At 46.6% G+C, this 114,538-nt stretch overlaps 1 protein-coding gene across 1 annotated transcript; it reads right to left on the bottom strand.

Annotated features, from left to right (window-relative positions):
• Positions 1-21,801: 21,801 nt before the first annotated feature.
• Positions 21,802-114,311, bottom strand: LOC144772289 (uncharacterized). The gene is made up of 4 exons (XM_078656518.1): positions 114,260-114,311; positions 87,796-87,869; positions 25,011-27,442; positions 21,802-24,900 (listed from the first exon to the last, which is right to left on the bottom strand). The coding sequence occupies exons 3-4, from the start codon at positions 26,311-26,313 to the stop codon at positions 24,347-24,349; spliced, it is 1,857 nt and encodes a 618-aa protein (XP_078512644.1). The 5' UTR covers positions 26,314-27,442; positions 87,796-87,869; positions 114,260-114,311; the 3' UTR covers positions 21,802-24,346.
• Between the last annotated feature and the right edge of the window lie 227 nt (positions 114,312-114,538).

Genomic DNA, 114,538 nt, shown 5'->3' with positions numbered 1-114,538 from the left:
CCATAAACAACTTGATGCATCGTTATCCGCCATTCAGCGTCAATTACTCCAGTTGGAAGCGCAGGCCATCGATCGGCCGGATAGGCAAAATCAACTTGATAACGCCCATGCTGAGCAGGAAGCGCTATTAGAAAAACTACGATGTTACAATTTCATGGCGCATTCGGTTCAGTCTCAGGCTACAGCGGATGGGGCGGGCATGCTGCTGGCATACCTAATCAGACAAGAACACCCCCAATGCCCCATACAGCTCCTAGTGGACAAACTGGGCCATAGGAGCTGTACACAGAGAGACATTCATGCAGTAACTACACCAGGTTATATTTGGCTCAGCTGACTGGGAATAGCCCTCACATTGAGTCATTCCTCTCCACTGTGGAACTGCCCACACTGACGCTAGACCACTTCCTCGCTCTGAATTCTCCCCTGACAGTAGACGAAATTCTGGAAGCAGTTCAGTCGCTGGCATCTGGAAAGACTCCGGGGCCTAACGGGCTTTCCACTGAATTTTTTAAAACACGCGGAGACTCTGGTGTCTCATCTGCACTTCTTGTACGCCTCTGCAATTAATCACCAGGCTTTGCCACCCTCCATGTGTACGGTTAATGTGGTTTCCCTTTTGAAGCCGGGTAAAGATCCAAACTCCCCTGGATCATGCACACCGATAGCGATACTAAACATCGACTATAAAAGTTTGGCCAAAGTTTTAGCCAATCGCCAAGTGCCCCTTGTTCCTGCCTTGGTCCACCCTAATTAGAACGGGTTTGTGTCCCAACGAAACACAGCTCTAAAGATCTGGCGGTACTTTCGGGTAGTCGAGTACACTCCCCTCAAATGGCCTTGATCGGGCTGCCTGGTGTTAGACCTTGAGATGGCATTTGATTCGCTTGACTGGAATTTCCTTTTCGCCTCCCTAGCCCGATACGGTATAGGGCCTTATTTCCTCAGTATGGTTCAGCTGCTGTATAGGCGTCCCTCCGTCGGGGTTCGGATGGGCCCCTACTTATCAAATCCTATACACATACGGCGCGGAACTAGACAGGAATGTCCGTGTCCCCCCTCCTTTTTGTGCTGGCAGTGGATCCCCACATCCGCGCGCACGTGGACATGGGATTTACACTGGGGGATGGGTCGCACACTATTTCGCTATATGCAGAAACCTTGCTGCTGTACGTACAAGACCTCCACGACATCCCATTCTCCCGGGGTATTTCATGGAAGGCGTGCGTATGACGTGGTGATGTGGTGTGATAACCCCTTTAGATACCTAGCTGTGCACATATACCATGCTAAGAAGGATCTGTTTGAGGGGAATGTAACTGTTATTAATTCTTTATTGATTGGTTTAGCAAACCATTCACAATTTAAAACATGGCTAAAACGAACAATAAAATGACAGTAGTAAATGTTAAAAACTGTGAATTTAAAATTACTAAAACTTTGGTGAACCATTTTGGATAATTATGTTCTGCTGGAAGACTTTGCTCTAGCTTTCCGAAAGTCTAGACTCCAATTTGATTAATGAGTCGGTTAACTCGACTTCCGTTAAGATGGGGAGGGTTTAGATGTGGATATGGTTTTGACGCTTTATGGATGAATTTTACAAGCCCAATATTTAGCTTAGTGTTGTCAGGGCTAAGAGCTGCCATTATTGCTTGGCGGCAAGATCGAACTCCCAACATGATACATTGTCCTACCAGCTGTGACTGTCTGGCCATGATCAGTGCAGGGCATGCACAGACGATGTGTTCCATTGTTTCTGAATGGTAACCACACAGCCTGCATTCAGTACTGCTACTTGACCGGCGCCATTTGGGGAGGTTCTTCAAAAAGGGCCAGTCGCCCATCCTCAGTGCTAAAAACGTATTTTTCCAATAAAGTGCGTATGTGCTTGAAAGATAGAGTGGCTGAGCACCCACTTTGAAATTGGAGATCACTGCCAGGCATGTTTCCTCTTTGACAGTGTTGCTCTGTCCGAGTGAAAGGACCACAATCTAACAGTTTTTTTAATGACGGTCTTTAGCACCAGATGGGAGGGGTTTGCTTCCCAGAGGTCTTTTGCTCCTAGGAACTGTAAACTGTGGTCCAAGCATTGCCGATGCTTATGGCTGGTCTGGTTTTTTCGTATTTCCTGCCATAGTCGGGCCTCCAAGGAACCCTCCCGGGCACGGCGCAGTCTATGACATAGTTTAATAAATGCATCTGCCTCCACTCTGTGGTGGTCTTGTAATCCCTGTTCAAGTCTCAGTTGGGCTGGCGAGACAGATCTTGACAACCAAACAGCTCTTTTCAAAATTTTGATTATTAGTTCGGTAATAAACACGTTGGTTGTGCCCTTAGTAACTTCATGCCCATACGTCAAGAAATTAATTACCTTTGCCACTCGAAAATCCCTTGGCTAAAACACATTCAATTTTGGTATAAGACCCTCTTTGGTCAGGATATTTTTAAAGATATATTAACAGAATCAGTTTTAACAAAGTGTGACCTCAAATCCATTTACCTGGACCATGTAAAAGGGACCAGAATGAAGGAGTATGCATTGCAAAGTACGTTTAAATTATACATGGAATACAATCTTAGTACAGGTCTCTCTCCTTATCTCACATTTGTCAGTATTAATTCCCATCGCTTTGTTCTAGCTCGCCTGAGGTTGGGAATAGTTCACCATTTAGTGGCTTTCCCCACAGTAAAAAAACCTGCGATATGTTTGTGTCCATGCGATGGGAAATCTAAACAGAGCACCTGCCACTTTTTACTTTTTTGTAACTTTTATACTGGTTTTTGAAAGTTTTATTTGAAGCAATTATTCTTAAATTTTAACACGTGCAATACAAGAGCCGCAATGCAATTGATGTTTGACTTGGCTTCCCCGGATGTGTGTTATCGTGTGGCCACTTATATCTTAAAATGTATGTGGCAAAGGAAATCAATCATAATATGACTCCTTTTCCCTCCGAATATTCCCCCGGCTGCTATACTTTATGTCACGAATGTGTCCTATTCTGCCTATGATTCAATGTTCGAGTTACATTGTTTATATATGTATTTATTTGTAATGCACTTTATACTGCACATTTGCACCTGCCGAAAGTCCTTTATGGTAATGCTTGTCTCTCGGTATTTTGCATTTTGCACTGGCGTTTTGCACATATCTTTATCGTAAACAAATTGCTGCTAATATGTTTAAAGTGATCAAATAGCTGTTGCACTTTATTCTTAATCCTGCATATTTGCACATGTTAATAGCACTTTATGTATATGATAAGTCTCTAGAATTTTGTACTTTACATTAGCGCCTTTTGCACTAACTTTTCCTATAATAACTGCTGCTAAAACGTATATAGTGAACAATTTAACTTTGTACTTAAGTGAGACACACCCTGTATTATAATTGAACTAGTACGAAACTAGTGTATGGATATCGATGTAATTTTAACTGTTTTATTATCTTTAACTTACATAAATGTGAATTTGAAACCGTATTTATGTATGATGCTACATGGTTGTACTTGTACAAACCGAATAAAGCATTTTGAAATTGAAATTGACCTTAGCCTTCATCACTTGCAGCATGGGGGTTAGGCTGGGACCTAGTAACTGTTTTGCCAATTTTTCAGCGGCCGCTTCTAACGACAAGGCTTTGGTTTTCAATGTTTCTTTGTGCTTGGTAAAAGTGCCTCTTGGTTAAAAAAGAGATGCCCAAGTATTTGTAACTGGGGGTTGATGCGAGCTTTGTGTCGTTGAAGTGCCACCTTTCTGTTGACTTTTTTTGCTTCCCAAAAGATATTGTTTTCGTTTTCGACAGGTTCAGTTCGAGGCAATTCCTTGTTGTGTATGGTAGCAGTTCATCCAATAGCCGCTGGAGACCCACTTTTGTGTGGCTTTACAGCACCAGGTCATTAGCATACAACAGGTTGGTAATGCGGGTCCCATCTAGTTGAGGGGGGTGGCAGTTTAAGCTGTTGAGTACTGGGGAAAGGAAGGATGAACAAATTAAAAAGAAGTGGGGCTAATACACAACCTTGTTTGACGCCAGTTTCAGTACGAATCATCCTAGAGACATGGGAGCCGTCACCCAGCTAAATTCTTATCCATGTTTTTGTATGGAGTTGAATTATTGCTTGAAGAAGAGGCGGGGGTATGCCCCATGATTTTAGTTCTGCCATAGCAGGTCCCTGGGCACACGGTCGAAGGCCGCTTTGAAGTCGATGAAAACAGCAATGCAGCTGGATTTGTTGAGCTTTCGCTTTCTCCATCAGAAGAGTTAACAGGTTGGTTGTAGTACCGGTGTTAGCCACAAAACTGGTCTGAATAAAAGGGAGGCGCGCTGTTATTTCGACCCTGGCCTATAGCTCCTCCATTGGATGTTTGCATAGTACTTAGATTCCACGTCGAGGAGTGCTACCTTTCTGTAATTTTTTGGCTCATTTCTCTTCCCAATTTTGTGAATTTGGTGAATGATTGCACCTCACCAAGATTCTGGTACCGTGCTGTTTAGACTACAATGAAGAAATAAAGGGGTCAGGTATTCTGACCATAGGGTAATGTCGGATTTGAACATGGCCTGGGGAAGGCCGTTCGGGCCTGGAGCTCCTTCAGATCTGGCTTTCGTTATAAGGCGTGAGATCTTGTTTTTTAAGACATCGGGAGGCACCATGGGCTCTGGCGATATATTAAGGGGAATGTAGTCAGAGATACTACAGCTACCCAATCACAAATGAACTTTTGGAAGACCCTCCCACTGGCAATCTCTGGCAGAGTTGCCCTTGTAAAATTGGTAGCTCTCCCTCGTCTCCTCTACAATTTCACTCCCCTACCTATGATAATTTCCCTGTCCTTCTTTAGAAAATGGAAAATGATAATAAGGGTCTTTATATGGGGAACGCCCAGACACAGAGCATCTATGGGGAATTTTTATTTATCCACAGAACAGGGTCGGGTAGTGGTGCCCAACTTTGAACACTGTTACTTGGACTCTCAGCTACAGTGGATTGACCGATGGCTATCATCTCGGTATCTGGCAGATACAGCCTCACTGCAACCTCCAATCCCGCACCAAACATTACTACAAAACTTTCACCCATGCACAAAGCCTAGGCCCATAGATGCGCTTCTACCCACTATAGCTTTCAAGTGTTTCCGTAGGAGCCTCTTCCTCACCAGGGCTCTCATACCAGATTCCCCCGCCATCCCATTATTGGGTACAGCACAAGGTGACATAAACACCACAGCAACTGAATTCCATCACCAGGACACAGAAGGTATTCAGGAACTGGGAGACATTTACCGGGATGGCTCCCTCATTCCATACCAGGAACCTACATGTGATGGGAAATGGGGGTCACTTGACTCGTTGGTTCGCGTCCTCACTCCGCCAGCACACAGAAATTGACTTGACCCCCCTGAAGTAACATTGGGAGGAGGCTATGGGTAAAGTATCTACAGACAGGGAATGGTTTGCCATTCAGGGAGGACTGACACAGATTCCACACAATCAGCGCTTTAAACAAATTCAATTATTTATATTGCACCGGGCATAGCTTGCCCCTGCCCAAATTAATAAGTATTTTGCCAGATCAGATGTAGCTTGCCCTAGGTGCCGCTTAGTGAATGCTGACATACTACATATGTTGTGGCATTGCCCTGACTTGCCTGAATACTGGGCCAATGTGACGTCTACAGTAGCTACCTGCACCTCCCGAGCCATCCCCCTTCTCTGGGAGGCACACATACTGCATTTGTTTAGTAGGGGTAAGAAGCACAGAGCAGCCACCCGGTTCCTTGATTTGGGGTTTATAGTGGCTAAACGCCTAATCAGCAATAGGTGGAGGTAACCAACGGCTCCTCACGCCATAGCCTGGCGACGCTCCTTACTTAATTGGGCCAGGGTGGAGGGGGTTGCATTACACCGGGATGACTTCCTTGGGATCCGTAAGATCCCGTTGGCACACCACTGGGATGCTATAGTGTCGAGTTTGCAGGGCATGGATAATGTCATGGAGGAGGGGCCCCAAGGCAGGGAGCAAGATGAGGAGCCTAGTGCTTAGCAATTGGTAGTACACACACAGAACTGAAAAAGCAAAACCTGCTGCACACTTATATAAAGTTCAAGCACAAAAAATGTCTCAATGGACATAAAGTTCAATGAACACAGACAGAGGATTTGAGCATCAGTGCTTTGGTTCTTCTTTTTTATTTACTGTTCATGGAAAAGCCAGCCGACACGTGTTTCGTCGCCAGAAAACACAGTTTCCGCGACTCCTCAGGGCTGTAGGAAATAGATATGTAACTACAGGTCGCGGTGCCGGTGATAATTACGACCCAGCTCCGCTCGAGACCGGGTTCTTAAATGCTTTGTAATTTCAAAGTACTCTTCTCCAACGAGTGCGTGGCGAAGATTCTATGTTGAGTGATATTTCTCAGTGTAGCGTTCTTCAGGTGATGAAGCTTTGGAATATATCCTAGTAGCGTGTTTCAAACGCGAGAAGTGTAGAAAATTCTACAGCAAAACGTCCCCGTAGTGCGGGGAGTCAGTACGCGACGGGATCCCTCTCGATCGCGTTGCGGTTCCGGGTGCGGTCACACACAGAACTTGCCTCACATACTAACATGATTTCACTTCACGGAGTTTCTGTCGGTCGGCTCTAGCATGGCCGTTCTCCCCCCCCCTTTGTTTATAGCACATACGGTAGCTGGTTTCAGGCGACTATCCCATCCCTCCTTTGGTTCCTTTGCCCTCATTAAGTTGGACCCTACGCCCACAGTTTGACTAAATGTTGCCACACACCTAAGAGGGTTACGAGGTGATACATCGCAATGCCTGACACGATAATGCAGCAGTAATTGCAAGGACAATCCTCCAGGAACTATTACCAATAACTCATTTGAACCCACAAAAATGATTAAATAGGTTGCGTACACGAGTTCCTATTTAACTGTTGGTTTGACGAAAGTTGGTGTAACCCAAAATATTATTGTGATTTTTTGTTTCAGATTTTTAGTTTCATGTTTTGGTGTAACAATGTAAAGTATTTGTGAGGTTGGAGAGATTCCCCTGATGCTGGGCACACTGGGACTTCAGGTCGCACTGCAGAGCCCGCATTTGCCAATGGGCTTGTGTTACCAGCAGGAGGCCATGAGGCCTAGCAGCCTCAGTCTCACTGAAATCCAGGATAGAGGCTGAAACATCAGAATCAAAGCCTGAATATCGTGGACTCTGTGTTCTGTAGAATAGGCTTGTTAGACCTTGCATCATTGGCATGGTTTCCTATAACTTTTTGCCTTCTTACCTCCCGTTTTCGACATTAATTGTTGATGGTTTTAGGAGTATGGGCACTTCACCAGTGTCAAAGTGCATATGCTCTTTACTCCAAGCATGGTAACACGGGCTTATGTACAGGAATTTATATAGCGCAAATCACTGAGCGGTTTCTAAGCGCTTGCTTAGGGAACCCGTCCTGGTATTCCCCTGTGAGATAACCCCGGCAGGGTATCCGCAAGGTGAAAGCCAGGCATCCCGCCGCGAGGGGCAGTTGTGGAGATTAAGCAAGCTATTGCCCAGAGTCGCAGAGTGTGAACCCGTGAATCGAGTAGGCACCGGACCGAGAACTGTCGAGTCCATGGACATTTTAGGACTCAAGACCCCGCCGAGCCGGGAATTGAACCCTGGTGCCGGGCTGACCTCTGCTTCCAGGTCTGCCTCCTCTAACCAGTGAGCCACACTTCTCCTCTATTGGCATATTTAATTTACTTCTAAGTCCCTAATAAAGTGCACTAAATATTCCCAAGGCATAGAAATTAAATGCTACTAGCGAGCCTACAGCAATGATTGTGCCACTCAATCAATTAGCACTTTATCCATCGCTCAGGCCTGCCACTGCAGAACCTGTGTGTTCAGTTTTGAACTGCCATTATGACCTGGAAAGATAACTTACTTGCCAGGCCCAAACCCTCCTTAATATAACATATCAGTCACTCCTAAGGTGGGCCTCAGATAGCCCTGAGAGCAGGGTGCAGTTTATTGAAATAGAAGGACATGTACTTTTAAGTTTGACATGTCCTGGTAGTGAAATACTCATAAATTCGTTTTTCAGTACTGCAAAGCCTATCTCTGCCATAGGATAGCTTTGGGACCGCCTTATAACATTTTAGGAGTGCAGTTTACAAGTGGAACAAGATAGGAAAAACAAAATTGGGGTCTATGGGCTCACAATTTAAAAACACACCTTATGGTGAAGTTTTTTTTTGTATTGTAGTTCTGAAAATGCCACTTTCAGTAAATTAGCCTTTTCTTACTTAAACTATTTGATGCCTTCTGCCTGTATCTGGAATACACTGGTGTGGGAGACTGATGACTTCCTGCATTCCCTCTAGACAGCCGCACACAAAGGAAGAGTAGGTGTGACTGTACAGCCATCTGTAGTGAGTCTGGGGCAAGGGCAGGAAAGGCAGGGTATTGTGCACTTCAGAGCATCTCTTTGATGTCTCCCTACTTCAAAGGACAAAATGAATATAAGTAATGAACCTATGGCATTATGACTTTAGACCACTTTAGACCACTTCTGGAATGGAGGACATTCTACCAAGAAGAAGGACTGCGGTGCTGCCATGAGGGACTGCCACTTGCTGTAACTGCTTTGCTCTGTTGGCCTGCTGCTTCTTGCCTGGGAGTGATAAGGACTGGACCAGATTCCCTACAGCCTACAATAACTTCAAGTTCAAGAAATGTTATTGATAAATATAAGGGTGTCAGAAAAGAGTACATATTAAGAGCCTCATATCAAAACATCCAGAATAAACATATTTGCAATTAAATGAATCAGACTTATAATTAACAGTATATAAGATAAAAAGTAATACACATGTAATCCGAATATTAATAAGTTATAAGAGAAAGTAGGAACAATTGGGGGATCAAGGGGGTTTTAGAACTTCCTGTTGTGAACGTTGTGGCTGGGAGAACTTAAGTGATCCAAGGGTTTGACTCCTGTTTTGAAGTCTCAAGACCATCAAAGACTTCTTTGAACTGATGAACTCTGCCAACTGAGAGTCCATCGTCAACTTTGCATCGATCGGAAAAGACACATTCCCTTCAACGTCAACACAGCACCGCTTCATAGACATCCCTGCGCAACTCGACATTCAAGCGGGACCCAGCTGTGAGGTTTGATGACTCATTGCCTTCATTGCAAGGGGTTCGAAGACAAGACGAGATTCAACTGTGAGGCTTGACGTCGATGCATTGCATTCATCACTAAGGGGCTCGACGACAATGCGGGATCCAACTGCGTGACTCGGAATAGACACATCATGGTTTTGCAGACGACGAATTCTTCGGAAAGATACTATTTTCAGCAGGACTGGCATGGCTTCTGTATCTGATCCACGCTACATCATGGTTAGCTAGAACTTTCAGATTTACCTCGGTCAATCGCGACCAGATGTCCCCTGTTGGCCCTTTATGCTTTTAAGCAATATATTGCAGTTTGATCTTTAAAAATTCATATCTCAAGTTCTACTTATTGGATTTTTGTCGTATTGGTCTTGTTTTACTTGGAAAAATAGTCTCTATTTTCCTAAACTGCTTAAGTCTTTTTGTGGTGTTTTCACTGATTTACTGCACAAAAACTTTACACATTGCCTCTTAAGTTAAGCCTGCCTGCTCTGTGCCAAGTTAATAGAGTGTGAGCACAGATTCATTTTTGCTGTGTATCTTACTTACCCCGACTAGGATTCTGGGTCCTGCTTGGAGGGTGTATATGCCAACCAGAAGCCTCGATTTCTAACAAGGCCTAAAACTGCATTGTATTCAGAACAACTCCGATTAAAAGGGGCACCTGAAAGGGAGTGTGGTGCAACATCAGCACATTTAGAGTGAACCCCTGCAAATGCAGGAGGTTTGCCGTAGTCTGGAGGTTGGAGGTAACTGCGTGGGGTGAGCCAACCTTCAATTGCAAGTCATTAAAATAGAGAAAGACTGGAACCCTTGACTTCTGCATGTGTTTTGAAGTTGTAACATCACCTTGGTGAGAACCAGAGGAGCACTCACAAGGCCAAAATGGAGCACAGAGAAATGATAATGCTCATGTCCCACCATAAACAGCAGGTAGTGCCTGAGCAGGCAGGACGGGAATGTGGAAGTAGCTGTCCTGCAAGACCTGAACTACCATCTAGTCTCCAGGGTCTAGGGCGGACCGAACCTGGCCTAATGTGTGGATTCTGAATTTCCCCTTTCTCAGGAAGAAACTGAGAGGGCACAACTCTAAACTAGGGTGGAGGCTTCCATCCTTCTTGGGCACCAGAAAGTAGCGGGAATAGAAACAATGACGTACTTCTGATGCCGGCACCCTCATGATGGCTCTTTTGGCCAAAAGAGCCTGACCTTCTTGAAGGAGCAGGAAGATTTGGTCCTCTGTCAGTCGGAGCAAGATGGCGGCATTGTTGGCTGGTTTTGTTAAAAGGCAATAGAGTAACCCCGCTGAACAATCTGAAGAACCTACTTCTCCGATGTTATAGACTGCCAGTCAAGCAGGTGAGGTTGGATCCTGCCACCAACTCTGTGCTCATAATGGTACGAGGGCAAACTAAAGAGGTTTGAAGGCTGCGGCTGCTTGGGGAGGTTGGTGGTGGACTGGGTAGACCCTTGGCAGTGTTTTCATGGAGCCCACAAAACAACGGGGGAGCCTCTTGGCCTTGGTAGCTAGGCGGGAATGATGTAGCTGGTAGCCCCTACCGTAGCCACAAAAGTCGCAAAAGGCAGAGAATGGGATTGATAAGGGGCATGGAGAGGCCCATGTACCTGGCAGTGGCCCAGCTGTTCTTAAAATGCTGCAGTGCTGAAGTTTCCTTTGTCGTCGAAGAGCCAGATACCATCAAAGGTCATGTCTATAAGGAATTAACCCTGGGCGAAGCACTACGCTACGCTCGCGTATTTTGCGAAGTTTGCACAACTTCGCGAGCTGCACGTAGCACAGTGCGAACACGCGTAGCGCAGCGTAGCGTAGTGCAGCAATCATTTTTTGCTTGTTCGCAGTCCTCAACGTCATGTTCGCGACCGCGAGCAAGCAAAATGACATCCCGGCGAGACTCTCAACGCGGGGAGGTCAGGTTTCTCATTGCGAGAGGTCGTGTGTGCTCGTGACCGCGAGCAATGAGAAACTACCAGTTCACGTTGAGAAAGCTGAGGCTCGAGTAAAAATCTCCTCGAGCGGCAGAAAACTGCAGCTCGCACTGTGCAAGATGCCGGATGCTTGTTCGCACTGTGCAATCATTGAAAATGTATCTTGCACAGTGCGAACATGCTACTACGCAGCTCGCGTAGTGCTACGTGAAGTTCATGTAGTGCGAAGTGCACTTTGCGTAGCTTCGCGTAGCGCTACTTCGCGAACTACGCCCACCCTTAAAAAGGAATACCTGAACATCCCCCGAAAAGCCAGTTGACCACAGCCAGTAGTGGCATCTGAGTCCCACTGATGACACAATCCTTCTGCCTAGCGAGTCAGTTGAATCCAGTCCAAAGCGATGTGGTGAACTTTGCTGAGTTTCTGCCATTGCAATAGGCTGTGAGGCTTTGGTCTCATCCCAGACCATGGGGAACACATGTGCAATCGAATCCCAAACCATGTGGGTGTATCAGCCCAAAAGGCATGCAGTGTTCACCAACCACAGTGCAGGGCTGGCGGAAGAGAACATCCCCCTGTCAAAGGTGCCCAGCCTCTAGAATTCCCTATTTGGAGGTGAGGTAGGGAACGCGCCAGGGTTGACCTTGGCTGTGGAGGACTGGACAACCCAACTCTCCGAGGTGTGGTGCTGTGTCGGGAAAATTAGGTCCATAGGAGTGGGCGATGACTGGCAACTATCCTATGCACAGACACCCCTGTGCAAGGCTTGGCCCAGAATCTGAGCAGGAGATTAGTGAAGGTTTTTTTTAAAAAGGGAGGCGAGGGTCTGAGGGGATAATTCCCAGTTAAAGCATCTCCATCAGAGGGCAGCACAGGTCTAGGATCTCAGCCACCCTTCTCACCACAATTGCAAAGGAATACCCTTTCTCCATACCCACACTAGAAGGAGAGACTAGGCCAGTTTCTGCAGGGGCGTCCAGACCACTGGCATCCGCCAGTTCCTCATACCAGTTATCTCCGGCCTCATCAAGGGGGTTGGTGTAACCATAAGTATCCTCAGATCCTCCCCAATAACACTCCTTCCCATGCCTGGCAAACAATGCAGTGTCTGGTTCAGACTCGGAAGGTTAAGCTCCGGCCGGTGCCAGAGTCTACATCCAGCTCTGTATCTGGTATGATTATCTGGTCGGTGCAGACGGGAAGAACATCACTGGAACGGGCACCAGAGAAAGTCGTGGTCTAATGATAGGAGTCGTTCCGGATCTAGGGGCCTAAAACTGCTCCAGAGGGGTGTCCTTCCCCAAAAAAGGTGCATGACCTCAAACATCTTGTAGCTGGGAGGAGGCACTCTGACTCCAGGAAACTCAGTGAGATGTGGACAAGACCCTGATGCAGGCTCTGTGTAGGAGTCGGGTCTAGAGTGATATCTTTCCCGCACCTCGTCTGAAGTTTTGGACCAGCTCGGTGAAGTCAAAGGGCAATTCCAGGACTTTGAGAGCAATGATGAGTGCCTGGAATGGCTTCGTAAACGGTCCTGGGACCTTCCTCAAGATTGGGAACGTTGTGGTGGGGACTTGTGTCAAGTGACTGGGAGTTTTAAGCTTCAAGAAAGACTCCCTCAGCACCTTACGGTTCATGGGTGGCAGTCCTCACTAGTCGTGGTCCGATCAAAGCACCAAAGGTAAACCAGTTGGGAGGTTGGTGGTGGTGGGGGGGTCACAGACAGACCACAGGGCTTAAACACCAGTTTTTTTGTGGGACATCAATACACACAATAGGAGACAAAGACTCTAAACAAAAATGTGTCAAAATAATGAAAAAAATGCCTAAAAGTGGACTGTCATAACTCACTCTGGATCTGAGCTAACTGAATGGAGAAAAGAAGAAAATGGAGAAAAGAATGGAGACCATTGTGCTAGGGTGGCACCTATACAGGCACTGCATAGTCCAGCTGATGCGGAATAAATCAACACCACTAACGATGTTCAGAGGTATTGCTTGAAAAGGTTCCGGGTTTAGTCTGACACCTAGGGACTTTTCTACGGTAAGGAATCTGCAGCTAGAAGTCTCTAACAGATAAGCAGCTTTACATTTCATGAGAGGAGCTTTATACAGGTTGTAAGGGACTGTTTTATACACTGCACTATCATTGGCGGGTGAGTATGTATACCATGTAAGAGTGTTGTAATCTCATATCGGTCGTGTGCATACTTTGCAATCTGCTATGGCATGTTCAGTTTAGTGAATAAAACTTTAAAATGCCCAAATCATCCCTCCACCCACCCACACCACCTCCACGCAGTCGGTGAACTACCTCAATTACCCAAGAAACCCATATGAAGAAACCCTTTTCTGCAGACCAATCAATCAATCAATCAATACATTTGTAAAGCGTGCTACTCAGCCGTGAGGGTCTCAAGGTGCTAAAGGGAGGGAGGGGTGCTGTCATTGTTCGAATAGCCAGGTCTTGAGGTGCTTCTGGTCAGTCGGTGTGCGGGGAGTGAGTTCCATGTCTTTGCGGCCAGGTAGGAGAACGACCTTCCTCCGGCGGTGGTTCTGTGGGTCTGTGGCACGGTGGCGAGGGCGAGGCTGGCTGAGCGGAGCTGGCGGGTGGGGGAGTAGAACAAGAGGCGGTTGTTGAGGTATTCGGGTCCTTTGTCGTGGAGCACTTTGTGTGCGTGGGTGAGGAGCCTGAACGTGATCCTCTTGTTGACGGGGAGCCAGTGCAGGTTTCTTAGGTGGGCGGATATGTGGCTGTGGCGGGGGATGTCGAGGATGAGTCAGGCGAGGTGTTTTGTATGCGCTGAAGTCGTTTCTGGAGTTTGGCTGTGGTTCATGCGTAAAGGGCGTTTCCGTAGTCCAGTAGGCTGGTGACGAGGGCCTGGGTGACGGTCCTTCTGGTTTCGGTCGGGATCCACCTGAAGATCTTTCAGAGCATGCACAGGGTGTTGAAGCAGGATGAAGAGACTGCATTGACTTGCCTGGTCATCGAGAGGAAGGAGTCCAAGATGAATCCCAGGTTACGTGCGTGGTCTGTGGGAGTAGGCGTGGAGCCCAGCGCTGTGGGCCACCGGGAGTCGTACCAGGCGGAGGGGCATTGTCCGAGGAAGAGGACCTCTGTCTTGTCTGAGTTCAGCTTCAGGCGACTGAGCTTCATCCATTCTGCAACGTCTTTCATTCCTTCCTGGAGGTTGGTCTTGGCGGTGGCTGGGTCCTTGTTGAGGGAGAGTATCAGTTGGGTGTCGTCGGCGTAGGAGATGATTTTGATGTTGTGTTTGCGCACGATGGAGGCGAGGGGGCTCAGATATTCAAGCGCGTTGGGCTGAGCGAGGAGCCCTGGGGTACGCCGCAGATGATCTCGGTGGCCGTTGAGCGGAAGGGAGGGAGGCGGACTCTCTGGGTTCTGTCGGAGAGAAAGGAGGTGATCCATTCCAGGGCCTTTCCTTGGACACCAGTGTGGAAGAGGCGGGTTATTAGGGTGCGGTGGCAAACGGTGTCAAACGCTGCCGAGAGGTCTAGAAGAATGAGGGCGGTAGTTTCTCCGTTGCCCATCATGTCCTGATGTCATCGGTGGCTGTGATGAGAGCGGTTTCGGTGCTGTGGTTTGCTCGAAATCCGGACTGGGACGGGTCGAGCGAGTTGTTTGTCTCGAGGAAAGCGGTCAGCTGTTTATTGACAGTCTTCTCGATGACTTTGGCGGGGAAGGGGAGAAGAGAGATGGGGACGGAAGTTCTTGAGGTCTTTGGGATCCGCCGTGGGTTTCTTCAGTAGGGCATTGATCTCTGCGTGCTTCCAGCTCTCCTGGAAGGTGGCTGACGTGAAGGAGCTGTTTATGACGTTCCGGAGGTGGGGTGCGACCAGTAGTCTATCTAGGTGGATAGCAAACAAGTGTAGGATTTGGCCTTTTTGGCTAAAGTTCCCAAACCTTTTGCTTTTCCGCTAGACCGTTTTCCTGACATAGAGTTGCCAATTTAGATGCTTTGGGTACTTTGCCACTCCTGATCAATGTCAAAGTACAAGTGCTCCCTGTGTAAAGTGTAATAGTAATTGGTTGGCCATGATTGGTAGGTTTGCCTTACTAGTAAAGTCCCTAGTGATGTGCACTGTGTGTGCCAGGGCTAGTAATGCAAAGGTGCGCGGAGAAGGGAACTCAGGCCCGCAGTGTAGGGCTTGCGCGCAGTTTGCTTAGTTAGCATGTTGTCCTGACAAGTGCAACCACTTGTCAGGCCTTACTTTCACTTTTGCGTACACAGTGGGCACCCCTGTGGTAGGTCTCAGGTAACCCCTGGGCAGGGTGCAGTGTAAGTAAAAGGCAAGACATATACAGAGGTGTGTGCTATGTCCTGACAGTGAAAAGCACCCCAGTTCGTTTTCAGTGGTGAAAGGCCATCCTGCCCACAGAACAGAATGGGGGAGGCTGGGTATTGTGTTTGGTAGCCTAGCTTCCCATAGGTTTACAATAGAGAGGTGAAGTTTAGTATGTATAAACTCACAGTGTCATAACACATCTTTCTATGAAAGTGGTTTTGTCACTGTGCGTTCAGAAACCACTCTTTTAGAAAGTGGCTGAGTTTTGTGCTTTAAGCATTTCTGTGTGTCTCTGCTGAATATGTGGATTGACTGTCTGGATCTGAGAGGCGAGAGGAGCTGGGGGAGGTTTTGACCCAGGGAGCGGTAGAGATGGCACCAGGCAGACCGGCATCTCGAGAGTAGGTGCTGGAGAAGCACCGGGAGGTGAAGAGGCCTGGGTTGCTGCTATGAAACAATTGACCCCTCTCCTGCTGAGTGATTAAGGATCCAGACGTACAGTATCAAAGGGAGAAAGGTGAAACTGGGTGGGAGATACCCAGAACTGATTTAGGCAGGGGTTAGGGACCTCTAAGCACATCGAACTTCAAAGACATTTAGGAGTATAACTATGAGAGCTGGGACCCCTGATCGTTGGGATAGAAATGGATTGAGACCGAAAAGGCTTAGACCCATTTTGCAGTCAAGAGGAACCTCTGCTAAGGAAGGAACAACTGAAGAGACTGCTGGGAAGGACCAACCCTTGCTACGTGATCTGGGGCTGGTTTGCAATTTGCTGTTTTAACGAAGGAAGAGGCAGTTGGGACTGTGCTGTGTGCGCTGGGTCCCCCTGCTTGAAGACGACTGTGCTTTGTCTTGCTACCCCAAGGTGAGCTGGCTCCCTGTTTGGAAACACACGAACATAAATGTTTCCGATGAAGTTTCAAGCGACGCGGTGGGCGCGTGTTGTGGCAGCTTAAAACCCTCGGAAGGGTTGCCATATGATCTTGGAAACACGGAAGAGGAGTGAGACTTGGACGCGCTGGATGCATGTTGTGGTGCACAGGAGGTGTTGGTAAAGAGCACTTGGTCAATGTGTGCATCGGAGGTGAAGCAAGTCTCGGACGCGCTGGGTGCATGTCCTGGTGCACAGGACGCGGTGGTGAAGAGCGCCTGGTCGGTAAGTGCATTGGAGGTGAAGTGAGACTCGGACTCGCAGGGCATGTGCCGTGGTGCACTGCAGGCGCTGGTGAAGATCGCCTGGTCAGCATGTGCATCTGAAGTGGAGAGAGTCTTGGATGCGCAGGGTGTTTGTCGGGGTGCACCTAAGGCAATGGTGAAGAGTGCCTGGTCATCAAATGCACCGGAGAAAAAGTGAGGCTCGGACCCTGAGTGTGTCGGGATGCAGCCAAAGGCGTTGGTGAAGAGCACCTGGATGTCGGGGCTCCAGGGTTGGAGTAAATCTCAGTGAAGCAGTGTGTGTGCTTTGGTGCATCCTGGGGCTGTGGAGGTGTCGGCTGATCATCGTGGTCACCGGAAGAAAGTGAGTCTCTGCAGCGCTGTGTGCGTGTCTTGGTGCCAAAGGAGACCGCAGAAAGGAGTGCATGGTGAACGTGCACTCGGAGTCGACGTGAAGTCCCATCAGCGTTGTGTGGGTAGCTTTGTGCCAGAGGAGACCCAAAGGGTGCTGTGGTGAACGTGCACCTGGAGTAATGTAATCTCAGAGGTGTGGGGTACATATGCCCTGTGGCCGTCTGAGACCTTCCTAACAGTGGGGTACATATGCCCTGTGGCCGTCTGAGACCTTCCTAACAGTCGCGGCCCGGACTGGCAGCCCCGGAGGAGCTGAGCTGCCAGGCCGAGCCACTGAGGCCCATTAGGAAAGTTCTACATGGAAGACCCAGTTCACTGACGGAGGAGAGGAGAGTGGGGTCGCGCCCCCAGGTAACGTGGATCACTACCTGGGCGAGGTACGGGCTCGGAGGGACACTCTCTCGGCCTCTGATTCTTGCTGGCGACGTGAGCCGTTGCTTCAGCTCAGATTGGGCCCGTACTGACCGAAGGAGTGGCAGTACTGGGGCCCGAGTGAGAAGCCGTACTTTCTGTCATCGTTGATACGTATGGGGGGCAACTGTTATCGAAGAGGCTGATTGGCGTAATACACATTGCCAATATTGCTGCTAACGAACTCCCAGACGGTCTTATGATGCCCGACATTATTTCTGCATAACGACGAACATGATTGTAGCACTACGCATTGCATTATGTTTCCATTGCCAAGTACAGGATTGTAGCAGCCCCCATTGCATTATTCCTTCATTGCAAAGTACGTGATTGGGGTGGGATGCATTGCCTTAGTCCTTCATTGCGCAGTACATGATTGTAGCATTACGCATTGCATTATTTGTTCTATTGCAAGGTACCAGGCTGTATCGTTAAGCATTGTATTATTTCTCCTTTGCTCAGCACAGGATTGTAGCGTTACGCAGAGCACTATTGTTTGTCCATTGCAAAGTGTGTGATTCTAGCATTACGCTCAGCATAGCGTTTGGAAAGCGGTGGTTGGGATTTGAACCTACCAGCCAGCCGGAATGAATATTACCCATTATTATATGTTGGCTTTTTTATCGTGTGGTCTGATCATATATCTTTTTATATAAAGTTTATACTCGTTTTTATCAAACTCGTGTGGAGTCCATTTGTGGTGTCACAAGTGCGATGCTGTGAGCGAAGTTGCACAGACTGTACACTCGTGCCTTGGAGATAGGTCCGGCTGCTCGTGCCAAGCAACTAGAGTGAGCAGGGCTATCTCAAACGATGTCCTTTCTTGTATTACCGTTGAGAGAGGATTCCCGGGTCTCGCATTTGGTGACAGTGGTGCAGGACGGGGACTCCAGCTTCCAACAACAGCTAACAAATGATTGCAGCTCAACATTACATCAAAACTATCCCATTGTCTCTGCCATATGTGATCATACACACAGCTGCAATCTTACATATTAGGACCTGGGGAAAGAGTGAAGTCAGTAAACAACAATTCTGGGTAGTTCTGGCACAGGAGATCCTTCCTACTTGGGCCATATGACGTGCAGTGTCCCTGCCACTATAGTTTAAGAAGCGCACAATAATGACACATGGAGGGGCGGGTGCTGCATAAGCGCTCGATGCGTATGTTCCACAATAAGACCTCTTAAAAAAAGGAGATTTGATTAATAATTCTGCAAGTATCATCTCCACGAAATTTTCAATTTTGCCCGTAGTCATGGTTTTAGGAATGCACAGTGCCAGTAGGTTGTTTCTTCATGTGCGGACATCCAAATCTTCGTTTTTTGTTTTGATTTCAGCCTGTTCTTTACTACGGTTGGTTTGTTGGATGTAATGTACCGCCACTTGGCCCTCCCAGTCAGTTATCCCTCATTCCACCATCTCAATTCTCTCTGCCTGTTTGGTGATTCTCTCCTTTAGTGGGTCTAAGTGCACAGTCAATGAGTCATTTTTTTCCATCTGTTATGGACAGGCCAGTTTTCAGGTCTAGTAGACGAGATTCGTTACCAGCTGTGTCCAGCTTGCCATCGAGGGCTGTAACCCCCACATCTGTGTTTTCCTGTTTCATCACACCCTTTTACTTGTAGGACAGTTTGGATTGCCAGTGACCCATGTTTATTCTCAGAGTATCCACTGGCTGCAGCGTAAGATCAGATGAAACTCTGCTATCCCCATCTTCGAGGGGTGTGGTAGACATTTTCGTGTGACTAGCAGGTTTGTGAGTGGAAGGGCTCCCAGGTCGTCAGATTCTGGTTGTACTGTTCAAGTAAGCTGGTGCCTATTCGTGATCATGGAGACCCACGCCACTATGATGGTGAATGTGTTAGTCTGTGTTAATATTCTTAGGCCCTGATTACGAGTGTAGGTGCTCTTTACCACACCTGATAAATAAAGATACTACAGGGTACGTCATCTATTGAGTGCAATAAATACACATATGAACAGTTTGTGGAGAATAACATGCAGCTTTTGGTGTTTAAAATACCAAAATCCACATAGTGTGGTAAATAACATGAATATTTCCAGTGTTAAATTTCAGAAGGTTTGACCTGCTGAAATTTAATGAAGCTTGAGGTATTCAACACATCTGATAATTATCGGATATGTTAAATAGCTTTCCACTCGTGATTACAACTAGTGCGTAATCAAGGCTTTATCAATGGGTTGGACTTAACCAACCCACCCATAACCAGGTTTTGAGTCTCCTAGTTGATATTGGCGCTTAACCCAACACCCAAGAGTGTGGAAACATCAAGTTCAGCAGTTCGATTTGGATTTCGTCTAGGCCCGATATAATCCCTGCAGCCCACAGCTGGTCCTTCTATTCGAGCCCCAGCGCCGTGGACACAGGCCCAACAATGCGCTATTACGCTGTCAGGTAAAGCAGGTAGATATACTCATTAGCACGTGCAGGGGGAGGACAGATGCAAATCTGCTGAGTTCACAATCTGCGGTACAAAAGGGGGTGGTGATGGACGGAGCATCTGAATCAATCAAACACTCACACCCAGTCAAAAGATCTGGGTTTAATCCATCACCGTTCTTTAGCCCACTCTGCCACCCCAGTTCAGACTGGCTATATGCAAATCAGTCTGGCCCTGTGCCTCATGGGAACAGTCCAGCCCGAACTGCCAAGCCATGTCTTCCCTAGACCGGAAACAAGCTTCCGAGGACCGGTTTTTGGCATTCCAGCCGTCTTCAGCCCGGCTTGCTTGAATCCAGTGGCAAAGTGAGCAAGGGACTCACGTCTGAGCATACCCTGCCACACTTATGGCGGCCAAAAGCGGTACAAAAGGGGGTGGTAATGGACGGAGCATCTGAATCAATCAAACACTCACACCCATTCAAAAGATCTGCGTTTAATCCATCACCGTTCTTTAGCCCACTCTGCCACCCCGGTTCAGACATGGCTATATGCAAATCAGTCTGACCCTGTGCCTCAATCTGGTTTTGTGATATGCAGCATGAATTGGGGTTCTCAATGGGCATGCAGGAATTGTTACACCACACCTTACTTAGACACAGTAGGCCCGAGTGATACTATAGTCCTCCCTCGTTTTCTTTTTATAGCTGTATTCTTGTGCGTTTTGCCTCCCATCATCAACTGGGCATATCAATGTAGGCCAAATGATGGTGGTGGGCCATGCCACTGCCCAGGAGGCCAGTGCAGTCCAACCATGAGCTCTTACAGTGCCAATTTGGCTATCACCAGCGCAGTTCTCTTCTGCCGGGCCACTCGATAACGGCACCTCCTCTACTGAAACCCACATGGAGGTGTATTGCTGCCGAATGGAGTTAGTGAAAGGTCCTCTTCACACCTTTAGACCTCACAGGTGGAATGAGCGACCGCAGCAGGACTGGCTACAAGCATCACATATTCTGCTCAGCTCCACGGTCACGCTAAGTACCCTCCCTTTCCTCACGCTATTTAGGTATGCCATTGTTTGGCATTTTCAGCGTATCAGCTGTAGGATCGCGGTGGATTTTGGACTCTGGCCTTAGAAGCTTAGTGCAGAGTGGGCAGCAGCTCCCTGCAACCTCCAATGCAACCCCTTGTGCTTTGGTTATGGCTAAATAGTTTTGCCAATAATTAATCCTCAAGAATACAGCATGACAAATCATACAATGCAAAGCTGCCGAGTGTAAATTGCTGCTTATGAACTTTGCTAATGGATGACTAACGGAAGATTTCCCACCTCGAATTTCACACCCCCTTCCAACATACACAAGTTACAGTCTGCGCATCCACATACATTCTGTTTTATTATTTACAAGACTAGGACTATTTAACGTTTAGCTTTAGTCAAAAGCCATAATTCAGTAAATAAAAATCCTCCTCACCATGAAATATTAGCCATATAACATAGCTTTATAGTCAAACAAATTGAATGAAACAAAAAGAAAGTATGTGTACATTATTTTGGGCCTTCCACAGAGCCACCTTCCAGAAAGAGTAAACTTCTCCATTGTGGCAGACAGTTAGCAAGATCTCCATACCGGACGATCATTTAGGGCCTACACATCAATATCAACTGAGAGTAGACTGTATCAAGTTAGCATGGAAGTTCATGGTGTGATTGATGCATGCGTCATATTTAGTTTAGGGTTTTTCAAAGAAAGGAGAATGCTTAGCAAGTGATATAATTTATCGACACCTTTCCGTAGCATGTTCTGCTTTTCTAAAAATAAGCTTCATGTGGGTATGCTACAGTCTAATCTTTTGAACCTGGGATGCACACACTGCTTCTCCTGATATTTATCAGAAATAGAAGAAATGCATGTATGTCCCGGAGACCATTCCTGTGCCCAAGTGTGCACTATAGAGCGAGTGCCATGAAAGTAAAAATTGCTGTTTAATAAGGGAGACATTTATTAAAATGTAATCATTTAAGCAATATTCCCAACAAAGCAGAATGACAATATGTATGCTAAAGTGTAATCTGTACACAAAGTAGAGAAACATGTTTGAAACTGGATTGTTATTTACAGATATGACAAGATTACCAACAGTAAGTGAAATCAAACATTTTAAAAAAGATAAAAAAATGCATTCTGAATTCTTTTTTTTCTATTAAATATAAATAGTAGGACACCATAAGGATGTCCAGATGAATCAATATCACATGGATGCTGCGTGAAAGGATTTAATTGAATATACATTAGTACATTGCAGGTATTGAAATCATGGTTCTTTTTCAATAGAAACTGACAGACCTCATTATCATGACTGTTAAAAGAAAATTCAAGACTTGAAAGGTTTCTGTAAAATGGTCTCATCTGACCACTCTACACGTCATACTGACTATAAAAAAAAGAAAACAATATACTTTTCCATTTACAAGCACGTACATTTGCCAGATCTGAGCAATGACATAAGATCATACTTTAATAGAGGAAAATCACATAGTGGTTCATCCAGTAATATGAATGGGGTTCTGGAGGCATTTCATGGGTCTCTATGAAACATGGATTTCATCAGCAACTGAATAGCCTCAAACCAGTCTGCAGCGCTTTACTATTGCGTTTTGTTGATTCAATATTCCAATGATAAAAATTCACCTTTATACAGACTTCACGTGCAGTTTTTAATAAGCAATTGCATTTGAAAAACAATAAAACTATTCAACCCAACTGCCATAAAATGATCATGTAATATAAATATAAAAGATATAATATAAAAAATATAAACTGAATAACATTTATGACATGACCCTACATTCCAATCTAAGGGATCTGCTCATATATACGAACCACATGGCCTTTGGCGTTGTTTTTTATAACATCATCAGTACCCCATGATGGAAATGTACATTGAAATATACCTGGACCTTAATGTTTACATAATTCATTAAGGCCTCCACCATCCCCATGTACATGAATAGAATAGAAAAATGTGCCCCATGGTCAACAAAATGTAAGGTTCCCAACATATCGAGTAATCAGATTAAAGAGCCATCTCTTCTTACAGCATGCACAAGGCAACTTTCACAGTGGGAGGGTAGTTTCAACATATTATTGTGTTTTTCCAAAGCTAGAAAGCACAATAATTGAATCTTACCTGACATTCGCAATGTCTAGACATGGTTTCTTCATAAACCTTGTAACTCTGCATGCTGAAAGGTGAAAGAAGCCCTTCCATGTTTACTGTAGCCAAAATTATTTTCTTGGATGTGTTGCTGAAACGACTTATAATTTCATAATAGCCTCCCTCTTGGGGAGAGGATGTGGCCTAACAGCTAGGGCAGTTGCCTCAAATCTGGGGAACTGGGGTTGAGTCTCAGCAACGACGCTCAACATCATGTGATTCTGGGCAAATCACTTAACCTCTTGCATGCCCATGACAAGCTCAGCTCGCCATGCAGCACGGTGGTGCTGTGCTGATGATGAGCTGAGCTCGTCATGACCGTTACGAAATGCCCACGTGCGGATAATTACCCTGCTTTGCTGGGCGTTCCATTGGAATGGGCGTGGTCATGACGAGTTCAGCTCGTCATCAGCACAGCGCCACTGTGCTGCATTACAAGCCGAGCTCGTCATGAGCACCGCGGCGATGCGCGTTGCCCCCCTCTCCCCGCGGGGGAATTAGCCCCGCGGCGAAGGAGTTAATCCCCTCGTGCCTAACAAAAATGAACGTGTCCTCATGTAACTCAACTGGTGCTCATGTAAAGCGCTCTGAAAACTTCAGGTCAAGTTCACGCTATATAAAACTCTGGGGGAAAAAAAACACATCGTATTTGATGCTTATGTATGAGTTTTCCTGTGTGTATATTTACCCAAGCACACATGGTTGCAAAAAAGCATGGAAGCCCTTTTCACATCCCTCCAGATGTTACTTCCTCTTTCTGTGTTCCCTAATTAGCCACTATTAATAATAAATCATAAAAGCCATTCCCTTATTTACATCTGCAGGAGGTGTCTTATGGTTTATAAACGACTGAAACAGCCTAGATATTTTATGTTGTTTCTCCTATGTGTGATTGCTGGTGGCATTTTAGGTATGTTAGGTGCAAAGCCCATTCCACCTTCACTGCATTTGTATGATTTGTCTTCTGTATGCCTTCACAGATGGATGGTTAGGACTGATTCTTGAGCAAATCTCTTTCCACATACACTGCATGTGTGTGTGTTTCTCAATTGTGTGTTAGCTGCTGACCCTTTAGTTGAATGGATTTACCAAACGTCTTTCAACATTCATTGCATTTGCATGTTTTTTATTCTGAATGCGATTGCAGAAGGATGGTTAGACCTGATGCTCTGAATAAAGTTTCCCCCCTGTGTGTTAGATGGTGGCTCTTTGGATGCGTGGATTTACTAAAGCTTTTTCCACATTCACTGCAAGTGTATGGTTTTTCTGCTACATGCATTGTAAGATGGATGCTTAGGATTGATGCTTAAGTGAAGACATTTCCACATTCATCCACGTGTATGGTTTTTCCTGTATGCATGCGCTGGTGGCTCTTTAAAGTTGATAAATGAGCAAAGATCATTCCACATTCACTGCATATGTATGGTTTTTCCCCTGTGTGTGTTCGCTGGTGGCTCTTTAGATGTGTAGAGCTACTAAAGCTCTTTCCACATTCACTGCATGTGTATGGCTTTTCTCCTGTATGCTTTCGCAAATGGGTCCTTAGGTGTCCAGCTTGAGTAAAGCTCTTTCCACATTCACTGCAAGTATATGGTTTTTCTCCTGTATGCCGTCGTAGATGGATGGTTAGGTCTCTTGCTTCAGAAAAGCTCTTTCCACATTCACTGCATGTGTATGGTTTTTCTCCTGTATGCCTTCGCAGATGGATGGTTAGTGCTGATGCGCCAATAAAGCCCTTTCCACATTCACTGCATGTGTATGCTTTTTCTCCTGTATGCCATTTCAGATGGGTTGCTAGGTGTGATGCTTGAGTAAAGCTCTTTCCACATTCATCGCATGTGTGTGGTTTTTCCCCCGTGTGTGTCAGATGGTGGATCTTTAGATACGTAGATGTACTAAAGCTCTTTCCACATTCACTGCAGGTGTTTTTTTTCCTCCTGTATGCATGCCCAGTGGTTTTTCTCCTGTATGCCTGCGCAGATGGATGGTTAGTGCTGATGCGCGAATAAAGCTCTTTCCACATTCACTGCACGTGTATGGTTTTTCTCCCATGTGTGTCAGATGGTGTCTCTTTAGAGTCGCAGATCTACTAAAGCTCTGTCCACAATTACTGCATGTGTATGGTTTTTCTCCTGTATGCCTGCGCAGATGGATGGTTAGTGCTGATGCGCGAATAAAGATCTTTCCACATTCACTGCACGTGTATGGTTTTTCCCCTGTGTGTGTCAGATGGTGTCTCTTTAGTTGTGTAGCTTCCCTAAAGCTCTTTCCACATTCACTACAAGTGTAAGGTGTTTCCCCTGTATGCACACGCTGGTGACTCTTTACAGTTGATAAACGAGTAAAGCTCTTTCCACATTCGCTGCAAGTGTAAGGTTTTTCCCCTGTATGTGTTAGTTGGTGGCTCTTTAGATGTGAGGATGTACTAAAGCTCTTTCCACATTCGCTGCAAGTGAATGGTTTTTCTCCTGTATGTGTTAGCTGGTGGCTCTTTAGATGTGAGGATGTACTAAAGCTCTTTCCACATTCTTGGCATGTGTATGGCTTTTCCCCTGTGTGTGTCAGATGGTGTATCTTTAGATATGTAGATCTACTAAAGCTCTTTCCACATTCTCCGCATGTGTATAGTTTTTCCCCCGCGTGTGTCAGATGGTGTCTCTTTAGTTGCTTTGCTTCCCTAAAGCTCTTTCCACATTCACTACAAGTGTAAGGTGTTTCCCCTGTATGCATACGCTGGTGACTCTTTACAGTTGATAAATGAGTAAAGCTCTTTCCACATTCGCTGCAAGTATAAGGTTTTTCTCCTATATGTGTTAGGTGGTGGCTCTTTAAATTTGCAGATGTACTAAAACTCTTTCCACATTCTTGGCATGTGTATGGCTTTTCTCCTGTATGCTGTCGCAGATGAATGGTTAGATCCAATGCTTTAGTAAAGCTCTTTTCACATTCACTGCATGTGTATGGTTTTACCCCTATTTGCTTTCCCTGATGGACGCTTAGTTTTAATAAATCAGTAAAGTGTTTGCTACATTCCCTGCAAGGATATGCTTTTTCCCCAGTGTGTGATTGCTGATGGATCTTTATTTTTCCTGAGAAAGTAAAGCTCTTTCCACATTCACCGCAGGTGTAAGGTTTTTCTGTGTGCATTTGTTGATGGATCTTTAGGTTTGCTGAGAGAGTAAAGCTCTTTCCATTTTCACTGCCTGTGTCTGTGTGTTCTACTGTACGTGTTTGATATTTGCCCCACAGAGCCGATGACTCATTAAAAGCCATTTCACATTCATTAAATCTAAATAAGCTTTCTGTTTGGCTGTTAGTAGTGGCAGCGTAGGGATTAGAAGTTATTAACACTCTTCTCACAAACACAGAACCTTTATGTTATTTCTTTTGTTTTTGTTTGTTAATGAACTCTTAGTTGTGATGGCTGAGGAACCCTAGTGCCACATTCAATATATCCTCAAGCGCTTTCCCCTGTGCATGGTTGGTGATGCTACTTCAGTAATGATGAGAAGCCCAAGCTTGTCTTACGTTGTGTGTCTGGTTTTTTCTTTGGGGTTTAGAGTCTAAGCGTTGGTTATATTTTGGCATAAATCATGTTAATGTGTTTGCTTACTGATCATTGCGGTTCCTGAATCACTAACTATATTGTAATCTTTACAGGTTTTTGCAGTAGACATGTTCTTGCAGGACTGATAACATATGTATGATATTTCTAACAGGAACTGTGTTTTCAACCTGCGTTAAGAACTTTCTAGAATGTGTGCAAAGAATTAACCTCACAGCTTATCGACATATACTCTGTTTCTTGGACATTATTTATGAAATACACACAAAGAACAAAACTCAATACCAAGTCGTTATGCTCTAGAATAATGTTCTGCATTGCAAGTAGCCAAACACTTCTTTCTTTTAACTTTCAGATGTCTGCTTCATGATTCACGTTTTGTATACCTATATTTTGTATACCTCTTTCTAGGGATTGTAAGGTCCAGCCAAAACAGCGTTTATGATGGACTAACACCATAGTATTGATATTGTCATATTAGAGAGGGGAGCACTTTTTATAACTACCTGATCCTTATCAAAGATAAAGGGAGGTATCTAGCATGTTTATATTTTGGATGTGTTCTGGCAGTGTAATTTTTGTGATTTTACTTTATTTGGATGTTTTGTGACCAGCAGTATAGATGCCCTCAGCCTCTTGAAGCCGCCGGATTGCACTTGATGTTCCTGCAGGATACGTCTGTTCATGTACGAGATTCTCTGTCTCCTACTGAGTTGTTCTATTTTGAATTACTGTTTGGCATCATTTCTGGCTCTTCTCGAGTATCAGATAGCTTTCCAGTATTGTCATGTTTTCTTTAATACTCTTCATCTTATTATAAGTTCAGGAATCTCCTCTCTGTGGATACAAAAATACCTGTGATGTCGTAAACTATAAGCAGCAAAGTGTCTGAAGAAATGTTTAAAAAAATAATCTAACACTTGAATACATTTTAGCCACCGGTAATTACTCTAGGTTGCAATGCAGTACATCTTTTTAGCTCACTGTGCCACTATCCACAATAATCATTCTTATGGAAATCGGCATTCATTGATCATGCTGCAAGAAAATAAGAACAGCCCAATTTGGGGAGAGGAGAGAGAGGTCAGAGAGGTCAACCTCGAAGCTGGGGAACCATGTTCGAGTCTCGGCAACAACGCTCAACATCCTGCGATTCTGGGCAAATCACTTAATCTCCCCGTGCCTAACAAAAATGAACACTTCCATCCGTAACGAAACTGGTGCTCATGTAAAGCGCTCAGATAACGGATATCTTCGGGTCTAGTTTGTGCTATATAACACTCTAAAAAACATTTTAAACAAATATGTACCAGAGTCCACATTCATTTGAATAGTAACATATGCAACACCACATAACGGTGTTCACCTCGCCCTTGGTCAGTGAGTTGTGGCTTAAGTCCTATGCCACATCATGACAATTAATTAATACATTTCACTTTATCATGTTCGTAGCTTAGGAAATAATAATGTTACAATGAAAATAAAAACACAACAGAATCATTTTCAGGACAAAAAACCAATCCTAGAGGGAAAATGAGAATTGGGTGGCATGTCAAAGTGTATGAGGTCTGTACGTTCACTGACAAAAAGAGCGGCCAAGCAATGTCTATATGATCCCAAAGCGCGATTAGAGGGGCTGCCACATTTCAGTGTATTACTGCTTCTTGCTGCATGCATAGAGATTGGTCATGTGTTCACTAATGGCGGGTTTATTAGGTTCAACACAAACAGTTTAGAGGGAGGGCAGTTCTTAGTGTTTGCAACCTTACCATAAGTAATTAAGTTCTTTTAAAACTGTCCACAATCTCAAACAAACTGCTGTCAACCATATGGGGTGCCATTAGATTTCGATGCTATACATATGATGCACAGATCAATCAGGACGCAACCAAATCTGCTAATCAGTTCCAAGTAAGATGTGTAAGACTAACTGAAGCTAACTTGAACAAGACTTATGCATGTTTTTTTTTCCAAGTTCCAAAAATGTTTATTACAAGTTAATAATCAAATTCAAATAAACTCTCAGCACCATGCTTAAAAGATACAGAGTGACAACAGGGATCCCCAGATGTCAAAAGAAATTAGGGTGACTTAGTATCAAACAGACAAGCGGTTTTGAGATGGATATACAGAACAATGCTCTGATGCTCAGAGAATAATCTATCGTTCTCTGATGCTCAGAGAATAATTTAAAGTTCTCTATCCTATAAATTAGTAATCTAAAATCCAGACTCCAGAGAATGGTTTGGGAAAAAAAATGGTTCTAGCAATAAAGGAAACTCCATAAAGCAAGTCAGGTCAGGACAAAAGAAATCAAAATAGCAAAGGGTTAACAACTCGGAAGCTCTGCCACGATTCTCTTATGGGTCAAGTGTAAGTGTTAGTCTGAGCCACACTCAAAACTTTATTCGTGAATGTATATTCATCACATATGCATACAGTGTTAGGCAACAAACATGCAATACATCACGCTTTTTAATTTACTCCCAGTCCGCAAATGGGGGGCAGAATCTCATTCCATAGGCCATTTCCATACCGATTTATGCACAATATCAGAGTCCTCCGTTATTATCAGGACATGTCCCCATACCCACCCTCACCCTCCCCAACTATCCCTCCCCCACCCATCCTACCCAGGTGTCTAAATTCTCCTAACTGTTCAGCCTTAGCTCCCCGGCGCTGACCACTCTCTGTCCGGAATATACAATAGAAGCTCTTCTAACCACCTCCGTCCCGCCTCAATGTCCAATATACACAGCAGTATTCCCCCCGGGGCGCAGCACGCTCAATTGTCCTGGGACAGTGGCTGATCCATACTGTCTAACTCTAGGAGCATGACCTCCCAATTCTGTGCCATGGGGGTTTTCCGCCTCCGGCCTTCCTCCTCCTTTCTAAGGGCAACACATTCTGCTCTGCCCCATCTCACCACGTCCAAATAATAATAAATAATAAAACATTTATTAAGCGCCTGGCTGCACAAAAAACTGTGTATCCCCGCGCTAACTGCAAGTGCAAACCAATCCAGAGGAGCATAATCCGAGACTCGGCATAGGGATTCCTATTTAGGGAATAGGTGAGTCCACCCGCCATGTCTCCACCCTGGGCGCTCTCGGGGACTTCCACTGCAGTGTAATCTTCCTGATCGCTAAGAGTAGGGCTAGATCCACAAATCGCAATTTGGGTTTTAACGGTTTGGGGCGAGGGCGGGCTCCCACTAAACAATATAGTGCACTCTCCTTCACCTGTATCTGAGATACCTCTCTCATTATCCGGCAGACCTCTCTCCAGTAGCCGCCCAGCTGTGGGCATGACCAAAGCATATGTAGGAGGCCCGCCCCATCCGCCATGCATCGCGGGCACTGATGAGGGGCGTCGGGAAACATCCTGTGGATCCTCTCCGGGGTGAGGTATGCCCTATGGAGTACCATTGCTTGGATGTATTTAAATTTCACATTTCGGGAAACTCTCTTTGGATGTTCCAGGGCCACCCACCAGGTTGCATCAGTGAAATCCTCCCCTGTGTCCCGTGACCAGGTCTCTCTTAGGGTGTCAAGGGGCAGTGCAGCATGAGTTCTAATCCCTGTGTACAGCCATCGTACCAAGTGGCCCCCGGCCCCAATGTAGTGCACCAGATGTACTAGTTCGTGTTCCTGTGGTTGGATGCGTTGCGGCGCCCAAGTTGTCCTCATAAAATGAGATACAGTAGCGTGTAATAAGTAGTGTCTGTTAAAAGATTTCTAAAGCGTTAAAATGTTAAATGTTAAAAGATTTCTAAAGCGCATGGCTGCCCGTAAGCGTCCCTGTTCGAAGGCCCAGTCGCCTGCACGAAAGTGCGATGGTCCAGCAGCAGGTTGTCTCCAAAGAAACTACCCACCCCCTCAATCCCGCATTCCGTCCAGTCCCTTAGAGCGTATTTGGTAAGCCTTTCCTGCGGTGTTGGGATACCTAGTAAGGGAATATTATCTGCGTATGGCTGTACCGCCAACGTATAAGCCAGCGCCTTCTTACAGCAAAGAAGGGCAGTACGGAGCAGAGGGTGGCATAATCTTGGTATTCTACTTTTGGGTAGCAGTAAGGTATGTAAGTCACCCCGGCCTAACCGGTCTGTTGTCCATCCAATCACATGGAGGTTTTTCCCAGCCAGCCAATAAGACAACCATTGGAGCTGACTTGCGTAAAAATATCCTTGGAAGTCGGGGGCGCCTAGTCCCCCCAGAGAGGTGCTAAGTTGTAATTTACGCAGACTGATCCGTCGTCTGCCCGACCCCTATATAAGGGTAATCAGCAAGGACTTAATGGTCGCAAAAATGCGGTGCGGGATACATATAGGCAGGTTCACGAAGCAGTACAGTAAGCGAGGTAGCATTACCATCTTTGCTATCGCATTACGGCCCATGACTGACAAGGGAAGTGAGGTCCAAAAGCCAATACTGCCACGGAGGGCGGCGATGGCCCTAGAAACATTGCCATCCAGCTGATCCTCCGTCTTTCTATATATGCGGATCCCCAGGTATTTAAAGCTGGATTGGGCCACTGGGATCATGTAAGTGCCAAACGGTAGAGAGGGCGGGTGGGGCACGCCTCGGAAAGAAAATCCCACAGACTTTTCCGGGTTTATGGCCAGTCCCGATACCATTTCAAACCGGCAGAAGGTGTCATATAGTAGCATATGGTCGGCCTCTACGCCTCGGAGATATAATAACATGTCATCCGCGTATATGGATAGAAGATGCGACGTCCCCGCCACTGGTATACCCAGCGCAGCCGCGTGTTTGCGAAGAGCAATGGCTAGCGGTTCAAGCGCTAACACAAACAGCATTGGGGACAGAGGGCATCCCTGTCTGGTGCCTCGGTGAACTGGGTATTCGGCCGACACATATCGCCCCGTTCTCGCCTGGGCCGTGGGATCAGTATACAACATCCTGATCCATCTGATTAGCGGGGCCGGGAAACCAAAGCGTCACAGGGCTTCAAACATAAAGGACCAAGAAAGTGAATCAAACGCTTGTTTGAGATCTAATGCAATACATCCCGCCTGTGCTAGCTCTGTCGGTGACGCTGTCATTACGGTGTGCAGGCGTCTCGTGTTGAGGGAGGTACTGCGCCCCGGGAGGAACCCACACTGGTCGCAGTGTATGAGCGCAGTCAGGTGGGGGTGGACACGCAGGGCAATAGCTTTGCTCAGGATTTTATATTCCGTGGCCAGCATGGAGAGGGGCCTATAATTCGCTAGCTCCAAAACGTCCCTACCCGGTTTAGGTATGGAGATCACTATGGCCTGCATGGATGTGTGTGGCAGATAGCCCTTTTCGAATGCTTCCTTGTAGATCTTTTCCAGGACCGGAACTAATGTGTCGGCATAAGTTGAACAGAACTCCACCGGGAGTCCATCCATGCCCGGTGTCTTGTTTCTGTTTAAGTGTTTAATCGCTGTGCGTATTTCGTGTTGGGTAATGGGTCCCTCAATCGACTTTTGCACCTCTGCTGTTAATTGGGGAAAGGGAAGATCCCGCATGAAGTCAGTTATTCGTGTAGGGTCTTCCGTCCCGGTTCTGTCATATAGGGCCTTTAGGTGGTCATGGAATGCCCGGTTGATATCAGATTGTGTACATACTAGGTCACCCGCCTGGTTACGGACCTGAGTAATGATCGGGGTGTCAGGCCGATCTCGCACCAATCGGGCTAGCAGCGCACCGGAGCGGTCCGCCTCTGTGTGTTGTCTCTGTAAGTAGGCTTTGTGGTCAAGGGTGCGCAGTGTTTCTAGCGTCTCTGCATGTAAGATATGTTGTTCCTGTAGAGCCTGTTTTTTCCCTGGATCCTCAACTGCCTCCCGTCCAAGCCCCGTTAATCGGTCCTCCACCTCGCATAACTTCCGGTGTATCTCATGCCTGGCGCCGACCAACTTCCCTATCGCCACCCCCCGTATCACCACTTTCATCGCATCCCAGACCATCAGATTGGAGGAAGCAGTACCCCAGTTAACCTCCCAGTAATGTTTCAGGGCCTCTGAAAGAGTTGCTCTGAACGGCCCGTCTTCTAAGTGCTGTGGGTTGAGTCGCCATGTAGGGACTGGGGTCGGGACTCTGCCCCAAAACATGGTGCATTTTAGGGGCCTATGGTCCGAGAAGGTCTTTGCCAAATATTCTGGGGCACTTATCAATGAAACCAGTGTGTGGGAGCACAGGAATCGGTCGATGCGTGTGTGTAGGTCGTGTACTGGGGAGTAGAAGGAATATTCTTTGTGCGTGGGGTGCACCACGCACCAAACATCACCCAGTCTCCAGCCCTCCAGCCATGCCTTGAAAATGTCAGTGAGCTTCGTAGCGCCAGCGGCCTGTAGGGGCAGGTGTGACCTATCCAAGGCCAGATCTAACACAGCGTTCCAATCCCCCCCCGAGTACCCAGGGTATGTCTGCCCATGAGGAGAGTGCCCTCCCGACCCTCTGCAGGAACGATTCCTGGTCGTAGTTCGGGGCGTATATGCTGCCCAGGACAATCAGTTTGCCATCTAGGCTACCTTTGACTAGAATGTACCTGCCCTGGTCATCCATCTTCCTTTCCACTTCAACAAACAGTGTCCCATGTCGCACCCAGATAGTGGCCCCCCTGGAAAATGCTGAGTATGACATGGAGTATATAGTCCCTCTCCACTTCTTCCTTAACTTCTGAGCTTCAGATACCGTGAGGTGTGTTTCCTGCAGGAAGGCAATGTGTGTCTGCTGCCTAAGGAGGTAGGAGTGAACCCTGTGTCTTTTCTGCACTGCCCCTAGCCCTAGCACATTCCAGGTGATGACTTTGTACACTTCAGACTGTTCAGCCATGGTCGGTAGGTGGCGGAACCATTTCCATCAGTGGTCGTGCTTTGAGAACACCGGGGAGCTGAAACCAGGAGAGTGCACCTTTAAATATGTCTAACATAACCAAAACTAAATTGGCGCAGCCATAGAACATAGCTGTGCCCAACATTAATAGTAGAAACATAGAAAACCAAATGTCTGTGCATTCACCATAGGGGGGGTGGTCTAGCACATATGCGTTCATTTTGTTACCAGTTCCAGTCCTCACGGGCTCAACAGTGGCCCGGCCGGGCACTTGATGCACAGAAGAAAAGTTCAGTGTAATATGCAAACAGTGTCTGTGGGGTTGTCAGTAAGCGTCCTCAAGCATTGCCCAGAGGTACCCGGTGCAATTTCAATTCTAGGGGCGTGATGTATGTTGGGGAAAGAGTCGTTGACACTCATCATGTATACATCCCACCTCCCCCATACATAGCTTTCCAAAAGGAGGCAGGCACCAGGGGCGCCAAGTACGGCAAAAAAGGATACCGTACAATGACATCAGCAGAGGTGTCGGCCCTGGATTTCACCCGACAGGTCAGCTGTCTATGAGGTCGTCCGCAGCTCTAGGTGTGATTGTAGGAAAAAGCAGCACACTGTTTTCCGAGTATGAGTGCCCCGTGTTATCGTCAGAGTCCGTGATTATTTTCGCCGAGTCCTCCCTGAAGGTGCCGGCAATCGAGAGAGCTGCCAGTTGGTCTTCCTTCTGATGGTCCCGCGACTGTCCGCGCCCAGCAGTCTCCTTTCCGGATTCAGAGGAGGAGCGGCGGCTACCCCCCGAGCCTCTCTCCGACGTCCTCACCTCCGCATCTTGGGACGCCTCTTGACTGCCATCCAAGCCCATCACCTCCAGCCATTCTTCAGCGTCAGCAGGGCTCTCGAAGAAGTGAGCTTTCTTCCCGTGGATAACTTTCAAGCGGGCGGGGAAGAGTAACGCATATTTCAGCTGCGCACCTCTCAGTTTCTTCTTCACCTCCATATAAGAGGCCCGCTGTTTTTGTACCATGTTCGTATAATCCGGGTAGAGCGACACCCTCTGGTTCTCAAAATGGATGGTGGATTTCTCATGAGCTTTCCTCAGGAGGACATCCCTGTCACGGTAATTAAGGATGCGGACAATGAGAGGGCGCGGAGGGCGCCCCGGCCGAGGCTCTCCCGTCGGGATCCTATGCACCCTTTCCACACAGAAGTATGGGGAGAGACCGTCCGTCGCAACATGTTCTCGGAACCACCGCTCCATGAACTCCTCAGCCCTCAGTTCCTCACATTTTTCTGGCAGGCCGATCACCCTTATATTATTTCTTCGATTGCGTCCTTCCGCGTCTTCGACCCTTTCCATCAGGGCAGCGACCTGGCCCTGTATGTCCCGGATAGACGTGCTATGGTCCGCCACAGTGGGCGCAAGGTCTGTGAGCGTTAGCCCGTGGTCAGCTTTTAGGAGAGATAAGTTAGTGGTGAGGGTCCCCAATTGTTGCTCCCGCGCGTGTCGTGAATTTCGGATTTCCTGGAGTATAAGGTCCAGCTTGTCCGGTTGTTGATTACTCGACGTCGTCTGATCAGCCAGTTCAGGCCCGCCGCCGCTCGCCCCAGCCCCCGTCTGCGGGCTGGGTCCTGTCTGCTCACCCAGACCCTCCACATTTCTCTGGCCCTTCCGGACCATGTTGTGCTTGACCTGGGGTACTCAGCCGCTGTGCAGGTATTCCGGCCGCACGGGCACCGCAGTTCAGACAGTAGGTCCCCGTCCCCACGGTACACCCGCTCCAGTGATCCTGTGCCGGGGGGCCTTGGTGGATAAAGAGCCAAGGGACAGGAGGTTCCGGCTCTGATCAGGGTCTCCTCTCAGGGGGTCCGAGCCCTCACCGGGGCCACACCCGGCAGCAGCTCATGCTACAGTAGCGCCTCCCCCAGTATCCAGGCCAGATCATGATTATGGTGGTAAATAAGTGCAGCTCCCCACCATGGCCAATGCGCAGGTTGTATGTCTGATGGTTCTGGGCATCACGGCTCTTCCCCCTCCGTTCGCGGGCCCCCCGACTGCCCAGTGGGGCCGGTCCGCAGGCTACAGGAAGACTGAGGGGGGAGGGGGGAGAGGGAAGCGGGAGATACACAAAGGGAGCTCGGAAATCATCAAACAATACTCAAAATACTTACAGAAATGTCTAGTACTTTAAGAGAACCGAGCACCTTCTAACTGGTGCATTCAGTGCAACTAAAACTATCAACTAGAAAATGTATTGCTAACTACAGACTTCTCTCAACCCAACCTACAACTACTCACAAAAACAGCAGCAGATAGTGAGATAAGGTAAGAATCTATGAAACAACTAACAACAATGACACCACAGACACTGAGCACCATACAAGGCCAAAGGGAAGCATACTACAGTGGAATGGCAACCTGCAGACCCAGCAGCGCAGACAAAACCATCTCCAACCACAAACAAAACATATCCTAAAATGTATGGCCTCATGTGAGGTTCAAGATGCAAGCCTCCATGACGTGTGGAGAGGGTGTAGCCTTACGGCTAGAGCGGTGGACCTCGAAGCTGGGGAACTGGCCTAGTGTCTCGGCAACGACTCTCAACATCCTGCGATTCTGGGCAGATCACTTAATCTCACCGTGCCTAACAAAGAAATGAATGTGTCCATCTGTAACTAAACTGGTGCTCATGTAAAGCGCTGCGATACCCGATGTGTCGGGTCTAACCGCGCTATATATAACTATTAAAAAAATAAAATAAAAAATAAAAAAATGTGTGTGATAAATTGCAACAGCTCAGATGGTAAGAGACCGTGCTTTAGGGTCACAATAACTTTGACCCAGAAACATAAAAATGAAAAGCATAAATAGCAGAATTGTAATGAGCATCGAGTGCCAGGCGCTGTTTTAAGGTTAGAATGCAAGATTGTTCAACTGGGAAACAATGCAACGGCACATTCATTATACTCTGGATTAAAATACATTTTAATTGTTTTATGTCACACTATACAAACACTTTAAAAAACTTATTATACCCATCATGTGCTAGTCTTTGTTATGATATGCCCAGAATTTCCTGATCCTGGTCATACAGCAGTCATTATCAAGATGTGTCCAAACACTGCATCAAACTGCTGGAGTGTGGAGTTATTTAAACAATAATACCCATGCAAAGGGCAAAATGCTAGTGAAATCTACCTGGCCAATAAAAAACAAAACTAGCACAAATTAAATGCTTTGCAACAATGCTCAACTCGAATATTTTGCAATAGAAAGTGGTATTGTTCTTGTTTGCACAAAACATACTAAGATAATATAAATGCTGTGTAATAGGTAATTTCAGGTAGCTTGGTAATCACTGTACACAAAGCAAGATGAGGCCCATTTAATGGGACAAGCAGCTCTGAAAATTATGTAATTGACAGCTCCTGTATCAACAGAGAGGGGCACTCCTTGACCGTATGTGCACAGCAACCATTGTCCTTATACCCAAGGTTGGGAAGCCTGCAGACAGGTGGGACTCCTACAGGCTGATATATCGGCTTAATTCGGACAACAAATTACTGACAAACCGATTGAGAGGGGTAATCTTGGATTTGAAACACCCAGACCAGAATGAGTTTATGCCACATAGAACGATCACATTGAACATTGCCACAGCTGAAGGAATTAGGGCTCCGTTGGCAGTAGCCTCACTGAACACCAATAAGGGTTAGATTCAGTGAAATGGTCCTTTTTATTCGGCATTATGAGCAAGATGGGAGTTGGTTCCAGCTTCTTGAAATGGGTCAGGTTTCCACTGCCGGCAGTAAACACAAAAGAAGACTGCAGGAGCATACGTAGTGAATACCTATTAATTAGTTATTCACTATGTATGCTCATGCGGCCACCTTATGTGTTTACTGCTGGTCTCTGTGACGTCAGGGCACCTTCAGAAAGCTTCCCAAAAGGCCCTTTAAAAGTCAGATGTAAGCGCTTTCCCAGCTGACTTTTAAGAGAGGTTTTGGGAAGCTTCCTGGTTGGACAGAGACAGATAGAGACACAGAGACGGATAGAGATAGAGACAAAGAGACAGATAGAGATAGAGACAAAGAGACAGATAGAGATAGAGACAAAGAGACAGATAGAGATAGAGACAAAGAGACAGATAGAGACACAGAGACAGATAGAGATAGAGACACAGAGACGGATAGAGATAGAGACAAAGAGACAGATAGAGACACAGAGACAGATAGAGATAGAGACAAAGAGACAGATAGAGATAGAGACACAGAGACAGATAGAGGCGACAGATAGAGACACAGAGACAGATAGAGACACAAAGACAGATAGAGGCGACAGATAGAGACACAGAGCATCCCCTTGAAGAGGAGAGCGTCGTATGGCGGGAGCTGCGAAAAAACGAAGGTAATAAACTCTCCCCTTGTGTCGGGAGGTTTTATAAGGATTGCGGAGTAAACTATGGAGATATAAACTTTAAATGTCTTGTTCACCGATGAGTTTGCAGATATTGCGGTGCCGAATGGTTGGCGGCAAAATGTCATCTTAGTCCATAAGCTTGCTTGAGAAGGTATGCACGCAAATACTTTTATAACTCTTTACAGGTCAACTTGCTTTAGAAAAACTTTGTAAAAGAGAATATCTTTGCTGTTTTAGTGCGAATTCAAAAACAACTTCCGTTTGGACGTGTGGAGCAGAGGATTTGTATTCTTGCTGTAAGCCGCCTTTTTGAAATTACAAGGGAGTGCACGTGGCCTTCAATATTCTGTTGCGGTTTTGTGTCTGGCCCTTTTAAAGGTTACCATTAGGTATGGTGTATCTTGTGTTACTTTCGATAGAACTACAAGGTTGAAGGACACTGTCTGGTCAACATTTGTGTGTGTCGGGCGCACAAGGAAACATGTAAGGTACTTTTTACTCTGAAGATAGTTGAGGTGGACGAATGTGATTGAAAGCGACATGTATATAATACAAGCACTTTGGTTTTATTTTCACAGCTCTTTTCCCCGGCTCCTGAGGAGAACTCCTTTAATTATTTGTAGGGTTTGAAACCCGTAGACCTGTTTGTGTTTGGCAAATGTAAGTATTATTAATAAAGAAGGTGTCAGGTTTATTTAAAAGAATAAATAATCAAAAGGATTTTAGTACATAGACCTGAAGCTTATACTATTTTGCCATCATTTGCTGAGATTCTATCTATTCCCCTTCTATTTTTCTTTCTTATAAAATCTTTTCATCTCTTCTTTTGATTTTTTTCTACTATAACATGTTTCTAATTTATTGTGGGAAAGTGGGCTTTTCTGTTATATTGAATCTGTGTTATATTGAATTTTGATTGTTTTGGATAAATGCATATGAATGTAATTATGTGTATAATGTAAATATTATTGTTCGGTCCTTTTGAAAATTGTTCTATTGTGTATCTAAAAATGAAAAGATTCCAAGAGTAGATTTAAAATATAAAAAAAAGAAATCCATTTAAAATAATTTGAAAAATTATTTTCAAATCACTATGAGTGGCACGAGTGATTTGGTTGTACTAGTGGTATCAGCATTGGCTCTTTTGTGTTTGGATTTGCCAGAACCTTGGCTTCTACATTAAGAAGAAATATATGACGGTACGACGCGTGCTGATCTGTAAGTCTACCAGGCTTGTGGAACACAAAAATCAATCGCAAGGCAGACGACCCTGCTCCCTGGCCTCCTCTACTACTCTACAAAAGTGGAGCCCCAGCTGCAGAAAATATGGTTTAAAAAATTCACCTGGGAAGCCATTTGGTCCCGGGGCCTTTCCAGGTTGCATCTCACCCAGCGCCGCGCCCAGTTCCTCTTCCGTGAGCGGGAGATCCAGCTCCTCAATCACTGCATCAGAAAGGGCCTTAGGTGGCAGGTCATAGAGGAAGCAACCAACTACAGCTGCGGGGAGGCATTACCTGGGGGCATAAAGGTCTGCATAGTACATGTCAAAGCTTTCAGCAGGATGGGGTCTGTGAGATGTAGTATTTAAAATTCTGGAACCGTGTTATAAACATCATCGTATCATGACGATTTTGATATCCCCAGACCGAGAATGGCTAGTATACTATGCACAAGCATTTTCGTCATATTCGAGTGACGATTTCGCCCTGAAATCGTCATTTTTCGTCCTGAACCCTCGGATTCCATTTTGTGTACGGCAGCCATTTTGTGAGTTGCCCTCACATAGGCCAATGACTAGGACAAACACGATTCTGAAGGACACGTACACCTTTGCTGACTTCTCTGCGACCTGGGCAAGCTGAGTCCACTGCCCAAGGCCAAACCTGTTCGGTCAGTTCCTCTCCCATTGGCCGAACGAGATAGCATCAAGGCACAACATGCCATAAACCTTTCATCGCACACAAACCATGCCTAATCTCACACACACCTGTCTCTGTTCCTTACTTTATGACTTGCTTTACGAGGAGGAGGTGCCCGTTTTTATTGGGGGTCCGTCGATATCTGATGAAAATACTGGGCCTTGCCGGGTAATTTGTTGTGGGCTGGACGAACTGAAATATGGGCTTGTCATCATGACTCTGCTTTTTCTTTGTAGTGAAAATATGTGAATGGTCAACTGTAAACTTAAGAATGTTTGCCAGAAGCGTAATATTTTGTATAAAAAGAGAAGACTGGCTTTGTAAAATTGAGCAGTCTCCTGAGAATATACACCGTGTTGTACTTCTAGGACGCGTGTTACTTGGTTGCAGCAAATAAATTCGATCTTTGACTTCACCTAGAAGACTCTGAGTTTCTGTAGTCTAATCAGGAAGGACCTGAAGTCTTAGGGTGTACCCTGACACCGCTGGGTTCCGAAAAACCCAGTACTTCAGCTGGCGCCCAACGTTGGGCGATATCAGCGGTACCGGTCCAAGCCAGAGGTTCGTGAGGAGCTTCATGTGAAAATTCTGGAGGAAGGCCGCCACTTCATCGACCCCTGCATGTCGAAGTGGTCCGAAAGTCTTTGCTGCGAGGTTCCCCGCTTCCCGACGGCTACGAAGGACTGCTGCCCTGACTATCGCCCTGATTTGGACCCTTGACGATTGGTAGAGCGAAACGATAGACGAGTCTTCTGGTGACGTCATCGATACCTCAGTTAAGTATAAGTGGAGCGTCCCCCAGTCCTTAATTGGTTCTTAGTTTGGGTATCCCCTTGGGATCTTTGATTTGGAACTTGAAAGTACCAAAGCCGAGGGACTCGTGTATTCACGAGACTATCGTAATCGATAATCCTTTGAAGTTTGAAGCTAGACTAGAGAGCGAAGATGCCTGGTCTTAGCAGACTTGGAAATGTGTTTTGTCTTGGTTGTAATAATAGGGATTCCCGATTGGAGGACTCGTGTCCGGTTCCTCCGATTGGAACTCTAACTTATGAATTGTATGTGAAACATGGAGTAGGCCCCATCACATATAATGAAGTATGGATCAGATACACCAGAAAGGATGGTGTTTTAAAATGGCCCCAATATGGTAGCTTTGACACGGAAATCTTAGATAACCTCGAAGTTAAACTTTTCAAGAAGAAAGCCCGGCCGGCGATGTTTGACTCTTTCCGCCTATGGCGTAAGGAAGCCAAACAGAAGGAAATTAAATTAGCGAAGAAAAATAAGAGAGAAAGGGGTATCTCGATAATGCAAGCTGCTATGCAGTTCAAAGATAACGAAGAACAGATGAGTGAGCAGTTGCACAGGCAACGTAAAATGGTAAGCGATAAATGCTATCCAGTTTTGCCGCCTCTTCAGCAAGATGCAGCAAAAGACCTTGAAAAAGACCCCCTAATGTCGCATTTATTGAGTTCGCCACCCCCTTATGCACAGAGTGCTACGGCACCTCCGCAACCTTTAGCTGCGCAACCTTTGGTTGTATTGCCTCCTGCTCCTCCACAACCACCAGCTGCTCTTCAGTTGGTTCCTATTCCTCCGGTGCAGCCTCCTCAAGGGCCACCGGCTATGACATCTGCTCTGCCTTTACTTCCTACGACTCTGACCACTATATCGACTACCACTCCTGGTATTCCTCCTGACACTGCCTCTGCGTCTACCTTGCCTCACTCTGCTTTTCCACCTGTTCTTTCATCGACTTCTCCCTCTGTTCGCCAGAGAATGACTAGCACTGTTACTAGCTTTCTATATCCTCTCTTTGGAGCAACAAGTGCAACCCCTGTCTCAGAGCGTAAACAGTTACGTAGCCAACTGCCTGATTCTAGGGAGAAGGAAACATTGAATTATTTGGTGCATAAATGGGTTACCGACCCAATAAGATATGAGCTAGAGTCTGTTATGGATGTCTTCCATCAGTGGGAAGCACCAAAGCAGAGATACGTTTTCGAGAAAATGTGTACTTTCCTCTGTGAAGATTTAGAGGAGAATGATTTGGAGCCCAATCCGCCTGAGTTGTGTCGTGTACGGTTCGAGTTTGGGAAAGGCGCAATTGTGGGTTCAGATGTTAAGAAAGCAGTTGCGACATTGTTGTCATTCAGGACTGAAGGTGTTTCTCGGTCATTGTTTGAGTCGGATTCCTCTGTCAAGAAGAAGGTAAGACAATACCCAATGAGAGAAGTTCCTCCGGTATGGAAGGAAGCAATTCAGGCTGATGCCGCTCTTCATATTGATGCTGTACCAGCACATTTTCAGCGTGTTTGGGTACATGTTCCTTGGAAGCGAGCTGAAGTTTTGGCCCTTAAGCAGACATTGCCTGATCCCCGTAAAAATCCTACAGGGTATTACAAGGAATTGTCACAGACTGCAGGCTCTTGCATTATGAATTTAGCCGACATAGACATGCTGTTTGGAAATGTTGTTCCACAGCCTTTATGGGGAAAGATTCGTCATGCGGATCATGATCAAGAGTTAGGTGACTCATGGGCTAATATTGCTGCTGCAGATGGCAGACAAGTTGGTGGGGCTAAACCCGAGCCTTTAGTAGCAGACCTTCCTGGTATAATCATTAATTACATGAAAACTTTAATGCCTGCGATGCGTGTGAATTGGGATGAATTGTCTGCGTGTAAGCAGACGAAAGATGAGACAGTGTCTGATTTCTTCACCAGGTTTGAAGAAACGTTTATCGACCACAGTGGTCAAGATATGAGTACAGAAGGTGGTCAACGGTTGTTCGTTGACAAATTCGTGCACAATTTGCTTCCCGAGTTATGTAAGAAATTAAAAGATTCAGAAAGTTCTTGGGCCGTTTCCTCTTCAGCACAGATATTGGCTACTGCACAGTACTATGAAAATCAAGATAAAGATGAGAAAGATAGAGCAGACAAGAAAACGAAAGAGTTAAAAACGAAGGTTCTTTTACAGCAAGCATATCCGCCACGTGGTGGTCAGAATAACTATCAGCAACCTCAACAGTTTCAGAGGAACTCGCAAAGGTTCGAGTATCCTCAACAGCGTGTTCCTGTAGGTCCCAATCCGTGTTCATATTGTAAAGAGGAGGGTCATTTTAAGTATAGTTGCCCTATTTTGTTACAGCGTATGAATGGTGCTTCTGGTGCACGAGGTCGAGGTGTTCAACAAGCTCCTAGAGGTAGAGGACGTGGAAATTTCCCCCAGAACGCACGTTCCCTTCCGCCTCAAAATTCAATGAATAGTTTTGATCAGCAGAAGAACGCGTCTGGTAGGACGGCTCAGTACTACGCTGATGACTACTATGCAGAAGATGAGCATATGGAAGGTAATGATTGCTAGGACAGCCGTAGACAAAGAGAGGGAGTTGTTTCAGTTCCAGTAGATCAGAGTGGCCCTTACCTTGAGGTGATTACATCAGGTGTGTCAGAGCCTTTTCTGTTGGATACTGGTGATACAAAGAGTTCTATTATGCACTCTAAACTCCTTGGCGCACCTTTGTCTGGCGAAACAAATGTATCAGTAGGTTTTTCTGGCGCCCCAGTTAGAAACCCGATTTCTGACCTTTTGTCCCTTTCTGTTGGACCTTGCGAATTCGAAGCACCCCTTATTTTAACGACAGGTTGTGGTGAAAACTTGTTGGGATTGGACCTTTTAAAAAGATTGTATGCGACTTTGTACTGTTCTCCTTCGGGAGTACAACTTACACTGGGTAAGAAAGTGGTCTCCTCAATGTACTTGTCGAAGGATAAACTTCCGACAGAATTGTCGTTTCTTCCTAATATTCTTTGGGCTACTGGTCCTAATGATGTGGGTCTTTTGGAAATACCGCCATATGTGGTGACATTGAAAGCCAATGTTAAAATGCCACGCATTCCCCAATATAAAATCTCTAGTGAAGGTGAAAAAGCGTTGCTAGCGATCATTTACGATTTGATTGAAAAAGATGTAATTGAAGAGACAAGAGGCAACGTTTGCAATAGTCCTGTTCTGCCTGTTTTGAAGCGTACTGACCCTTCCCAGCCACCTGTTTACAGATTCGTGATTGATCTTAGAGAGGTGAATAAAATCGTTGTGCCACAATTTCCAGTTGTTCCTGATATCACTGCCCTATTGACCATGATTCCAGCTTCCGCGACCTGGTTTTCGGTGATTGACTTGAAGAATGCTTTCTTCAGCATCCCGATTGCCGAGGAGAGTAGGGATATTTTTGGCTTCAGTTTAGGAGACCGAAGCTTCCGCTTCAAACGCGCTCCCCAGGGCTACTGTGAAAGCCCATCGATATATAGTCAAGCTTTAAAAACACAGCTTGATACGATTGTTTTACCTGATGGCGCTACCCTCATTCAGTATGTTGATGATCTGCTTGTTGCTGCAGATACTGAGGAAATATGTAAAGAAGCCACGTTGTCGTTGTTGCGTCATTTATCTGAGTTGCACCACAAAGTGTCCCTTTCAAAATTGCAATATTGTCGACAAGAAGTGACCTACTTAGGTCATCTCTTATCGAAGGAGGGAAGGAAACTGACCCCAGAAAGAATTCAGGCAATAGCGAAATTGAGTGTGCCAAGAACACAGAGAGAGGTGCGTGCTTTCTTAGGCATTACATCATATTGCAGACAATGGATATCAAATTTGTCCCTGTTAGCCAAGCCTTTGGTGGCCTTAACTTGTAAAGATACACCGAATCCCCTTCCATGGTCTGAAGAGTGTCAGAAAAGTTTTTCCGAATTGCGCAATGCATTATGTTCGGCTCCTGTGTTGGGTACCCCCGACTACAGTAAGCCCTTTACATTGTATGTCCATGAGAAAGAAGGTTGTGCATTATCAGTGTTGACATAGTTGTTCGGAGACAAGCAGCGTCCATGCGCGTATTTTTCGTCGACTTTGGACCCGGTAGCTAAAGCATTGCCGAGTTGTTTAAGAGCCACAGCGGCAGCAGCTGTTTCCATTCGACAGTCTGCTGGTTTAGTGATGAATAATACATTGATTGTGATGGTTCCACATGCAGTGGACACGTTGTTAAACAGGACCAAGACACAGCACTTAACTGGTGCTCGATTGTCAGGTTATGAGTTGACATTGTTAGCGAGTCATGTACACATAAAGAGATGCAAGCAATCACAGGGGATTGATTCTGTTAAGGTAATCAGAGGCTGGAATCAGGGTAAATTTTATCAAATAAGAATTGCCTCTGACACCATAGATTTCACACATTATTTTTGTACAATGTCCTATTTATTGACATTGTCTGCATTTATAATTGTGCATTTTCTTCAAAACTATTCAATGGTACATAATTGGGTGTTAGCACATTGTTTATAATCATCTCCTTTGGTAGAATAAAACATTCAACATATATCCGAAAATGACTTCCTTACATAAACATTTGTCTACACAACATTTAACAATACTATACATAAGTACAAAACGATAAAAATACCTATTTTACTAGTGTTTTTGCTTCTACACAAACAATCTCTTTCGAATTTGCTACTTTTCCAAGTTAGCTAAAAAAGAGAGGGGGGTCCTACTTGAAATCAATAGATTGACTAACTTTGGGGTATAAATACTTTCCCCGCAAAGAATCAATAATTATAGTCCTGTATGAGGTCGGAGAGTTCCTTTTTTGAGTTTTTGCCGTAGCGTGAGATACGTCTCTCACTGTATGTCCTGTTAATTCACTAGGTCATAAGGCATACACTTCTCCTGGCCTGAATAATAAGCCTACGTGTTTCGACCTTCTGTGTGATGACAGGAAATGAATTGGGAAAGGTCTTCATCAGGGCTCACTGCTGTTGCTGTAGGACATCATGCTACACCTGTGGGAGTGTAAGGGCATGTTTTAATTCGGGGTTAGGAGTCTCATGGACAATTTCTTGTTCTTGGTGCTGTTAAAATAATATATAAGGGTCACGTACCCAAAAGTGAAAATGGCGGTTCCTCTTATCTTTATTCGTGTCTTTTTGTAAATTTGATCGCTGAGCCCAGCGTGGTGACGTTTCTTTGATGTGTCCGGCGAGATGGAGTCTTTACGTGGATTGATCAGGGGCACACTGGGGGGAAAAAAGATGAAGAAGAAAAAGATGTTCGGTTATCCTTTTCCTTCTAACACGCCTTATTTATCTAGCGTCTTGAGATTTGCATGGTTGGAAAATGAGACGCTGTACCCGAGTTGGTTGTGTTGGGCCTTATCGTGTGCACTGCTTGGCTGTTACATCGGCCGATCTGCCGCTTTCCTTTTCTTTCTCCGATGGTCATTGGTTCTTTCAAGACTTGTAGGACGGCGTTATGTATAAACAAGTCTTGAAAGAACCAATGACTGACGTTTGCTGTTCCAAACAAGAAACAGACGAGCGTGGCACTGAGGAGACGCCGTCCAGCGAGGAGACGCCATTCCGAACCCATCGGAGAAAGAAAAGGAAAGCGGCAGAACGGCTACCACACGATTAACAGGTAGGACACGACCACCGGCCAAAAAAGCGCGCTAAAGAAGGCTTCTGTAAGGGAGACACCTTCAATGCCCCAGCGCATAAACGAACAATGTCGATGTAACAGCCGAGCAGTGCACACGATAAGGCCCAACACGACCAACTCGAGTACAGCGTCTCATTTTCCAACCATGCAAATCTCAAGACGCTAGATAAATAAGGCGTGTTAGAAGGAAAAGGATAACCGAACATCTTTTTCTTCTTCATCTTTTTTCCCCCCAGTGTACCCCTGATCAATCCACGTAAAGACTCCATCTCGCCGGACACATCAAAGAAACGTCACCACGCTGGGCTCAGCGATCAAATTTACAAAAAGACACGAATAAAGACAAGAGGAACCTCCATTTTCACTTTTGGGTACGTGACCCTTATATATTATTTTAACAGCACCAAGAACAAGAAATTGTCCATGAGACTCCTAACCCCGAATTAAAACATGCCCTTACACTCCCACAGGTGTAGCATGATGTCCTACAGCAACAGCAGTGAGCCCTGATGAAGACCTTTCCCAATTCATTTCCTGTCATCACACAGAAGGTCGAAATGCGTAGACTTATTATTCAGGCCAGGAGAAGTGTATGCCTTATGACCTAGTGAATTAACAGGACATACAGTGTGAGACGTATCTCATGCTACGGCAAAAACTCAAAAAAGGAACTCTCCGACCTCATACAGGACTATAATTATTGATTCTTTGCGGGAACAGTATTTATACCCCAAAGTTAGTCAATCTATTGATTTCAAGTAGGACCCCCCTCTCTTTTTTAGCTAACTTGGAAAAGTAGCAAATTCGAAAGAGATTGCTTGTGTAGGAGCAAAAACACTAGTAAAATAGGTCTTTTTATCGTTTTGTACTTATGTATAGTATTGTTAAATGTTGTGTAGACAAATGTTTATGTAAGGAAGTCATTTTCGGATATATGTTGAATGTTTTTTCTACCAAAGGAGATGATTATAAACAAAGTGCTAACACCCAATTATGTACCATTGAATAGTTTTGAAGAAAATGCACAATTATAAATGCAGACAATGTCAATAAATAGGGCATTGTACAAAAATAATGTGTGAAATCTATGATGTCAGAGGCAATTCTTATTTGATAACATAAAGAGATGCAACACGCTGAATCCAGCTACGTTGTTGCCTATTGTAGCAGAGACAGATGCTTCTGAACAGCATGATTGTTTTCTCAGAACAGAAGAGGAAACGAAAGGTAGAATAGACCTCAAAGACACTCCTCTTGTAAAGTGTGATGGTACCTTATGGGTGGATGGTTCATGCTTCAAGCTTCCGAATGGTGATACGACTGCAGCATATGGTGTCACGACTTTGCATACGATTGTTGAAGCTGCACGTATCCCACATAATTCAGCTCAAGCAGCATAGTTGATTTCACTTACGAGAACGTGTGTGTTGTCGAAAGGAATGAAAGTGACCATATATACCGACAGCCAGTATGCATTTGGTGTGGCCCATAGTTTTGGACGATTGTGGAAAGAACGTGGGTTCCTGACTTCGCATGGAGCTAAGATTCAGCATGGTCAGTTGGTGAATGAGCTTCGGAATGTGATGAGTCGAATGTATGTTGCAGGCCCTGCAAGATGGATTGGTGACGTTGGAATGTGTGAAGACACGATAGAGAGTGTGAAATCTATTCAAGCTGAAGCTACAGAGAAAGAATTGAGTGTGTGGAGAGAAAGTTCGGGTAAAATGGATGCCAATGGTTGTTGGGTTGAATTGTCAGAGCATCAGAGATGGTTGTTACCCGATGCGTATGTGCTTGCAGTGGTTACGATGGCCCATGGAATGGCTCACATCAGTGTGAAAGGGATTTGTAAGTTGTTGGCTCCAGTATGGCAAAATGCTGGAATTCCTAAGTGTGCAGAGAATGTGGTCAAGAATTGCATGGTGTGTCTAAAATACAACCCTGGTAGGGGAACCCCAACTCCAGCTGGTCATTTTGCGCCTCCAACGTATCCGTTTGAGGTTTTGCAGCTAGATTTCATCCACATGGAAAGGTGCAACAATTTGAAATACGTACTCGTTGTTGTTTGTGCCTTTTCGAGATGGGTAGAAGCATATCCCCTGAAGGACAACACTGCCTTATCCACAGCTAAAGCCCTTGTGAAAGAGTTCTTCCCTAGATTTGGAATGCCGAGAATGGTCTGGAGTGACAATGGGAGTGAATTTGTGGGTCGAGTGATGAAGAAAGTATGTGAAGGGCTAGGCATCCAGCAGAAATTCCACGCTGCAAATCACCCCCAATCAGCTGGACTAGTAGAATGCTATAATGGCACGCTTAAGCTAAAACTGGCCAAAATTCAAGCAAGCTCCGGTCTTAAATGGCCTGACGCTCTGCCTTTAGCACTCCTATCAACAAGAATGACTGTGCATTCGCGAGTGGGACTTAGTCCCTATGAAATATTGTTTGGCCGTCCGGTCAACATATGGGGAGTGCAAAGGCCGACACAATTCAGTGAGATCGAACACCCTGTACTGCTTGACTATTTGTATGAATTGACGGCTAAATTGCGTGTTTTACACCAACAGGTTCACGATACACTGCCTCAGGTCTCTGAAGCTCCAGGACACCAAATCGATCCGGGATCCTGGGTGCTGGTGAAGAACTTCCAGCGAACAAAGAATGACCAGCCCCGGTGGACCGGGCCTCACCTAGTTCTTCTCTCAACGAGATCAGCCGTTCGAGTGGAAGGAAAGAAGCACTGGATCCACGGTGTACACTGCAAGAGGGTACCTTTGCCTCTGCCGTACGACCGGTGGGTCCAGGAGGGTGTCGCTGACTCAGAGACTGAAACTGTGCCTCGTTTTCTGCCTTTCAGCGATGCACGTGTGAAAGGAACAATTTCTGAAAAAGAAAGTGACAATCTCTTGCAAGAAGCTGTGCCACCGTCAATTCGATTGGACACTACAGAGCCTGAACTCCTGTTTCAGGATCAAACAATACCGGGGAAGAAACTATATAATCTGAGTCCGAGAACTATGAAGTAATAAAAAGATATTCCTTTTCTTTGTTATTTTTGAAAGTGCAGCTCTCTCATCTGAGAAACTTTTTTATTTTTGTTTTTCGAACCACCATCCGGGTTCCGCTGTAGGGTCGCGGTTGCCCAAAGTCTTTGGGGTGCAGCTGGAGACGTTAGGTCGACAGTTCTGGTTGGTCTAAGGGAGTTGCCCTGGACTGACAGAAGCATTCCTTAGCATAGAACACCCTACCATCGCGAGCAGCATTTTAGAGAGGATGGAGTTTTTCGAGATGGAGAGACCTGCCACCAAAACAATGAACTCTAAAAACAGAATATGTAAAATTATGACCAAGAAATGCTTTTTGATATTATGCATTTTATGTTGTTCAGTGTAATGATGTTTTTAATAGGATATGTTTTATTCTCTTTTCAAGTGACATTTGCACCCACTACATCGCCCATAACTCCTCCTTCTACTGTTTCCTCACATTCTTTTCAACCTCTTCCTGAACATGAATCCGCTAGAAGATTAGAGTTTATTAATAACTCCTTCGTTCAGCTTTTGCACCAACACCAACTAGTAATGAACACGACTAACTGTTGGGTGTGTGGTCTTATGCCTCACACAACGGACAAAGGTATCCCTTATCTGGTCCTGCCATTCAGCCACAATGGTTCTGTGTGGGCATACAGAACAATTTTCATCTACGCACATGAAGTCTACCCCCTACGTTCTGTAAAAGACAATCCTAAGAATAGTGCTCTAGTTAAGGGTATAGTAGACATGATTAAGGAAGATATTTCTTATGAGACTATCCCGAGAGATGAGACACTAGTATATGTAGGATGGAACGTAACCGGATATGGAGCTACTCTGAGTGAGAAACAGCAAGCTAAGAGATCTTCCCCGATTTGGATTGTACCCCATCAGGGTCACCTGTGTCTGCAAGGTACTGGCAAGAATCCCAGAGCTCAGTTAGGGAAGAGTATCTGTACTGAAACATATGTTTTTGCGTCCCAAACTTCCCCTTCGTTCTTAGCAGCTAAGGGCACCTATTTCATCTGCCATGATAGAGCCTACACATGATTGCCCCCTGACTTTTCGGGCACATGCTTTGTTTCGTTCCTGTTGCCTCCCACCTACACAGCTGCGGCAGATTACCATAAGACAAGGATAGTTAGAGGTGTCTTCAGTAAAGAAGACACTGCAGGACAAGAATTTGGGGACTTCGTAAAGGGTTTTCTGCCGTTCTGGGGACCCTTGGCTAACAGCAGGAACATAAGGCAATTGACAAGGGTGGTTGAATCCACCGTAGTTGAAACTGCCGGTGCCCTTAGTAACTTGACTGCTGAGCTCCAGTCGGTTCGTGTTATGACCCTTCAGAACAGGGTCGCGTTAGACGTCATACTTGCAGACCGAGGTGGGGTATGTAGGGTGATCCAATCGAGTTGCTGTGTTTTCATTCCAGATAACGCTCCAACAGTGTACCAGGCCATCTCCAAACTGCATAAGATTTCCGAATCTATTCATGTGGCTAAAGGAGATTGGTCGTTGATGGGATGGTTCTGGGAAATGATATACGCCTGGGGATGGAAAATTCTGATGGTCATTGGGATGATCTTAGCCATTCTTTTCCTGTTCTGTCTGTGCGTACAGTGTGCTCCTGCAATATGTGGCCTCTGTGCTACATCGTGTGTAAGGAAACCTGTATCAAGGGACGAGCTAAGTAATAGGATGATGCTACAGCAACATCTCAATGACTTTATGAATATAGACCTGGACTCAGATTAGCATGAGTATAGGTTATTGCCTATGTAAGGGCAAAAGGAGGGTCTGTAGTATTTAAAATTCTGGAACCGTGTTATAAACATCATCGTATCATGACGATTTGATATCCCCAGACCGAGAATGGCTAGTATACTATGCACAAGCATTTTCGTCATATTCGAGTGACGATTTCGCCCTGAAATCGTCATTTTTCGTCCTGAACCCTCGGGTTCAATTTTGTGTACGGCAGCCATTTTGTGAGTTGCCCTCACATAGGCCAATGACTAGGCCAAACACGATTCTGAAGGGCACGCACACCTTTGCTGACTTCTCTGCGACCTGGGCAAGCTGAGTCCACTGCCCAAGGCCAAACCTGTTCGGTCAGTTCCTCTCCCAGTGGCCGAACGAGATAGCATCAAGGCACAACATGCCATAAACCTTTCATCGCACACAAACCACACCTAATCTCACACACACCTGTCTCTGTTCCTTACTTTATGACTTGCTTTACGAGGAGGAGGTGCCCGTTTTTATTGGGGGTCCGTCGATATCTGATGAAAATACTGGGCCTTGTCGGGTAATTTGTTGTGGGCTGGACGAACTGAAATATGGGCTTGTCATCATGACTCTGCTTTTTCTTTGTAGTGAAAATATGTGAATGGTCAACTGTAAACTTAAGAATGTTTGCCTGAAGCGTAATATTTTGTATAAGAAGAGAAGGCTGGCTTTGTAAAATTGAGCCGTCTCCTGAGAATATACACCGTGTTGTACTGCCTGTTACTTGGTTGCAGCCAATAAATTCGATCTTTCACTTCACCTAGAAGACTCTGAGTTTCTGTAGTCTAATCAGGAAGGACCCGAAGTCTTAGGGTGTACCCTGACAAGGTGGGAGAAGGAGACATGGATGGCCGACAGGTATGTATAGCCCTGCGCCGTCCCATGTAGGCGTCGCCAGGGGTCCACCCAATCCAGACCCGCCACCAGTGAATGTAACTTAGTATGCCGATCTGCGTCCAATGGACCCCCAGGTCGCCAACGATCCCTGACCAGGTCTAGCATGTCACTCCAATCCCCCCCACAACAGCCAGCCCATCAGGCATGTCTGTCCACAGGGTCATGAGTTTTTTCCCCCCATGCCCAAAGAAAGGGGCGGGGGCATATACACATCCCAGTACTATGGATTCAGTCCCTATCGTCCCCTGAAGAAATAAATATCTACCCTGCGTGTCCCTCCATGTCTTCATGTGTGTGCATGGCAGCAGTAACAGTAACAGTAACAGTAATAAGTTTATTGTGCAGTTAATTAAAACCATTACAACGATTGACCCACAATTATAAACAATAAAACCTCGAATTTTCTTTATAAAAAAAGCTGATAGCCATAGTTAAACAGAAACATGCGTTAAAATTGGGAAGAAAGTCCACACCCCCGGCCTCGATAATCCATAATCTTGTTCCTTCACTTCGGCCGGCAAATATTAGTAGCAGTCCGTGAGATAAAAGTACCCCCATTATTAAAGTCTTAGCTTCAGAATGATGACAGACCGAGATGCGTCGATTTAAAGTGCATAATGCTGCCTCGGCTTCCGTTGGTTTATGCAAAGTATGTCTTATAGTTGGCCTTTCAATAGCTTTCTTTGAGGCTTGGGTGTGGAGAAAAAAAACTTAATATTGTATGCTTAAAACACTGTTACCATTGTGTGCACTTTTTTTTTTTAAATGTAGGTCAGCTGCAATTAAAAACTTTACCAGACAGCAGCTTAGTTGAGTATCTTGGCCGGAGAAGCTTGCAAGCACCGCTTGTCTGCACAACCGTATTTGTTTTTTGTTGAAAATTGGTCTGAGTAGTTGCCGGCGCTCCTGCATCAGCTCACGGCAAGTGGTTATAATGTGGACTATGTCCTCCTCTCCTTCCCCACAAAGACGGCAAACTGCTGCCTTTGGAGGGCGCAGCCAAGGGGGCAGGTGGTATGTTGTTGGCAGCAGACCTAAACGAAATTTCAGAAACTTCTCTTTGGTGGTTCTGGAAAAATTAGAGAGGAGGCAAGCTTGAGGAGTCGCTTTATTATAAGATTGTATAGTGAGCCAGCCATGCGAACGTTCAGTCAAGGTCACTTTGTCCTGTAAAATGGACTCTTTTTTAACAGTGTTATTTACGATTTTCTTGAAGCTTGCCGTGGTCACAGGCGTTGCCCAGAGTTGCCGTAAGCCCAACTGGTCCAGTGCAGTTTCCAAGAACAGTCTGGCTGGGCAAGTTACTTTCGTTTCTAGTTCTCTCCACAGATAGAAATTTAAAGTTTCTGGTTGCCCTTTTTTGATCTTAAACCAGGTTTTAACAAAGGCCCCTTTCCTGTCCAGCTCCTGTTTTTGTATACCAAATTCCAGCCTCATTTGCGCTGGAGATGTGTATCCTGGCAGCCCGTATATAATTCTTAGCGCTCTGGCGATGGTACCATTTAATGTTTCCGCATCCCTCCCTCTCATGGCTTCACTTCCATAGGTGATGGATGGTATGAGTTTGGCCTGTATCACCTTGGTCAGAGGGAGGAAGCTCGGGCCCGCGGTTATGTTCTTCAGGTTTCTTAGTGCTACTGCTGTCATAAGCCCCCTCTTTTTTATTGCCTCAAATTGTACTTTGTAATTGCCTTTACTATCGATCATAACCCCCAGATATTTGTAGTCTTGTACGACTTCAAGCTTGCATTTTGCCAAGTGCCAGTTGTGTTTTGTTTTTGTTTTCCGGTAATTTATACACATAACTTTTGATTTGTCTTGGTTGATGCTTAGTTTGTTAGTATCTGAGTATTGAGAAGTAATGTCCAGCAGACGTTGTAATCCTATGGGTGTCCGACTGATAAGTACTAAATCGTCTGCATATAGGAGATTAGATAGCTGGTGACCACCTAACTTTGGTGCATGCGCATTGCTTCCATTGAGATGAACTGAGAGTTCAGCCATAAATAGATTGAATAGTGTGGGGGCTAATACACACCCTTGTTTTAGTCCAGAGGTTGTGTTCATCTTTTTCGATAGATGGTCACCTGCCCCCAACTTTACTTGTATCCAGGTGTTACTGTGCAGAAGGATTAGCTGTCTTAGTAACAATGATGGAATACCTAACGTTTTTAATTTTTGCCACAGAATATTTCGGTTTATATGGTCAAATGCTGAACTGTAGTCGATAAAGCAGATGTACAGAGGCTGTTTAGTTGTAAGTGCTGCATCTATCATTAGTGAGAGGGCAGAGATGTTAGTGGCAGTGCCCATGTCTCTACAGAAGCCAGTTTGATTGTAGGGTATTGCTTTGATTTCCATGGCCCATGTTGTTAATTCTTGAAGAAGTACCCCGGCATAATATTTGGCCTCGTTATCCAAAAGAGCTACCAGCCGATAGCTCTTGGGATCGTTCCTGTTGCCTTTTTTGTATATGGGAGAGATTATTGAGCCTCTCCATGATGATGGTAATGTTGACGTCTGCAGGATTCTTTCAAATATTGGTTTTAGAACTGTAGCCCAATATGCGGGGTCTTGTTTGAATAATATGGGCGGAATCCCAATGGGGCCAGGAGCTCCTTCTCGTCTGCCTTTCAAGATTCTTTTCTGAACTTGGATGTTTGTGATTGTGATTGTGGAGTTCTGTCCAAGACATGCATTGAGATTTTCATGGAGCGGTCGGAGTTCCATGTTAGACTCATGGATATTTGCATCGACTTGAAGGGTCTGATCTTTGTTAAAATGGGATTCGAGGTGGGTTATCCATGCTTCCTCTGTAACATTGGAGCTGATGCACTGGCCTAGCGGATTTGATAGGGCATTTATCTTCTTCCAAAATTGTGCACTATTATTGTTCTTGACATCATACAGGAGTCTGGCCCACAGGGATTCTTCAATTTCCTTTTTATTTTGCCAAATCAGTTTTTTACGAGTGGCTTTTAGCAACCTCAACTCGTGTAAGGCCGAGGGATCTTTCTTCAGCCTCCGCAATGTGAGATTTATCCGAGTTTTTAGCTTTTTTAATTTGGCTCTGTTCTGTGGATTAGAGCCAGGGTGTGGATTTTGCTGGGACGTTGTTCTCCCGTTTCCAGAGCGGATCTTTATATCTCCATATCTTTTGCGTAAGGCTTTTGTAAATGCTTCCCAGCCTCCGATTATATCGGGGGTAACTGATTTCCCTTCTTCCCAGAGTTGTTTTGCTCGAGCTAGTAGTCCCTCAGGGTCGTTGGTACTACATTTTACTCTTCTCTCGTTGTTTGTGTATTCTGAGCAGATTATATTTACCTGGGGCAGTTTGTGTAATGATGGCTCGTCTACCGTGATTTCCTGGGGTAAGAGGTCGCTGCATTCTTCGCTCCCGATACAGTAGTTTTTTACTTTTGTGAACATTCAGCGAGAGCAGAAGGTGTAATCGATTGTTGACCTCATTGCTGCATTATTAAATGTAGCTGTTTGCGGGCGATCTCCAGGGAATCTACCGTTTAATGCTCGTGCGCCCAGCTGCTCTAAGAATGACAGTAGACTTTTTGAGGTGTTTGTGAGTCTTCCGTCTGTATTAATGTCTTGGGGCGTCTCCTCCCATGCAAATGGGTCCTCCTCTGTGTTGATGTCATCAGTTTGTCTCCTCAGCATGTTTAGGTTGAAATCTCCTGTGATTATCCAGTAGTTTGTTTTCTCATCTGTTATTATTTTCATCAGCTCCTCCTTTAGTTGTTGGCTCCCTTTATTTTTATCGCGTGGGTGTAGATAGAGGTTTACCAGTATTAAGTATTCCTTGTTTATCTTCCCCTGCAGGGTGATTCGGCATACTTGCATTTCATTTGGTGGTGCTAAATTATATGGTAACAGTTCTATTGCATATGAATGAATGAAATGTGATTTATCTACGCGCAGCTATGCCCAGTGGGCGTCAAGGCGCCTAACTCAAAACTAGCTGACGGCAACCAGAAACAAGAGCTCACTGATAGGCTTTAATGAAGCACCAAGTTTTCAAAGCTTTCCTGAAGAGATCAAGTGAGGGCTGTAATTTGATCTCCAGGGGAAGAGTGTTCCATAGTTGTGGTGCAAGAATGGAGAAGGCCTTGCTCCCCCATCTCGCCATCCTAGCGCGTGGGGCTACCAGTTGATTAAGCTCTAGAGAGCGGAGACATCTGTTTGGGACATACCTGAGTAGCAAGGATCCCAAGGCATCATTCGGGCCTGCCCTCAAGGCGCTGTAAGTAAGGCAGAGAAGTTTAAACGAGACTCTGGAAGGGATAGGCAACCAATGGAGATTCTTCCTTGCCAAGGTCGCAAAAGACCGCCACGGGAGGGCCAGAACAAAACGCGCCGCGGCGTTTTGTACAACCTGTAGGCGTTGTAGGAGGCCCTTGTTGGCCCCGGCATAGAGTGAATTACAATAATCAAGCCTTGAGCCAACAAGGGCGATCACAACCTGTTTACGTGCCTGTGGGGAGAGATAGTGAGCAATTCTTTTCAGAATCCTAATGACCCCCCAACAAGTGGCCACTGTCCTATTGACCTGAAGTTCCATGGAGAGCCGGGTGTCAAAAATGACGCCTAGGTTCCTAGCAGATTGTGTGGGTGTGGGGCAGATGCCTAAAGATGAGGGCCACCATGCTGCTTATGGAGGTATATGTGACTAATCCTCCTTTGTTGTGGCCAAATTTAGTGCTTCTGATTGCAGGTAGGTAGAGCATGTTGAAGCCATGCAGTGCTGTTGGTAGTACGCTCCATGTTTCCTGGAGTGAGATTGTATCAAATTTCTGCAGATAAATTAGCAGTTCAGGGTCCGAGATCTTATCTCCCAGCCCGTTAATGTTCCACGAACAGATTTTCAAAAAGGTTTTTTTTGGTGGTATGTTATGCTTAAAAGGTCACGATCTTCCAGTTTTGATTTTAATTGTCCTGGTTACCCTGCTCCACTCCAGCATGGATCTACTTATCTCCACGTGTGCCCTAGGTACGTTATATTCTCCGTTACCCCTATACTCTATACTGTTACTACGAGCCCCTCGCAGTACCGAGAGTAATCGCGGGCTCAGTTGTTCATGGCCGCGTTTTTCATCTTGGCGCTTTGACTCGGCCAGTAGTGGGTCAGGATACCTTAGTTTTGCTATTAGCTGAAGTTTAATGCCCCATTCGTTGAACCTTTTCTGTTCTTTTAGGACTCTCTCGGCCAGGTCTGGTGTGTCTCATACTGTTTTCGTTAGCTCTAAGCCTGGGCAATCGGCTGAGTCTATAAACTCGACTGACTCCAGGTCGGTGGTTTTGATATTTTTTAGCGTGTTAATAGACCTCAGTAAACGCAACATATTACCCCTGTTTAGTGTATCAGCCCGTCCCTTTGATATATACTCTGGGTGAAACATGATTGCTGTTGTAACGCCAGAGTACCCTGATTGTTGGTCCAGGGTGTCCTCTGTCACTGTGGAGTTCTCTATTAATAATGATGGCGATGGTATAATTGAGCCGAGTGGCTGGCTGTTACTAACTGCAGCTTTCTCCATATTCGGCGCTAATGTTTTAGTTGTCGCCCCGTCCATGCTGCTTCGTGAGATTATTTTTTCTCCTACTGGCTCCCTCGACCCATTAATTAATGGGGTGGCAGGGCATGATTTTGCCTTATTAAGTGCCCAGACATTTGTTGTTATCGGTGGTTCCCCATAAGGGCTCCCGCTATTGTTCCCCGGTTTCTGCTCCAGTCTATCCATAGTCAATTCTTTGGCGATTATTCGCACAGTGATTTCTGGTCCTTTTTCCTGGGTCAGGTTCTTTTTCTCTCCCCTGCCCGGGGCCATATCTTCTTACTCCCTACATGAATGGGCTAGTTGGTCACCCCTTGGATCATCCCTGGTTCTGTGGATTCCTTCCTTGTTGTATGATGATGCCTGCAAGGTTTTTTGGTTTTGCCCCTTTCTCCTTTGATTTCTCCGCTGTTTGGAGGATAATTGTGCCCCTTCAAGCGCAGCCTGTTTTTCCAGGAGATTACTAGGTTTAGTGGAATTGCTCCTCAGGGCTAATGTTGCTCCTTCAGTTAATACACTGATGTTTGGTCCTGATAGGGGTGCGCCCTCATCGTCGCAAGACTGTTTGTTCTCTAATGTCTGTGCCGCGCTTGCAGTTTGCATAGCCTGTACTTTAGGTCTTTCGACTTTACTTAGCTTAGTCGTTTGTTGTCCACTAATACTGGAGTGGGCCACGCCTAGCGTTGGTTGGGCTGGCACTGCTTTCCTTATGTCGACGAGGAGATTATCCAATGCTGATGGTAATGTTGCTAGCTTGTCCACAATTGTTATGCAGGTGCAGCTAGTCTGGGCAAGTTTTGTGTCTGACTGTGCTCTCTTGATCAAATTGTTGAGGTTGGCCAGCTTGTCATCTATGCCGGAAACAAAAATGGACAGTGAGTTGAGGACTGACAGCTGGAGGTCCATCTTGTCTGATTGATACTGCAGTGCGTTCACAGACATTTGCATTGTATGCAGTAAAGTGGACCAGATATCGTCTTTGTCCTGTGATTTATCCTTTCCATTGTTTGGTTTTGGAAAGCTGTTATTTCAACTGTCTGACTCACCTCCGGTGATGTTGGAATAGGACGTGACTAGTTCCTCCCATTCTTCAGGTGTAAGATACGATGTCTCTGGTTCGGTTTCCTTAGGCATTAGCGATTGTTTTGTGTTACAGTCAGGTTGGACTGTGACAAGGCTGAGGCTGTGTTGGATGTTTGTCTTTGCCTGTCTTAATTGAACGTGCTTATCTTGTGCTGTTGGAAGTTTTTCGTCCTCTGTGTTTTTTATCATAGTTTTGGAATTTGTGCTGTCTGTTTTACTCATATTAACTGTGCTCAGATTAGCTGTGCGTGCCTCCGGATGCTTACGTGTCCCAGGTATCTCCGGTATATCCTGTCCGAGAGTACCCATGATGGGAGAGATGTAATTGGGGTTGGGAATGTCTTCTTTTTTAGACCTGCAGTGGCGTGTCTGGTTGCCGTATAGAATCCTGAGAACCCAAAATGAGACGGTTATCTTTTGGGTTAAATATGTCTTCTTCTTTGGCCTGCAGCGGCAAGTCTAGTCGCTGTGTGATACCATGAGAAGCTAGGCTATGCTTCTTAGTTTCAGCAGCCTCCACCTCTCCTCCCAGTTGCTGTGGTGACATTTGGATCAATGATCCATCATTGGTGCTGTTATTAGTGATTTCCCCCTTTTTTTCCTCCCCGCCTTCGATTCCTCCCCCTGTCGATGTTGCTCTGCCACTCACCGCCAGGCCAGACGTATTGAGCCTACATTCCTCGCCTTTTCCTTTATTTGTAGGCTGGGGTTTCTCCAATTGATTCATGTCGTCGTGCCCTAGTTGATTTTCTTCATTGAATCCCTGGGTCCTTGCCTCCTTAATTATGATCGATGCATCCTTTCCCTCTTTAGGGCTTGCGCCGCCACTAACATAGTTTTTGCATCTTGCTGAAAGGCTTCTGCTGTCTGACCCCTGTTGCTGACACTGCTGCCAATGCTGCTGCTGCTGCTGGTACTTATGCGCCAATTGATGTTCCGTTTGATGTACATTAAGAGGTTGGAGCGGCTCAGGGAGGTTAGTTACTTTACTACTGTTTAAGCACAGTTCCGGCCCAGCATCTTTTAGGAATGAAAATTTTGTATACATTTTTGGTTGGTGTGATGGCTTAGGCATGTTGGGGCCGCCGCTTGAGCTGCTTGGACTGCTTGTAGTACATACCATGCCGCTTGACGAGAGTTCAGGTCTGGTAAGAAGCGAAGAGATTAGGTTATGAGCATCATCTTTCGCCCTCGCTTGCATTTCAGGACTACCTTTGTCTATTGACTTCTTATTTGCTCTCTTCGCTCTTTTGGCGGGTTTTGCTGATTCCTGTTGCCTTGTCCTTCCAGACCGCATTATTGCAAACGGGACGCTGAGGGCCGGTTTAGGTTAATGTGGCTGCCTAGGCTGTCTGCTATGACCGCAGAATGTTCCTAATGTCACTTTTTTCTTCACAAATTTGATGCCTAAACCCCGCTCTCAGTAAGACTCTCTGGGCGCTCCTCCTGACAGGTCAGGAGAGGGGGAGGATGTGGTAGAGTCTGGTAGTCCGGGTACCAGTGACAGAAGGAGGTAAGGAGAAGCAGGAAGTCGTCAAGACAGGAGGGGGCTTTAAGCTTGTAGGGACACACACAAAAATGTCAGCCAGTAAGTCAGTTAGTCAATAGCCTCACCTTACGCACCTTGCGCTGCGGAGCCTGCTATGATCCGAGTGCCGTCCTCCGATCAGCTTCCCCCGTTTCTCCGTTCTCTTCTCTTCTCTTCATTCACCAGCACCTCCTCTGTTGTCCTCAGCTATCCTCAGGTGCCCCCAGGTATCCGTGAGCGTGCAACCGCTAGTTGTCTTCAGAGTATCCTTGGAAAATTTGCATTTGGTTTGCCAAGTTAGGGATTTCAGAAGCAGGGGAGTTCACTCAGCTCTGCTCGATCTCACTGCCCTCAGATGTCACTCTGCTCTGCCTTGGCTTATGGCTCAATTAGGGCTCCCGCCCCTGCCATAACTCAGAGGTGCAAGAAGTGCAGGGGGGCTGACAGTCCCCAAGAGCCAAAGCCCAGATTGGAAAGGGGGACCAGGGGGGCAGAGGAGGGATAAGGGCGTCCCTTCCTATGCACAGCCAGTGATGGTGGCAGTCGGCCTCCCCCTACCAGCCACCCAATCGTGCTTCTCAGAACTCTGTGCTCCTGGTCTGGTCTGCTACTGCTGCAGGCTGCTCTCTCTGCTCGCACACAGTGTGTATTTATTACAGCTGTACTGTGCTGGGTAGGGAGGTCGTGACGGCCTGCACCGCGCTGCTTCTGCCGTTTTTCCGCAGCCTGCCTGCCGCCGCCGCCTCAAAACACCGTCCTGGAGTGTAGTGTTGCACGTTGCAGGCTGCGGGTTGTGGGCTGTGAAGTCGCGGGTCATAGGGCTCCTGCCGGACCGCCTCGCCGCCTCTGGTGCCTGCTCTCCCGCTCTCCCGCGCCAGGCACCCCCCTGCACCCCCTGCAGTTCTCTTCGCAGATGAAGGGGCAGATGACGGGGCCACAGACGGGATGCGGTTGCAAAATTGCCGCGGGACCGAGGTCTGGTGCGGCCGGCGTCCTCCTCGCGTTCTCTCGCTTTCGCGCGCCCTGAATCTCAGCGTGAAAACCCGGAGCTGGATTGAGAGGCATAGGGCAAAGACTAGTAGGTTTAGACATGTGTGTGCATGGAACCCGCCTATGGATCAGGATCGCAACTCCCCGGGACCCCCTCGCAAACCTGGAGTGAAATACATGAATGCAACCAAAGCGTTGAAAGCATAGTGCCTAAGTGCCCATAAGATGTGTTTCTTGCAGCATGAGGACGTCTGTATGCATTTGCTTCGCCTGTTTGAGTATAGCGCCTCCCTTGATTTTGTCTAGCGCCCCCTTGCCATTCCAACTCATTATTTGAAGGGTCCCAGAGGGATCCCGCTTATCACCAGAAGACCCTGCCATATGAAGGTTCGAAGTACAAATGTGGTCTAAATAAGAATATGTGGTCTGGATAAGGCGACTCTGAAGCAATGTAGGTCAGTGCGATCAAACAACAAAACCCTCTTCCCCCCAAACATCCCAACAGCACCCCCCCACACTATACCTCAAAAACAATGAAGTATCTGTTGCGGCGAGCGCGAGTGGCAGACCCAAACGGGAGGTTCCCCCCGCCTGCCAACGGATTCCCCAACTTACAGCCCATTCTCAGCTGGCCCTTTCCCTGTCAACTCATGTGTTGCAGGGATATCGGCCCTCAATTGTGCTTCCCGGTCAAGGCAAACATGTCAAGGAACTATTGGAATAAAGCGCCCCCGAAGATTAGTCTGATGAGGTAGGCAGTCGCTGGGTTGATGCAGCTCGGGATGAGGTGCCACACGACTGAGACCTTCATCTGGACCTGGAGCGTCTGTTCCCTTTCCCCCTCTGCGTAGGTTGTTTCCGCACCAAATCGCTCGACGAGGAATCTGAGTCCCTCCGGCGCAGTGCTTGTGGGCTAAGATGCACTGTCTCATCTGTCCATTGGAAGACCTTTTCCAGCGAGTCGAAAGAATTGGTGCGGGGTCGATAGACCACCCACAGTCTGGCTGGGTAGCGTAGGGCATAGGAAAGGTTGAGCTCCTAGAGACGGGCCTTCGCCGCCATAAAAGGCAGCAGTCGTTGCTGGACCAGTTTAGTATAGTCGGGGAAAATTAGGATACGTGCATTGTCAAACAGCAGTGGTTCCTTGGCCCTAGCCTGTTTCAGGACAGTGACCCCGGAAGGAGCCACCTCTCAAGCCACTAGGTGAAGAACCACTCCATGCCACCCTCCTCGCACCCCTCCAGGAATCCAACGAAGCGAAGGTTGTTGCGCGGGCCCTCCCTTCAGCGTCTTCTACCCAGGATGCCAGCCCTCGTTGGATCGTCTCCAGGGAGGCTACTTGCTTCTGCAGGGTATCGACCACGTCTTCCACCCCAGAGACCCTCGTCTCTGTCTCCGTAATCTGTGCCACCACGTTGCGTAAATCTTGGCATAGCAACATGACGTCGGATCCAACCACCCCAATCTTGGCATCCAGGGCATCTCTCGACTGGGTGATGGCGGCCATAAGGGCGGCATTGTCAGGCACAGGCACATCACTAGGCACCCCCCCACCCCCTCCCCCGCACGCCACTGCAGAGGCTCTAGGGCCCGTGAACTTGTACTTTGCTTGGACGATCCCCCACCCAGTCGGTCCCTCGTCATGGCAAGTTCGACGCATCCCTGTGGCAAAAAGTATTGTGCCCGCCCCTTGCACAGCGTAGTCTGGATATTGTGGGACCCTAAAATGCCACTAGGGAATAGGTTGCTGCGTAGCTCTGTTAGGTGGATTCACCCCAATGCAAGAGGCTGGTGTCCATCAGGGGGGGTCCTCTCCAGTCAGTCTGGCCTGGCTGCCGATCACAGGGTTGTCAATAGGATGAGAAGGGGACCTCAGCAACCCCACACAACGAAGGGCCAAATCTAAGGACAACACTCACCGGGTCAGCTCACAATCCAACAGTCCTCTACAAGCGCCGCTCCCAGCCGAGAGCGTGGGGGTCCCACTGTTAGATTTGGGGGTCTCTAGTTGGCACAGGTAGATACTTGTGACAAATAGGGACCCTCTCCTCTAGTCAGGGTAAGGGGGATTACACTCCTAAAACACCCCCTGTTCTCCCTCTAGGTTGCGTGGTGCGAGCAGCATGGCTTTACTTCAGAGGCGTTGTAAGTTAAGCAGTTGTGATCACATACAGTAACCCAGTGACAACACTACAAATGGACACCACACAGGTTTTATATAAAAAAGAAGTAGACTTTATATAGAGTTACCACAAGACCATAAACGACAAAAATATACACTATGATTACTTTAAGATGGTAGATTTAAGTTTAGTTCAGTTCTTAGATGCGACACTCTGTGTCAATGTACCTTAAGTTGCGTTGCGCTTCCACGACAAGTAATGTCGCAGTGATGGGAAATGCAGCAAAAATCAGGTGCAAAGAAATAAAGATGTGAAGATCTTCCAGATGCGATTTAGGCGCAGATCTTTGTACTGGGGTGAATGTAAGACATTGTTCTACATTCTGTCCATCAACTGTATTTTTTGCAATTTTCCCCCCGAGTGGGCTGGGTATGCTCAGACGTGAGTCCCAGGCTCTCCACATCACTGGAGTCAAGCTATCCAGGCTGAATAAGGCTGATAGCCAGAAACCGGTCCTTGGATGCTTGATTCCGGTCTAGGAAAGACATGGCTTGGTAGTTCGGGCTGGACTGTTCCCATGATGCACAGGGTCAAGGCTGATTTGCATATAGCCATTGTCTGACCTAGGGTGGTGTGGAGTGCAAAAAAATGATGGATTTAGGCCCAGATCTTTGTACTGGGGTGAATGTAAGACATTGTTCTACATTCTGTCCATCAACTGTGGTTTTTGCGATCTTCCAGATGCTGCACACTTCTCGGGGATGCGAGAAGCTCTCGGTTTGATGTGTGGACTGCAGCGGCGACAGACTTACGATGCGACGGCAACAGCTCCAGCGGCGACGCTTTTCTCCCATGATACGTGAAGCTTCCGCTCGATGCGACAACTACAGCGGCGACATCCAAGATGTGACGGCAGCAGCTCCGATGGCGGCGCGCTTCTCGGGGTTGCGAGGTGCTCTTGATCAATGCGGTGCAGTGTGACAGTTCCAGCGTCTACACCCTCCTTCGGAGTTGCGACAGCAGGCACAGCGACGGTGACACGCTCCGACCTCGTTGCGAGATTCTTCTCCTGATGCGTTGCAGTGCGACAACTAAAGAGGCGACACCCTCCTTCAGAGTTGCGACGGCAGCAGCAGTGACGGCGATACGCTTCCTCTTCGTTGCGGCACGATTCTCTCCGATGCGGTGCGACAGTTCCAGCGGCGACACCCTCCTTCGGAGTTGCGACGGCAGGCACAGTGACGGGGACATGCTTCTTCTCGTTGAGTCGCGCTTTCAGCTCCTTGCAACACGCAGTTCCTCAGAAGGCCCAAACCAGCAGCAGGCACTTCCAAAAGAACTCTGGGGAGCTGGAGGTTGAAGTCTGTTGTCCCTGAGACTTCAGCAGGAGGCAAGCTCTTTTCCAAGCCCTTGGAGATCCTTCACAAGTTGAAAGCAAAGTACACAAAGTTCCTTTCTCCTTCCTTTGGCAGTAAGGCAACCACTGCAGGTCAATCCCCCAAGCAGCACTTCAGCTTGGGAATAGTCTCTACCCAGTTTCTTCAGGTTCCTCTCCTCAGTAAAGGTTTCTTCTTGTAGTCCAAAGTGATCTAATTTCATGGGAGCAGGGTCCCAATATTTATAACGCAAAATCCTTTGTTCTCTCAGGGGAGAGGGGCCTTTGCCCAGTCCAAACCAGTTCTGAAGCACCCTGTTTACGAGACTTCTCCTTTCCTTTCACAGTGCAGGGCATGCACATCAGACGCCCCACAGGAGGTGGAGCCAGCATTGTGGAAGGCAAGTACAGTCCTGGAGCACTTTGTTTACAGGACTCCTTCTCTTCTTTCAGTGTGCAGGGCAGAGACATCTGCCACTCCCCAGGGGGTGGCGCCAGCATTGTGGAAGGCAGGCACAGCCCTATTCAGAGTTCAGGTGCACTCCTCCCTCCCATCTAGATGCAGATCTCTCTATTCACCACTGGGTGACTCAGTCTGTCTCCTGGAATTCCCCAGCCCTATCACTCACAAAAACCAGACATAGGAATACACAACCTAGCAGAGGGAGGTTTGAATGGTTAGGCAAGCAAATACCTACTTTCTAAAAGTGGTATTTGCAAACACAGAATATTAAAATAAACTTCACTAAAAGATGTCTTTTATTATTCTGAGTTCAGGCATACTAAACTCGAATTTCTACCATGTTCTCTGAGCCTGTTAGGATTATAAAATGCAATAACTCTAACAGCCCATTCTGGCCTATGGAGAACAGTCGAATCTGGGAAAGCCCTCAGTTTCAAGTTCCCCAAAATTTAAGATCTCAGTCCCGTCAGTAGAACAGATTAATCATCTCGTTATGTCAACCAAGTCAAGGGGTGCCCTGGACCCTTGACCCCCCCAAGGTCCTGCATATGTTCCCTGAGATGCTCAGCAATCAACTTCAGCTGCTCCTCGCCAACATAATACAGTCCAATTGCTCCCCGAAGGCGTGGAAAGCGGCCTCCGTTCTTCCCCTCCTTAAGAAGCCTAACCTTGACCCCTCTATCCCGGCCAACTATAGGCCGATATCGAGAATCCCATTCCCGGCCAAGTTCTTAGAAAAGCTGCTGAACTCTCAACTTGCTGGGTTCGTTAGGGACTCCCATGTCTTAGATAACTCCCAATACGGGTTCCGGGAGGAACATGGGACTGAAACCGCTCTGGTTATGGCTCTGGCAGCGGAGGAAATTAGGAGTATACTGGACGCGGGGGGGAAGGCTGCCCTCATATTGTACACCTGTCGGCAGCCTTCGACACCGTCAACCATGATATACTCTTATCCCGGCTTGTGGAAATAGGCCTACATGCATCAGTGATCGCATTGCTGGCCTCTTTTCTTGGTGACAGATCCTTCTCGGTCCAGCTTGGGAAATTTGGCTGATGCTTGATTCCGGTCTGGGAAAGACATGGCTTGGTAGTTCGGACTGGACTGTTCCCATGAGGCACAGGGTCAGAGCTGATTTGCAAATAGCCAGTGTCTAACCCAGGGTGGTGTGGAGTGCAAAAAAACTATGGATTTAGGCCCAGATCCTTGTACTGGGGTGAATGTATGACATTGTTCTACATTCTGTACATCAACTGTGTTTTTTGCAATTTTCACCCCGAGTGTGCTGGGGATGCTCAGACGTGAGTCCCGGGCTCTCCACACCACTGGAGTCAAGCTATCCAGGCTGATGAAGGCTGATAGCCAGAAACCGGTCCTTGGATGCTTGATTCCGGTCTGGGAAAGACATGGCTTGGTAGTTCGGACTGGACTGTTCCCATGAGGCACAGGGTCAGAGATGATTTGAAAATAGCCAGTGTCTAACCCAGGGTGGTGTGGAGTGCAAAAAAACGATGGATTTAGGCTCAGATCCTTGTACTGGGGTGAATGTATGACATTGTTCTACATTCTGTCCATCAACTGTGTTTTTTGCAATTTTCACCCCGAGTGTGCTGGGGATGCTCAGACGTGAGTCCCAGGCTCTCCACACCACTGGAGTCAAGCTATCCAGGCTGATGAAGGCTGATAGCGAGAAACCGGTCCTTGGATGCTTGATTCCGGTCTGGGAAAGACATGGCTTGGTAGTTCGGACTGGACTGTTCCCATGAGGCACAGGGTCAGAGCTGATTTGCAAATAGCCAGTGTCTAACCCAGGGTGGTGTGGAGTGCAAAAAAACGATGGATTTAGGCCCAGATCCTTGTACTGGGGTGAATGTATGACATTGTTCTACATTCTGTCCATCAACTGTGTTTTTTGCAATTTTCACCCCGAGTGTGCTGGGGATGCTCAGACGTGAGTCCCAGGCTCTCCACACCACTGGAGTCAAGCTATCCAGGCTGATGAAGGCTGATAGCCAGAAACCGGTCCTTGGATGCTTGATTCCGGTCTGGGAAAGACATGGCTTGGTAGTTCGGACTGGACTGTTCCCATGAGGCACAGGGTCAGAGCTGATTTGCAAATAGCCAGTGTCTAACCCAGGGTGGTGTGGAGTGCAAAAAAGCGATGGATTTAGGCCCAGATCCTTGTACTGGGGTGAATGTATGACATTGTTCTACATTCTGTCCATCAACTGTGTTTTTTGCAATTTTCACCCCGAGTGTGCTGGGGATACTCAGACGTGAGTCCCAGGCCCTCCACACCACTGGAGTCAAGCTATCCAGGCTGATGAAGGCTGATAGCCTGAAACCGGTCCTTGGATGCTTGATTCCGGTCTGGGAAAGACATGGCTTGGTAGTTCGGACTGAACTGTTCCCATGAGGCACAGGGTCAGAGCTGATTTGCAAATAGCCAGTGTCTAACCCAGGGTGGTGTGGAGTGCAAAAAAACGATGGATTTAGGCCCAGATCCTTGTACTGGGGTGAATGTATGACATTGTTCTACATTCTGTCCATCAACTGTGTTTTTTGCAATTTTCACCCAAATAGTGGTGGCAATTTCAAACAACACTGCTGAGACAGTGGATAGATTCAGGCACTGCATCGACCAAGTCAGTCAATGGATGCAGGCAAACTGCGTAAAGTTGAATGGCGATAAGTCAGAGGTCCTGCTACTGGGGGCTGAACCTAACATCTGGTCAAGCAACTGGTGGCCCGACAGTCTCGGCAGATGTCCGTCACCGGTGGACAACGTAAGGAACCTGGGGGTCATATTTGACTCCAAACTTACTTTTAATGCGCAAATAAATAAACTTGCCTCCTCTGTATGGTACACGCTAAAACTGATTAGGAAACTGCTGCCATATATCCCTCCTGACACCTGCAAAACCCTGGTAACCTTGCTGGCTCTATCAAAAATAGATTATGGGAATGCACTGTATGTAGGGCTGCAAAAACAGCTTTTATTAAAATTACAGCGGCTCCAGAATGCAGCAGCCAGGCTGGTACTGGATATTCCCAGGTTTGAACCAGTGGCCCATAAAATGAAAGTCTCCACTGGCTCCCCGTAGAAAAAAGGATCCAATTTAAGTCAGCTTGCCTGGCTTACAAAACACTGCATGGATCAGGCCCTCACTTTCTGAAAAGAAACTTACTACGTTATGAACCTCCCAGGACTCAAGGTCAAGTAGTGCCAAGATTCTCAAAAACCCCAGATTTAAACAACCAAGGTGGGGGGGGGAGGTTTCCTACTAAACACAGCAAAAACCTGGAACAAGTTACCTGTAGAACTAAAAAACAGCCCTTCACTGTTGTCTTTTCGTAAGAATCTGAAGATCTGGCTTTTTTCAGCATGGTCCTGTCTGGCTGTCGCACGGCTCTTTCCACTTCTGCAGCATAGTAATTTAGCGCCAAGACGCCCTTGGGCATTCGAGCGCTCTACAAATCCAATAATCAAATCAAATCAAATCAGGTAGCCTTGCAATAGTGAAAAATGAAAATGGCTATAATTCACTATTAGGACATGCCACACACATCAGGGCTTGTCTACTTACAATGCACCCTGCCCTTGGGCCTACCATAGGGGCGACTGATATGAAGAAAAGGGAAGGTTTAGGGACTGGGAAGTGGGTGCACTTGCCCGGGCAGCATGACAGTACCAGACTGCATGCAGGCTCTGCAATGGCAGACCTTAGACACATTTTACAAGGCTGCTCCTGTGGGTGGCACAACTAGTGCTGCAGGCCCACCAGCAGCATTTGGATTACATGCCCTGGCACACTCAGTGCACAAGACTAGGGTCTGACAAGTAAACCAAAATAGCCAAACATGGAACCACTGATTCATACATCAATTTACAATAGGGAGCACTTGCACTGTGACACTGGATAGCAGTGGCACGGTGCCCAAAGCATCTAACACCAGCAAAAACACATGAGGCAACAGCAAAAATGGAAGGGAGACCCACACCAATGGTGCCAGGTCTAACACGTGTCTCCCCCAGCTGAAAAGTGGGGAGAACTACCCTAACTCCTGGGAGTTCTCTTCACTAAGGCGGAAACATCTGGACAGACCATCAGCGTTGGCGTGTTCTGTACCAGGGCGGTGTTCCACCATGAAGTCCATACCCTGTAGGGAGCTGGACCACCTCCACAGCTTTGGATTCTCACCCCTCATCTGCATCAACCATCTGAGGGGTCTGTGGTCTGTCTGAACCCGGAAGTGAGTCCCAAACAGGTATGGTCTCAACTTCTTCAGTGCCCAGACCACAGCAAATGCCTCATGCTCAATAGCACTCCACCTCTGTTCCCGTGGAAGTAACCTTCTACTGATAAAGGCTACAGGTTGATCTAGGCCCTCCTCATTCATCTGTGACAAAACAGTCCCCACACCATGCTCTGAAACATCTGTCTGGACAATGAACTCTCTTGAGAAGTTGGGTGCCAGGAGCATGGGCGCCGTGCACATGGCAGCTTTCAGGGCCTCAAAGGCTTTCTGACAGGTGTCAGTCCAAATCACTTTCTTGGGCTGCTTCTTGGAAGTCAGCTCTGTCAAGGGTGCAACCATGTTGCCACACCCCTCGACAAACCTCCTTTAATACCCTGTGAGTCCTAAAAAGGCCCTCACCTCTGTCTTGGGTTTGGGTGGCTCCCAAGCCAGGATGGTTTCAATCTTGGGTTGTAGGGGCGCCACCTGGCCGCTCCCAACTTGGTGTCCCAAGTACACCACAGAACCCTGCCCGGTCTGGCACTTGCTCGCCTTGATCGTGAGGCTTGCCTTCCGCAGTGCCATCAACACTTCCCAGAGGTTGCGCAGATGTTACTCCTAACTGACACTGAACACTGCGATGTCATCAGGGTAGGCGGCACAGAACTCATCCAGTCCAACCAACACCTGGTTGACCAACCTCTGAAAGGTGGCAGGGGCATTCTTCATCCCAAAGAGCATAACACGGAACTGGAAATGCCCGTCTGGTGAGGAGAATGCGGACCTCTCCTTTGCACCATCAGTCAAGGCGATCTGCCAGTACCTAGACGTCAAGTCAAACGTGCTGAGGTACCATGCAGCCCCTAGCCGATCAATGAGGTCATCAGCTCTGGGGATGGGATGCGTGTCAGTCTACGTGACTGAATTGAGCCCTCTGTAGTCCACGCAGAACCGGAGTTCGGGTGTGGCACCCGGCGCTGCGGCCTTCTGAACCAAGACCACTGGGCTGGCCCATGGGCTGCTTGAGGACTCAATCACCCCAAGCGCAAGCATCTTTGAGACCTCCTCTTTGATGCAAGCCCTCACCCTGTCAGTTACTCTGTAAGACTTGTGCTTCATAGGTAAGCTGTCGCCTGTATCCACTTCATGGATGCACCAATCTGTGACACCAGGAACCAGGGAGAACAGGTAAGAAAACTGTCCCAGCAACTGGCGGCAGTCATTCTGTTGCCAAGGGGTCAGGATGGAAGAGAGGTTAACACCATCCACTGACCCATCTTGCTCTGAGGCTGACAGGAGGTCTGGAAGAGGCTCAGTCTCCTCCTCCATCCCAGCATCTGTTGCTAAGAGCATGCCCACTTCAGACCTCTCTAAGTGGGGCTTAAGGCGGTTGACAGGTAGGACCCTCAAGGGGTTCCTAGGAGACCGCAAGTCCACCAAGTAGGTAACTGGACTCTTGCGCACCACAACCTCAAAAGGTCCGGTCTACTTATCTTTGAGCGCACAGGGCTCCACTGGGGCCATGACCCACACCTTCGGTCCAGGTTGAAGCTCTACCAGAGTGGCATTCTGGTCATACCAGCGCTTCATCTCCCCCTATCCGGCCTCCAGATTCGCCTGAGCGAGTTCACTGAAGCGCCTGGTCTGGTTCCTGAAGGCCAGCATATAGCTATATACATCCTGGGGAGGTTTCCTGGGATATTGCTCCCAGCCTTCTTTAACAAGACTGAGAGGTCCTCTGACCGGGTGTCCATAGAGAAGCTCAAAGGGACTGAACCCTAGAGATTTCTGTGGCACCTCCTGCTATGCAAACAGTAGGCATGGTAAGAGGACGTCCGACTTATGCCTCATGGGTTCCTCAAGACCCATTATCATGCCTTTCAGGGTCCAGTTGAACCTTTCAACCAGCACATTTCCTTGGGGGTGGTAAGGAGTGGTGAACTTGTAGGTTACCCCACACTCCTGCCACAGGGACTTCATATATTTGGAAATGAAGTTGGTCCCCCGGTCAGACACTACCTCTCGAGGGAATCCCACTCTGGAGAAAATTCCCATCAGTGCTCGTCCCACCACGGGGGCCGTCACTGTCCTCAGAAATATGGCTTCCGGGTACCGGGTGGCATGGTCCACCAAGACCAGGATGTACCTGTTGCCCATGGATGTCTTGGGGTCCAGTGGCCCCACAATGTCAATCCCCACCCGCTCAAAGGGGGTACTGACCACAGGGAATGGCTTGAGAGGAGCCTTGTGCTTCCTCACACTCTTTCCACTTGCCTGGCAAGTCTGACAAGTCCTGCAATGAGTATCAGAACTCTTGCGCATTTGGGGCCAATGAAAGTGGGTGTCAAGCCTTTCAAAGGTCTTGTCCTGCCCCAAATGTCCTGCTAATGGAACATCATGAGCCAGCCCCAGTAGGAAGGCTCTGAACTTCTGGGGTACCATCAGCACACGGGCTGACCCAGGTTCAGAAACCTTAGGTTCACTATACAGGAGACCATTCTCCCAGTAAATCCAATGTGATTCTGACTAATCACCTGCTGCCTGGCTTACCGCCTGTTGCCGCAATCCCTCAAGAGAAGGGCACTCTCTCTGCTCCTTGCAAAAGTCTTTCCTGGAGGGACCTCCTTCTTGCTGCCAATGGGTCAGCTCAGGCAGGTCTCCCAGTTCAGCTAACTGCTCCCCAGTAGGCTCCAGGGCATCCCCCTCAGGGTCTACCTTTTCCTGGGCCGTGGGAACTTCAGGGGCCGGTTTTCCGCGCCCCCCGCCACTTCTCTCTTCGGCAGGTTCCTGGGCCTCCCTCTCAGGTCCTCTTGAGAACCCCTACTGGCTGACATTGACCGGGTGGTCACTCACGCCCAGCAGGCAGTCCAACCATCCTCAAGTTAGTTGTCTTCTCTATCTTTTCCCAAGGGGAGCTCTCCAAGTAATTTCCTAACAAACAGTCAACAGCCATGGTGGGCCTCACAGCCACCTGAAGAGTACCAGAGACCCCCCCTCCACTCAAAGGGAACCTGAGCCATTGGACAATGACTCTCTGTGTTGTCGGCGTGAACAACTCGGTAAAATGCATGCGGGACAATCTGCTCTTGAGACACGAGGTGACACCCGACAGCTGTTACACTGGCTCCTGTATCTCTAAGAGCCTCCACCTTTTGGCCATTGACGGTCACTCGCTGCCCATATTTCCTAGTGTTCCTGGGCAGCTGAGCCTCTGAGACCATCTCATTGTCTCCTAAAGAGACTAGGGTCATCTGTGCGGGACCCCACCCACCTTGGACACCAATCTCCTCCCCAAGGCTACACTTGCCATCTGCCGGGGCGGAGCACCAGTGGGTGCTTGTTTACCAAACAGGCGGCACCTGGTATCACTCGCCTTATGACCCAGATCACCACACTTGTAACACTTCAGGGGCCCCTGGGGAACAGGACTACCTGTGCCCCTTGCTTTCTCTCAGGGGGAGGCTAGGAACCTTTCACGGGGTTCCCTCGGGGACTACTTAGGAATTCCTTCTATTTACCCTTGTCCCCCCCACTCTTCTGCTAGGGGCCCTGCCCACCTTTGGCTGAGTCTCCCATGTGACCCTTGTGGACCCGTGTACTCGCCCAGCGGTCCGCCTCCTCAGCAAGCTTTCTAGGGTTAGTCAGCTTGCTATCTATCAGATGCTGGCGCAGCTCTGGAAAACAATTATCAGACAAGTGCTCCCATGCAGTTAAATCAAAGAGACCTTGAAAATCATTAACCTTGCAGCCCTTTACCCAACCATCCAATGCTCTGCAAAAGAAAGTGACATATTCAACCCAAGTCCTGTTTTCTAACTTTTTGCATTTCCTGAACCTCTGCCTATAGAGCTCAGGTGTCAAACCATATCTAGACATCAATGCATCTTTCATGTGGCTGTATGAATTGTGGACTTCAGAAGGCAAGTCTAACAATGTATCCCGCCCCTCACTAAGGAACCTTCCCCAAAACCCCGCTCCCCAATCTCTCTCAGGGACCCGGTGGGAAGACATGGCTACCTCATAGGCTCTGAACCACTGACCAATATCATTTTTGTAAAACTCTTTCACCACATCCTTGGGAATATACACTCTACTTTCTGTGTGTACTGATGGCACGCTGCCTTCAGAGGGAGTACTTTCCAAACGTTTAGCTTTTAACTCCAACTCCCTCAAAACTTTTTCATGCTCCAACTTCATTTTCTTTTCCTCCAGAGCTAATCTCCTATTTTCTATTTCTAGTTGCCTATTCACCTCTAACTTGGTCAATTCCATTTCATGCCTCCTTGATCTCTCTCTGTCCTCCAACTCCGCTGGAGACATACATATGTTAGAAGCATTGCTACCTGCAGGCTGAAAGTGGTTTCCTTCCTCCTGAGCCCAATGGCCCTACCTGTTGTACTTCTGCATTATCATCCTTCTCAATCACAGGAGTTTTCCTTGCTTCTACCCAGGCCCTCAGCCCTTGCAGAACTCTTTCTTCACTTTAAATCCAGAAGCGGAAACATTGAATTTCTTGCAAAAGTACTTCAGCTACGTTACTTTGTAGCTTCCTAGCTTCTCTTCTTCCCATTCAAGATCAAGAGAGACTATGGATTCTGCTCTCTCTACTGAGTTAGGCATCTTTCAAAATTAGGCAATCCAAAAATTCAAAAAGGAATCTACCAAAAAGTATGTGGTATCGTTATGGTATGCACTCACTAGGTAGTGTTCACCAGTCATTGTACATGAGTCACAAATGCAAATCCGGAAACCTTTCCGCTGCTTCCAATGTTAGATTTGGGGGCCTCTAGTTGGCACAGGTAGGTACTTGTGACAAACCGGGACCCTCTCCTCTAGTCAGGGGATCACACTCCTAAAATAACCCCTGCTCTCCCTCTAAATTGCGTGGCGCACGCAGCAAGGTTTTACTTCAGAGGCGTTGTAAGTTAAGCAGTTGTGACCACATACATTACCCCAGTGACAACTCTACAAATGGACACCACACAGCTTTTATATAAAAAATAAGTAGACTTTATATAGTTACCACAAGACCATAAATGACAAAAATACATACTATGATTACTTTAAGATGGTAGATGTAAGCTTAGTTCAGTTCAGTTCTTAGATGCGACACTGCGTCAATGTACCTTAAGTTGCGTTGCGCTTCCACTACAAGTATGTCGCAGCAATGGGAAATGCGGCAAAGTTCAGGTGCAAAGAAATAAAGACGTGAAGATCTTCCAGATGAGGCACGCTTCTCGGGGTTGCGAGAAACTCTCGGTTCGGTGCGTGGACTGCAGCGGCGACACCCTTACGATGCGACGGCAATAGCTTCAGTGGCGACGCTCTTCTCCGACGATGCGTGAAGCTTCCGCTCGATGCGACAACTACAGCGATGACCTCCAAGATGCGATGGCAGCAGCTCCGACAGCGGCGCGCTTCTCAGGGATGTGAGGTGCTCTTGATCAATGCGGTGCAGTAAGACAGTTCAAGCGGCGACACCCTCCTTCAGAGTTGCGACAACAGGCACAGCGACGGCAACACGCTCCAACCTCGTTGCGAGATTCTTCTCCTGATGCGGTGCAGTGCAACAACTATATCGGCGACACCCTCCTTCGGAGTTGCGACGGCAGCAGCAGCGACACGCTTCCTCTTCGTTGCGGCACGCTTCTCTCCGATGCGGTGCAGTGCGACAGTTCCAGCAGTGACACCCTCCTTCGGAGTTGCGACGGCAGGCACAGCGACGGCGACACGCTTCTTCTCGTTGAGTCGCGCTTCCAGCTCCTTGCAACACGCAGTTCCTCAGAAGGCCCAAACCAGCAGCAGGCACTTCCAAAAGAACTCTGGGGAGCTGGGGGTCGAAGTCTGTGGTCCCTGAGATTTCAGCAGGAGGCAAGCTATTTTCCAAGCCCTTGGAGATCCTTCACAAGTTGAAAGCAAAGTACACAAAGTTCCTTTCTCCTTCCTTTGGCAGTAAGGCAACCACTGCAGGCCAATCCCCCAAGCAGCACTTAAGCTTGGGAATAGTCCCTCCTCAGTTTCTTCAGGTTCCTCTCCTCAGTAAAGGTTTCTTCTTGTAGTCCAAAGTGATCTAATTTCATGGGAGCAGGGTCCCAATATTTATACCCCCAAATCCTTTCTTCTCTGAGGGGAGAGGGGCCTTTGCCCAGTCCAAACCAGTTCTGAAGCACTCTGTTTACCAGACTTCTCCTTTCATTTCACAGTGCAGAGCATGCACATCAGATGCCCCACTGGAGGTGGAGCCAGCATTGTGAAAGGCAAGTACAGTCCTGGAGCACTTTGTTTACAGGACTCCTTCTATTCTTTCAGTGTGCAGGGCAGAGACATCAGCCGCTACCCAGGGGGTGGAGCCAGCATTGTGGAAGTCAGGCACAGCCCTATTCAGAGTTCAGGTGCACTCCTCCCTCCCATCTAGATGCAGATCTCTCTATTCATCACTGGGTGACTCAGCCCGTCTCCTGGAATTCCCCAGCCCTGTCACTCACAAAAACCAGACATAGGAATACACAACCTAGCAGAGGCAGGTTTGAATGGTCAGGGAAGAAAATACCTACTTTCTAAAAATGGTATTTGCAAACACTGAATATTAAAATAAACTCAACTAAAATATGTATTTTATTATTCTGAGTTCAGGCATACTAAACTCAAATTTCCACCATGTTCTCTGAGCCTGTTAGGATTATAAAATGTAATAACTCTAACAGCCCATTCTGGCCTATGGAGAACAGGTAGCCTTGCAATAGTGAAAAACGAAAATGGCTGTAATTCACTATTAGGACATGCCACACACATCAGGGCTTGTCCTACCTTACACATAAAATGCGCCCTGCCCTTGGGCCTACCATAGGGGTGACTGATATGAAGAAAAGGGAAGGTTTAGGGGCTGGGAAGTGGGTGCACTTGCCTGGTCAGCATGACAGTACCAGACTGCATGCAGGCTCTGCAATGGCAGACCTTAGACACATTTTACAAGGCTGCTCCTGTGGGTGGCACAACCAGTGTTGCAGGCCCACCAGCAGCATGTGAATTACACGCCATGGCACACTCAGTGCACTAGACTAGGGTCTGACAAGTAAACCAAAATAGCCAAACATGGAACCACTGATTCATACATCAATTTACAATAGGCAGCACTTGCATCTAACACCAGCAAAAACACATGAGGCAACAGCAAAAATGGAAGGGAGACCCACGCCAATGGTGCCAGGTCTAACACCCACTATAATCCCTCAAGAGCCTCCACACAGTGTATAGATGACGTCACTGCAGCCTTGACCGTGTACTCGGGGACCTTGTGGCGAGCTCGTGTGGCCCGACCGACCACCAAGGCGAGCCGATTGCTCCACAAAGGAGGTATGTGTCTTCGTCAGTCCCTCACCAGGGGCCCCAAGACAGCACAGGAGGCGCCCGGCCCAAACTTCACAGGCAGGGTTCCAAATACGACCCCACAATGCAGCTGGTCCCCAACACCGGACCTCGGGTGGCAGAGGGGAGATAGGCTTGAGAGGCTCCGCACCAGGCACCGGCATTACCACAGATTCTCACCCGTATAATGGCCACCGCTCCCTCAAGTAAGTAGGTACTAGAAAGGGGGGGTCCCAATGTAGAGCAGAATTACTTAACACACAATTAAATAATAATAACACAAGTAAAGAATCTGCAATGTTTAATTCACACAGCAGACACAGTTAGGATATAGTATCCAGCATTTTTCATTATAAAGACGGTTGGTTAGTGCCCAGAAGGGGGAGGTGGTAAAGTGAGGTAGGTGTAGGTAGGGAAGGTGACCATAAAAACAGAAAGTAATCTGAAAAACTGTATCGTAATTTGGAAAGTACATATGAACATAAATCACATAAAGTCAATTAAGCAACACATGCCCCGAACAGTACAATGTTACACTTTGCGGAGATAGGGGCTGGAATCCAGGGGATTGGTTGTCGACGTTTCGACCCACTATGTGCAGGAATTCGTAGAACCCTTGCGGCGGGGTCTTCATCAGGACGGGAGAGGGGCTATCAACCTAACAGATTGCCGCTCGACATCTTAGTTGAGACAGTAGGCTTGCTGAGGTTGGACATACACGTGAGTTGAAGCCAACCGCGTTCAGGCGGGGATCAGGGACGGCCCAGGGACGTGGGGCACAAGGAGATTCTCGAGACGAGCGTTCAGGTTGAAATCAGTGTCGTCCCATGTGATTGAGGCGGCGTGGCGCTCGGGTCAGCTGACTGAAACACGGAGACGCCGGGCTGATTCATTTCCCCGCGCTTAAACCTACTTGCTTACCTAGTTTCTTAATTCATCAACACGTTGGCCCCCAACTTGATAACTAGTGCTGATGGTTCTTTATAACAGCGGGTTCCGACAAATTCGAGCGGCACGCCGCCTCAACTACAGGGGACGACATTGACTACAACCATTACCCCTGTTTCGTGTAGCGGGCACCGACAAACCCGAGCGCCACGCCGCCTCAATCACATGGGACGACACTGATTTCAACCTGAACGCTCGTCTCGAGAATCTCCTTGTGCCCCACGTCCCTGGGCCGTCCCTGATCCCCGCCTGAACGCGGTTGGCTTCAACTCACGTGTATGTCCAACCTCAGCAAGCCTACTGTCTCAACTAAGATGTCGAGCGGCAATCTGTTAGGTTGATAGCCCCTCTCCCGTCCTGATGAAGACCCCGCCGCAAGCGTTCTACGAATTCCTGCACATAGTGGGTCGAAACGTCGACAACCAATCCCCTGGATTCCAGCCCCTATCTCCGCAAAGTGTAACATTGTACTGTTCGGGGCATGTGTTGCTTAATTGACTTTATGCGATTTATGTTCATATGTACTTTCCAAATTACGATACAGTTTTTCAGATTACTTTCTATTTTTATGGTCACCTTCCCTACCTACACCTACCTCACTTTACCACCTCCCCCTTCTGGGCACTAATCAACCGTCTTTATAATGAAAAATGCTGGATACTATATCCTAACTGTGTCTGCTGTGTGAATTAAACATTGCAGATTCTTTACTTGTGTTATTATTATTTAATTGTGTGTTAAGTAATTCTGCTCTACATTGGGACCCCCCCTTTCTAATACCTACTATGACCCAGGTCCCAGTGACTTATTTTGGGTAAAACACCCCCCTGTACATACCCCTCAAGTAAGTGGCAAATAACACCTCCCCCCGCAGCTCGACACAGCCGCTGATTGTGGGCACATAGTTCCCCAGGGGAGGGGGGCAGCCGGAGGGCACACTCCGGTCACCAGGGAAAGCCACCCAGGGGAGCCACCACTCCTGCGATCTTCCACCGGGGCTCACGGGGCCTGACAGACCGCGGGTGTGAACCCATCTTGCCACAGGAGAAAGGGAGCGCACAGCAGGACCTCAGACCCGGGGAAGCCACTATCACTGGCTCTTGATCAATCCCAGTGCGGTGATGTTCAGCCCCCGGCCCAGCTGCGAACACCCACGGCGCTTCCCCTCATGACGCGGTATGGCCACCGACCAACTACACTCACCGCACTTCAACGGGGGAGGGGGGCAGCAATCCATGCCCGGCGGGCCCGAGGCTGGTCCAGGAGGACCCACCATGTCCCAGTTGGCTCCGGGGCTATCCGCACCGCCGAGGCAGCACACCAGCTTTCGGCTCCGGCAAGGCCCAGCACAGTCTGGCGCTCTGGCCTCCGGCACAGGCCACCTAATCCCAGCGAAGACAGGCCCGATCCAAGGCCTCTGTTGATGGCAACCGCTCAAAGCTTCAGAGCGATCCGGAATTCGGCAGGAATGAAAATCTTCGGTTCACGATGCCTTCAGAGCACAGTCAGGGCATAGAAGTGGACCGGAGAAGCAGGATAGTGTAGGATTTTAAAGCGGGCTGGACAGAGCTCTCCTGCCACACGTCCACCATGATGGCTCACTAGGCCACGCCCCTCGATCGTGTACATTTAAATCAATGGTGATGAGGAGGGTAGGTAGGAGAAGCCTGATTTCTGTTTTTACCTGCAAAGACCGGTACCATGGGTGGATGAAGCTGCTCGCATGACTATTAAAGTTATACACCCATTGCCAAGATTATCAAACCTCTTCTACTCAAGACAGAAAAACTTTCCATATGTCATAAAATTGCAGTTGGAGGTAAACAGATGCAATCGGAAAATGGTGTCTTGAACTCTTCAGACTGTGCTAGCAACAACCACAAAAATGTGCCTAAAGGCAGGGTGTGACCATTGTGATGGGTGTGAAATTAGCAACTTCAGTCAACTGAATCAGGACTGTCTTCTGGATAGCTGCTGAGTATCATGAAAAGTTCAAACAAAACCTATTTTACAAGTTCCATCCCTTTACAGTTATAGCACTGGTGAGAGTTTTATACTGATAAGAGAGCTTTCCAGTTCAAAAAGTAAACTTTAATATTTTTCCCAATTTGTATGTGTGCTGTATAACACCACACAAATTCAAAGTTTAAAAAATATGTAGAAATTAAAACTATTTTTAAGCCTGCCTCAAGTAAGTATAATGTTTTGGCGTGAATATTTCTCTAATAGAGTAGATTGTGTGTCAAACCTCATGGGTGGTTGCATGACACTCCCCAGTTACCACCCGTGGAACAACCACTTGAAGCAAAGTACAGCAGAGTGCTACTTTTCATCACTTCACCTAAATTTTCAATGAAAATCGCGATTTGCTTCAGAAAGTATAAACCACCAAAATGCCTTGTGCCAGGTTTGCATAATGCAACCAGGTTGCAATGTTATCCTATGGGATGGAAAGCAAATACAGCATTCAGCTAGAGTACAGCGGCATACAAGACCAATCTACTGGACTTAAGGTGAGTATGGGGCAATGTCCAAGGCAGAAGCAGCAGGGCACCTCCAGCGGCACTAGGGCGACCAGGTGCAGTGGTGCATACAGTGCTGTGTATCCAATGTTAGTCTATGAGAATTGCTTTGCAAGAAAAGAGCCTGCAGGATTGGACTGGGAGGCCAGTCGGGCAGAACCAACAGTGGGCTCAGGCCCCACAATGCTCAGGAACATGGGGACACCTTTGGTCCTCTTCTCCACGAGTGACGAGTGCAGAGGTGTCCTTAGGCGTTGGGTTTTGTCACTGTGAGAGATTGAGGTAGAGGAAGGCCAGCAAACAGAGGCTGCAGGCGGCGTAGAGAAGTCCACAGCGGAGAAACCCAAGGTGAGCTACAACTCTGGAGGGCATATTGGCCCACTTCAGTTCGGGTTAGATGGCTGGGGTGCAGTGGAGCTTTCAAGAGTTGGGTTTTCGTGGTCTTGGAACCTCACAGGTCTTTCTTGGTACCTGCAAGCTGCAGGGGTGCAACTCTGCTGTTCCACTGGAGTTCCTGGTTCTTGGGCGAAGTACTGGCAGTTCTCCCAGGCTTTGGAGACACAGCAGCTGCTGGACAAGTCGTCTTTTGGCGCAGTTGTCGTAGTCAGCAGACAGGCTGGCAAGGTTGGCGCCAAGTCAGTTGCTAGATCTTCTGTTCTTGCTTCTTGTGACCCTTCACGTCTGTCTTCTTTTAGGGTGGTGTTGGGGTCGGTGTGGATCTGGAAGTGCTCGGCGGTGGTAAGGGAGTCATCGTTGTTGGTTGAGACTCTGAGAGTGTCCTTGTGGATGATGGCGATTCCCCCTCCCACTCTGTTGCTGCGGTCTCTGTGGGAGATCTTGTAGCCTTCAGGGATGGCTATGGCGATGTCTGGAGCCGAGGTGGTGTTCAGCCAGGTCTCCATCAGGAAGGTGACGTCAGGGGTGGTTGAGTCTAGGAGGTCTCAGAGTTCGATGGCGTGCTTACGGGCGGAGCGGGTGTTGAGGAGGATGCATCGGAGAGGTCTGTTGCCCAAAGGTCTGTTGCCCACTCCCATCCTTAGTACACTTATCTAAACTGCAACAATTTAAACATCACCCCAATACAAATCTGATAAAGAGCTCCACTCTGGTGTAAGTCTTTCCAGTGCTCCCTCCTCTACACTACTTACAGGTGATGGGGAGAAGAGGTTGTTTCAACCAATACCAAGTGACCCATCTCTTTTGCTGGCTTGCTAGCGTCTTAAGAGCCAGGAGGACTCTTCTTTCAAGTACATCCACTAATCAAGTCAGTTTTATTGTCAGCAAGTGGTGTACACCGTTCAGCTGTGTTCCATTTATGTCCATGACCAGTCATCTCGTGATGCGGTACGGTTAGCCTGTAATTATGTTAGGTGATCTTCCTTCTCGTCTCTTAACTTCTTGGAATCTGTTTTTCTCTACGCCTCTTCTGGTCTTCTGTCCTGGAGTCTTCATCGACATCTAAGGCGTCATCTGTTCTAGGTAGATCTTGGGGCCTAGGGTGCGTGATCACCCCATTCGTCTCCGGGTTAGCCCACCATCTGGGACGAGTTTGACGCTCTTTGGCCCTCATAGTCTGGGTGCCAGAGGAGACCTGCACTCTACTACAAGCAGTGTCATTCTGCAGCCGACGTCTTTCCTCAAACCATGTCAAGGCATCTACTGGTATTTCAAAGACATTTTGACCTGGAATATCACCTTCACTTTGACAGGGCACAGAAGCATATTTTTTTGTCCCAAGGGCCTCAGTTTTTAGGTCTCGTGGCGTAACAGCGCGTCAGCGCTGTGTCCGCCAGGAGATCTTTTGTTACTGACTGTGCTTCCCAGGAGACAGCACCTGGCCGCGCGCATTGCCTGTTGAAGGAGGCGATTTCCGCGGGCCACGCGCACAAGAACGCGCTCAGCTGCTGTCTCCTGGGAAGCTCCAACACCCCACACGCATGCGCATACTCAGAGACACACACACGAGCGCCCATGCACGCACGCACCCACACATTCAGAGAACCCACCCCCGCTGTCGCATACACACACGCCACACACACGCGCACACACACACAAGTGTACCAAGCGCCCCCCCGCCCACTTACCGCCACTCCGGTCTTCAGCCGCCACCGCGGGGCTCTCCCTCGGGCATGGGAGCCCCGCGTCACCAGCACTGCTTCTCTCCGTAGGCGCGGCTTCTCTCCGCGGGCGCGTGCGCGGGCTTCCGAAGCCGGAAGTCCCGCCTCTCTGAGACAAGAGGAAGCAGAGGGGCTCGTGAGAGTCTGCTCCGCTGCTGGTATTGCGTATGCCCAAAAAATGACTTGACACCTTCTGGTAATGTTAGCGCTATATCAACTCGCATTAAATAATATAAAATAAACACCGCGGCTCCTTCCGCTTCCAACGACACTCCTTGTTTATTTAATCTACGGGGTTGAAATGCTAAAAGCGGCTGGTCTCGAAGTATGTGTATGTGAAGGGCCAAATACTGCTTTCTGGTAAACGTCCTCTTAGCCATAACTGGAGCAGTGTGCCTTGGGTTGAGCCCTCACAGCTAGAGTATCCCACTGTCATAATTTTTATTATTAATCGATATGCCATTTGTTCGTCTCTTCCCTTTCCGGTTTATTTTGGTGGGAGCGGCTTTTTGTGGCATATTTTTCATCTTCAATCAACCCTCTTCATCCCTTCAGCTGGAGAAACGCCTAGGCCGTCATTACCTGTGACGCAGTGTCGGGTGATGTCTATCTCACATATGTTGTCAGCGATGGTTTTGTTATTTAGTGCGCCGCCGCCGTGAAAAAAAAACCCACAGCTTGATCTATAATTTTTCCCATGAGCAACAGACACCAACATGCTGCCGTGCGCACCTGAGCAGGAGGTTCTCGGTTACAGAATAACCTTGGATCTCTTTATAAACCTGTAGGTCATGTCCTTCACATCAGCTGCTCATTCTTCCTTCTGCCTAGTGAAAGCATGAAACGAGTTGACCCAAACCCTGCAACACGGAAGTGTCATCTCCATCCTGCTACACATTGGCTTCTGGGCACTCACGAGTGACCTATTTAAATGCTCCTGACAGTCCACAGAAGATTTCGGAATCATTGCTTTCAAGTTCTTCTTGCATGTAATTCAGCCATGCGGAATTACATTTTAGGACAGGAAAAGGTACTGCAGAACTCAATAACAAGCCAGAGCCATAATCTGACATACTATCTACAACTGCACTGAGAGGATGTTGCTGTATACTCAGAAACTCCTGCCACAATGCTGTTAGATCCGGCCCAATGACAGGTAGCTATCTGCATCAGTGGAGCACTTTATGGACTCAGTGTAGCAGAACAATAACCAGCATTCAGGTTGGATACTTTTTCGACTTCAAAAGTATTACTTGATTATAAATACTCATACCTTGTTTAAATACCACACCTATCTTATCTGAGACCTTAACTCACTTTACAAAAATGTCAGAAATACAAATACAACTGGATATCATTTAATTACCTTATTGGCTGGGTAACCTGGCTGATAGTGGACTCTTCATTATTCTAGTTTTAGAGATGTTACTGCCAGTGCCTTTGAAGATATATTTCTACATGACCAACAGGATGTATCAATACATCTAAGTCACGTAAATACAACACAAATTGCAATAGAAATGCTATAGGTGTCACATTTGCAAAAGTTAAAAAATATTGGCATTGTCATACACAATGTCAATAACTCAAACTTTAATGCTGCGAGACCTATTGCATTGTAAATGCTTGTTTCTTTATGAGGTTGTAGGTTTTTGTTGTTTCTGACCAATGGTGGTATAATCTGAGAATACCATTATTCTAGGGGAGTCAAATAGTGTCTCCCCTTTTGCTCTAGTCTTACAAAGAATAAGCTCTCGGTCCCGATAGTTGGGGAATCATGCTATCACCGGCCTCAGAGGGCCATCGTAGGAGGCTTACTAATCGTCTATTCTACAATTTCTCTACAAAAAAGCAGGAGGAAAGATTTTTGAGCTCTATCAAGAAGAGCCGGATTTTCAAGAAATCCACTGATTTCAATCCCTCCGTATTTTTCACGTTATATTAGAAGAAGCCTTTTCTGTTTAACTAACGACATTTTGATCTGTTTGTATTGAATATACCAAAGGAACATAAAACGAGGCCCATGTGTGGCCTGTGTCATTTTGATATAACTGTACTGAATACACCAAAGCAACATGACACAGTGTGTGTTCTTAACAATTTGTTTATGTAAAGAAACTTAGACAGAGATACACTTCCTCTAGTGGTATTGACAAAAGTGATTATATGAAATGTATGCTTTCCCCCCCACCAGAACCATTGTTCTTATATACTCAGACATGTGCCATGGTCACTTCTCAATACAAAACTCAGGTAACATACTACTGGAACTTTGGTTTAGAGTATGTTTGCCGGAAACTATAAACGTTCTGATCTACATAGTATTTCATACAGATCAACCACAGGAGGGAGGTATTGAGTGGCTGCAATAAATGTATGACTACATTTTAACTGGAATGTTTCCTCTACAAAGACCAAATTACTAAATGTTCTATTATTGGCACATCTGCAGTAGACACTATGACCAAGTGAACATTGAAGACTGCTACACCCCAAGTGTCAACTCAGATTAATAAAATAAGAGTGGTTGGCACTGACTAGTAATATTGCTACCAAAAGAGACTCCATTTGATTTTACTCCTATCCGTTTGTCCCTAAACAGATATTTATGTCTGAATTCTATGTCAACTTTAAAGAAGAATATCAGAGAAAATAATATTTCACAATAAAAGGCCCGATTACTTTCTCCATTTGCGCTCCTCACTTTTGGCGAGATTATAGTAGGTTAGGGAATGTATGAGATACCTCTGACAGCAAGTAGTTTAAAGTAATATTATGAATTTTTGGGAAACTATTTTGGATTCCAGAACCAAGCAGCCTGCTGAACATTCCGAGCACAGCATCCACCTAGAGACAAATGACCCCCAGCTGACAATCCACCACCTAAGTATCTGCCTGATGAACATTCCAAGCACAGCATCCACATAGAGACAAATGACCCTCAGCTCATAATCCACTGCCTAAGTATCTGCCTGATTCCTTGCAGACTTGGAATTGTCAGAGTGAAAGCAAAGCCCAGCACCGAACACTCTGTGGCCTGGCTGATGGAGTGAACGTGTTGTTTAAGAGACCAGAACTGGTGGCATGAAATGACTGTTGCATAAAAAAGATGTATAGGTGCACCTCGGGTTAGGCTTTTGACATTTGGGGCCAGATGTAGGCAGGCTTTTACCGGTCGGTAACGGCCGAATTCGGCCTTTACCGACCGGTAAAAGGAATTTGAGATGTAGGGGCAAATAATTACAGAATCGGTAAATTTACCGATTCTGTAAATTACCGAATCTGTATTTTTACCGATTCGGTCATTTTGAGATGTAGGTGGGACTCTACTGAGTCCCACAAGCCTTACCGAATCGGTATTTTACCATCAAATTCAATTTGATGGTAAAATACCGATTCCGGTGTGCATGCACACCTGTGCCATATGACAGGCAGACCTGCCCTTAGGGCATGTATGCCTGCCACATGGCACCCGAACCTGTTTTAGGGGTGCTAGAGGGTGTCAAAGTGACACCCCCTGCACCCTTGTGAAATTCGGTATTGACCGATTCGGTAAATACCGATTCGGTAATGCCCATTCATTCCTATGGGCTTCAAAGCCCATAGGAATGAATGGGCATTACCGGTCGGTATTTACCGAATCGGTAAATACCGAATATTTCCGATTCGGTAAATCCACATCTGGATTTACCTACATATCAGTACTTCTATTTTACCGATTCATAAATACCGAATCGGTAAAATTCGGTATTTATGAGTCGGTAAAATAGATTTACCTACAATCTACCCTAGGCCTCTTGTTGATTTAAGTGTGGGTTCAATATGATTTTTGGGCTTCATTATGCCTTGCTAACAGCGTGGATAGTGAAGCAGAGCATCATATTTTTTGAGTACGGGGAGCTTATAGAGTAAAGTATGACAATTTAGAAAATAAATAGCTTTTGTGTCCCCCAGAGAGCTTCTGAGCTGTGGGGAGTCATTTGTTGGAAATTAACTCTTGGCCTAGATTTGCAGAAAGAAAAGTACATGTGTGTCCAGGCAATGTAAACCATTCGTAGTTCGCTCAGGGTCTGAAATATGGAGTCATTAATCTCAGTGTTAATGAAAATGTCTATATATTGGTTTCATGTTTTTTGAGTGTCAAGAGTAAAACAAACCCAAAACTAGAATCCAGCTTGTGGGTTGAATTTGTGCTCGTGTTTCAACATGTGGTTTTAATTACGTCTTGCTAGTAGGCTTGAGAGTGAAGACTTCAACCCGTCAGCTAAGATCTAGTGGACATAAGTTCTTCCAAATTCCTAGAATTAAAAAGGCCAAGATGGGTGGATGTGCTTTCTCTCATGTTGCCCCTAAATACTGGAACGCACTACCAGAAGATCTGCGGTTATGTCCTACATTTATGGCCTTTAAGAAAAAATTAAAAACCTGGCTATTCTAGTGTATTGACTCTTTACATCGCTGTCTGCATCCCAGGCGCCGAGAGATCCCTTTGGGGATGATTTGTGCGCCATATAAATAATAATATTAATAATAATAACTATAGTGTTGTATTTTTGGTTACAGAGAGCTAACAGACCAATGTATGATTTAGCAGTTTTGCACATTACAAAAAAATAAGCTGGATGGGAGTACTTACCTAAGGAGGAGGAGTCTCAACAATGGTGAAAGTAGACGAAGACTTGCATAGGAAGAAGAGAGGAAAACGGAGGACTAGCATAAAGACTGACAAACAGGGAAAGAAGGAAAAATTAGAAGACAGAAAAAAGAATACAGATGAATGACATGGAGACGAAAACCAACAAAGGACTAAAAAAAGGTTCTCTCATGCTGGTAATCTTTGAACCCCAGACCTGGGAAGCGGAGGACCACCAACAAGGCGTCGACTCACGAAGGAGGATAAACGGCTGCACAGGGAACACAGAGGAGCTCCAGCACATCTGTCAGCCAGGAGAATTCGAAACTGAGGAGATCTGTTAGAGGGAGGACCACCAGGAAGCAAAGAAGCAGACCTCAAATACAGACAAATGACAGAGATGGAAGCCTGCACTCCACCTGGAAACACTGTGGCCCCACCATGGTTCTGATGTGGACTGTGGCTGACCAGGTGCGCAACTGAGGTAGTTCGGGGAATGAACAGGTAGGGAAGAGTACAGGCATGGAGCGTGGTGCGGAGTCCAAGGAGGACCACCGGGGTCAAAACCATGACAATCGTGCATATGACCCTGAAGTCTCCTGTGTTTCTTTTCTTATAGAAGCAAGTCTTGATGGCCAAACTAAGTGCCTTATTTTTGTGAAGGGTAAGAAAGTGTGAAGGGCTAAGAAACATAGAAGAAAGGATAAAACAGGAGAAACAAACAGAAAGAAATTCAGGCAGACCACAGAAAGCAGAACAGGCTGGAGAAGATATAGTTGGGAAGAACAGCAATAGATCCATTGGCTCTCCAATAATCGAGATTTTTATTTATTTGACCTGTGTTAAAATGACACTTACCTTTAATCTGGGGACATTGGAGGTGGAGCTCTAGCCGCTCTCTGGAGCTAAGAAGGAGTCTGCAGAGCCAAATCCTAGGAAGAGTAGAAAAACGAATCCTATGAGATCTGTACAGACTTTTTAAAGAAGTTTAAAGAAACAGTTACTCAGAAAGCCTTGTAATTGACCTGGGTTACTGTATTTAAACAAACAAAACAGAGACCGAGAAAATAATATGCAGAGTCCCTCAGCCTCACCCTTTTCAACATGTACAAGACACTACTCGCCAACATCATCACCGTCTTTTCCTACAGCGATCACACACAACTCATCTTTTCCCTGACGGACAAAACAACCACGCTTGTGTGTCCCCTTCTATAATACCGATAGCGCTGGCGCACAGAAAGCGTCAGCGCTACCTTCAGAGGGTGTTCCCTCATTTGCATAGGAGCTTGCCCTATGCAAATGAGGGAATTCCTTTGACTCTGCGTCCGCGCCGTATTACCAAAGCGGGAGCAGAGTCAAATGAGCCCTCAGGCGGTGCACTGACAGTGCGCCATTTAAAAGGTGGCACACTGGCAGTGCGCCTCCTGACAGCAGCCCTCTGCAGTGGCTAGAGGGGGTCCCATGGACCCCCCAGACATCCCCCTGCAGGCATGTGCAGTCAATGACTGCACCCGCTTGCAAGGGGAGCTCTATTCCCGTGTAAAAGTGCAGGCAGGTGCCGCCTGCACTGTGAAAACACGGAGCAGCTGCTCCGTGTTTGCACATGAATGCACTGGCCCCAGGGCAGCACGAGGTCGCGGCTGCCCCCAGAGCAGCACATACAACATAATAGGGTGCAATGTAATTGTTTGCGCCTGATGCCCCTTTTAAAAGGTGCGCCGGGCGCAAATAATCACAGTGCATAATACGGCCCCAGATAGATCGTCACGCAAGCACTCATCCCCCGTAGGCTGGACTACTGAAACACTCTACACCAGAATCTCTCAACAACTTCTATAAAGACTCCAGACCCTCCAAAATAAAGCTGGAAGACTCATATTTGATCTCTCACATCTCACCACACCTAACATTAGGAAGCTTCACTGGCTCCCCATTCCCAAGCGCAGTTAATTTAGACTTCTCATGCACACAAAACCCTACACAACATCGTACCGGAATACCAGAACACTAACATTTTCACCAACCACCCAGACACCTACGTTCTGCCTCCCTCTCACAATTCTCAGCATTCGCAAAAGCAAAACTGGAGGTCGCTCATTCTCCTACACTGCACCCAAGACATGGAACGACCTCCCTCGACACATCAGAGCCTCCTCCTCCCTTCTTGAGCTGAAAACCTGGCTCTTTGTATAAGAAGAACTTTGGGGACACAAACCTACACAGATGCCCAAGCACCTGGATTCCTTCTCGGGTGACTACCAACATTCCACACCCTCTTGTTGCTGAAAAATCCTCTGTTCCATGCATTGTCTATGTGGAGAGAGAGAGAGAGAGAGAGAGAGAGAGAGAGTGAGTGTGTGTGTGTGAGAGAGAGAGAGAATGTGTTTAAGAGTGTGTGCTTCTGTGAGAGTGTGCCTGTCTGCCTTTGAATCTGGCTTAGTCTACCTGTTTCTGCATCTATCTCAGACCCCTGGGGCTGTTAAGACAAGAGCACTCTAGGCTTTGGACTGGAGGCAAGCAATAGTGTTTCACTTTTTTGATAAATGGGTGTTTGTGGCCTACATTTAGTCAAGATAATGTTTATTTAGACTATTGGTCTTTAAACAACACAAAACAATCACATTTTATACAACTCTAATATCATAAATAATTTCATCAATCATTATAAAAACAGAAAATCCTTAAAAAAAAGAGCAAAAGTTTTTTTTATAACACTTCATTGCACATACCCCATATTATATACGACTTATAATCACACCACTTCTTTACTTACTCAATAACAGGATAAATAGCTTGAACATTTCTATAGAAGTTATCCTATCTAAAATTCTTTTGCCAGAATCAAGCTAAGATCCTACCCCTTTCCCATTATTCCTTATTTCCATCATAGCTTGCCACTGTTCATCTCACTTCTCCGTATAGAACTTTGTTACTGCTGGCATGTACCTTCCAATAGCTATTGCAATATTGAGATTACACATATCAACAAGACGTTCTATGGCTTGGGCGTGGCACATTATTTCATATTTTACAAAGGTTGGACATAGCAATAATTTCCCCAGTGGTAAAAATTTCAAACAATCCACTAGTATGTGCAAGATACCGCATTTTATACCCAACATACATGCACATTTCCTATCATATTTCCTCATTTCCATTTTTATTCTCTCATTTATTGTCCATGGATTAATACCAATTCTTAATTTGAATAATTCACGTCTGAGCCAACGATTAGGCGATCTATCTAAATATGGGAACCCATCTCCATCACGTCTTATGCCGCTCCCCTGTGAGGTTCTGTAGCGATCCGAACCCGTGTTTTCGGTATCGTAGTACTGACACGATTTTGGTACCAGTGAACCGTAAATGATCCATTATATATGTGGCAGTGTTTTCGCTGTGCTACTAGCACGGATACACTGAGAAATAGGGCATTCTGTTGAAAACACACGGCATCCATTTTAGATACGGCGTCCATTTTGTCTCTTGCCCTCACATAGCCAATGGACGAACGTTGACCCCAGCTGAATCACCTTGTTAGGGACACGTAGGCTTTAGTTCAGGAAGGCTGATGCTGCGTGACTTGGCAGAAGCTGCCTCCCTTGCCTGAAGCCAGTCCTGTTATACTGGTTCTCGTGTTCGTTGGCCTGATCACGATTAGGAGGCCGAAGACAGTAGCCGTGCCCGTTTTATGACCCACAAGCATCTCTTATCCTGCTTTTCTATCTTCTACACCTGGCTCTGCTCCTTTCCTTCTGGGCTTTTACTATGGGGAGGAAACATTTTTTACGATGAGGCGGATCGATCTATGAATAGAAAACTGACATGAAGACTTGATCGAATACTGGAAACTTGCAAATAATTATCGTTGGTATATGTTTATTGTTTTGTTTGGGATACCGGGCTAGGCATGGAAGATATTTTAACAATGTTGCCTAAAGTCATTTTCCATGTATATAAGGAGCGACCCACTCTGTACAATTTGAACAGTCTCCTAGAATCTGCCTTTGTGTGGTTCCTGTGACTTCTGTATCCCTGCAGTAAATAAACCTTGGTCTCTGACGCCACCATCGAGAAGCCTGTGTCTCTGTTTATTTGTGCACCGAGACAGGAAGGAACTCAGGGGTCTTTTGGGTGTTGTTTCCCTGACACCTCTGGACTCTAAAAAGTCCAGAACCTCATTTGGCGCCCAACGCGGGGCGACATCAACTGGTACCGGTCCAAAGTCTGAAGATTTCGAGGAGCTTCGTGTGAAGATTCCGGAGGGAGGTACCCCGCTTCATCGATCCCTGCATGTGGTAAAAGTGGCCCGACGATCTCTTCCACGAGGGTTCCCGTTCCCAGACGGCTACAGAGGACCGCTGCCCTGACTGTCGCCCTGTCTTGGACCTCAGGTGCAGACCTTAGTACGGCGAGACGTAGACGGGTTCTCCTTGGTGACGTCTTCGACATTTCAGTTAAGTATTAAGTGGGTCGCACCCAGTTTGGTTGCTCTTGGTTGCTCTTGGTTGTTCTTGTAAGGATTTATCATTGGTCGCTGTTGTACGGATAATCCTTTTGTTTTCTGGATACGCTTGTTTTGGATACTCTTGGTTGCTTTTGTAGATTATCACTGGTTGCTCTTGCCAAAGATAATCTTTGGTTTTTGGTATTGGTTCATTTGGATGCTCTTGGTAGGCCTAAGTTCTTTGCACATTTGGTTAGAATATTGTCCTTAATTTGTAATGGCTAGTCGTAGTAATTGTTTCCTGTCCTGGTTAAGTTGCAACAGGGATTCCCGGTTGGAGGACTCGTGTCCGGTTCCTCCGATTGGAACTCCAACGTATGAGCTCTACTGTAAACATGGTGTGGGTCCTATCACTTACAATGAAGTGTGGGTCCGATACACCAGGAAAGATGGTGTCCTTAGTTGGCCACCACATGGTAGCTTCGAAACTGAAATTCTAGATAACCTGGAAGTGAAATTATTTAAGAAGAAAGCCCGGCCGGCAATGTTTGATTCTTTTCGTTGTTGGCGTAAGGAAGCCAGACAGAGAGAAATAAGAAAAATGAAAAAGGAACAGAAAGAGAAAAGTTTTACTTTAATGCAGTCTGCTAGGCAGTTGCATGTCAACGAGACTGAAAAAGCAATAGAGGTAGCGAATAGAGAGCATAATTTGGCGATTGACAAGTGCTACCCTGCCTTGCCATCGTGTCCTGCTAAGCCAGCAGAGGACCCCGAAAAGGATCCCCTGTTGTCTTATCTTTTGAGATCACCTCCACCGTATGCACAGGGTGTTACGGCACCACAGTTGCCACCTGTTGTACAACCGGCTGTTGGTCAGCCTGGAATAGTTGTTCCTCCTCTTTTGATCCAAGCTCCTGTCCTTCCTGTGGTTAATGTTCCTCCAGCACCCCCTCTTCCTGGGTTGCCTATTCCGCCTGTGCCTGTTGTTTCGCAAACTACTTTGCCCACTGCTCCTACCCTTACAATTTCATCTGCTCCAGCTTCCTTGTCCCCGACCTCTGTAAACATTCTGACTCCGCTTTCTGTTCGTCGGAAAATAACTGACTCTGTAACTAATATTTTAACCCCTTTGTACAGGTCTTTAATTAAGACCCCCGTTTCTGACTCTACATAGAGACGTAGTCAGCTTCCTGGTCCCCAGGAACGAGAAATGTTAGATTCGACAGCTCTTAGGTGGGTTTCGAAAACTGTGAAATACGATGCACAAAAGGTGTTGGATACGTTTATGCAATGGAATGAGCCAACTCAGCGATACGTATTTGATGTGATGTGTTCCCTTTTGCGTGAGGAATGGGATGATGATTACTTGGATTCAGTTCCCGCTGATTTGATATATACTCAGCAAAGATTCGCTGCAGGAATGATAGTGGGTCCGGACGTAAAGGAAGCGATAGAACTGATTTCAGCATACCGGTTTGATTCTCCTCTTCGATCACCAAGGGACTCAGATGGTTCTCCGATTACTAGGAAGAAGCGAGGTCAGTATCCGATGAGGGAAGTTCCGCCGATATGGCGCGAAGCAGTTCAAGCTAATGCGAATCTTGGTATTCAAGCAGCTCCAGCACAGTTTCAGAGAGTGTGGATACACATTCCGTGGAAACGGGCTGAAGTTTTAGCAGTAAAACAGACATTGCCAGACCCGCGTAAGAATCCTGCTGGTTATTATAAAGAGTTGACCCAGACAGTTCAAGCTTGTGTCATGAATTTGGCAGACATTGAGATGCTTTTCGGCAATGTAGTGCCACAGCCTATTTGGGCCAAAATTCGCCATGAGGATCATCAAGTTGCCTTAGGAGGTGATTGGCCAGCTATTGTAGCGGCAGATGCACAACAAATTGGTGGTGCTAAACCTGAGCCCCTGATCGCTGCTTTGCCTGGCAGAATAATCAATCTGATGAAAACTCTGATGCCCGCGTTACGTGTCAACTGGGATAAATTATCAGCATTCAAGCAAAAGAAGGATGAAAGTGTCTCTGATTTCTTCACCAGATTTGAAGAGACTTTCGTAGACCACAGTGGTCAAGATATGAGTACTGAGGGAGGCCAGAGATTGTTTGTCGACAAGTTTGTGTTTAATTTATTGCCTGAATTAAGTAATAAGTTGAAGGATTCTGAGAGTGCATGGGCGGTATCGACGACAGCACAGATACTTGCAACTGCTCAGTATTACGAAAATAGAGAAAAAGAAGAGCAGGAAAAGTCAGAGAAGAAGACGAAAGACTTGAAAACTAAAGTTCTTTTGCAACAGGCGTATCCGCCTCGCTCGAATCAGTCAGATTCACAGCAGCGACCCCAGTTTCAGCAACAGCCACAGTTCCAGCAAGGAATGTCCCAAAGGCTTGATTATAGTATTCCACGACAACAGTTAGCATGGAATCAGTGTGCCTATTGTAAAAAGGAGGGTCATTATAAGAATGAGTGTCCAGTTCTGCATCCACAAACTAGCGGTGTCCCCGCTCCGAGAGGCCGTGGTGGTTTCATGCAAGCTCCTAGAGGCAGAGGACGCGGTGCTGTGCCTCCACAGACTGATTGTTCCTCTAATTATTTTGATCAGCAGAATGTGCCATCAGGTAGATCTCAACAATATCATGTTGAAGATTATTATGAGGGTAATGGAGAAGTACAGCAAAGTGAGTACTAGGACAGCCATAGGCAAAGAGAGGGAGTAGTATCAGTTCCAGTCGATCAGAGTGGACCTTATGTCGCAGTAGCTACATCAGGTGTGAGTGAACCGTTTCTGTTGGATACTGGTGCGGCAAAAAGTTCAAATATGCATGCGAAACTCCCTGGCGCACCTTTGTCTGGCTTAACCAACATTTCGGTAGGATTCTCAGGCGCCCCTGTTCACAACCCTGTTTCTGGTCCTTTGTCCATTTCTGTTGGACCGTGTCATCTAGAAGCACCCCTTATTCTAACGACTGGTTGTAATGAGAATCTGCTTGGTCTAGATCTGTTAAAACGCCTGCATGCGACATTGTACTGCTCTCCTTCAGGGGTACAGCTCACGTTGGGTAAGAGAGTGATCTCTCCAATGTATTTGTCAATGGATAAGCTCCCACCGGAGCTGCGTTCTCTCCCTGATACCCTTTGGGCAACTGGTCCTAACGATGTAGGTCTTTTGGAAATTCCTCCTTATGTGGTGAGTTTGAAGGCGAATGTTAGATTTCCACAAATCCCACAGTATCGGATTTCAAATGAAGGTGAATGTGCGCTTTTACTGATCGTGCAGGACTTGATACAGAAAGATGTGATAGAAGAAACTAGAGGAAATGTATGCAACAGTCCTGTTTTGCCGATTTTGAAACGCACTGATCCTTCCAAACCTCCAGTCTACAGATTAGTGATTGACCTTAGAGAGGTTAATAAAATTGTGGTTCCGCAATTTCCTGTGGTCCCGGATATCACTGCATTACTTACATTAATTCCTGCCTCAGCTACGTGGTTTTCAGTGATTGACTTGAAGAATGCCTTCTTCAGCATTCCGATAGCCGAAGGCAGTAGGGATATTTTTGGTTTCTCCTTAGGTGGTCGTAGCTTCAGATTCAAACGCGCTCCACAAGGCTATTGTGAGAGCCCTTCGATTTACAGCCAAGCATTAAAAAGTCATTTAGATACTTTTGTACTTCCTCCTGGTGCTGCTCTTATCCAATATGTAGACGATCTCTTAGTGGCTGCTGATGACGAGGAAACGTGCAAAACAGCTACAATTTCTTTGCTGCATCATTTATCAGACTTACATCACAAGGTGTCACCTTCTAAACTGCAATATTGTTGCCAAGAAGTGACCTATTTAGGTCATCTTTTGTCAAAAGAGGGAAGAAGGTTGACCCCAGAAAGAATTAAAGCAATTTCGCAGATGACTGTACCAAGCACACAGAGAGAAGTGCGTGCGTTTTTGGGTATTACGTCATATTGCAGACAATGGATCCCAAATTTTTCTCTTATGGCAAAACCATTGGTGGCTCTGACTGGAAAAGGTGTTCCGAGTCCTTTGCCATGGTCTGATGAATGTCAGCAGAGCTTCTCTGATTTGCGTGATGCGTTGTGTTCAGCTCCTGTGTTGGGTACTCCTGACTACAGTAAGCCGTTTACACTATATGTCCACGAAAGAGAGGGTTGCGCGTTGAGTGTTTTGACGCAACAATTCGGTGACAAGCAACGACCTTGTGCGTATTTCTCATCGACATTAGATCCGGTAGCCAGAGCATTGCCAAGTTGTTTGAGAGCTACAGCAGCAGCTGCAGTGTCCATTCGACAGTCTGCTGGATTGGTCATGAACAATATGTTAGTAGTCATGGTCCCACATGCCGTGGATACACTCATGAATCGAACGAAAACTCAGCACCTCACCAGTGCTAGACTATCAGGCTATGAGCTGACGCTTTTGGCAAGTCACATTCAGATTAAGCGATGCAGCATATTGAATCCAGCAACACTGTTGCCGACTACTCAGGAGTCGAGTGATTTGGAACCCCATGATTGTTGCTTCAGAACTGAGGAAGAGACAAAAGGACGGATTGATTTAAAAGATACTCCATTACTAGATCCAGATGATATTTTGTATGTGGACGAATCTTGTTTTAAACTCCAGAATGGTGATGTGACTAGTGCGTACGCAGTTACGACTTTGAGCACGATTGTTGAGACTGCAAGAGTGAGTCAGAATTCTGCCCAAGCTGCAGAATTAATTGCATTGACGAGAGCGTGTGTTTTAGCTGAGGGAAAGAGAGTGAATGTGTTTACTGATAGTCAATATGCCTTCGGCGTAGCACACAGTTTCGGTCGTTTGTGGAAGGAAAGAGGTTTCTTTACGTCCCATGGGACTAAGATCCAACATGGACAATTAGTCAATGACCTGTTGGAATCTCTGACCTTACCAAAGGAAGTGGCGATTGTGAAATGCAGTGCCCTTCGAAAGGTTACGGATGACGTTGGTCGTGGGAATGCATTCGCAGATGAGGTCGCTAAGGAGACGGCCAAGAATATGATGAGTCGAATGTATGTCGCAATGTCTGCAAGATGGATTGCTGAATCAGGGATGTGCGAGAATACGATTGAAAGTGTAAAGGCAATCCAGAATGAAGCTACTGAAAGTGAGAGGAATGCATGGAAGGAGAAAATGGGTAAATTGGATTCAAATGGATGTTGGATTGATTTGTCAGAGCATCAGCGATGGATGTTGCCTGATGCGTATGTACTTGCGGTGGTTACGATGGCTCATGGAATAGCGCACATCAGTACGAAAGGTATCAGTAAGATGTTAGCTCCCGTATGGAAGAATGATGGGATTGCTAAGTGTGCGGAGAGAGTGGTGAAAAATTGCATGGTATGCCTGATGCATAATCCTGGCAAGGGAACCCCAACCCCAGCTGGTCATTTTACTCCCCCTTCTTGTCCCTTTGAAGTGATCCAGTTAGATTTTATTCACATGGACAGGTGTAACAAGCTCAAATATGTCCTAGTGGTAGTCTGTGCATTTTCGAGATGGATTGAAGCTTATCCGTTAAAGGATAACACTGCCCTGTCCACTGCCAAAATCCTCCTCAAAGAATATTTCCCTAGGTACGGCATGCCATGGATTGTATGGTCGGACAATGGAAGTGAGTTCGTAGGGAAAGTTATGCAAAGTGTGTGTGCAGGTTTGGGAATTAAGCAAAAATTCTACAGTGCGAATCATCCACAGTCAGCAGGTTTGGTTGAGGGGTACAATGGTACCTTGAAGCTGAAACTTGCTAAAATCCAAGCTTCCACTGGTTTATCTTGGCCAGATGCACTGCCTTTGGCCTTACTGTCTACCAGAGCGACTGTACACTCTCGAGTAGGGCTTAGCCCATATGAGATTGTGTTTGGTCGCCCTGCTAATGTTTGGGGAGTTCCGAGGCCCAAGGAATTCAATCGGATCGAATATCCAATGTTGATTGATTACCTTTTTGACCTGACTGCTAAATTGAGTCTTATTCATCAACAGGTATTTGAAACCTTGCCTAAGCCGCCAGAGGGTCCAGGACACGCACTGAAACCCGGGGATTTTGTTCTCGTAAGGAATTTTGGACGAACCCGAAACCTTCAGCCAAGATTTGTTGGTCCTTTTCAAGTGCTCCTGGCTACAAAAAACTGCTGTACGCCTAGCCGGCAGGAAAAATTGGGTGCACGCTACCCATACGAAGCGTGTGCCTCTCATACTCCCCTATGACAGTTGGGCTAGACAGGGAATTGGTGTTTCCGAGACCGAACCTGTTCCTAGGCTTGTCCCTTTCAGCGATGCAGAGTATACAACGGACAGACAAACTGAAACACAGAACTCTGACACCGCACCAGGAACTGTTTCTTTGAACCCTGAACAGAGCACTGCACAAAGTGAACATTTGCCACCTGTGGATTTGAACATTGCTGCATCTTCAAATCCGTTGTTTCAAGATCAGACACAACCTGAAAAATTCCGTTACAACTTGCGTTCTCATTCTATGAACCAATAACATTGCATAAGTACTTGTCTATTTGAAAACTGATTGATCTTACTATATTCTTTTCAGTCAGGAAGTTTTGCTCATGAATTTTTTGTTTTCTTAACCTTGCCATCTGGGTTGCCGTAGGGTCGTAACGTGTGCCTAGTTTAACTTGCAGGGGACCAGACACAAGGTCGGTTTCTTCTGTTTATTTCGGGAACTCCCAGGGTAGACAGAGGCATTTTTTAACAGGTACAAATCATCCGATTGCGAACGGCTGTAGAAGATGGAGCTTCCTGAACTGTGACGAGTTAACGTTATCAATACTCGCAAGACAAAATTCTGCATAGCAAATGTTTCATAATGCAATGTGCTCTGACATTTTTGACTGTTTTAATAACTTTGGTGGGCGGAATTGTTTTCGGTATCCAGTTAAGTCTTGCACCGGTTACATCTACAGTACCTCCCAATGTTTCTGTTTCTCCGATTATTGTTTTCTCTTCATTCTTTTCACCCTTTTCCTGCACATGAGCAAGCTCGACGCTCTGAGTTTATAAATAACACTTTCATTCAGCTCTTGCACCAACACCAACTGGTAGTAAATACAACGAACTGCTGGGTGTGCGGTCTGATACCACATACCATGGACAAGGTTATCCCCTATCTGGTTCTGCCCTTTAGTTATAATGGATCATTTTGGGCATTTCAGACCATGTTCCTTTATGCTCTTGAGACCTATCCCCCGCGACCTCCGCGTTCCACTAGGTATAACTCTGCTAATAGAGCCTTGGTAAAGGGAATTACTGACATGGTTAGTGATATCAATGACACTCCGCTTGGTCCCAAGGATGAGTTGCGAGTTTATATGGGTTGGAATGCTACGGAGTATGGCATTAGTTTGGGTGAGAACAAGCGTAAGAGCTCGACTCCGATTTGGGTCGTACCCCACCAAGGTCAAGTCTGTTTGCAAGGGAATGGGAGGAACCCGAGAGCTCGGCTAGGGAAGAGTGACTGTACTGAAACGTACGTTTTTCCAGCACAGTTTTCCCCTGCATTCTTAGCTGCTAAGGGTATCTATTTTGTCTGCCAAGACAGAGCATATACATGGCTGCCGGCTGACTTTTCAGGCTCCTGTTATACTGCCCGACTGTTACCTCCGACATACACTGCTGCACCGGATTATCACAAGACTAGAGTTGTGAGAGGTGTCTTCGACAAAGAAGATACTGCTGGCCAAGAAGCAGGAGATTTTTTTAAGGGTTTCCTTCTGTTCTGGGGGCCCATGGCCAATAGTAGGAACTTGCGTCAACTAACACGGGTAGTTGAATCCACTATTACTGAAACTGCCGGTGCCCTTAGTAACCTGACAGCTGAGCTCCAGGCGGATCGCCTCATGACGTTGCAGAACCGTATGGTTCTTGACGTAATACTTGCAGATAGAGGTGGAGTATGTAAGATGATCCAATCGAGTTGCTGTGTTTTTATTCCTAATAATGCTCCAACAGTGTACGAGGCCATTTCTAAGTTACACAAGATCGCTGACTCTATTCACGTAGATAAAGGTGATTGGTCGCTGATGGGATGGTTTTGGAATCTGTTATCTGCGTGGGGATGGAAGGTTCTGATGATCATTGGTGTTGTGTTGGTGTTCCTATTCTCATGCTGTCTCGTTGTTCAGTGTGGTCCTGCCTTATGTGGCCACTGTGCCGCAACATGCGTAAGAAGGCCGCCTGTTTCGGGAGAGACGTTACGAGATAGAATGATGCTCCAGCACCATATCAGTGACTTAACGAATATAGAGATAGACTCTGACATAGAGTGAGTTATTGCCTATGTAAGGGCAAAAGGACGGTCTGAGGTTCTGTAAAGATCCGAACCCGTGTTTTCGGTATCGTAGTACTGACACGATTTTGGTACCAGTGAACCGTAAATGATCCATTATATATGTGGCAGTGTTTTCGCTGTGCTACTACAATCAATTCAATTTATTTTATTATGTTTGGCTCTGGTTAAGGGCCACATAAAATTCAGAACAAATACAAACAGAAAAAAATAAAATACATCACACATACAAAACTGATTTTATCCACAGAATCGATGACATGAGGGCACAAAGTCAGACCACTCCAAATTGCCTTAATAAATAGCTAAAAAACCTTTAAAAAAATTAAAAATATAGAAGCAAAACATTTCATTTGGGGGACAGTATAGAAATCGTAGAAAAGCATTAACATCATAGATACCCAATTGGAGACATATCGATTTTAACCATTTAAAACGCAATGGACGAAGTGCAGGGCAGATTAACATAACATGGATACAATTCTGAGTACTCAAGCTACAGAAGTTACACGTGGGAGAGGTTCCATGCCATTTAGAAAGAAGTGAATTTAAGGGCAATAAATCGTATCGTAACAAGAACCATAATCGACGAATACCATGGGGTAAATTCCATGTGGCATAAGGTTGGGCCAACTTCATAGTATAGGAATTAAGGAGAAGATTACTACCCCCTTTCCTTTGTATTGTGTTCCTATCCATTTGATAGCAAAGTTCCCACGATGCCTGTTTTAACACAAGTTTTAGCTGTGACGATGAATACAGGAATAACACACTTTCATCTAACTTTAAAAGTGACACAGCTCTTCTGAAATTCCTTACCAAACGTGAGAACTCGTTAAAGTTGCCCAACAATTCCTCATCGTCCCTGATTCGGCTCTAGCCAAGCAGGCCACCCATCTTACCAGGGCACATAGTCCCTGAACCCAGCTGCTCCTAAGGCCGAAATCCAGCCTACATGCTGCCAAAGAGCAGGAGGTATTAAAGCTGGATAGGGATCTTAGGAGTTTCCCCTCAATTTTATTACAGAACTCCCAATGCTTCAACTGTAAAAGTTCTATACCATACAGTAACGTAGGAGGAATCTTAGCCCTAAACACTTCCAGAAGACAAACGAAGTGTCTCTTTCCAGTAGCGGCATAAAGGGAATTTAAGCCTTTGCCGTGGGCAAGTGCTTTACGTGAGCAATGCTCGATATGGGGCCTCTCACTCAGATTGGCGGCAATAATTTTACCCAAAAAAGTGTAGGTTTTAACAACCTCTAGTTTTTGGCCACCAATAAACCATCCAAAATTTACAGAACGGCATTTCTTTTTTCCAGCAATACACATGATCTTGCTTTTAGATATATTAATCTTCATACAGTGTACATCAGCAAAAACGTGTAAGGCTTGCAGCCGATTAGCAAGACCTTTGGGAGTTAGATCTAAAACAAGAATGTCGTCAGCGTACATGAGACAAGAAATCGGGGTCCCACCTACCACCGGAGCAATACCCACACACGCTGATAGATGAGCTGGAAGGTCTGCAGTGTAAAGTGAGAACAATAGAGGTGCCAGGAGACATCCTTGTTTAAGGCCATTCTGGGAGGGAATCTTGTGTGAAAGTCCCCTCTCACCCCCCTGGAGAACACTGCACCATGTTTCAGAATGAAGAGCTCGTAACAGCTCTAGTAGATATAATGGTAAACCAAGGGCGGCTAGTTTTCTCCACAGCGTTAGACGATCGACTTTATCGAACGCTGTGGAGAAATCAATAAACGCTGCCAACACCACTCCTCCTCTTACAAGTGAGTATTTATCAGTAATCACATGGAGGGTTGTGAGATTGTCCAATGTACCGTGTTCCTTACGGAAACCAGTCTGTTCACATGGTAGAATATTATTCTCCTCGACCCAATTCTCAAGCAAGCCCAAAATACATTTAGCAAAGACCTTTCCAACTGAGTCTAGGAGAGCGATCAAACGGTAGTTCATGGGACAATCCCTAGATCCCTTCTTAAAAATAGGGATCAATATACTTCCCTTCCAGGAGGCTGGGACAGTTTAAGTAACAAAGCAGGATTTAAACACTGGGTAAAGAATCTTGCTCCAGAGTAAAGGTTCCTGCTTTAAAACCGTCATGGGAAGTTCGTCAGGTCCCATTGCGCCCGACAAATGCATATTCTTTATGGCCATTTCTATTGTTTTCACAGTTGGATAGTCGATCGGATCCTCAGATAGGAGTTCAGATACACTATCTAAAGCCGTATCTTTGTTCCCTGCATACAGCTTCCTAACATAAGAGGACCATACCTCTTCAGAGATGGATATAGGAAGAAGACTGCTTCTGGTACCACAGCCCCTCCCGACTATGGACCAGAATTCTCTAGTTTTGCCATGCACAACTGCCTCCCGCAAGTTTATCCATACTAAGTCTTCCTTCTCCTTTTTTAGACTCCTTCTTAATCTGGTTCTCCTTCTTTTTAACCTCGATATTTCCTTAGCTAGTTCCCCTGATCTTCCTATAAATTGCATTCGCACTAGTTTATTTATTTCCTTATTCAGGATGCGCAATGCACTGGGGACAAAAGGCTTTTTTCCAGGACCACTGACCTTTTTTACATCTAGAGTGATCTTTCTCACAAATTTTTCGAAATTAGCAATTTCGGAACCACACCAGCTATTTAATTCTAGTATAGTTTTGCATAAAATATCATGTACACCTCTTATTGAAGTGCTGTTCCAACAGCACCTACCCGAAGATCCCTGGAAGGTGACCTACTAGCACGGATACACTGAGAAATAGGGCATTCTGTTGAAAACACACGGCATCCATTTTAGATACGGTGTCCATTTTGTCTCTTGCCCTCACATAGCCAATGGACGAACGTTGACCCCAGCTGAATCACCTTGTTAGGGACACGTAGGCTTTAGTTCAGGAAGGCTGATGCTGCGTGACTTGGCAGAAGCTGCCTCCCTTGCCTGAAGCCAGTCCTGTTATACTGGTTCTCGTGTTCGTTGGCCTGATCACGATTAGGAGGCCGAAGACAGTAGCCGTGCCCGTTTTATCACCCACAAGCATCTCTTATCCTGCTTTTCTATCTTCTACACCTGGCTCTGCTCCTTTCCTTCTGGGCTTTTACTATGGGGAGGAAACATTTTTTACGATGAGGCGGATCGATCTATGAATAGAAAACTGACATGAAGACTTGATCGAATACTGGAAACTTGCAAATAATTATCGTTGGTATATGTTTATTGTTTTGTTTGGGATACCGGGCTAGGCATGGAAGATATTTTAACAATGTTGCCTAAAGTCATTTTCCATGTATATAAAGAGCAACCCACTCTGTACAATTCGAACAGTCTCCTAGAATCTGCCTTTGTGTGGTTCCTGTGACTTCTGTATCCCTGCAGTAAATAAACCTTGGTCTCTGACGCCACCATCGAGAAGCCCGTGTCTCTGTTTATTTGTGCACCGAGACAGGAAGGAACTCAGGGGTCTTTTGGGTGTTGTTTCCCTGACACCTCTGGACTCTAAAAAGTCCAGAACCTCACCTGTGTCATTTTTAGATTTTGCCCAAGATTTCCTTGTGAGATCTTCTGTTTTTTTCCGTGGATCACATTGGTGAGCGCCTGTCAGTATCACTTTCTTCCTCATTTGTTTGTCCCTTCGAAGGAGCATGGACAAAAAACTGATTAATTACTTTATAGGTGTCCTTCCACTGCTCAGGCTGGGATTCAGGTACTTTTTGAAATTCTTGAGCCCTCCCGTCATCATTGCCTTGTTGTCCTCATTGCCTGACCTTTGTTGCTTGCACAGCCACCTCCTGCTGTTTTGGTTTGCCCTCTGCCGTCTCCAGTTGTTGTTGCTGGCTACATTTGGTTGCACCTAGCATTTTATTTAAACTATTAAGTATGAGCAAACCAGGCAAGCCTATCATCTTGGTTGTAGTGAAAAGCAAAATGGTCAGCTCTCAGGGCCATGCATATTATTTTCTGTTTCTCTGCGGAGAAGCAGAAAAGCATGTGACCTTTTATACATACAGGTGACAGACCCAAGAAAAGGCAGAACAAAAAAAGTGACTTCAATCCCACAGGTCACTGTAGCCCTGCCCTGTCTGCACCCCATGCTCTACACAGCAGCAGGGCCCCTCTGTGAGAGGAGTTTCTGTGCACAGTCTGTGACAGCATAGCTGTCAGGTTTTCACTTTCCTTACATGTGACATTCCTATTTTTTCTGGGTTCGTATGTGTGCACTTCAATTCTTTTGTGTGACGAGTCTCAAACTAGTCATTTCCATTGACACAATGGTCCATTACCAATACAACACTTAACTAATTAACACATTCTTATATATATATATATATATGTTAGTGTTGCACCTTGTACTGTAGAACTCGCGCTTTCTGTGATATGATAGACTGTAGCCGAGTTATGATGATTTAAAGATGGTTTATGGATGGATAATCAGGTTGAATCCTAAAGTAATTAAAGCCCCACCAGGAGCAGCTCTCCTGCTGCTCAGCCCTCTTTTCCAACTGTCATCCATCCACCAGGCATCCCATACATTCTATATTACCTCACACACTCCAACATTCCACCATTCATACACATAGGCTGAGCAGCAAGACAGGTTATAGGGAAAGGCACATGGCATCCAAACCAGGATACCACACCACCTTCCCCCTTAAAAGGAACAAACAAATGAACAGTGTAAATATGAGAATGGTCATTCTAAAATTGGTCATTCTAAAATTGAAACTTGCATTGTAAAACTTACGACCACCCCTTCCCCCTTTTACTCATAAAACAGAAATAGATTAATAATGGGCCCCCAGGGGGACTGGGCAAAGCCGATGTTCCCCTGGGGTATTTCGCGCGAGGGACGACCTCACGCAACCTGATTGTGTGGCGGGAGAGTGGGAGGGGCCGAGTCCAAGCGCGGGGAGGGTGAGGGAGGGTTGACGTCACTCGGCGCGAGTGAGAGAGAGCGGTGGTGTCGCGTTTGACAGGAACAGCTGTGAGGTATTCCTGTCAGCGCTGCTAATTGTTTTTTGTAGCTGTTTTTCGACGTCGCCTTGTCATCGGTCGAATTATGGCTGCTGAAGAAATTGCCAGAGAGGCAATTCGAGCGCTGGTAGCGGTTGGAAGGACCGACTTGTTACGTCCTGGTGCTGTGGTCGACACTTCGGTGGCAGTGAAGCGTCCTCGCCGCCTGGCATCTGAGGGAGTCGTGCGCTCTGTTGCGGCCTGCAGGTCTGTGACAGGTAATGTCTCTGGGGCTGCGTGTGACGACAAGGTGCCAGCAGTGAGAGCTAGGAGAGAGCGTTCTGTAAGCAGAGGAGGTCGAGGAAAGAAGCCTCCACCCCTGCGCTCAGCGTCGGCTCCATGCGTGGACAAAGGCGGCCGAGTGGTTTTTCCATCTCCAGCCAGAAAGCGAGTTGGCCGGCGCGGAGGCAGAGTCAGCAGTGTGTTTGACACGAGGGTCTCCCATTTCCAGTTGGCTGACAGGGCTGATGTCAGTGGTTTCAATGACGAGCTGGGCGTCGTGTCACAGGCGCCAGAAGTTTCCCTGGTGCAGTCTAACATGGCAGAGTCGCAGGCTATGCATCAAAGGTCAGAAGGTGTTTCAACAGGCAGCAACAGAATAGACATAGCGCCTCAAGTGTCCTTCGATGGTCTGAAGCATAATTTAGTTGATTATTCAAGTGATAGCGAAGTGGATGAATACGGACCTTCAGGAGAGGGGGAAGGTGATGATTACATGGGCGGTGAGCAAGAGTCGGCGGACCTAATGCAGCAGGATGAGTTCATGGACTGCCAAGACATTGTGGTACCTCAGCCTAGAGGTCCCCCGAGGCACTTCGTGGATGCAGATACTGTGGGGGATGAAGCATATTCTCTGTTTGTCCGGCAGGAGGGTCCAAGGGTGGGGGGCGTTGATTGGAATCAGCGAGTCGCGGTTCGTAGGGGGGGGAGGGGTGGGGATGGGGGAGGCAGAGGGTTTGGGGGGCAAGCCAAGGAGGGTGGTGCATTGTTTCCAGAATCCAGGCCTCCGCCTGGGCCTCCTCAGGTGGATTTTGACGCGGGAGCCGGGCCACAAAAGGCCATTGGGTTTGGGTTGAGCACACAGAGATGCCAATGAAACAAAGGGCTGGTACATCAGCTCACCAGGTAACAGGTAGGTATGGAGCGGTTCCTCGTTGGAGCGGCGGGAACTTTACTGCAGATTCAGGTTTTGCTCCGGATGGGCAGATTTCTTTTTCTCAAACAGCGAAGCAATGTGCGGCTTTTGGGGGGAGGGGTAATTTCTAGAAGCGGATCTGGTGCGGATTTTAGGCCTACGACTCGGCGCTTTACACGGAGGCCTGAGTCTGAGGTAAATTATCAAAATATCACTGTGGCGTCTGGCAATAGGCCAGGTACTAGTTTCGAAATTGCTGAAGTTGGAAATGTACATGAGGATGATGATGGAGAGTTTGACAAAGAAAATGATACTTATCCAAGAAGTGGGGTGTTTTCTGAAGTGGCGGGTGGTTTGGGTGGACGGGCGTCTGGTGGGAAGGGGGTAGGACAATTAACTTCTGCCAGTGTATTTCAGAGATCTGGAGCTGTTCTCTCACCGGCACATAGGAATTATGGCGGACATCATCAGCGTGATGGTCTTGAAGAATTTCGTCAACAAGCTTCGCAACTCCCAGCAGGTAAGACAGACTGGTGGGCTGCGTGGACACGGCCGTTGGCAAGTGGTTCAGGTGTTGCGCCTGCAGAGAGTGGAAATGGGGTATTGGTGCAGGGTCAGGAGTTGGGTGCGAGGGCAGAGGAGAGGCCGCAGTCTGCTTCAGGGCCTGTAGGGCAGAAGGACAAAGAGGGAGGAGGGAGTCCTGTTTCATCAGTAGCTAGTTCAGTGCACAGTGCACCTCCGAAACTTAGCGGTACAAAATTGCCAATATATGGGGGTGGCTATGCCCTTGGGTATCCATTTGTCCCAGAGAACTAAGCAGAGAATTTGGAGCCACGATTATGTGGATATTTTCCGCCTTCTGCATAGGGATTTGCAAGCCAGGGAAGGGTCAAAGGAGGAGGAGTTGGAGTTGTCGCGCCGTCCAAAAGTGCCAAAAACAATAGAGAATTGGACGGCGGCATTCCTTATCTATGCCAGTGTCTATTGTGAGCATTATCCTGAGAGGGCTGTATCACTGTTTAAGTACATGGATATAATCAGAAGGGCGCATTTACAGGCGGGAGGATATGCTTGGTTAAATTACGACGAGGAATTTCGGGCGAGGGTGAGTTTATTTAATGATAAACCATGGGAAGAAGTTGATCAAGAGTTGTGGTTGCAATGGTTGTCAGGACATTCGTCTTCTAACACAATTCATGCAGCAAGTGGGTTACCAATATCTTATCGGCCCTTTTCACAGCGTCCCGCCACACTGAGGGCGGGTGGTTTTGGAAGAGGTCAGTTGCCTACAACAGGAGCTTGTTGGGGTTTCAATAGAGGCTCCTGTGTGCGGCAATACTGTAAGTTCAAACATGAATGCGCACAATGTGGGGGTAGACATGCCATCTTTCAGTGCTTTCCTAACCACCAACTCGGAGACCATGGGAGGGGGTAGAGGGGGCGCGGAGCATTGCCACCACTTATTCCAAAGGGCTCCTACCCCAATTAAGTTGCAAGCGATGAGGAGCTACCTGGAAATTTACACAGACAAGGAGGCGGCAGTTAAGTTGATTTGGGGTTTTCGGCTGGGCTTTCGAATTGGCTATCAAGGTCCTAGGCTATTGCGCTGGGCGGATAACCTCAAATCGGCGAAGGAATTGCCTGCGGTGGTGCGGACTAAGTTGCAAAAGGAGTTGGACTTAGGTAGAATAGTTGGTCCTTTTTCACACTGCCCCTTGCCAAATTTGATGGTGTCACCTCTTGGTGTTATTCCAAAGAAGGCCCAAGGTGAGTTTAGGCTTATTCATCATTTGTCTTGGCCGGAAGGACAGTCAGTGAATGACTTTATATCGTCGTATGATTCGGCGGTATCATACTCGTCAGTTGACGATGCTTTACTGATGGTTCGTCAGGCTGGGACAGGAGCAAACCTTGCGAAATGCGATATTCAGGCAGCTTTTCGTCTTTTGCCCATACATCCCATGGATTTTGAATTACTGGGTATGTATTTTGAAGGAGCATACTATGTGGACCGAGTGTTACCCATGGGTTGTGCTATTTCTTGCTCGCTATTTGAGACATTTAGCAAATTCTTGGAGTGGTGTGTCATTCGGCGCTCCGGTCATGCGGCACTTTGTCATTATTTAGATGATTTTTTGTTTGTTGGAAAAGCTGGTACGGAACAATGTTCCAAGGTTTTGAAATGTTTTCAGGATATGGCAAATGAGTTTGGAGTGCCGTTGGCGGAGGACAAGACGGAAGGGCCGACAACAACATTGGTCTTTCTGGGTATTGAGATCGACACCACAGCAATGGTGGCTCGATTGCCGTTGGCAAAAGTACAAGAGATCAGGCTTTTTCTACAAGAAGTGATTGGTGCCAGGAAAGTGCAATTGAGGCAGGTTCAGAGGCTACTGGGTTACTTGACGTTTGCATGCAGAGTGGTAAGAGCAGGTCGGACCTTTTGCAGGCGCTTGGGTTTCGCAATGGCGGGGGCGGTATTGCCACACCATCACGTACGTTTGACAAACAAGATCAAGTAAGATTTGCTTATTTGGTTGAGATTTTTGGAAGAGTTCAATGGAGTGTCTGTCAATTTTGTGGCTGAAGACACGGTATGGCAAGTACAAATTTTCTCAGATGCTTCTGGAGCCATGGGTTTTGGTTTGTTTTGGGAAGGAAGGTGGTGTGCGGAGCTGTGGCCGCCACATTGGTTAGAACAAGGTCGTAGCATTGCGTTTTTAGAATTCTTCCCACTTTTGGTTGCACTACAGGTTTGGGGCGAGGAATTCAAGGACCGCTGCGTGTTGTTTCATATAGATAACATGGCAGTGGTGAGTCTGGTCAATGGGCAACGGGCAAAAGATGTGTGGGTGTTACAGTTGTTGAGGGCGTTCATGTTGCGTGTCCTTCAATTGAATATTGTTTTTAAGGCACAACACATCCCTGGGGTGACCAACTCAATTGCCGACGCTTTATCTCGTTGTCAGTGGCAGAGGTTTCGGGAGTTGGCACCCGGAGCAGACAGACACAAGACATCGATCCCTTCGAGCATGTGGGACCTGGGGAACTGAGGATTGCAGAGCTGATTGAGCAGTCAGTAGCAGGCTCCACGAGACGCAGTTACCAGCTGGCATGGTCTGGCTTTCTAAGCTATGCTTCTCAGCGCGGCATGGACGGTACTGCGTTGCAAAATGAACAGTTGATGTTGGAGTTTGTGTTATATTTGATCGATAAGGGTTTGTCCCATTCAACGATTTCAGGCAAGTTAGCGGGTATCTCTTTTTACAGTCAATTGTTGTTGGGGCAGCAAGTTCGGATAGGCTTTCGTTTGAAACAAATGTTGAAAGGCTTTGGTAGAACCACGTGGCATGCTAAACAGTTGAGAGATCCCATTACATTTAATTTGCTACAAAAATTGTTAGGTGTACTGCCCGTTTGTTGTTATAATGAATGGGAATTGTTGCGTTTTAAGTTGTGTATGGTATGGTTGTTCTTTGGAGCTTTTCGTATATCGGAGTTACTTGGGTTGCGTAATCAGGTGGGGATCCAAACATCGGATGTTCAGGTCCTGGGAAGTGGGATTTTGCAGATTAAGTTGAAGCAGTCAAAGACAGACCAAAAGGGGATTGGGATGTTGGTGAGACTGGGCAGGAGTGGGGTGAAAGGTTGTTGCCCTGTGGAGGAGTGGGAAGCATTTGTTCAGTCTGCAGTGTTTAGAGAAGGGACGATATTTTGCCATAAGAATAAAGTCCAGTTGACCTGTTTTCAATTTTTGGCGGTCTTGAGAAAAACTTTGGCATTGGTGGGGGAAAAACTGACAAGTTTTGGGACGCACTCTTTTAGAATAGGTGCAGCTACGGAAGCTGCTAGGTTGGGTTGGGGGAAGGGAGAATTGCAGCAAATTGGGAGATGGAAATCTAATTGTTGCTATAGATATGTCAGACTGTAATATATATAAAAAAATAAAAACTTTTTTCTCTGTGTATAGTATTAATGTTAGTTTTTGTTATCACAGGTCGAGTTGCGGATTTCCCTCGCAAAAAGAGGACTTGGATTGTTGGTCACTCAATAGTAAAATGGGCTGCAATTTCTGCGGAACAGCAGCTTTGTGGGCGAGGTCTAGGTTTGTATAGCAAGGACCATGAGGTAATCTGGAAAGGGGTGGGTGGGATGAAATGGAAGGAGTTATTTCCTTCACTATCCAAGCTGGCTGCGACTTGGGGTATTCCAGATTTGTTAGTATTGCACCTGGGCGAAAACGATCTGGTGGACTTGTCCGGATTGGCGCTCATTAAACAAATGAAACTGGATTTAGCGGTAATCAAAGACAAGTGGGTGGGCACTCGGGTAGTTTGGACAGAATTTTTGTACAGAAGTCACTGGAGAGGTGCCAGGGTACATGCGGCTGTGGAACGAGCTCGCCGCAAAGTGAATAGAGCGTTAAAAACATTTTGTACAGCAATGGGCATCACGGTGCTAGCTCACGAGCATTTTAACAGCGAAATGCTGCATTTGTTGAGGGATGATGGTGTACATCTCTCACAGATGGGTCAATCATATTATCTCATGGAGTTGCGAGATGCATTGGCTAACTTGTGGTGTGTGGATTTGTGGTGCTCACAGAAAGACATTTAACACAAAATTAAAAGGGGAAGTGACTTTGCTCGCATGAGGTCAACTGGCAGTTTAAATGAGCCACTTAGGTTGGGTCGAAGTTTTTGGGTGGGGCAGGAAAACTCAAATGATTTTCCTGGGTGGCGTGTTTTAAGGGATAGGATAATCTAGAGCTGATTCATCCTTTCTATAGGGGGAGGGTTTGGGAGGGTAGGTTGGAAAGAAAAGGAAAGATGGAAAATCATACTGATGGTTATGAAAACAAGTTATGGATTGTTGTGAAGAATAAAGCATTGGGGAAAAGAAATGTATTTTATGGAAAAGGTTTTGAGAAAAATAATGCAAAGTATTGTTGGTAAAAGTTATTGTTGCGGGGTCTGTCTTTGGCTGTCCTGGTAATAAAGGTGACCTTTTATGCTAATATTCAGAGTTGTGTGAGAGTCCTTATTTGCGCGATATAGATTTTTGCATCGAATTTCACAAGATGTAAGGAATAGAATTCACCGTCACCAACACAAAATGCCAGTTGGCCAGACCAGCAAAGTGAAAGAAACGGAGAAGTCAACAATTTAAAATATGCGAAAAAGAAAATCCCAAAAAGTACTTAACTAAATTACAATTCCTAGAAATTAACGTATGCACAACGTACACTAATTAGGAATATGTAGGTGACTACTCTACAGAGTCACATGCAATATACTATACTGTAAGAAAAACATAATACACTAAAAGTGTAGGTGACAATTCCCTGACAGCAATTTCAGAAAAATTGGAGTCACATGTGACATGTAATTTCAAGTATTACAATTAAAGATAACATAAACTAAAATGTGTAAGAGGTGAATCCACGGGCAAAACATCATAAGGAAAGGTGGAAAACACGGGCATAGCAATCCTAAAAAATATAATTTGTACGAAACAAATTGGTGACAGGTTCACAGCACTAAATTAACAAATTGTGAATGTCACGAGCACATATGCTAAAGCATAGCATTTAACTTTCAATTAAACTAAAACGTATATTTACAGGGTAAATAACCACAACATGTAATAAAGCAACCTACAGTAGAAATATAGGTGGTGCATCCATGACCAAGTTAAACACGGAACACAGGCTAACAGATCAATATTATTAAGAGGCAAAAATTAATAAAATCCACTTAACAATAATCATTTGATCACAGGGCTCTTTGCTCTTTTGCTCTGATACGAACGAACGAAGATATAGCTGGGGTGCCAATAGGAGGAGAAAAATTTAAGCTAGCGGCGTATGCAGATGATGTGTTAATAATGACAGAAGACCCTGAGAGATCTATCAAGGCACTGACAGACACAATTGAGAGGTACGCCCAGGTCTCAGGATACAAACTCAACAAGGACAAATCAGAATGCAAGCCCCTAAACATCCACACAACAAGTACAGTACTCGGAACGTCAGGCCTAGCGTGGCAAAATAAACCTATTAAGTATCTAGGCATTCTCTTCGAGAGGAACTTGAGCACGACATTAGAACATAATGAACAGGTTATAATCCAGAAAATCAAGGCCAAAGTAGACCGATGGTCGCCCAAGTTCACAACATGGTGGGGGAGGGTAGAAACAATAAAAATGATGCTCACACCAATGGTCAACTATATGCTAGCCATGTTACCCCTAACCAACACAGATGACTTCCACAAAAAGATAGACAAGATACTGAACGATTTCCTATGGAGAGGGAAGAGGGCCAGAATAAGCTTGCAAAAACTCAGACTATCAAAGGAACAGGGGGGGCTAAACATAACAAACTTCAAACGATTCCACGAGGCGTGCCTAGCTAGACAGGGACTGCACTGGCTAGACCCAAGACAGGACTACACACCGGCATGGCTAACACTAGAACAGGGGTTGCTAAAAGGTATGAAACCCATCACCCTCCTCACGGCCACCAAACACCCGGCAATCAAAGACAACCCGGTACTCAGAAACACAAAACGAGCTCTGCTAAAAATTGACAAACTTCTAAACACGAGCATCAAAGGAGGGCCCTTTGAATCAATCTGGCACAACCCATCCCTAAAATACAGGGGTAAGGTCCTAGACATGCACGACTGGTATAGCCAAGGGATATCCACAGCCAGGGACCTTAAGAACAAGGGCGCTGACGTAACATTCGACACCCTGAAAGGAGAGTACAACCTAAACAGCGTAGAACTATACAACTTCCTGAAGATAAAAGTCGCAATAAGGAAGGCGAACCTCAACACCCAGACACCCTCGATAATACAGCTGGCTAACAGCCTGAACACGCTAGGACACCAGGTAGCACACCTCTACAAAATCCTAGGCCCCAAACACACCAAACTCAATGACAAGGTCATAAACTTCTGGGGGGAGGCAGCAGGTCAAGCACTCAGTGAGGAAGCTAAAGCAGAGCTATGGAGGTCCACTAGTCGGAAAAAAGTGACGGCCACGCTGAACCAGACAAAATTCTGGCTGATACACAAGGCATACTGGACACCAGCCCGATTAGCCACCGTAGGCATTAGAGACAGCGACGTGTGCCGGAACTGTGATAAAGAAAGGGGAGACTTAGAACACCTCCTACTAAAATGCCCAAAAATCAACACTTATCCACGAGATCACAGGCATAGACATACAAACAGGCCTCACAAGCCTGGCCCTAGGGTTCACGTCCCAGGCAATCACAAAGACAGAGGACCGGGACCTCATAGATCTCCTGCTAACAGCCGCAGTCAAATTAGTCCTAACTAACTGGAAGGACACATCAAAGGCGGCTCCACAGGCGTGGCTCAACTGGGTCACGTTCCTTAGGGGGGCGGACAACATGACAGCAAAACACACACCGAAGACGCACAAGCAGTCGTCCATGTGGGGATCCTTAGACCACTACCTGTCATCACACAAGCCACCGTAGGCGTGAACGAGATACATCTGAGGGCGCTTGCTGAAATAGGTCAGTGCTAACAGAACAACGTGCACATCTCCTACTTTATCTATATCTCTCTCCACTGTCCCCCCGGGGCGGCGCGGGTCACAAGATGATTGATCACAGAGACGTACAAATGCCATGGAACACCAATGGACGCAATATGGACTATGAGACTATGAGACTACGAACTGGCGAATGATCTCAAGAGTACGGACTACCGCCCCCCCCCCTTTTCTTTTCTTTCCGTATTTCCTCCTTTCTTTCTCCTCTTCAGCCTATTTTCTTTTCTCTTTCTTTTTCCACTCATGTATAAGCCTCTTCCCTGTATGTAAAATTATATTTTTCTATATACAATAAAGAATTTCGGAATTAAAAAAAACAAAAAAAAAACAAAACAATAATCATTTGAAGGTATGAATGCAAACCATTAAATTACATTTAAAAAGATGTGCATTATCAATGTGGATTACATAAAATACATTCGAAAAGCAAACCTGCAAAGAAAATGATATCCCTGTTGACACAAATGCCTGCAAGTAAAATAACTTTTAAGACATAACATGTCCAGTAGATGGTGCTGTAAGCTTCAATGAACAACCTTAGTTTACTTCGTTTTGTTGGCCCCTTATAGAATTTAACTTGGTGGAACTCCGAAAGTCTGTCCAAGGAACAGAAACAACATCCTTGCCACGGAATGTTAATTACACCTAATAGATGTAATTAATATATATATATTATATATATATAAATAACTATGTGGACTGAGGACACATCAAAAAGTAGACTGTGAGAAGCTAACGAGTTGCTCCTACGTCGGTAAGTGGAGGTGACCTGCATGGCTCCCCCTTCCGTGCTAGCTCCACTGCTCATGCTGAAAAGGGGCTCTTAACCCTCTCCATGCCCGGAGGTTACTGGGCTCCAGGGCGCGTGAACCCTCCTTCTGCCAGGTGACCATGCCTCGCGCTGTGTGACAGCACGACGGTCCCAAAATGGAGGCACGTAGGGTGACGCCGCGCCGGATGGCTCCCGGCGTCACCAAGCTCTAATGCGAGATGTGGGAGCGATGGAATACGCACGTACGAGTGCGCGTGATGACATCAGCTCGTGGCA

Source organism: Lissotriton helveticus, chromosome 8, assembly GCF_964261635.1.
Source record: "Lissotriton helveticus chromosome 8, aLisHel1.1, whole genome shotgun sequence".
Taxonomy (NCBI): Eukaryota; Metazoa; Chordata; class Amphibia; order Caudata; family Salamandridae; genus Lissotriton; species Lissotriton helveticus.
Note: the sequence above shows the minus strand (reverse complement) of the source record. Positions and strands in the feature narration are given on the sequence as shown.

Coding starts and splice junctions, on each gene's coding strand:
- LOC144772289 (XM_078656518.1), bottom strand. CDS start 26,313: ATGGCTTTTAATGAGTCATCGGCTCTGTGGGGCAAATATCAAACACGT. Junction 24,901..25,010: donor AACCATCCATCTGCGCAGGC/ATACAGGAGAAA, acceptor ACCATCTGACAC/ACACGGGGGAAAAACCACAC.